The 142,226-nt window shown below is 44.8% G+C and overlaps 1 protein-coding gene across 2 annotated transcripts; it reads right to left on the minus strand.

The window, feature by feature from the left end:
* Positions 1-14,734: 14,734 nt before the first annotated feature.
* RCOR1 (REST corepressor 1) lies at positions 14,735-100,114 on the minus strand. Of its 2 annotated transcripts, XM_061376394.1 has the most exons (13): positions 99,955-100,114; positions 99,481-99,657; positions 99,325-99,384; positions 56,546-56,629; positions 38,746-38,798; positions 35,131-35,292; positions 32,399-32,517; positions 28,804-28,882; positions 24,391-24,585; positions 23,323-23,400; positions 22,560-22,617; positions 21,780-22,009; positions 14,735-19,163 (listed from the first exon to the last, which is right to left on the minus strand). In XM_061376394.1, exons 1-13 carry the CDS (start codon positions 100,001-100,003, stop codon positions 19,122-19,124), a joined length of 1,386 nt encoding a protein of 461 aa, XP_061232378.1. In that variant the 5' UTR covers positions 100,004-100,114; the 3' UTR covers positions 14,735-19,121. The 2 variants fall into 2 exon arrangements, with proteins under 2 accessions (XP_061232378.1, XP_061232379.1); XM_061376395.1 differs by lacking the exon at positions 99,955-100,114 and having other exon boundaries at positions 99,481-99,925.
* Positions 100,115-142,226: the final 42,112 nt, after the last annotated feature.

The raw sequence follows: 142,226 nt of genomic DNA on the forward strand, positions 1-142,226 counted from the left end.
ATTGCAATTAGTGTAAGTACATGAAGTAAACATTAAAAAAACAACAGCCCAGTCGCTTGAGCTCGTACTCCTGGGACAGTTTGATTTTAAATTGACTGCTATATTTTATGTTTCCAAAGGAGAGGAAGCCTGACTGGGAGGTGGGAGCCCTAACAGGCGTGCATGTTAAAGCATGCTGAATTCATTTGCATCTTCTCCTCAGAGCTGTAATGTATTTTCCTTGCCACAGCTGAAGCTTTATGTTGACACTTTATCTTTGTGCTGCTGCCCTTACTCGAGGAGATTTTCATATAGGAAATTTCCTACTAGCGACACTCTTCCCTTGAACAAAGCTTCTTTTTTGGTCCATCACATCAACATGCCTGCACATGGATTAGCAGGCATGTGTACTACTTCCAATAGCTTACACTTCCTCTTCAAAAGAAATCACCGAGAAATACTGTATTCCTTTTCACTCCTGCTTTTCAGGGAACATCTTCCCAGAAAAGCAGCCCCCTTTGGGGATTCACAGATCCCAGCTGCCTACTGAGAAGGAGATCATCAGAGTCACATCTTGCTGCATATTAAGTTCAGCATCTCACACAACAGACCTGTAACTTTGCTGGGGGTGCTGGGCAGGAGGCAGTGCTATGCAGCAACAATAGTCATTGAGCCTTTAATAAGCTGTCTCAAATTAGCATAGGAGACATTAAAGAAAGGAACACTTAATTACACTTCTTTGTTAGAGGAAGAAAAAAAGCAACAATTGGTTTAATCCATCTCCCACAAGTGTGGAAACTGAAGAGCATCTTCCTCCTGCCATTTAAATCTCCTTTCTGTACCGCTGGTGACCAAAGCCAAGGGGCCACGGAAGACAACACCAGCCCATGGGCTGACAGCAACTCCTAGAGAAGCAAGCTGGAGGGCTTGGCTTTTCGAACCCAGTATAAAGGCACTTAGAACAGCACGCAGAGATGCTGTCCTAAGAAAGTTCCCTGTGTTCCCTCCAGCTCCTGCCCATCACACAGCTCTGAGCGTGGTGTGTCTGTAAGAGGGATCCAACATTTCTGGGCTTGTTTCAGGAGCCACAGGGAGAAACGATGCACTGAAGGTGAAGAGGCAGGCTCGGTGAATCCAAGCTTTCCCTGCAGAAAACGGAGGCCTGGGGGCTCATGTGGTAAGAGGGGCACACCCCTAAAGGGACTGCTCCAAAACACATGCGGGAGGCTCCTGACATGGCAGCAGCAATAAGGAACACTGAGTGCAGGTACCTCGTCCTTGAGTAACCCAACCAGGCTGCAGTAAACTGAGCAGATCTTTGGCCCTAATTACCCCCAGGAGCTGGAGAAACATGGGGTAGTGCTCCAGAAGAAAGCCGGCATCAGCCCAGCTATTTCTCCTCACAATAATACTGTTGCAGAAGCAAAATGAAGCATGATTACAAAAGCCAATAGCGTTTCTAAAAATAAAGGAAATACCAGTAAGTGCCTACATATGAAATGCGGCGTTTTATCTAACATTACCAATTGAACTCAACGCTGCACTGCTCGCTGTGCCATTCCTAGCATAAGCACAGTGCATCTCCACTTGATTTACCCTTATTATTCATTTTGTATTGGGGTTTGAAAATTCTTCTTCCAGCACAGAACATAACTTTTCTCGGTTTCTGATGGACAGCAGCAGGCTGACTGAGGTAAATCCCACTTGGTCAAAACAAGTATCTCCTGCGTGGCTCAAACACTGCTGGTGCTGTGTCAGTGGGAGGCAGTTTCAGTAGTTGTATTTATTCTTCCTTTAGTCTCTTCCACAGATCCCAGAGCTTTCCCATTATCTCAGACATTGGAGATGCTTTCCTTAACTTAGATGCAAAGCAATCCTCTCCAGGAGGAGAGGAGATTAGATTGCCATACCCCTGAGTGAGAAATTGCCTTTAGGAAGGCTCAGCCCAGAACCATCAGCTCCCAAGGGGGAGCAAACATCCCACTGCCCTTATCCTACTTCAGCCAACGGCACTGAGCTGGAACCTAACAGACCCCATGGTCAGGGTAAGACTCAGGAGCAGTTCTTTTGCAGTCAGTTACTATGGTTACTACACACTGACAAATGCCCTTAATGTGACCCTAGGCTCTCTTCTGGGGTTGGCATTTCCTGACCAGCAAGTCTACCCATGGGCTCTTACTCATCCTGGCATCCTCAACATTTGCTGATGGGATGCTCACCAGGGGTCTGAGCTCCTTTTTCTGATGCATGGAGAACCTCATCTCCCCCTTTTTGATTCGATCACACTAGCAACACGTGGGTACCAGAGCTGAACAGGAGAGGATGAGGAAGGTGACAAGTCAACACAGAAGCTGACCTGCCCAGCGCAGAGGCTCCTTGGTGCGCTGCTGCTCACCAGTAGCAAACCATTTCCCCATCCCTCCCTGCAGCAGTGGGGTGGGGGTGGCATGGGAGAGCACTACAGGGAATACAAACCCTTTTGTGCTGCCTCTAAGTTGAATGATACATCTAGAAAGCTCCTCACTGCAGGAAGGAGGCAGCACCCCGGCCCACTGTATTCCTCCGTATCCTCGGGAAGGGACATAGGGACTGGAGACTTCTGCATGCCCTTCCCAAAGGAGCCTAAACCCACCTCACTGCCCACAGGTCAGTTCTTACTCTGGTACCCACCAGGCCTCTATAAGAAAACACATCTTTCTCCTCAGGGACATCTTTTAGCACCTGAGGCCTCTTGTCTGGACTCTGTCAATTAGAGACAGAGTTGCAGACACTGCAGAACTGCTCTCATTTTGTATTTCATTTTTTCAGATTAGCTCAGGGATCAGAAAATGAATGAGCTTAGCTCGAGTCCCACCAGCCGGCTTTTTCCCCAGGCAACCAAACACACTGCTCTGCTTGCTAGACAAACAGTTAATCACTTTCTGCACTCAGCATCCTCCGTCATGCTGGGAGATGGGCTCTGGCCAGGCTCTTCAAACAGGGAAAGCAGCCACATACATAGATTTATTTCCCATGTAAGTTGTGGCTGACACACACAGGGACAAGATATAAAAAGAGGAAACCACTATTTGTAAAAGAGAAGCCTTGTAAATAGGATCAGGTTAAACAGTCTCCCTGGTTTCGAAAGCATCCTCGTTGCAACTGTAAAACTGGAACCTTGTAACATACTATTAGACAATTTATGACAGGAAAGATAGGGGAAGGAAGGTTCACTTTCACATGTTACCAGTGCCAGATGCCATGGGTTTGAGTGAAGGGCATTCCTGTTCTGTCAAGTCTGCCTTTCCATGAGAACAGCAGAAAACTCATACTCCTCAGTTTATCCAAAATAAGACTAAGATGTAGCTGCCTTTTCATCTACAAGTACCAGGCTGGGAAAAAGTGCCTGCTAACAGTCTTTAACCTAGCAGGAGAAGATGCAGTGAGATATACCAAGCTGGGGAAAAAAAAGGAAAGGATGCTGGGCAAATTAAGGCAGCAAAGGTAACTTACAGTTGAAACAACTTGCTTAGGGACCTTGTGGATTCATCTTTGCTTGAAGTCAAACCTAGGCATCTTTCCAAGAGCTATGTTACAGCCTGAGAATAAATTACAGGTGTGACAGAGCTGATGTTCTGGAAGCACGGAGATATGATAAAGGCCATGGAAGCAGTCACATCAAGCAGAAGTCATTATGAATAAATTGGTATTCCTTACCTGGTGGGAGCCGCTGAAGTGCTGAAGGGGAGAAAGGGATAATTAGGACAAGCTCTCACAACTGCCTGCATAGATGGCTTGTCCTCTTGACACAACACCTCCCAAAGAAAACAGCATTGCTTGGCTCAGGGGGCTGGATGAGGCCCTTGAGCTAAACACCAGCAGTGCTGGACTCGGGGGAATAGCCTTCACTCCTGTACCAAATGCCAAACACGTGCTTCACAAGCATCATCTGCCCCCACTGCTGTCCTGCTAACCTGAACAAACATCAACTTGCTTTGCAGGAGCCTCTGCACGGCTACTGCCCCAGTAGAGCTGGGGAGGTCGAGCTGACATCCAACACGTGGAAACTACCACGGTACATCAGAAGGCAGCTGTAGGTTTAAACCCCATCCCTGGGGAGATGGGAGTGTGGGACAGAGGCACCAGAAGACCTACAGAAGTCCCCAAGGAGCTGCAGAAGAGCTACAAGTACAGCCAGCCTGTGGGTCTGAACAGGTTTCTCGGTGCAGAGGTCATTAGCCAGGTTCTGAGATGTTTCAGGGTTATTAAGGTCTGAGAGATGGGATAAGCCACACAAAACACATCTGTGTTCCTTTCTGACCTTCAAAACCGACAAAATCATTTAGCCCTAGACATGTGGGTCCTTCACGCATCCCAGCACAGCTCGTGCCTCCCTCTCAAATTATATTTATTTAGACTTCTCTTCAGAGAAAACCCCCAAGTAAATCACTCATGATTCATAGTTTATTCAAGCAGTTTCAAATCCTTTGGACTAGGTATCGCTTAGGTTGTCATCTGAAAAGATTAATCACTTTTCAGAGCCATTGGGAACACCTTGCCTACCCTCTCCTCCTCAGCTTCACCAGCTCTGGCACAGTACAGGCTGGAGGCGCCACTTGGCATGCCTGCATTGAACACAGGCCATCGAGAAATAGTTTGTGTAGAAAGACAACCCAACTCAAAGTGTAGCAGCAACAGAGGATGAGGCACATCTGTCACTCAGCTCTGCTGATGATGAATTAATTCCTTTTTCCACCTCATTTCCAGGACTTTGTCAAGAGCTCATTTCTAGCCCTACCACACAGCCTGGTGTGAAGCAGTCACCTGTCAGCATCCCTGGCCAGAATCCATCTGCAGAAATACATCTTAGGGTTCCGAGTTTTTCCTTTCATCCATGCACAGCCTACACTCAGTTCCTCCTTTCCATCCCTCAGGGACTTGCACTGCTTTCCTCCAGCCCTTTGCCATTCCTGTCACTGACCTTCTGCAACCTTGGCTTGATCACTGGGTGGGAGGTGGATGTTTTAACAGCAGATACCAGTTTATGAGTAGATATCCAGATTACTCTGGCCTTTGAAAGGCCAGAGTAATCTGGACTTAGGTCAAGATTCTCATGTGAAAAACCTTCTTGTAAAGGGGTAAGAAGGAGTGAAGAGAAAATGTGAGGACACATCCATGCCCCTTCCTCTTATAAGATCTACAGTTTCTTCCCCAGCTGCTACTCTAGGCAATATTTAAGACAGCAGCACACATGCATTGCCCAGCTTCCAGCCACAAACACATGGCTTCCAAAGGCTTCTGCAAGCATTAATCAAACACTTCAGGACACAATTTTCACATACTGATTTACTTAAATGACACATTACTTTGTCTTTACAGCTGAGACACCTAAATAGCTGAACAGAAATCACGAACTGCATCTCATGGGAATAATTAGTACTTGAAAAATAAACCAAGCCAAGCTAGAGCCACCCAGGCAAGGTGCCCTTGGGGTCTGCCTACAAAACAACTCACTTAGAATCAAAGTAGTCACACACTGAAGAGATTTGGACAGTGTTCTCCAAAGTTCCAGCTATTCTAGGAGAACAACCTGCTGTAAAAGGCTGCTGTGAAAAACAGATCTTGTGATGTGCAGCAGACCCAGCATGGAAAACAGAACAAACTGTTCATCCATTACTCAGGAATGATCTTAGAGGTGAGACCACGGCAGAGGTCCCAAGCCCCAACTCCCCCACAGTCTGTGATGCTGCTTCCGCTGCTCCCAGCATAGGTTCAAGGTACGTTTTGATTTCTCGACGCCCACACTAGCCTGGAGCTGGAGCACAGCCCAGCAATCTTGTTGATGTGCATAATACCAAGACATTCTTTTGTGCTCTCCAACTTCCCTCTGTACTTTGGTTATCCCTGCTTAGCAGTTTTCAGAAAAGCCTGCTATGAAGACCATCATTGACAAGGAGCAAGACAAGCACCAAGGGTAACACCCTTCTAACATCAGGGAGCTTTGCCTTCAGAAACAAGTCCACACTGACATCTCCCTCCAGAAATTGAATCCAAAAGAGCACCCATCCCTCCAACCTGTTACTCAAACACACAGCCTCAGCCTCTGCAGTGTTCCTCCAACAGGGCCACACTCACAACCATGTGTAGCTTCTCAAGTCAGCCCCCTTCCAACCAGCATTGATTTTCATAGGGCTTGTTTTGTACAAGTAAAAAATAACCCTTTTTTATTACACAACACCTACCCCAAATCTCTTGTATGACACCTTGAGTGCACTGCCTAAAACGACATTCGATGACCTTTAGTAGCCGTGTAAAACAACTATTAGGAAAAGCCTTCTTCCTTAGGTACATAATTGCTCCTCTACAACTGCGCAACATTAACTAAGGGGCTTACTTCCCAACACCCACAGTTTGGCAACCCAAGCCTAAACTGAGCATTATTCTAGGACTGACTTACCCATAGGGAAGACATATTCTAACACTTCCCATCTACAGATATCAGCACTTTCACACTGACATTAGAACTCTCTACCCTGAGCTCACAGGTGAGTTAACATTGACTTTGTTTTGGCAGAAATTGGCAGAAATTACAGTTTTTCTCCTCATCCATGAGCACATCAGTGACTCTGAGCAGTGCTACAAGTCTCACCAGATGACCAGCAGTTGTTTGAATCCTTTAGTAGGTCCTGAATTTTTAAACAAAGATGGATTCTCCTGAGTGCTTACAGGGCATTAAGGACACATTAAACTTTTTAGTTAAATGTAAAAACATTGAAAACCATCTCAATTACTCGGCTTTCATTTAGACAGCACTGTGACCTTTCCATCCCAGGAGGCTGTAGAAACAAGACTGAGTTACTAAATGAAAAAATGTACCCTTACAAGAAAAACAGAGTACTCCACTGCCTCTTGGCAACCTCCAAATGCAAGAACAGCAACAACAATTATGGAAGCCCTCTTTGCTTCATTTTGCAGGTTACGTTTTCTTGTCAAAGAATTGGTTGGAAGGGACCTTAAAGATCATCCCGTTTCAATCCCCCTGCCATGGCCTTCCACTAGACCAGGTTGCTTCAACCCTCATCCAGCCTGGCCTTGAACACTTCTAGAGATAGGGCAGCCACAACTTGTTTGTGCAACTTTCATATTTAATTGCCACATTATGGGGGTCTTTACTCCAGTACAGGGTTTAACACCACCCCCTGTAAGCTTGACAGCTCTGTTACCATCCCAGGCAAGACAAGACCCTTGCGCCTGATAAGCCTGTTGAAGCCATCTGCAGGTGCTCCACCAGACAGCATCAGAGGGTGATTCTCCCATCCTGTTCAGGGTACAAGGTACCAGATTCACCCATCAAGATGAAAATTTCTAAGTGCGTTTTTAAGCCAACTCGAAGTCAATTTACATCTCTGGAAACTCACACAAGATAGATCTTAACTGAGGATTTTTATCATATAATTTCGTGACAGTGAATTTCATGGCTGACAAAGATTGCCAGTGACAATGTAATGTACTGTGAGAACAAGCAAGAAAATAATATATAAAGCCAGCTAAAAACCAATCATTACATGCACATGAAATATAGCTCTTACCCAACAGGAGTCCCTATGTGGGGGAAGTTTCAGCTGGTCAACAGATCCCAGTGATTATGAGGAGTCTTCCCCCTCATTTCTGGCTCTTCCCCTCCGACTCCCAAATTTCACATACTTGTATGATTTAATTTGATTTAGTAACTCCCCCCACCCCCCCCCCTTTTACTGATTAGACAACTACTTTGCATAACGATTACATAACCAAATGCCTAATTACACACGCTCATAATTAGGGGAGGGTCTCCTGACCTGGGGTCTTTAGACCTCAGGATGTGATTTTTAGTATTAAAATGAGATTAAAATGAGGCTAGTCCACCAAAAGGGTACCTAGTCATGTCTTCCCTCACTCATGACAAAACACACTCTGACAATTGTCCTGGTGTTGTCTGGATGTAGCAGACTTCAGGGATAGACTTCCTTGATCCGTTAGTCTTGTTTTTCTCAGTCTGCCTACAAGGCCAAAGCCTCTCCGGCTCTCAGTCCTCATTGTGAATCACTGTTGTTTCTCAGGTATTCTGACCCTTTAAGAGGCTCTTGTGTCTGTTCAGGCTCTTTCACAGTAGTACAGTTCCTTAACTTAATACCCATGGAATTTTAACTATATACAATTACGGAGCTTAAACATATGATTATAGAGTTTAAACACCTATAGAGCTTGAGTGGCCCTAGTCATACTCACTTCACAACCCTTGTTTGTAGCTGCAAGGTGGTTCATCAGTACATGGTGCCTCCACATTCCTGCCCTGCAGGGGGTAGAACAGACCCTGCCCGTGGTGCCTTCACTCTGCTCCACTCTGGTAAGTTTATCTCAGCATACTCTAAGGTCACAGGGCTGCCTGGAGAGCTGTTGTAGGGTTGGCTCTGTGCATGTTAACCACATTCCATCCCAGAAGTAGCAGCTGCATTTCACCCTATTTATTTTTAATACTGTAACACGACTTTGAGGATGTTTTAGGGGTGGTGTCTCCAATTTCCCCCAGTATTCCACACAGAGCAAAGGCATAACATGGCAGACGGACAGAAGACAGGCCCACATCCAGGCCTGAAGGCACTGCCCTCCTGTTAACACATACTGATGGTGAAATCCTTGAGATTAACCAGATTGCATCCAGGAAATTACCATCTCCAGTGGACAAAGTCCTGAACACAACATAATTCCCTCCTCTAAGTCCTCAAAACAGGCTCACTGACCAACGAGGAAGCAATTCAGAGGTGCAAGATGCTCTCCCAAGTCACAAAAGCATTGCTGAAACCTTGCCGCTCCTCAGTGTGCTGATGCGTTCCTCTGTTAGCAAGGCACATCTTTCCTTGTCAGGTTTCTGCTTGGCCCTGGACACTAATGAGAGCCTGACAGGTAATCATTTAAAACTGCATTTGCTCTAACACTATGAAGTTATTTACTATTCACCTCCTCCAACTCTTACTGCAGACTATGTAAAAGCTCCTAACAAGGCTTGGATTAGGCTCCCTGCTGTTTATTCAATGCTTATAGCAGGGGCATCTTCGTGTGGGTGACTTGCAGTTTAAAGCATTAATGCAAAAATGTCTTGGGAAATCCAGCAGGAGTTAAGGAGTCATGAGTAATTTATATATGTATATTTATGCCTATAAAAATCAAGTTTTCTCCTGTTATGAAAAGTGATTTTTTCCACACCTTGAGAAAACAGGGTAGACAGGGTGGCAGAAGAGGACTTAGTGTATTTCACATTACAGAGGCCTTGTGCAAGCACACATTTGAAGGCACTGAAGATGCAAGTCAATTTATAGGATTCTGAGCCACAGATCTGGAGCCCTGGGTAGATCCCAGCACTCACTGCTAACAATGCATGAAAATACAACCAGGAGGAAGAGAAACTGCCCATTCATGCGTTGAGCTAACGGCATTGTTTGTAACAAACTCCTTGACTAGTTTACCTTCCTCTTGTGCATAGCACAGTTCTCTTCCATCACTTTTCTGCTGCTAAATCCCACTGTGGTTCTTGGTCACTCATTGAAAGTCAAAGCAAGAGGCTGCTCGTGATGATGGAGCACAGACATGGGTAGTGTTTGCTTCTCTGCATGGCGTTGAACACAGGGTCTCCCACGATTAATTGCAGAAACTGGAATCTTTATGCAAATACTTTTAAAGGAGAATTTGATTAAGATTAAAATTTATCTTTTCAGAATATTTGTACCAGTGAGAATTGACCATGCAGGGAGGAAAGAACTCGCCATGCAGCAAAAGAGAATTAGCCTAAAGGAGAACATCCAATTAACTGCTTTTAGGTTTGGTTTTGTGTTTCTATAGCTGGTTTTGTTGTTTAAGGGAGAACATTATCAGCACAACACACTGATCAGAAATGCAAAGCTACTTTGGGCATTAGAAAAGTTCTCTCTAAAGTTGTACTGGAAAAGCTAAAAATGATGGAAAATATACAAGAACATTTTTGGCATTAGCAAATGCTGACGCTTCTTCCCTGCCTCTTCAAGGAAGGTGGGACACAGCCCCCAAAAGAATGAAAATTGGGTCCAATAACTGTGTCATATCCCCCCCCCCTCCCCTTCAGGTACATTTCTAGAGTACTTGGTACCTATTAAAAGGCACCAGTCACAGGGTAGACAGTTCTGTCATTGGACGGATATTTCAACAAGCAACAAAAATTTGGGACCTTCAGGAGGACGTACTTGTCTTGAAGCTCCAGAAGTTTCCAGGCCTGCACCAGATCCCCCACTATATCCTGCACCAGGAAGCAGACTTAATCCTCCTTCATAAAAAAAGGGCACAGGACCCTTTCTACAGGGAAGCAGGACAAGCAGTTCCATTATGTGATGGAGACAAGCCTAGAGGGCACACTGTGCTGCAGCTTTGGGAAACTCAATATCCAGTAGCTACTGAAATTAAAACATGCAGAGTGTTTGAAGCCAATCTTTCCTATAGGGAACTTCATTCATATTACATAAGGAAAAAGAAAGCATAAGCCAATTCAAAAACCCCAAATCAAAACAGCAGGAATCTTTAGGAATCTGCTGGTGCTCCTATGAATGTCCTCCCAAGCCTTCACGTAGAGGAGCAAGGTCCTGGGTCTGGCACAGGGAGAGCAAAGTTACTGCATCCCAGTGACAAGGGGCCCATCTGGTACGGGCTGTGGTCCAAGGCTTTTTCAAATCAGCTTTTTCACCCAGAACATTAAGTGCAAAATCAAGAGTGGAATGCCACGACATAACTTTCATTTGGCCAAGGGCATCTCTTTTAGTACCCCCCTATCCCAAAGGCCTTTATCCCACCCTGCAGGCAGGATAGAGAGCATAGCCATGGAGCTGACAACTCCAGGGAGCCCTGACACAGCTGTCAGACAGCAGCTTCATCCCAGTGCAAGCTTGGACAAGAAATCCACAGCCAGCACACTCTTACATGCTCATAGCACCTCTCCTCACCTGTCATACCAGACTGCTGCTTGGCCTCTGCAATGTGCTGGCCAGCTGCAGGCAGCCAGGCGCCCACAACAGGGGAAGGCTCCAGATACAATCAGAGGTAGGTACGTCTCCTGGAGCACCCTTCGGCAGAAGCTGTGGCCCTGCCGAAAGGACAAACCGCTGTGATTCAACACCATTACCACTGCTGGAGGAAGAAAACCAGCTGGCAGTAAGGGTGGCCCCAACTGACAAACCAGAGCCTGCCCATATCTTCTGTACCAAGAAGAGAGCTATGAGGAATCTTCTGCCATGTGGAATTCAGCTCAGTAACCATGGCACCTCCTTCACATACTTTGAGAGCTTAGATTGAATGGACAGATTTGCCCCCAGAACTGGAAGAATCGCCCCACTAAGGTTCTGGCAAGGCTAACATCCAACCTGGCCTTTCTTCCATCAGTGCTGCCTTCATCTTAACTTGCAAGCCCCAGGGTGATATTTATGGAGACCAGACACAATCCCCAACCTTTATTCTACCACCTAAGCAAGCCAAGCTCACTGGGTGACTTCCTTCTGCTTCCATCTGCTCAGGCAGACCCGTCTTCCAGAGACTGAGCCAGGTTTGTACGCAAAAGAAGCTTTTAAAAGCATTGATACGGCATCAACATTTCTTCATCTAGCTAGAAGTGCAATACCCAGCACTGCAGTGAAGGGTTTAAGTCCTTGCCCCTTCTGCAATTAAGCCCAAGCAGCCACGGCACTGATGTAGTTAATGCCTAGCTTCCACATCTGAGACAGAGCCCCAGGCTCTACATATAATCTATCATAAGGAGAGAAATAAGCACGTTCAGGATGTAATACATTAGATCAGTTTTCATCATCTAATTTAGGATTAAATTAATTATACCCTTGAAAAGCTTATTTCTCTCTGAGGGATTCTGGACAGCAAACGATAGCCATATCCGTTGATGGATCTTGCACGTTGTGATTGACTAGTCAGGCACAAGTCTTTGTCTTGCAAAACCACTGCATCCATTCTTTTATTAATTCACCTAATGCTTATTTCCAGCATGACTTATTCTAAACCTTGAATACACAAGGCAGTATCAAGAAATCTGCAGCTGCCTAGATCTACTATTCATCTTTCTCTTTCAAAAACCCATTCTTCCATTTTAAAAGCTTATTCATGTCTTGCTGAGCCACACACAGTTCCGTATGTCGGGTGTCAGGCAAATTATGCGCTGTCCCAAAGCATGCAGATGAAGGAAATCTCCTCTCAGTTCACATGTGCATGTTTTCTTTGCATCATCACACGCGCCTTCTCCTTTTCTGAACTACCTTGGTGAAAGCTAAGTTTCCACCCAGAATCAGAGCACTCACCATTGTCTCTGGCTGGAAACACATGGCAGTCAGAAATGACACGTGTCATGCTTACTCCCATTCCCTGATCTCCCCAGTGTAAACACCTTGGCTGATCAGTTACAAGGCCCTGCCCCTCACTGCCCTGGTTAAGCTAGGCCTGCAGCCTTCTTCCACACAAGCTTCTTCTGTTGCAGGAAGGGAAACTTCCAGGTGATTTCTTCATCTTAGACCAAAGTTCAGACCTCCTATATGCTTTCCTCCTCATGAATTGCCTTCTTGATGACTTCAGAAACCAGTCCCCCCAGTGTTTTACAGTAACTCTCTCCCGGTCCCTGCTGCACTGAAAGCAAACAATTCCTCTGCCACTGTGAGTAGGCCCTTTGCGGAGTTTTGGGTTGTTTGTTTTGGTCTTGGTTGGCTGGGGTTTTTTGTTTGTTTCTGCATCCACACATGCCCGTTTTGTTTATCGCTTACTAAAAGCAAGACCAGGAATTACATTTGCTTGTCTTAGTTCAAAGAGGATTTGGGTGGATAAGCCAGAGCAGAGTTTAGAGGGGAATGAGATGTTAGGTTTGACACCCAGCTCTCTCTTGTCACACAGTATCTTTCAGAGTGGAAGTCTGTTTATGAAATAAAACCCATGCTTATACTGTTATTTCATAGATCTGGTATCTGGGGATTAGATTCAGATCTCAGCACACAAACAGCATCAACACTGAACCCTTTCAGTTCAGCCCTTTCAGCCTGAACTCCAGCTCCTACCATGTGGTGAGAAGCAGCTCCGTGCTGTCATGTTGTTCTTACTCCATAGCTTGCAGAGATAGGAAAGGCCTAGAAGTCACACACACGCGTTCTGGAAACTACAGTTTCTTTATATATACATATTCCCATTCTTAGTTAAGGTCCAAAGTTTAATTAAATTCAGACTTAAAAACCACAGAGGGCTGATGCCTTAAGACTTCAACACTGAAAGTTATCAGGTATCAATTTACATAGGAAACAGGCTATTAGGAATACTAAATACAGCACTTGAACTCCATTCAGCGTGAACATTGCATTCCCATTTACAAATACATACCACCACTAGGTAGGAACACAGGCCCTCTGGTTTTAAATAGAGTAGCATTTGCACTACTGACCTTTGCACCTGGACTCCTCAGGAGATCCCTCAGGTATGTGTTTGGCCAGAGGAAGTTCCTGTTTCCTCACCTGCTTATGCTTCCTGACTGAAAGGAGGGAGAAACTCCTTTCTGTGTGTTTCTCTCTGTTCCACTTCTGTGTTGGGGACGCATGGGCAGGAAGGGCTGAAAGGTATTTGAGTCAGACGACTCCACTAAAAAGGTGGATCACTGCCTTACAACACTGGTACCATACTCACTGCCACCAGAAAAATTACAAAGATGCTTTCCAGTAAGGAAACACACCCAACTCCTAGAAGTGCTGTCTGTGGGTTTTTCCCAAGCACATCTCCCTCCCAACCCTGCCCGCTTTACAACGTAGAAAGGCATGACTAATTCCTGCCCTCCATACACTATGGCACTGCAAACCACCACAGTATCTTGCGGCATTAGTTCTGCTGCATTTAACACACGTGAGCAAAGCAGAAAATGCCTTGTCATTTGTCCTGTGCTAGCACCCCACCTCACAAAGCACTGCTGGTACCCTGCCTGGTAAATGCAACAGGACAATACCAGTTTCCTCCAAACTGCCCTTTAACATCCTTGTCCATCCTTCTGCATTTGATGCGTATTGCACCCAGCATGTGAAGACACAAAATCCCTGAAAATCCCAACATTAACCCCTGTGCAAAATTTCCTGTTTTATTAGCATCTGAGATAGCAACATCTATGTACACACTGTTAAACTTCAAGGGTAAGAGTTGCCTTTTCCTGTATATTTTAAATGCTTTTTCATCATGGCTGGACAAAGATGCTGATGATGTTAACTTGTCCAGCCAAGTGCTAGCCCTTCGCATGCAGCAGTTCATTCTTCAGGTGTCTTATCCACACACTAATGAGCTGGATGCCAGCTCTAGCCCTCAAGACCAGCCAGCACCCCAGTATCCCAGTCACACTTTCTCAAACATGAGAGCTGCCTTGTGACAGCACTGCCAATGCACTGGAGGCGATACCCAAGCGAGGAGGACGGCAGAGCGCACAAGCTGGGGAAGGAATATGCTGCGCCATCAAGAAAGGAGCTGCAGTATCTCCAGGGCCACCAGCAGGAGGTAGCTCCAGCTGAGAGCACTGCACCAGAGACCACCTGAACTTCCACAAAGAGCAGGACTGCCCACCAACACCAGCAGCAGCTCGTTCACCTGCGCTCCAACACCACCTATGCACAGAATGATGAAACACAGGAACTTGGCAGGTTCTCCTGACCAACATTTGAAAGGTAGGGGCCCAATTACATACCAGAACCACATTTTACATCAGTAACATTTTACTACATATTTTATTACATCAATGGCTTGAAAAAATTTTATTTGATGTCAGCAAACATTGGAAATCATAGAAAAATGAATTATGTAGAATTTCACAAAGGAATTTACCCCACTACAGTTCCTCATATAGTAAAATAATTCAAAACCAAATGTTACTTTTCAGTGGCTAAGCAATTTTATAATGCTATGAACATTCATCACAGTAAGTGTGCTGAATAATAGAAAACAGGCAAAAAGGACATTTAAAATCTTACAACAGCATTATGACAACATACTTTCTTTAAAATCCCAACGAGTATTTCATCACTTCAAAAGCTATACAGCATTTCCATTATATTTGCAAACTTAACCTTATACATCTTTTAAAATCTTGAAAAAACTTCTTTTAAGCAATCTATAAGCAGTTAACAAAATTGATAAAATCTACATAATGGAATACTATACACTCCAGTATAAATTTTATTTTAGGAGAATATGAATGTAAACACTCATTATTATACAACATGCATAGACTATACTGACCTTCCATTTTCTGAACTGTAACTTTCACTGCAATTGTGCTTTACTATCAACAGGAAAAGCTGCATTAATCCAGGGAGTGACAGAAAGTATTTGCTTTAGGGGCATTGCACAAGATCACCAGATTTTGACTTGCTGAAGACAAGCTGGAGCTAACAAAAATAATTTTTCTTTTGCTTTCTTTCCTTTTTTTTGTGAAGAGTAAATATCAGCCACTCATCATGGAATGGGCTATGCATAATTTTACACAGACTTGAAAAAACGCATTACCAGAGAAATCTCCTATGACATTTTTGCGCTTCACTGACTTGGAGATTTAGGGTCAGAAATCCAGTGGTCAAGTTAGTGTAATGCACTGTTTGGCTCATATTTGGTGTGCAAGAATACCAACAGCATGTTAGCGATTAAAACTGAAGTTTAAAGTGACAATGAGAATATTTTAATACATAATGTTTCAGATGTATTTGTACAGGAAGGAAAAATGTCAGGACATTGCTTTAAGAGAGTAAGAGTTTCACTCTTACATTAACTATTAAAAAAGCATTCTAGTGGATGTTTATGGGGTCTTCCTGGTTGCAAATTTTAAAAATATATATTAAGAATTCATTATCCCCATTGGTATTAAATATATCAAGACAACCATTGTGGTTGCATTACCAGTTATGGCTACTATGGTCTTACGCATCTGATTGTACATTTTTGCTATACTGTTAAGCACAACTGAGGCATGTATTTTTTTCCCTTGGTTATCAGAAATTGATCACTGTTTCAAACCAGTTAAACACGAATATTCAAGTAACAAGGTCGTTTTTATGGATAAGCAAAGAGAGAAGTTACCTAGCACTTTGCACAACTACATAAAAATTAAATAGAACAAATGAAATTTGTTTATGCATATGCAATACACTTTTATATCTTTAAGATCTCTAAAACTAAAATTTAAACTATCATTTTCTTTGACGATACCATATTTTGCACAATAACTTATACTTAGGAGAAATAATTTCCCATTTTCCACAAAATATATATAATTATGACATTCACATTGATAGTTTAAGAAACAAAATTTAAGTGAATATTCTATCTTATGCAGTTATCTTTGTGGACCCTTCTAATCAGAATGCAACCAGTTGATGTATCTAATGCTTGACCCATTTGAAAAAAGGAGAGGGTCTTCACCTAAACAAGACCAAACCATTTAAACTTTCAAAGCTAAAATGATTTTATTGCATTTAAAAACATAGGTAAAGAGAATGTAAAAAACTAAAGGTTTAAAATAGTGCTATTATATTGTACATATTAACTACAATAAGATAGCAGTCAACTGAAAGGTAATTAACAACTTTTTTCTTCCTAATACCATGAATGACGCATGTTTCTCCCAGCCCCTTAGGGATAAAGCCAAACCACAACTTTTCTGATTATAAAATGGACAGATTTGAGGGCAAAACTCAATGGAAAGTCCTCACGGGTGACTTAATTCATAAGCAGAAGCTTCTCCTGAGGAATTTCATCAGCTGGGATGCAAGTTCACAGAATCCTCTCACACTGGTAAGGACCTATCTCCATGCACTGGTACCAGCAGGAGGCTGAATACCACAGTATTTCTAATGAGTGGCATTGCTTTACACCAGAACTGTCAGCAGAATTCATAGTGCTATTTGCCTGGTCTTTAATTCTAATTCACACTGGCTAACTAGTGTCCTTTCCCACAAGAGACTCCCCGCTCCAACTGACACCAGACTGAAGGAACATCTACAGAGCCACCAGAGCTGCCAGTTCACATCACCAGCTGTAGAGACTGACAGAAGCTTGGGATTACAGGTTTCCAAAACAGAGGATAGGGAAGAGCTCATTTCCCTCCTCCCATCACCTCACAGGATCTCTCTGGAGCTACCAGAATGAAACGGCTCAGAAAAAGCTGCAAAGTGGCTGAAACAGGCCCTTTTTGGGCTCCACACTCTAGCTTGCCCTAACAAACGCCTATCTGCTCCTTCAACTGTGTATTGTCGCTCAATTTCTGATGCTGAATTACTTCCCCCACACAAGACCTGGGGAGGAGACCATCTCACTGGTACATGAGGCTCCCCTCTCCTGCCTTTCCTTGGGTTGCATCTGCATTACAGGAGGTACAGTCACATCTGGCTGTTAGCCAGCTGGCATTAGCATACCTCATTTAGGTACAGAGAACAGAGCCATCACAGCACACAGCATGGCCCAGCCCAGCAGCTCAAACATCAGCACCAAGTTCAGGGCTAGACTCCAAGCTGCAGCACCTCAGCTGCAGGCCAGGATATGGACTAGCTCATTTCAGGTTGTGTTAAGAGAGACTGGTGCCATGCGTTACTGTGTGCCATCTTGGCTTGAACCCTCTGTAGAGGAAGGGAGGCAAAGAAGGTCCTTTTTTTTCCACCTGAAAAGACACCAGGTGGTTTCTTCTAACATAATTAACCATTTTTAAATGCTTTATGACTAGTGTTATTTTGCAGCTTTCCACTGGACAAGAACTAATACTGCTGTTTCTAGCTTCTCTGAACACTATCTGCTCGGCAGTCAGCAACCACCTTGTTCAAGGTGTGAAGTCCTCAGGCAGGACTTCCAAGAATGGCTCCAGTTCAAGCCAGTTAGACAGACCACAGCATAGGACAACTGAGCAGAAGGTAGGAATTTGAAAGCTGCATGCACCAAGTGTTTGGAAAAGCACCTCTTAGATTTTTAAATTGCATATTTTGGTTCACAACATGAAAGCAATGTGTGCTTCAGAAGAGTTAAAATGGCCAATGAAATTAAGCCAGTTCTTCTCCATTAAACTTAGAGAGACCAAAAAAATATCTGAAGGTTGAATTTTGCGCTCCAACCCTTATCCAAACTTCCAGTGGGAGAAGTAGTTTGATGTCTTTGGCAAACAGCGCTCCGAAGAGGAATGAGACACTGGGACAGGAAGTGACCTATGATAACCAAATGGAAAAAGGCACGTATTCCAAAAGGAGAGGCACCAGAGAAAGTTGTTTTGACTTAATCCCACAGAGGATCAGGAAAAAGAAAGTTGTGTAGCACTCATTTAATAGGTTACAATGCAAATGCTGAATGCCAGGGGTTAAATAGCATATCAAATGTTTTCAGGTTATGTATTCCCTTTTGCACTAAATAGAAGCCATTAAAAGATACAGGAATAAAATGCTCAATTAGGGAGCTTTCTATTAAGTGAGAACACACAAGTATAGTGGAAAGAATTGCACAAACCAGAAGCGTAATGATTTACATCTACAACCCTGGACTGACCAAACCTTCGAAAAGACATTTCCTATCACTTCTGCATTATTCAAAATTGCTTGTTAACATGCCTTGTCAGTTCAGAAGAAACCTGACACTACTGGCATGTGCACAGGCCTCTCTCCTTTATAGAAAGCTCGCTAACAATAGTGTCATCGTTAAGAATGCACAGGAAGCAGAGACCACAAGGCCATGCAGCAATACGCACTTATACCCTATGGACCAAGTATTATAGGAACTCCTAATGTGTAGATTTACAGTGGGGATGCTAAGGAGCTCCTTGTTTTGCAGGTTGGTCAAGATTTACAGACAGGTGTTACTGGTTCTAGAAATCCCCATGCTTATGCAGGACGTTGATGAAATGAAGAGCTGAGCTACCTGGGTGCTTTTGAAAGAAACTGGAGGCAGTATGGAGGAACGAGGGGAGATTAAGGCAGATGTAGCACAGAACTGGAAGCGTTTGCCTTTTTTTGGTAATAGCTGCTTGTCCATAGATATGATGCAGATGGCTGTCTGAGGTTTGCTAATACCTGATATCCTGGATAACACAGTAGTCAACACAAATTGTTCTAGGCTACAGCACCTTCTCACGAAGCAGATGCATATCTGACATCAAGAACAGAAGTAGCCTGGAGGGAAGGGGGAGGGGGGAGAAAAAGGACACGTTTAGTTTAAAAATGAATACACACAGGCCTTGCAGCTCCAAACTTCACCCCAGGTCCACAGTACTGAAAGCAACAAAGCGGGCAACCTGGCAAAAATGGGAAGAATCGCAACAACTTCCCCTATTCTGAGCCACATTGGGATTTGTTGGGAGTGCAAATATAAAAAAATGAAGACTGGAGTTGAGGCTGCTTTATAATGAGCAGTCTTGCCTCCCCCCTTCAAAAAACAAACAATAAAAAGGAACCGTGGCCACTTGCTATGAGAACACACTGAAGGGGAAAACCCACAGCAGTCAGAGGGCTGACAAAGCTTTTACTAAGCTGGCAGCCAGGCAAACAAGGCATGCCAGGGCAGAAAGCACCAGAGAGGATTCAGTGACAGTCCAGCAAGTCTTCTCCTGGCTATTGCTGACTTGAGTCCACCTGACTTGACCAGCCAAGCACCACCCATGGTGCTTGAGCACCACGCAAGTGCTCTCCAGAGCAGGCACCAGCCACACAGTACTGCACAGCTCAGGAGGGACCAGGAACACACTCCTAGGCCACACAGATCACTGACGTGGTAATTCCAATAGCATTTCACTTTGTCCCCAGAACAACTCAGACAGGCACCCAGTCAGCACTGTGCTTATGTTATCTCTGAAGGCAGGAGCATCACATTTATAGCCAGCCTGAGCAGCAACATGGGACGTGCTCAGAGCATGGTGGCCATTAGACATCCACTGTGCAACACTCTTGTGTCCCTTCCCTGTGCATCTTTTTAAAACACTGCAGACCTGGTAGCTACAATCCCCTTCATGCTGCCAGCACCTTCCTCCTCGCAGCCATGACACATCAGTTCCTACTGTCCAGAATAGGCTTCATCAAAACCACAAGCCACATGGTGCTAGTCTATGTCATACATGATATGTCACAGCTGGCAGCTTACTGCACCCTGCCTGGCCTCTGCCTGTGTCAGCCTAGTGCAAGCAGGCTCTGCCCTCATTCTTTAGTGCACTGCAGGGCACAGAGAAGCACCTGACTCCTGCAATAGCTGCCTTTTCTCTAGGCTTTGCAACTATTCCCAGCAGCCTATTGTTTCAGTCCCCTTTCCACCACTCAGCACTTGCTCAGCTCCAGCCTGGGCACTTTTCATCACTGATCTGGGAAATGCAACTGCTGCTCCACCAGTCATGTCACCAGATCTTGCTGTCTTGCCTCCACTCCCCCCTCTCCTCTGCTAACTTGCCTGGGATTCTCATTGCTCCAGTATCCAGATACTTGGCCACATCACCACACTCCAGTTACTGCTGCAACCATTTTCTTCCTGTCTCAAGCAAGACTCCCCTTTTTTGACTGCACCTTTCAGGAGCAAGGGGGTATTTGAAGCCAGGAAGAATCTCAGAGGGCTCAGAGAGGAAAAGCTCTGCCCTGCCAATAGACACAACTCCACTGGTCACAGGAAAAGACAGTGACACAAGCCACCTCTCTTTCAAATGGATGGCTACATATTAAGACCACAGCTGCTTTGCTCCACCTCTCAGTTCTGGAAGACTGTGACAATTTCACTCATACTGATCTCAGAAGGAAAGTTTTTTTAGTTTGGTTTTGTTCAGCTATCATAACTCTGGATCTAGTCCCTAGATATAGGCATCTTTGAATAACACATTATTCAGATTTGTGAAGCAATGAAGCTCTGCTCCCTGAATGTTTGAACAGTAACATACAGGTGAGCCAACCATAATCAGGGCAAAAAAATACACAGTACACTGAGAAATCTTTAGTCCATGTGAGACCGAAATTCACCTTATGCTGTTGACTGTGCTTGCAATTAGCAGATACGGCTTTTGTGCCAAGCTGTCTTGTAAAATTCAGCCAAAGGGATTCCTAGATCGGACATTTTTAATACGCAAACCGCTAGAGGGGTTTTCTTTTGCAAGATTGTTGTAATGTTACATTTTTGTAAATAACTTCCATAATTAGACACTCTACAGTCCTTAGATAACTTCGAACACACATTGTCTTTGGAGAAGTATTAACTCCATGCAGCTCCATCAAGGAGAGGCTGTTTCTAGAATCTGTCTTCATAGAAACTCCTGTAAAATCAAGGAAACTTTGCCTCTACATCATTCCAGAGTGAAGTTTCACACACTCGCCTTTTTTATAGCTTTCTTCCCTTCCCCCAAGTGAAATCACTCCATGTCAAAAATGAAAGGTCGAGCTTTGCCTCAGAAGACTGTACGGTCCCACAAAGCCAAACCTAAAACAGCTTGGAGAACTGAGCGCAGGGAAAACATCCAAGTGAGATAAAGATGTATGGGGTTTCGGCAGCAAGAGGCATTAAAATGTCCATGTGCTGAGAAGATACATGCACTTTCAGAGGGCTGCAAATAAACTGTTCTCTTTCCACTTTCGTACATGTTTGGAATTCCCAATTCCAAAAATCTGTACTGGAATCTGTATATCCAGCTGAAGCAAAATATGCTCAGATTGAAGATTGTCAAAAATGGCTTTTGCAAAGAGTGTGTGTATATATATACACACAACCCTATCCGAAATGAGCTCAGATTGGGAATTTTAGGTGACTTAAATAGGATTTACCTCATCTTCCTCTTCAGACATTTTAGTGGAATTATCAGGGGATTTTACAGGCTTCTGGCTGTTGGCTCCATTTGTCTCCTCTTTGCCATGCTCTGCCTCCCATTCCTGTAGAACTTCATCTATGTTGAAACGACGTCGATAATTTACAAAAAAGTTTTTCACTTGCACCACAGATTTGTTTCCAATCACATCAGAGATTGCCTGAAAGTCTCGCCCATATTTCCTGATTGCTAAAAGCAACAAAAAGAAACAAAAAACCCAAATGTTATTTCCACAAGGACCACAAATCAGGCTCAAGTCACACAGTAAGAAACTGAAGGTGAACTTCTGTCAAGGTCTCAATCCTTTCTTGTATTAATCCAGGAAAAAAAAGTCTAAATAGTACAAGAGACACAGTTAAGCCCTGGAGAAGGGAAGAAAATAGAGGTGCAATAAAAACAGGTAGAGCCAAATCTAGAAGACCTGTGTAAATCTGCCTGTAGTACCTGAGAAGTCACACAGGCAAAGAGCGTAGCAGTGACTTCCAGTACAGTTTCACTTTCTGAAGGCTTGGACAAGCAGATTATTTGTAAACATTCATATGGAGCAATTTCTACTGCCCAGGGAGTGGAAGAGGGGCTATTGCTTCCTTGTTCAATTCTGTTCTTTGGGCATTAATACACAGCAATGTCAAAATGCTTTATAACCCACTGAAGGGAAACAGCTCTGAAATGCAGTTTTGATTATTAGCAACTGAAGTAAAATAAATAAAATAAAATAAATCTACATGTAGTGCTATACCTTGCACAGCAAGAAGCTGCTCATCCGTGGTCCAGCGTGCATTAAATTTCTGAACAACCTATACAAAAAGAAAACAAAAAACAAACCCCACATAGGTAACTTCATTTATATAAGTAACAACTTTCAGTTGTGTCCGAGCTCATAAAAACCTCACAACAAGGAATTAACTGTTAGTGAAAACTCTATCATTCCTTTTAGTATCAAGGTTTTCAACGAAGAACTGCATCCATTCATTTAGCTATGACATACACTGACCAGTAAGTCACGCTAACATAAAATGATACAGAATGGTCTGAACAGATAACCAAGAGCCACACTCTTCCAAAGCAGCTACTTGTTTTTATCACTGACACTCTCTGTAACCTTAGTCAAATTATTTCCAGCATGAGGTGGAAGAAACCAGCAAAAGCACCAAGTGCCAAGAAAAGATGGGCCATTAACTTCCTCTCCTGTATTTTTCAGTATTTAGAGCAAAGATCTCACAGAGCATATGGATACAAAACTATGGTATACATATACAAAACATGGTATACCCAAAGCATCCATACTTCATTAGAAACCACTTGCACATATTAACCACTGCTCTCTCTTCTCATCTCTCATTTCCATTTCACACCAGCAACAAATACAGTAGTGGTCTTGGTTAACACTGGCAACTAATAGGACACTGGTAGTAGCTTATTAGCAACCCCAATAGCATTGGTATGTAAACACGTATTAGCATTTATCTTCACAATAAACAAGGGTCAGAAAATGATCCTACCTCTGAAAGTCTGTATTGTTCTATACCACCTTCAAGTTTTTCTTTGAGTGCGCTGTTTGTCTGCTTGATATTCTGTATCTGAAAAGAAAGTTTAATCCCTTTAATGAGGATTTAAAAACAAATAAAAATCTTCGGACAAGCCTTCTTCCAGCAGCCCCAGCAGGAACCCCACAAGCTCAGCATTCCTGTGCTTCTCACCACCTCTCTTTTCCAAGAAGAAAGTTTGTTATATTGGAATAAAGCAATGCAGAAGCATACCAGGATATCCTATTTATTCTAACCTGTCTACAAGTTATTTGGAGCAAGAACTGCCCCAACTTCCAGGTCTGTATAAAGCTCAGCGTAAGAAGAAAGGCCCTGATCAGGGCACATAATGAATCAAAGACTGCTAGAGAGCTCCGCTTCTCCCAGAGTGCCAAGAAAAAGGCTTCAGGCAAAAATACCAATTCTATTAAGTTTAATAAAGAGCTCAAGCCAGATCTCTGCTTTAAAAAATAAAAATGTTCAGACCTAGAAAACAGACTCATGTATTAAACCTGTCTTTACTAACAGATATTTGAAAAACATACGTTTACAAGGCAGATCCATCGGGGAAGCAAAACGTACATAGGGAAGTTTGTCTTATTCTCTCAGACAGGTATTGTACAAACATGCCTGTTCAAAAGTCACATATGAGAAGGCAAGGGAAACTGCTATAGATGGAAACCAGATACTGCTGAAATCAATGTCACAGTTCATAGTTAAAAAATAAGGGACCCTGAACTGCAAGAAAAATGACGCACCAACACGTGTTCCTTCAAGTCAGTGCTATGAGCTCTTCCTTGCTTCACTTCACGTACAAACTAGGTTTGCCCATAGAACTAAAACATAAGCGATACAGAACACAGGGCTGAATCAGTTTATAGCACAAGGCTAGCAGTTTATCAGTTAAGCCACATGATGTGCAGCAAAAGTGTCAAGTTTTTTGTGACAGCAAAACTGTTAAGCTACACAATCCTGTGAACTTTCCAGACTGTGACAGGCACTACCATCAAACCCAGCAGTTATTCTGAACTATCCCATCCGTACCTGTCGTTTGATTGAGACTAATTCCATGTCCAGCTGTCTGAGTACAGTAGTAGCAGCTGTCGCATTCGCAGAAACAGCCTCCACATCTTCTTGGGAAAGGAACATTCCTTTGGGAGGTTTCCTCTTTGCTCTGTTCTTTGCCTGTGTACTGTGCTTCTCCTTCTTCACCTGAGGAACGGTTTCAGCGGGCGGCACCTGGCAAACAGCAGTCACTTTACAAAACTAGATCTTTAAAGATCCCTTCCAAAGTAAACCATTCTGTGACTCTTTCAGCCATTGTCACAGGTTGGAGAATTAAAAGCTTGCAGACATTTTTTGCTTTAGGTGGCATGTCATAAAAACACCATCTTTTATAAATGTCTCCTTTCTTCTAGGCAGCTTTCAATGTTAACAGGGATACTAGTTGTCTTCTCTGCACATTCTCATTTTGGAAGACAAAATGCCCAATTTTCCAGCAGTTAAATATTCTGGTTATTTTCAAACACTCCAAAACCTCTCTTCTTGCTTTCATCACCAGGCCTGCACACACCAGTTTAACTGAACATCAGAAGGAAACAAAGTGGAGCTTGGAGACAGGGGAAGAATACGACTGGAAGAGTTTACAGAGCCTTGTTTTTCTACATGTCAGACAGAAGAAGGAATAAGCCAGTTTATTTAAAGGCTATATAAAGAAGAGAGATGACTACAAAGTAATTCTTAGATTGTTAGGTAGTTTCTTGGAAGCCAGTTTCTTCCACAGTACTGATACATCAACTGTTCCGTTAAACTGATGCAGTTCTGACCACAAATAGAATTTAAGTCTCTTTTGGAAAAGGGAGTATTTCACACATCACTCATTATTTTTACACTTTCTGTCTAAAGCAAAGAATTAGGCCCACACCTGTAACAGGAAGATTAGCTAGGATGTTATACTACAGATCCTTCAAGAGCACATACAATTCTCTAATGTCAAAACCATTTCTTGCAGAAGTCATTTTCAACAAGCAAATCATACCCAAGATTTATTACCCAGTGGCTGGAGCCTGGCCAAGAACACTGAAAAGGGTGACAGGGAGAGAAAAAGCAGAGGAGACACCACACATCTGAAATCCTCTACTTGATTAACTACCAGCTTTAAACACATTGGCTTCACTTAGCACTATTGTTTCCCTCCTAATTTGCAGCTACATGTAGTTTCTACACAGCTTGCAGCATTTGCTCATTAGTGAACATTAAAATACTCACATTAAAATCCACATAAAGCTGAGCACAAAGCCACCACATAATCATGAGGCTTTGTCTCCTGAAAACTAGCTGACCCCAGCACAGCTGCCATTAGATAAAAGCTTGCCCCCTCTTCATGGGCTCAACAACCAGAGCCACACAGGAACACTAATGTGGACAACTGCCTATTCTAAACTTTTTTATTCCCTCCTTTAGTGCAAAGGACTCCATGAGAGACAATGCCTAAGGGAAGCCCAGGAGCAAAAGGTAACTACTGCTGTTGCAAGATTGATACCTCCCCCAAAGAGAAGCGAGTGGTAAGCAGGAAAAAACAGAATGATTTAGCTATGAACAAGTGAGGTAAGCTCTGCACTCTGCTTCAGAAGCTAGCACTTTGATAACTGAGCCAGGTAAATTATTCAACATGGACAGACATTTCAGATGTATTCATATTTCATCTACATACAAAATTTCACAGGGTCATGCAGTAATGCCTCACAACAGGTTCAGGCTGTAGGTTGACCAACACACAATCCCTGCACTGCAGATATCCCAGAAGCCTCAACATTAAGGAAAAATGAAAGCAGTTTTTAAAGACTACTTTACACGGTTCAAAGACTGTGAAACTCTTGTGTTGTGGACAAGAATCCAGAGCTCCAGCAGAATGGGTTTTGACAGCTCCAAATGCCTCCAGGTCCCAGTGATACCGCATAGGCTCAGAAAATTTGAACTACCCTATCTTAGAAACTCTTGCTTTCCTGGCCACACATCTCTGTAGGATTAAAGCAATTCATGAAAAACAAAGAATTAAAATACAGGGAATTATGAGTGCTGTTTATTTAGACATTGCCACTACTAACCACTACCGTCTCACAAACCCCTTAATACAAACAAGGTCTCCTTCCGCAGATTTCACTGTGTAAAAAAGGAAGACCACGCTATCTCAAGCCATGTAAAAGCAGGGAGTTGTTTTCAGGAGCAGGGAAGAGGTGGAGAAAGAAGCTCCAGTTCATAACCTCAGTATTATGGAACCACTATCTGTAAGAAATCCGAACAGTTGCACTAACACTGAACGTACTAAAAAGGCGAAAAAGGAATGATTCCCCCCTCCAGTGATCCCCAAAAGAAGAAACAAATGAGAGATTTCAAATACTCTGAGAAATCTCAGTATTACTTGGCAAGTCATGCAGTAACTGACATGTCCCACAGCTGGAAAAAACCATCTCTATGGGGTTGGGGCAAAGAGGTTATTTACGGTAAAGAGTCCCAGGCTAATAGCACATGATCACGCCTGAATGTCTGACCACGTCATTAAAAGAAACCTAACAGTTACGAAAGAACACATCATCCTCCTTGGATACCTGCTCTCTCTCAAAGGCATTTTCAATCAGCCCCAGGTTCAGACACTGCAAAATCAAATCAAATTAACTCTGAATAGGCTATGCAGGTTCTCAGCTTCGTTTTAGCACCCGGTACTATCCCCTGTCCAGAAGAGTCCCCACAAGGCTGCCTACCATCACACACTCGGCCAGACTGCACATGCTCCATGAGTTCTGGTCATCTCCTTCAGAGCACTACAGCCTGTATTGGTGTGGCAGGGAGGGCAGACAGCCTCCTCCCACACAAGACTTGCCACAAAAATGCCTTGATGGTAGCTATCAGACATCTGATCTAGTTTGGCCTTATAAAAGAGGCAGCCAAGTTGGCAAAGAAATACCTTTACCTCTTCTGCAGCAACTTCAGAGCATGCCAGCATTGGTAGAGAAGGAAACAATAGTAAAGGGGACTGAAGGGAGCTTTCTTAAAGATGCAAGCATTCAAAGAGCCTGCAGAGAAATCTAAACTTGAAAACTTACTAAAATAATGGGAAATGAGATATATATATTTACAAGACACAATGAAGTGCTGAGGTTTGCAGTTTAGCTGAGTGAGGGCCCTTCAAGTTTGGGTACTGCTGAGGCTTTTGAGACCTGTTTTTTGTAAGGGTGAATATGAATGGCTTCATGTCCACTCTGCTCCTAGGAAGTTATCAAGGATGCCAGCTCCATCAGTAGAAGCAAAAGGGTTTTCCAGAAAGTCTAGAGAGCACCCTGACATGGGTGGAGAACAGACAAGAATGCTGCAACATGTTTTCAGTTATTTCCATTCAAAATAATTAATTAGAGGAATCAATCTTACTGACAGTGACTGACAAAACAGCTGCTCTAGGACTTCCACTCTGCCTGTGTGCAACCATGTTTCTAAATATTTCTGGCGCTCCTTTTTTTCCCACATACACCCTTTTAAAAAACAACCTTAAAAAAAAAACCAAAATGACATTGGGAGAGAAATCAGTCTATGAGAAATCAGGAAAGGGAACTACTTCAAGGAGAGAAGGCCTTAGGGTAAATGTCTTCCTGTAACACTCACACATACAACCCACACTGCTGCTGAACAGCAAGGCTTTTTTTTTGTAACAACTAGCAGGCTATACACATGAAGTATACACTTTCCTGGTAAGCATCACAGACTAGGTTTTCAAAACTGTTACATTTGTGTGGCTATTTTCATCCAGAACTCTATGCTCACTTAAAATGAAGTATTTTAAGTGAGTTGCAAGGACTACATTTCAAGTAGACCTAATATTCCACATGTATAATAGCAGGTTAAGGTCCCCCCCCCAGGCAAAATGAACTGGCCACACAAAAGATTTCTCCTTTACTGTTCACCACTGTAGTTGCAATTCTGGTGCCACCAAAATCCTCAGAATTATTATGAAGGATTTCAGTACATCAGGATAGAGTCTAAGGTGTAAATAACCATGCCCTTGCTAGTCTACCTAGAACAAATTAATGGAAATAGCTCCCCTCCACCAAGCCATCTCAGCAGAGATGTGTTTCTACTCCATCTCCACATAGTTAGGTTGATTTAAACCATCACTGCATGTGGTTGAAGCTAACACAGCCAAAGACAGAATCAAAAAGACCAGAAACATTCACACAGTACATTATCATGGGATGGCAAAGTCTTAAATTTTCCCAGCTGCATCTGTAACAACTTACTTGTCTACACTTGCCTTGATGTAAGAATAATTCTTAAGACAATTCTTTTCTTGTATGACAACTATACAAAGCACAAATAAAGAAAATTAGATACTGTCAGCTTCTACATGAAGTAGCTCGTAAGTAAACACTTTCCTTTGTACATACAGTAGTAGGAAAAGATTTATACCTCTTTTTTGCTCTCCTTGTTTTGTTCAACTTCCATATCGATAGGGTTATTTCCATTTGCTTCCTCCATTTCGTCCTCACTGGAAGACAAAAAAAAAGCAGTATTGTACTACTTTGTGAGGCTCTTTTTCTATGAACAGCATGCTGGAAGAAATGCATGGATGCACTAGCAAGTCCAAGAGCTTTCCTTAGTTTTAGTCCCAGTGTGTTTTTTTAGGGGCTGGAATGGGCTTTTTCATTTGGGGTTTTATTTGGTTTTGGTTTAAATCAAGAGATTCTTAACTGTAAAGATACGAGGACCATGTTTTGCAAAATAAGACTTCTCTGTACTGTACTTCAGTAAAATACATCTGCTCAGATGAAGATAAGATTACACAAGATGAAGAACTGATTACACAAGTTATTTTTTAAAGAACATGGGACACCCAGCATTTTATCTTCATGCAACCTGAGACAAAGAAACAAAGACTTAGAGTTACAGCAAGTAGCTAACACAGGGATTTCATACATCTCCTTAACATTCAGCAAAATAGACATGAGCAAGTTGAACTCCCTCAGGAACAAGCATAAAGAAATGGTGGTGGTTTGAACTCCTTCAAGAACAAGCATAAAGAAATGTTGGTGGTTTTTTTATCATCCCCCCAGTGACAGCCTCACATTTCATTCTCCCCTGGAAAAGAAAAAGAGGTTATCAGTTACAGAATAGGAGTAAGCATGAAACTTGGGCCTTACTGAAAGTGACCTTGGCACATCTGGCCAGTTTGGCTTCATCAGAATTTCAATCAGACATTAAATTGTATCTATTTTCACAATTTAGGATTTTTGCACTGTACATAACTAAAGTTAATTGAACCATTTGGGATGATGCCCCCAGACAGAAGAAATAAGCTGATGTAATCAAAGTGGTTTATTGTTTGGGTATTTTTGATTAATCAAAAAATAAAAATATTTTGTCATGCCAAACTTTCCAGCCTGGGACAAGGAACTTAAGCTAGCGCAGGTATGTAACATCACTATGAAAGAAAGGGCTGTGCAGGGAAACCACAGCAGAAGTTGTGCTGGGGTGCTGGAGCCAGCAAGGGTGTGCTCACACTGGCACAGGGACAGCAGGCATAGCAGGTGCTAGGTGAGCACGGCTGCTGCCTCCTTGCTGCAGCAATGTCCTGTGCAAGTTAAGGAAGAATGTACTGCCAGGTGGCTTGAGCTGGTATTCATCCCCACATGAGCAGTCACTTGTGCAACACATGCAAGCTCTTCCAAACTGCCTGGCTCACCAGATCATCCACAAGAATACTTAGCTTGTGTAATCACAAGCACCCGCTCCCACAGCTACATACACAAAGCCCCTCACACACAACTAAGAACAGCTACTGAAAACCTGGACCCAAATGCACTGAGAGCTATTTTAGTGACAATGTGAGGGGTTGGGGAATTTCCCTGCCTAGCCACAGAAGAGACAGAGCAGTATTCGAGTGAGATACTTCAGACTGCCTCTTCTCTTAACCCCATCTTCAAAAGTGCTTCCTTGTGTTCTCACCTTGGCTGAGATTTCAGCCTTTCTGCAAAGGCCAAAACCCCCATGGGCTTTGCTGTACTCTGTTCCAGCAAGCTCCCTAGACATGAGCTAGACCAACCCCATCCCCCCTATTTCTGCAGTTTTAGACACTGATTGTTATTAACAGAAGAACATTTCTGAAGTTTTGCCAACACCCAATGGCACAATACAACCTCAAAATCTATCAACCCCAAGCTTCTCACCCAGCTTTGCTTCACCCCCTGCATGGCTGCACTGACAAATATTTAGGGGGTTGACTATTTTACATGATGGAGCAGAAGATGGAAAAATCAAACCAAGCTGATGGCCTGTTGCTTAGCTTGCTGCAGACATAAATCAAATTACACATCTCCAATCCAGCTGCCTTCCTGAAAGGTTACAAGATTACAGCACATGGCAGCCTATACAGTTCTTTCCCAATCACCAGATGGTCTGAGGTGCTGCTTTTCCCAGCAGACAGGCATTGGTACCAAAGAGGTGTATTTCCAAATTGCAGTAACTTCATTTATAAGCACAAAACAAAAATAGAGTTAGGATTAGAAGATCCTAAACTAGACAGTATGAGACAAAAACTCCTTATAAAAGATATTTACCCCCTCATAAATTAGTGGGAACATTTTAAAAAGCAGAATGGGGAGAAGAAAAAAAAAAACAAACCAAAACATGAAAATTAAAAACCATCAAGTCAGCCTTTACAGAGAAGGGAAAAGAACAGAAGGCGAAAAGAGACGCAGGTCAGAGAAAGCCAGCCAAATACGGGACAAGTTTGCTGGTAGTATTGTCTCTGGCCCTGCCTGTTAAGCAAGTATTGTTGATCTCATGGAGACATGGGAGAGGCTGAGTGAGTCACTGGTACAGTACAGCTCAACCCTGGAAATGTTTCTTCCCCCTTCCCAAATAGGACTCACTCATACACACTGGAGCCAGCAAACAGCTCCCTGGGGAAAGCTTTCACAGAATTTTGTCCAATTATATTAGGAAATTTCCAAAGCCAAGGCACACCTCAAGTTTGGTCTGCAAAGACATGAACTGCATTTTAGAGCAAGTTGAGAAGGCACCTGCATAAAGCAGATAGGGTTGGTGCTGTTCAGAGGTGGAGCTCACCACCACCACCACCACTACATACTTATGGCCACTGCATTTCTGAAATTGTTAGCTCCAGAACTAGAAGTCACCAAGCAGCAGTTCTAACTGTACAGATACTTCTAGCAATACACACAATGCCACTGGCTGACCTACCTCCAAGGGCTTTCATGGGTATATAGGAAGATGAACTTGCAGACAAATCTGCACAAGCAGGAGCCAAGCTCATGTGCTTAAGCTCAGTGGCTAGTGGCCTGAACACCACCACCCTCACCCAAAATCCTAATGCACCCAGCAGTCCTTAGGACACCTCTGCCAGAAATCACCCTAAGTTCTCCTGTGCTACTCTCTTCTCAGTCACTAAAACCCACCATCTTAACTTCTCCTTTCTCAGGGAGTAACACTTAGCCTGACAGCCTAAAAGTTTTCTAAGTGAAAGGCCTGTGTGAGCATATGTACAGGCTGACAGGTGCTGCACTGGAACCTGTTCCCCATGAGGGTGCAAGTTCTCACTCTAGTGAGCATCACATGGAGGAAACAAAGGCAGATTTCTAGCTATTTCATTACTTCCTTCTAGTGTCCTGCTTATCAGCTTTTGTGGCTCTGCTGACAACAGTGCCAATCAGCTTGTAAATAGTTTCAATTTCATTTTCTCCACCCTCAAGCAGTATTAGAGAAAAAGCTTCTGGAGTGATGGGACTCTGACCACTGCACTAGAGGACATTTGGAAATTGCAGTGTGTTGAAAAGGGAGTGCACCTATTTGCTGACAGATTCCTTTTGGCTTTAAGCAAAGCAAAAAAAGCATAGCAGGGAAGAGGGGTGGGGAAAGAAGGTGTGGTACAAGGAAACATTTTGGGGAAAATCCTACATCTAGTTTTTTACAAGCTAACAGGATCTCTGATAGGCTAAAGAAATCAGTGTGTGTCAATACACAGCTTTTCTGCTTGCAAACCTACCTTTCCTCACGTTCCCTTTTTTGTTTACGAGCATGACGGTCCATCACACTAGTTTTAGTCCTTGTCTTCTTCCAGGAGTAGTAAAATTTCACCAGGCTGGCTATTGATTTGTCAGGAAGCTGTAAATTAAACATGTATCCTTTTATATGCTTATATGTAAAGTATCCCCAGGAGTTCACATACAATCGGGTCTGGTTTTGTCAAGGAACATCTGATCCCTCTACTTTGGGCTCTCTCAAAGGCTCAAGCAAGGCAGGTCTGCAGCCTTTCAAAAAGGATCTATGGGGGAGTGTTCTAGGTTAGTGCCTACTATTTAGGACATCAAAAATCTCTAAAGAGCATCACAGCAAGCCTCCACTCACCAGCCAGATAGCTGGGTTCCCTTCAGAATAAAGGAAAGTATCAAAAGCAAATCCAAAATGGGGTCTTGAAACTGAGATAACAGTTTTAAAAGCCAACAGAGGCATGTGTAAGAAACCACAGGAACTGCTGAATTGCAGGCTGTACCCCAAGCATATCTTTGATGTTTGGTTTAAAAAGACTTATTCACACCATTCAAATGATGCAGTCTATTCACAGGTCTCAACAAAAGACATTTTCAAAAGGTGAAACTTTACTGTATGGTGAACTGAAGATACAGAAAAACATGAGTCTCCCCCTTTTTTGTTTTGCCCTCTTACACTAATGTAATTTCCTCGTAGCTATGAATGTAGCTATGAAACAGCTGCCTCCAAAAAGCATGCCTCCAAAAACATTAAGACTAATTCTCTCCTGAAGTACTCTGCATGGATGTACTTATACAGGACATTTACTTTCTAGAAGTCCAGCCTTTCTTGCTGAATAAAACACGCTTTAGCTGCCTGATTCCGCTTGGAGGGCAGGACAGGTGGGGAGGTAAACAAAACTGTGAGCAAGAGCCAGCTCTCTCATTCAGATAAAACTGCAGTGTAAGTCTTCACTTGAGATAAGCCTGGTTCTCAGACTGCAGATTGACTTCTGGTCCTAAAAAACAGATCCCACCAGAACTACCATCCTGGCCCACAGCTGCACCGTGGCATACACCCATCTGCAGTAGCAAAACATAGGTGTTATGTCAATATTATGCTGACAATAGCCATGTAGCAGGCTGCTATGCTGGAATTGAAAGAGTTCCACAGAACAAACTTAGGGACAAGGCTGCTCATGACAAACATCCACTTGGCTACAAACACATGCTAAGAGTGCCAAAATATCAGAACCAGCTCCGGTAAATAACATAACCCAATTCTTACCCTCTGGCTCCAATGATTTTTCCCCTTAGTTCAAGCTAAACTGGTGCTAATGGGGCAGCATATATAAACTAACTACTAACATGCTCCCAAGCCATTGATTCCTGTCCCCAGCTAAACACAAAGCTTCATGCCATTTAATTCCTTTCATGCAGGATGGCTTTTCTGGGAGCAACAGTAAAGAAATATCATTACCTAGGGAACAGTGCATGAGCTTGGCATCCCTGTATAGGAATACACTTCACTCAGGGACGGAGTTGTGCTTCTGCACATAAAACAAATTGAGAATTTCTTGCTTTGGCTTTTCACCAAGCAATAGATCAGGCTTTATCTTCTCAGTTTTCCCAGGACATTCCCCTTTCTTCCCTTTTCCCCCTCTTCCCCCTACTATATAAGAACAGAGGAATAAAGGAAACAGCTTCACCCTTCAGGAGTACAGAACTCTCCAGACTGTATCAGCTACCCATAGTATGCAGAAGCCCTGTCATCTGAACCAAGGGAGTGGGAGACCCTATGACTCAAGAACATTTCAATATGAACTCCAGTGAAGGAATATTCAAGGAGGACATGAGGAGAACGAGCCCCTTCCTGCCACCCTTTTGAAAAGGGACCCAGCAGTTTTCCTTCTTACTCGGAGGCAAGTCACCTTTCGCTTTTCAGTGGCATCAGCAACACAGACCTTCATGTGTGCTTTAAAGAGGCTGAACAGACTGCAGCAGGCTAGGCGCACTTCAAAGGGTCACAACCAACATAACTGGGTCCTGCTGGAACACTCAAGAGGCACTTTACTGAAGGAGAGCAAAGAACAAAGTCTGGTTCCAATACAGGGGATAAACTACTTGAAGAAACACTCGATATATAATTAATCAGAATAATTTTTCAACGCATCTTGTCCGTCTTTCAAAAGAAAATGGCACACACCCCTTTCAGGCAGAAACCTACCCTTGAAGTTTTCAATCACAGTTTAAAAACAATCGCTGCTAACCAAAAGCAAAGGACTGAATGCTTCCAATAAACCTCTACCACAACATCCACTGACAGTTCCAAATCACATTAAGCACAGACTTCACTGTCAAATAAAATGAATTCCTAAAAAGCACACTGTAAGAAAGGAAATCAACTTGGCAGAGATGATCTTTGTGTGTGGGTGGGCACATATGTGCAGACCATGCCTGAACTCCAGCTGAGACAAACACTACCATAGCATTCAGGACACTGAAAACTCTCATTTCCCACCAAAAAAACATTGCACAGTCAAAGTTTACCCTGAGCCAGAAAAGCACTTCAGGAAAACACTTCTATAGAGACTCTGCAGACAAGGTTGGTTGTTTCTATTCATGGTAATGCTTTCCCTTTAACATCCCCTTTGGCCTGTTCTGTTCTGACAGGAGGTCAGTACAGTCAGCACTGAAGACAACAGTCAGACCGCCTGTTCTGCTTTTCCATTCCTGTGACTCCACTTACCATCTGCTGGATCCTGTGAAAGGTTTTCCCATGGAAACTAAAGGCCTGTTCAAACAAGACCTTGTCTTCCACTGTCCACTCATCTGGAAATGGAGTGAAGTTTGGCAGATCTGCCAAAGACTTCTCGATGTTGTGCTTGTGCCAGAACAGCATCCCAAGGGCCTAGAAATAAGGACACCAGGAGGACAACTGTAATCACAAGTAACATTATTATATGCATGCAAAGGGAGAGCTACAGCATTTTCCTAAGGCAAGTTAAACTGTTTTAACGCTCAGCTACATGAGACACTTTTTTGTGTGCAAGAAACCTGGAGTCCGACCTCCACACCCTGCTAGGACCATGAGGACCAACTTGAAGTTCTTCCAAACGACAGAGGTAGCAATGTAATATGAGAGTAGCAACAGAAAAAGGGGAGAAGAAAATTGAAGAAATTACTCCAACTTTACTGATCATGGTATGCACATTAAGCAGACTTGGTGAGACTACCTAAGAAACAGGCTGGACTAAAATGAAGCTTCTTGCCAGTGCTAAACTCCATTTCCTGTGCAATTAGGAAGTCAGTTTAGTTGATGGTAGTTTTACAGTTGTTCAGCAATTTCTTTCTGAGGGGAAGGAAGAAAAGGAGGAGACAATGGGGGAAGAATTGGAAGAAGGAAAGGCAAAGAGCATGCACACCCCTGACTTGCTGCTAAGATGTCCCTCGCCTGAAGAAGGAACAAATCTCATTTTTGGGGCTGCTCACTTGTTCCCTTGAGAGATGCCTCATTTCACTGTCACATTCTCTGGTTCTCAGTTCCAATGACTAAGTGCATGCAGTGCGCTTCATGACTTGCAAATTGTCTTCCTCCTGCTACCTCCAAGACCCTCGCTAGCAGCCACTCCTCTCGCAGGGGCATGCAGCCACTTAGCGTTATGACACATCGCTACATCTGGCATGCCAGAGACCACCACAAGTCATTCTGGGAAGGCCTGACTCTGCAGAGCTAGAAAACAGCCCTTTTGCAATGTCAGTAAAGTGAAAACAATCCCTAACATGCTGAGTAAAACACCAGAGTAACCTGCTCAGCATATGCAAACTCAGCTCAGGTTTCGCTGCTACAGTTAACCCTCATCTAGTAGTTTCACCCTGGCTACTCAGAGCTACAAAATCCCTCCAAGTTTAGGGTTTCCCCGTTATGCTTTGCTATGCAAAAAGCAGTTCCTTTATAGGATCTTGGTCCCCTGAGATTCAGCAGAAAGTATAAATATTAGTGTTATCCAAGGTCTTGTCCTGACCCTACTGGCCTCTGAGTGCTGTTCAGGCATCCTCTACTCCCTTTTGCCACCATGCAGAACAAGAAGTAGTCTTGGTTGCACAGTCACCCACTGTGCGGATGTCACAGGGGCCACACAGCCACCAATCCCCATTCACTCTGGCAAGCATGGAGCCAAAATAAAAAAACCTGGTTTTCAGTTACAAAAGATTGAGTTCTCTCCCCTGCCATTCCTTTAGCTTCAGATCTGTATCAAATATCACTGTGAGAAAGCAAGGGGAAAACAAGGAGGGAGACATTTCAGGGAAACAGGGTAGCATTAAATTCCAGTAAGGTGCTAGCAAGGGCTGAGAGGACAGCTGCTTACACAAAACAAAAGGTAAAAAGATTTTCCTCATAGGTTTGTTTAACAAAAAAAGCAGCATTCCTCCTCCATCCTATGCTATCCCAGAGGAGCTCTGCACTCAGGTGAGTACACAGCTTTTCCAGCCTCCTTTGTCCCAGAGTGCCTGACATTCTGGCAGGAGGGCACAGCTTAAGGCCAGACTTTCTGTAGTACTACTCCCAAAAGCCTGTGGCTGCTATGGCTCAGCTCAACCACCTACTGCCATTTATAACACCAGCTGAAGTGGGCTTACCCTGTAGGAGCTCACTTGCCTGCCAAAGCCTGCTCTTTGCCTGCCCTGGAGCTCGTGAGGGTGCAAGGACTCCCACCAGCATAGTTCTGAGCCTCCAGCCATCACCCAACAGCAGCAAAGGCAACAACCATGCACTTTGGCACAAGGCAAGGGGAGAGAAAGAACAGAGATATGGGAGCTGCACATGGCACTGATGGGCCAGATGGATGGAAAGGCACCAGGCAGAGGAGCACCAGCACATGCCCCAGTCACCCTGACAGGCAGCTCACCATTCCCTGCAACAAACTGGCACATCTTCATCTGCAAAGGCAGGTCGTGGGCAGGGGGCACACACAGAAGAATGGGAACCTCTGTGTGATGACTGTCAGCCGAGCCACCTGCACAGAGGTCCAAAGAGACCAGCTGTCAGGTGGATGCCTGTGTGGGAAAGGGCTGTCCTCGGCCAGCAAAGCCCAGAGGCAGTGGCCAAACTCTAAAGTGAGCTCTGACTGGCTTCCAGGGAGGCCGTATCAACTTGTCCACAGTTACCCAGCCAACAGCAACTCTGATAATACCTGCTAAAAGAGAGTGCCCCTTGGTGATACAACAAATCATCCTGACTGGAAAGCCTTGACACTTGTCCTTAAAATACAAAATGAATACATGGCTTCCAGAGTGATACAAGCTAGATCCTCTCCACTTATATCCTGGAAGTGCCTGCATAGCTGTCTAGGAAATCCCAAAGGGCCTGGGAAACACATTTAACTCCACAGTGTTATGCGAGACTGCTAGGGAAGGAACGGGAAAATTTTTAGGAGGGACATTTTGTAAGTTGATCAGCCACTTCACATCCTGGTGTGGCGAGTCCTGTAACTTCTATACACAGGGGAAGAGAAACAGGGAGAAAGACTCCAAGGGGTAAGTGGGAGGTCTGCATTTCCAACATTAAAATTAATGCAAATCTCCATTAGCCAAATTGAAGACCATCTCTTTTGGCAAATATTACCCACAATACCCAATACTAGGATATACCTATCTCAACAGAAATAAGCTACTATCCTTATTTTCATTTAGGTTCACAGCCTTTTGGTGCCTTCATGTTCCTTTTATTGTTGTTTTCTGCTCTTAGAAACTATAATTATCAAGTCTCATCATTCCTGGCTTTGCTGAAAAATTTGGTGGCTTTCTCAACTTCAATGTTCTTGTTCCACAAGAAGTCCTTTTGAGCACGAGAATCAATCACTGGAAGTCTGACTCAAAGATGACAGTCATTTAAATAGAAACCCTTTCCCATCCAAATCCTGCACTTCTATGCTCATGGCCTTTGCCTGAACAATTTTGTAAACTCTCATTTTTCTTAGAATCCCTTTGTAGAGAAAGTATGTCATTTGCCAATACAGTAACTCGCTCAGATTCCCCACCTTCCCTTGCCAGGGAAGTATTAGAGCACAAAGAAACTCCACACAGAAAAGGGGTTCTGAAAGTGTTCAAGAAATAGCCACCAGAGGAAGGATAACACCCATGGCCAAATTCTGTTACAAATTACAATGGTTCTGGTTTTCTTCTGAGTCTGGATGTAAAACCAGGGGTGAAATCCATATCCCCAGAGCATCAGTTTTGGGAGAAGCAGGAGGAGAGAAAACACAAAACAGAAGGGAAGAAGCAGTGCTAGGCAGTCAGTGCAAGTTGTGTTTTAACAGCTGCTGAAAAAGATTTTAAAATAAAGTATCCAAAGGGTTGTTACCTGCTCCATATTGTATCCATGCTTCTCTTTAGCAATGGCAATATATTCATCCACTGAAAAACAAAGAGAAGGGGTAAGAATATTTCATATAGTAATCTCATCTCCTTTTCCCTTCCCCCTTCTAGTCTAAAACCCAGTTCTGTAGCTCTGACTCCAGCCAGGGTCACTGCATTCTCCACAGATAACTCATGAATAGCTGCTGTTTTCAACAATTCAGGAAAAGAAGGAAAAAAAAAACCACAAACCAAACCAAACCAACAAAAAAAAACAAACCACCAAACCAGTCAAACTACTACATTTTTTTCCTTAACCAGCCTATGTGATGCATGACATCCAATACAGTTCCAATACTGCTGAAACATACAGTATTTTAAAACTATAGACATGACTGTCTCAACCACTTTTTGTTGTTTTGGTATTTGGGGGGGGCAGGGTTGGTTGGTTGGGTTTTATTGTTTCACTTTTTGTTGTTGCTTGGTTTTTTGTTTGGTTTTGTTGTTGTTGTTGTGTATTGTGTGGGGTTGGTTTTTTTAATCCCCAAAACAGTTGCTTTTTCTTAAGAACAAAAATCCCCAGACACAATCCATACCTTCCAGTACTGCCAGACTCCCAGTGTTGCACAACCACTGCAGATATCTTGACGAATTTTTCAGCCCTTATGCTTCAGCAGTTTTCATCTTGGACTAAACCCCACTTCTAAGTATTATTAGGCCCCCACAAGCTTTTAACCTTTGCAACGTGAAGATGCCCTGAGGAGTTATATTTTGTATAGATGGGACTAAACCCCAAATGTCTCTTTCAGTATCAGTGACTGAGATTATATTATATCCAACAACACACATTTGAGAAGACTTGATTAAAGTCTGTACCAGTGGTGGAGTTCTGAAGTCTGTGCCCTTGTGCTTGGGTCATTATTAAATGATATTAAAGGATAGCATCACCCTTGGAGAAAAAAACTTAAAATGTACAAGCTAAAAGGTGAGACTCCTACTTCACCTAATGGAGTGGAAGATGCTGGAAGCATTGGTTGTCTCTAGGATCATCAACATGCTATACCCTGATACACTTACCACAACAGAACTGATACACACAGGTAGAATTGTCCAACACTGGGATAAGAATGACTTCCAAGATTAAGTCACACAGTAATAAACTCAAATATCATCCCTGCTTCCTTCTCTGCAGATACCCGGGGAGGGATGCAAGCAAATTCCTGGGCTAAGCAACTTCAGAAGTAAATGATTCTGTGCACATTGCAGCTAAGGAAGCCACATCTCCCACGGGCTGGGCCTCACAAATAACTTCAGCTTTCAAACGTGCTTCTCCCATGTTTTCTGCCTTTATGGACTCTAGCATGGGGTCTCTGGTCTCTAATAGTATGGTATTTCTTAAAGCCTTTCCTTCAAGCTGGGACTTTCCCCAAGTTTTCCTTCACCCTTCAAATTAAGTAACGAAATCAATAGATATTGGTAAAACAAAGAGAACCGATCAGAAAATGCACAACAGGAGAGCACCAGCCTCTTACTTTCATCTTGTCATCGATGCAAAGAAATTACATCTAGGTACTTGAAGCAGATGTCCCATCTTACTAGACGATATGACATGTGATACCAATGTCAGCCCTTCATTTGGAAATGAGATGTATTCGTTAATTTTTACAAAAAGGTGTTGCAAAAAAAGTGCTTTGTTAAGCGCCTTGGAAAAGTGCATGAGAATGTTCATACAGACACACATGGCAGGACAAAATCATGCAGTAAGTACAAGCACAGTTCCACTTTAGGAAGGGCACTCCATGAGGTTCTTGCTCTTCCAAGCTCCCACCTGCATATAATTGAGACTCCAAAGGGGCAGACAAGCCTGATTGTTGGACCACATTCTGGATACGTTCAATAAAAGTTTTATTAGCCCTTTGGAGAAAGATGCAATCACCACCATTCATTTGCACCCTGCAGCACAGACACATCTGTCTCCAAGCAAAGCAAATTTTTTCTAATGACCATGCTGAACTGGGATGAAAACCACCCCTTCTTGCAAACGACCTGTTCTTGCACAAGGCAAGCAAAACAGCTGCACAGACAGTGGAGGTGACTGGAACAGTGACAGAAACTTCTTTGGCTGAAATCACTGTACTGCCTAATAAAACATCCTAGGGTTACCGAAGTGTAGGAACCTCAGAAATCAGCTTTGCCATGGAAAAAAAAACAAAACAAAACAAAAACACCACACATATTAAAAAAAAAAAAAAAAAAAAACAAACACCCCATACAACTTGCAAAACCACACTCCAAGGAAAGAACAAAATAACATGATGCAGGATGACCATATGGGGGAAATGGGACAGAGAATGGAAGTACCTTCTCCCTACGCACCATCCCTCCCCTTCACAGGCCACATAGGGCAGGGATCATCAATAGGATATGGGCAGAAGAGCAACTTCAGCTGCTTCCAGACTTTATAACCACACCAAAACCGAAGGCTGATGTGGAACCCTAACTGCAACATTTCCCTGTACTTCCTCTAAATGCTCTCAGCTTCCTTCAGACAGGTATTGCACATGCAGTGTTATCTATTTTGTCTAAGAGTGAGGTGAAGGAAGGGGGAGGGAAAGGAGCTGAATTCTCCTAAGTCCAAGGCTGAATTAAGCTCCTGAATGCTAAGTACTGCTGCATTAACTAGCTCGCTTTCACTGTACAAAGATCTACTGTTCCTGATTTGATTTCAGCATCTTATCCTTTAATACATACAGAGAAGAGATGAGGCTGTTCTCCTTTCCAGCATATGTTTCTTATACCAGATGCTACATGAAAATGCATTTCCTTCCCCTTGCTCCCCAACACCCAACCCTCCCCACTCACCAAGAAAAAAAAAAAACATCATTACAGCATTTTCTCATCTGAGCAAGAACATTAGCAAGGTCCCCACATATCAGTACCAATAGAATTTATCTTTACTCAAGTCAATACACCACAAACCCAAAGAGTAGACTGTAACTGATCAGACCATGAAAGGAGGCAGGATGCTTTTCTCGTCATGGTGGGGCCTGTAATACCTCAGTGTTACAGTGGAGAAAAAGAAAAATAAGAAAAAGGCAGTAAGGCAATAAACTGACCATGACCACACAGCAATGCTCCTTCTATATATTAAAAGAGTGTTTGTAGATGAAAGACAAGGAGTATACTATTGTACTCTACTATTGGCTTGCTCCCTACCTGCCTACTGAATCTAGCCCATTCTGCTTGTCATTTCTTGACTAATTGCAGGTTTCCTCACTTTGATGCTTGCACCAGAGAAGTATGACAGTCCCTTGAGCAATCCTTCTGACTGCTCTCTTTACCATTCCCCCATCCCTATGAAGTGAGCGAGAAAGAGCATAGCACCAGCTGAGTCACAGAGTCCCTTTAGTCTTCCATACCATTAGAGCCTGGAACTGCCACAAGCTTAATGCTTCACATGCCACACCAGATAAATGCATGCCCTCCTCCATCTCTGCCTTCCCCATGCACTTCACACAAGCCCAGCATACTGGGCATGTGAAATTCTGCTCCACTGCATTTCAGTGCCATTCAGTCACGCTCAGCATGTAACCCAGCAATCTGTTCAGACATCAGAGTTCAGAGCCAGAAGAGCCTGGGGCAGAGCCCTTCTTACACCAGAAAAGACAGTTTGCCGGCACAGCTCTTAGCTGCTTTCCACAAGAGAACAAACAAGAGCAGCAAAGCAATCCCATCCCATTTCCCTCAGCATTAACTACACCACCATTCACCTTTTCTACCAGCATAACTTTTCCCCAAACAGGGCAGAAAAGAGCATCCTCTGCTTCCATCCAACTCATTCCTCTATGCTGGAAAGATACTTCTGCACAGAGCAGGCCAAAAAGACAATAATACTTGAATTGAGACAGTTGTGTGACATAGGAGACGCATTTCTTCTGTGAAGGCTCTTGTTGCTACTAGAAACCAGATGGGAGGAAAGGACATGAAAGAGAATTATAAACTGATATTTCTTCACCTGTTTGGCTACATTTCTTCTCTTGCATGCATTTTAGCCACGTGGAGGTGAGAAGGATCTTCTGTCTGCCCCACACCCAAAATGGAATGAGCACTAGCCCAAAGAGCCCCTTCCTACAGCCAGTCATGCTCAGGAATGCAGAAATAGCATAAAAGGCGGGGATGCAAAGGGAACAGAGACCCACAAACACACTATCACCAGCAAAGAGGAGTGCAGAGGGCTCAGATGCTAAAAAACACCTCTTCCTAATACAAGAAGTGAGGTCTACTATGAGACGACCAAGAGACCCCAGACATACACAAAAAGAGACAACGGAAATGGAAAGGAGTGGGAAAGGAAGCACAGAAAGAATCATCACCCCTTGCCATCTAGAGAGAAGTTTCTGACCAAAATGGTGTCATCAACCCCCTGAATTTTGTCATATTGCTTCCAGTAATCTTTCTCATACACCCTTTTCTTCTGCTAACCATCTTCCTGCAAAAATTGCTCACCAGAAGCACAAAAACAAAAAAAATAAAGGGGACCCTCTTGGCTGACAGAGAGGAGGAGGGACAAGAGCAAACAACTGCATTGCTGATTTTCAGTCCCGCATCCTAGAACACTGAGTTGAGAGATCTAAACCAGGAACATTAATTTCAAGGGGGGGGTGGGGGGGTGGGAGAACTCTGAAAAGAGAAATGCCTGAAAGCAATTGCTCCCCTCATCACCGTTTCATTAGATTGAACGATCTCTGTAAATGGGTCTTTTGGGAAAACTTCTCCCCCCCCCCCCCCCTTGCTTCTTTATGACCCCATGAGCATTGCAACATGTTTACTGGACTCAGCGACCCCAAGGAAGGTTTGCAGCAGAATCAAGTGTGCTAAAGCCTATAGAAAGCAACAGGAATGCAGAGGTAGAGCTGTTGCTGCAACCTCAGTTCACCCCTATTACTGGGGTACTGCAGGAGCTCTGAACACTTTGCATATTACGTGATGCAAAAGCCTGACAGAATGGGGTGAAATGAGGACAAAAGCAGCATCCTTCACAGCCTCAGTAATGTGCTTCACAGGATTTGATCAATGCTGGAACCTGTGAGGAATTCTGGGTGTTGCTATACATCTCTCCCTCCTCTCCATCATCCTTGAGAACAAAAACAAAAGAAAACCAAAATAAAAGTCAAGACACAGAACAAACCAATGTTGCATGAAGTAAATAAGGAGCATGGATTAGACACATACGTGTGAAATTCTCCCAATTTCAAAACACAATTATGATGGTACATAAACAAGTAAGCACAGTTTTTGCCTCGGCTATAAAACCGAGCAGCTGCATTGCTGTCCCACCGCCCTCGCAGCATCGGTGGAACAATCCTGCCACCTCGTGGTCCCAGCATGGCAGAGAAGGCTACTAAAACCACACGAGTTTGGACAATGGTCTCACTAAAATACCTGTAACAGGAGGCAAGGGGAGCAGACAAAGATCAAAGCAACACGGCTTGACTACTTTTTTTGGTCAAAATCACTTAAAAGAAAATAAAACCCTCCTATTTAAAAAGAGTCTTCCGCCTTAGGAAAGCTATTCCCTCTTCTTGGAAAGACTATGTGTGTCACAGGCAGGAGAGGAGTGGAGAACCAGAGCACGGCCATGTGCAGCACCCACCTAGGCAGGCATGCAGCCTCCTTTTACACTGTTTCTAGGGACAGAGTGCTAGTTACACAGACACAAAAGCTACGTAAAAAAAAAAATCACTGCATGCAACTGAAGGCATGAGAGGATTTAGGCCTCAACTCTACTGCACCTGCATCAGGTGAGAGAAAATTCTCAATGCAACTGCAAGGCAAAGGAAAGCCAACCTTACAAGGGGAAGCTTAGTGAATAGGAGCAAGAGAAAATACCCTGCAGCAGGATAGGTTACCTTGAGTCATAGGACTCCACAGTGTATCTCAACTTCCCATCCACTTACCTCCCTGTACCTCAGATTTTACTTGTATATCATCTCTTGTCCACATATCAAGGACTGTAGGGTTCCACTGCACTAGAAGTTTCCTTTGGCAGCACAGCCAGGTTAAGCACCCACAGCCACCAGCCACTTCTTCCCACCTAGAAGCACAAACATTTGCCTCGACCTGCAGGGAACTGGACTGGGAAACTGTTTCACCTGAAAAACACCCCTCACCCAAGTGGCACTGGAGCCATACAAGCACTGAGATGTGGTTGAACGTATGAAGATGCTCTCACCTACCAGGAGGGACAGTCCCAGACCCTCCTATCCCCAGTCCTGGCTACACAGGCTGCCCTCGTCTTGCACTAGTTCTGCCAAAGATGAGCAAGCAGGCAGGCAGGAACTATGGCTATGTCAACTGGCACTGGTGAGGAAAGAACTGCTCATGGAACCACACCTGGGGCCTGGAAATTGCAGCCTCAGAGAACATAAAACAAGGAATAAAATGGAGTGACCCACTGCCTGGAGACTTATCCTTTTAAAAGCCCTAATACCTACAAAAAGCTTCCTTCCCCACACAAAGGCAACCAGTCCCCACCCAAGCAGTACACACTAATAAGATAGAAAAGAAACACTGTATTTCTACCTCCCCCTTTTATTATCTTTAATACTGCTCTTTGCATGGCCTGTATCTGAGGGCAAGTCCAAAGTTGAAACACCAGCTATGTTTAAAGACCTGACTCATCTGCCTTTAAATTTTGCTCTGCCAGCAAGAAGGCTGTACTGCACACAGGTGTACTGACAAACCTAGCAGAGTTTTTGCAGCTTGCCAAAACTATTTTAAAGTCTTTACCAGGAAAGGCCTTCTGCTAGTGGACACATTACTTTTAAAGCTTTTACCAACATATGCTCATTCCTAAAGTTGCACGCTCAGCTGACACTATCACATCAAGAGGCTCAACAGTGCGTACATCTGTGGATGTTGCTTTCCCTTTACTATAGGGGAAACCAGCCAGCTGATGCTTTCTTGCTGACACTGCTCCTGTTCTCCCTCTGAAAGGCTATGTGGATGTCCTTTGTAAAGGCATTCATGGAAGACCCTGTGGGAAGAACGACTGTTTCTTTTATGTCCATCACATTTAACCTTCAGCCAGAAATTTGCTCTGCCATATCACCAAATGCAAATTCTTTATGGAGGAAGGACTCAGGCTTCTGTAGCTACAGAGGTAGGCACAGAACCTGGGTACCATAAGCCCGGATGTCTTCATGCGTACCACAGAAAAGAACAAAGGAGATCTGACAGGACAGTAGCACAGAGGAAACACTATCTCTGGGACATAGCACAGAATAGGAAGAGCCACATTTGATCACCCAGGGACCTAATCTGTGACCATACAGGATCTGAGCATGGCTATCACTCAGCAGTGAAAATCTGATCCTAAATCAGACACAAGCACTGTAGTGTATTAAATGTACTCAGCCAGAGCACTTGATACTGGGTTTGGAGCCCATGTAAGAACATAAAACCAGTACACATTAGCTTCTGGCAGGGAAGGAATACCCATTCGAGAGTATGGCCTTCCAAGACATAGACAGGAAGCTACAGACAGGACAAATGCACAGAGTACATGCCCAAAAAAACAAAGTGAGTTTATAGCAGAATGGTTCTTTGCATTATTCAGCACAAGTGCTCTCAATTCAGCCTGAGAAGCCCTAAAGCCAGATTTATTCTGCTGTCAAACCATGGCTAGAGTTAAATCCACTGAGAGGTTACAACCTCAGGTTATATACTTCAACTACATGTCCAAGCAATGCAAGTAGCAACATTATTGATATAGTTGTAACAAGGAGAAGAATACATACATATATATATATATATATTTGATCTGATGGCTCAGTGCAGGAGATAACTTGGATTAGAAGAAATCTGACTTGTGCAATTTTCTTCTGGAGATTATTATTTCTTGCCATTCTCGAGAATACATGATCCAGTGCATCCTTTCCAAAAGCAAAATTCACCAATTTGAGAAAATACCATTTGACACAAGCTGATGACAGAGCCAGCGTGGGAGACCACAGATTCAGGTTAACAGCAGTCTGATACAAGGGCTCCACTACTCTACCTAGGAACATTCTCAGTTCTTCATCCACATCATGCCATATATTGCTAAAATTCTAAGACTGCAAAATAGCACAGACTACCATAAAGTCTGGTTAAGGAACCTGCTCTCAACCAGCTCCAGAAGCCACCAAGGAATATGCAGACTCAAAACCCTCTAAAGAAGGCAAAACCTTCACCAAGGTCAATTTTCCACCCTCCAAAAGATTTTAAAAGCTCCTGCCTAAACCATAACTGTTATATTCCCTGTTGTAGTAGAAATGCAAACTAACAGAAGAATCGTATCAGAGCCAGGCTTCCTAAACAGTGTGGATAACTTCACTTCCCCATGACACAGTCTTTGCGCAGCATGAGGACAGACATACAAGGGGTGTGTGGGAGCAGAATAGCCATCAGGTTAAATTACAGCTCATTATTATTGTTACTGATAATAAAGCCTGTGACAAAAGAGCAGAAGCCATGCTGACCCCTTTTATAATGGACACAAAAGCAAAAGAAGTGATCAATTTGTCCCCTAGCTACCTCCTTGAAGGATGTCACTTGGACCAAAAGGAAGCATCAGGCAAGCCAGCAGGCAGCGAAAGGAAGGAGATAAGTCAGAGACACGAGGAGCTGCCCTTGACAGAATCACTGAGAGCCAGGAGCTGCTCCTGGCAGGGAGAGAGCCTCCAGGTGTAATTGCCCACATCCAGCTCCTCAGCAGCTAGAACAGGAGAACGCTCTGATCCTGAACGGAGAGTGGTGAGGTCACAAAAGCACCACTTACTATTTCAGTGTTTTTTGCAGCCAGCGCCTCACTTCCAAAGTGAGCTATATGAATAACATAATAATAGTCTCAGCAATCCACGTGACCTCTGCACTCTTTAACAAGTTTCATGAAACTTGCTTCCAGCAAAATTAGATTAAGAATGATAGGGACTAAGTGAAGGCTGCTTAATGTTGGAGGAAAACTAATCCTTCAGTTGTATGTTCTGAAGTATTACTGAGATGCTTTTGTCCCTTCCACATGCACAGTTAAAAACTTATTTTCAGATGTCTAGGCCTGGCCCCTTCTGAGAAGGCAAGGGCATTCCCACAACTCCACTTGATTGCACTACTACATCTGGGTGCCAAGAATGAAAACGTTAGGTCTAGAACTTGTTTTGAAAAGACTTCCAATACATACAGTATTTTGAAAAGACTTCCAATACAACCTGAAGAACACAGCCTATCTCAAGAGCAGTTGTGGCTCTGTCCCCCAGATGTCTTCTCAGTCCCTCTCCTGCAAGTTTCTATTCCTGCTTCCTGCAAGAACAGTTCAGCTGCATGATAAACAGCTGCTTAATCACTTAATAAAGCAGGCTATGAACTAAGGCAACATAAATAAGCACCTACTACAGGTTAAGGTACAGTGGTTCATGAAATTTTGGATGCCTTACCTCACACAACATGAGAACCTGGGCAACAAGGTCTAGGTGAAGAGCCCTTTCTCCACTGAAAATCAGAAGCTACTTTCAGTCAAACACATATTGCCCTATTGTAGGCAGGCCAGCCTTTAGGAGACACTAACACACAATACATCCATTCTTGCACTTGATTGCTTCCTAGAAACCTACTCTGGTCTGAAACCAAAGAGGTACAAAAAAATGTTTTTGATCCTTCCAAGAAGTCCATATAGAAAGACAACAAGCTGACACAGCCAGATCTTGGACATGTTCTTTAACAGCTGCTAAACCAAAATATCATTATGTTAATGGATACAAATTAAATCAATTTAGAAAAAAAAAATCAAGTTACAGATTCATAAAGCACATCCTGAAATATGGATTACATACAGGACCTCAGCTTTCAAGGATGATCCTAAGAGACAGCAGAAAAGTCACCAATGCCAGTAACTAGTTCTTGGGGTATCAGTGGTAGGTGGTCACAGCTTTTAGCCAGAACTTAGAAGCCCAGTCCTTACTGATAATTTATTATGTATAACTACTAATCCTTGCAGTGCCAGAAAATTCACTACCAGCCTGCCATAATATGAATCTGCATGAGAAGCACATGATTAGGAAAGTAACTCAACATGAAGTGCAAAAATAAGAGTACAGAGAAAATAACCAGTGGGAGTGGCTCCTAATTAGAACACATAAGGCCACCACAGACACATTAGGGTGAGGGAAGCTCTGACATATGTCCTTAAGAAAACCTAGCTACTCTGCCTCCTGCACTAGCACCTCTGTAAAGGTCACACTCAGCAGTATACAAACTCACCACAGCCAGCGGTTACAGCCATGTCCTCCCCTAAGGATTCCTCAGCAGGGGGCATATCCCATAAGAGCTCCTCCCTGCCTGCACACAGCTCCCATCACATCCTTATAAACATGCACTTCTTGGTTGCATTTGTTGACCAATCTTGCTCTACAGAAAAATAAATAGATAATAATAAAAAAGTTGTCCTCCAGTTCCCTGATCTTCCCTATTTTCCCTCACAGCTACAGTAAGAGAGGTCAGGAACAATGACCTAGTCCTCTGAAATGCTCCAAGCCTCCCATTCCCACCAGGAACAGCAAGACTGGAGCACACTGAGCCTATCCCAGGGCTGGGTTCAAGCAGCAAGTAGCTGCAGCCTGCTAGTTCTTGTCATACTGGTCCTACAACTCACACAGCACCTACCAGGCTGGCTGAGACTGCTCCCAGACCTATTTCCGATGAAGGCTCACTGCCAAGGTAACTCTTAACACTGCTTTATCACTCCATTACATCCACCCCATCTTGTCTCTAAACTTCTGTCAGGAAAAAAAGGTTCTTTTAGCCCCAGCTCTAGTTCAATCCCTGCAGCAGCAGCAACAGTCACGGCAGCAGACATGTTCAAACTGGGTCATCTTGACACAGTCAGAGAAGGCCTGTTTCAGACTGCAGTAAAAAGGAGGAACAAACAGGTGGCAGGAGAGACCAAGGCACATGAAAAAAATGGTGACTAAGCCCCCCCTCCAGCACAGCAGCAAAAATTCCTTCAGGATAATGCAGCCACCTTAGATAAGGCATTCTTTCCTGGATACTCCTCAACACATTCTTTTCTTTGAGCTTTTTTGTTTGCAGGCTCTTTTTGAAAAGAAAAAAAACAACAACAACAACAACAACAAAAACACAACCAAAAAGAATACCAAAATAAAAAACCCCACCAAACCAAGAAACAAGCCACAATCTGCTGAAATCCATCCCAAACACATACACCCCAGTCCTTTCAACCTAAACTGTTTTCTTGGCTCCAATACAAACCACTGCTGTGAAAGGGTTAAAAACCTCAATTTAAATATGCATTCAGGATCCAGAAATATCAATCTGCAGCAATAATGATGAAAGAGCTGCTCCGAGATTTCCACACAGCACTGCAACAGCAAATAGCACAGCAGATGACAAACAAAGGAGAAATGCAGCTAAGTTTGAGACTATTCAGCCATTTCTGCTCCCACATTCCCATCCCTGACCAAGGTGGCTGCATGCTCACTGAGCACCAAGACAACCTTTGGTGGGGTTGCGTTATAGAGCAGTTCACAGAAACAACAGGGGTTGGAAGTGAGAGAAGACCAAAAATAACATTACAATTCCAACTGTTTCAAGTATACTGTTTGCAGGAGAATGAGGAGGAGGGTCTTAAAAAGCAGCTTTGCTGAAGTTGAATACACACAACACTACATCCTCTCCCTCACTGCTGCTGCCTGAGGAAGGGTGGCTCTCGGGTACTGCTGAAGCACTAATCCCTTCCATTTTAAATGTATCCTGTTAAATAGGGGCTTCATTTTCTAAAATGGAGATTTTCAGATCAACATTTATCTGCAGCCTACTCTCTCCCATTTGTGGTTTTCCACTCACATTTATTTATTTATTCCTAGGGCACCCTGCACTCCAAGGAAAATGAGCACTGATGACGATAGTTAATGGAGTCATATGTTCACAGAATTCACAGGCCAAAATAAGTGAGTCAAGGGTGAAAGAATAAAACCAAGCAGAAGACCTTCTTAAAACAGTTATGGCTCAGCTACATACTCAAAAAAGAGACTTGCCACACAAAGCATGATCAAACACACCCAGCAACCTGAGAAGCCAAACCTTTTCCTCTCCTCTACTCTGGTAGACATTTTAAGCTGGAAAAAAATCAGACAAAGGCAATTTCCAGGCTGGTTTCACATCCCCTCTAAAAGGGAAACAGAAAAATAATCATAGCCTGTTCAATGCATAATTACCCCTTGAACTACAGCTGTGGAGACAGACTGGCCACTTAAACCTGCCCCCCAAAATTTTGGGACTTACCTCACCTTCGTAACAGAGGACAGCTACCAAAACTCACTCTCACCCAAAGGCGGCTGTTGAGACACTAATGACCAGGACACACAGACTTGGTTGGGACACAGGCTTTTGAGATCCTGAATGCCAACTTGCAGCTCCTTAGAGTGGAGCACCACTGCTACAAGCTTCCAAACCATTACTTAGCCTGCAGTACAGTTAACTAAACACTGTCCATCCAGACATCACAGGGTTAATATCCTTGGTAGCCATAGCAACCAGCACTTCTTCCTCCATATGAGCCTCAGCTGGCACACTGCTGCCTTCCCAGCATCAGGTTTAGCAGCACATTTAAGGACTTTCTTTTTCCCCCCAGGCCATGGGGTTTGGCCAAGCACATAATAAATTTTGGCATTCCTTTGTCTCTGTCCCCTGGCACTTCCACCTCCCCTTGGTACGGGGAAGGAAGTTGTCCAAATTCTAAGTGCACCAAGTCAGACATAATGTAAAGCAGGGAGCCAGCTCCGGCCTCACAGGAAGAGATGCCACAGGGTAATGGAAAGAGGGACTGATGAAAAATTGGTATGCTGATAACCATCAGGTCAAACAAACAGCAGTGCAAGACCAGTGGACCCAGTCCACGGTTACAAGGGACAGTACCATCCCATAAACTTCAAATTCACTGGAGACACCCACCAAGACATCAGTAAGAAACCAAAACTATCTACTGGCACACAGTCTGTCAGGGAGAAAGCAGAAAAATTACTTTCAAAACAGAGCTTATCACTAGCAAAACAATACATGTTTCTCCTCTTGTAATTCACCTTTGAACTGCAGATGCATAAAAGCAATCATCACATCCTATCACCCCACTTGGTTTCTATCCCTTGTTCCTGGGCAGCTGCAGCATGCCAGCACTTGCTCATTTCTAAACCAACTCAATGTCATTTTTATGGTTCCACCCATTGGTGTACTTGGCACAGAGAGAGGCACTGCTGTTTTATTAATAGCTTCATGCTGGCCCAGCTCTATCCTGTGCAGGGTTTCCACAGCATCATTACAATGCGTTTTTCACTATTTCCCCCCCTCCTTCCCCATGTGCCATTCAAAGAGAGCACATGCTGTCTTCTACCTAGCTGATCCTGCTTCTCAAGGTCACCTTGCTCAAGGCCTCATTCTTCCTCCTCATTCTCCATGACAGAGTCCCAGCATAGCCAGTAGAGTTGTCCTCTGTGGCATCAAGCCCCCAAGAGCCTCTCAGGAGTCTCATTTTTGAGAGCGATCTCTTCGGAAGAGAGGTACACTACCAGTCACAGCACACAAGGTACATGTGTGCTGGAAGAGGAGCACAGTTATTTCAAATCCAAATGCTTAGTTACTGCACAGTGACATTTACTTTTTTCTTCTTCAAAAGAGGACAAGCTTCTACCTTTGAGTTAACTTTGTGAAATACTAATGGTGGCAACTGCTATGCAGGCCACCCCTCAGAGGCAGAACTCTGGCAATTGATATGGAACATGATGGCAGCATTCAACTTTGATATTAATATGGGCAGGGCAGTAAGTGGTTTGTACCCACGATTAATGGTTAACAAAGCATGGGACAGAAAGTGATCAATGTGCCACACATACTTTTGTTTGTTGTAATCTTCTCTACCACATCCCTCATTTCACGGCATCCAGGCAAAAGGTCTCTCCAACATGATTAAAGCATTGCTCCTACATATAGGGTACACAGGACCCGAACAAGCTTTAACTAATTGTATGAGCCTGGAACATCAGGCATGCAGATATCCAACAGGTCTTGGCTGACACACTGGTCTTTCCAGGATTCGTTTCAGCAGCCTACAGAGGACCCTCCCACAACCTCCACCAGTTTGGCCAGCCCTCTGCCAAACCTATCAGCATGCATTGCTCTGAGCATTGTCACAGATCTGCTCAGTGTTTTGTAGCACAGATTCACCTTTAATGGAGGTGGCTTCCAAGAGTTTCACTGACTGCACAGAACTTTCGTGCTCATGAGAGCTAGCAGTTCACTTTGAGTGGAGAGCTAACTTGGGCAGCACTAATGTCCACCTTCCCATTGAGCCCCAGCCACAGGAACAGAGAGAAGCCCTGTGATTTAAGGAGTTCACCACAAGAACAGGCACAAGATGGATTAAAGGTTTTGGAGTACAAATGGAAGCAACTAGACACAGGTAGCAACTGACTGGAAAGTTGGAAAGGATGCTGCTGATCGGAAAGATTTGATCACCTACACTTCAACTTGAACAATGATATTAAGAATGGACATGCTAGCTAGAATTCACAATACTTACAAAACAAGGGGCTACACCAGCCTTGTGTGCGCTACAGCTCCTACCACTTGCTATTTCACACTGCCAATTATTTCCCCCACCAAGGACAACATACACATCACAGAAAGGCATCAAGAAACAGAGAATCCATCACTTCCCTGGGTAACTTCCAACAGTCAATCACCAAAAAAAACAACCCCCACACTCAGGCATTTCATTTAAATTAATGTGGACTTAGTTTGCAGCCATCTATTTTGTATTATGCATGTCTCTTACTGTCAAAATTTCCCTTTGAGAAAATACCTGACAGTAGTCCCCTTTGAGTCTTTTCAGTAAGCTAAACAGATGGAGTTTGCTTCATTTCAGTAGCTTCCATCTCCATCATTTTCTCAGTTGTCCAACACTAAAGCCACTATCCTTAGGTTAATTTTCCTGAATGCTGCTGGGTACAGAGGCAGTAAACAGTTCTAGTGACTACCTCACTCTTTACAGACATCATCCTTCGGATCAAGCAAGACACAGGTAAGCCTTGTTGAATTACTTGCCCACTGTGCCCCCAAAAATTGCTCTCCAAGCCATTTTTTTCTTAACATCAGCCTTGATGCAGAAGGCCAGAGCTTTCAGTACTGTGATTCATAATCCTGCAGTTGGACCATTAGAAGCCCATTGAATTGCATCAGCCCAAGTTAGGAAAAGACCCTATGCACTTCACAATACTACCAGTAGCACTCATTTATTTACCATCCTGTCAGTCTGGCTCATCCTCAGTTTCTCTCCACAGCGATTCCATACCAATTTCCCTGTCACTGGTGGAAATGTTGACTGATAATTATCGGTCCTGTTACATAGCCCTATGGACACCATTTAACTAGGATTCACTATCAGCAATGCCAAGACTTGTCAGTGAACCCAAGAGTAGCTGAAGCGACCTGCCCCCTGATGTTCTTTCATCAAAAGCCATAAAAAAAAAAAAAAGTATTAGGGAACTCTGCTTGTAATATATTTAATAAGTGCTCTACAGCCATTGCAGAGCACTGGTATTTTGGAGGACATTTCCTTCTTTTGAAAGGGAGGTGGACTGAATCAGACTCAGGCAATCAATGCCTAACAGCTGGCTGAATACAGTAAAGCTATAATGTTATTTCTAAGGTTCATTTCTAGTCTCGAAAAGAACAAAAGCAGCTACCTTCAGCAGGATTTGTTTTTCACAGTTCATTTTTAAGTAACACCAGAGAGAGACAGGAGTAACCAGTACCTTTCAGTATTGTCAGCTCAACCTGACACAAGACAAAGCAACAACCAACCCGTACATTCTTACCCTGTTCACTCATTCCCTGCACAACTGCCCTCTCCCCATCTGCTGGAGTTTTCCTGCCACTCCAAGGTCCGCTCAACCACTTCTCCCAGTGCTCCTTTGTTGTTTTTTCACTACTACTAGATGCTGAATTTCACAACTCCATCCTTCTGTATCCATTAGGCACCTAGGAGATATTGTGTGTAATGTATGACACAAAAGCGTATTTCTCTCTCCCAAGCACCATATGAAGCATTTTCTTTGCATCTTTTTTGTAAGCGGAAGTCACTGTGGAGTCCACACTCCACTAAAATTGAGTCTTTCAAGGAATTTCTTCTTGTCCCCTCTTCCTATATCCATATTGTTTTCCTTAATGTTTTTACTACACCAGCAACAGCCAATTTCCACCTAGTTTTTATTCATCTATGTCATACTACATTTTTAATTACCTCTTAGGTTCATGACATCTTCTTAGCAGATCCTATAGCCTTTTTATGCTCCATAGTATCCTTGCATATTTTTGTGCCAATTGCCACAGCACATTCAGTCACAGATTATTTTACTTAGTTCTGCATATCTTTACTTCTTTTCTTCCTCCATTCTTTCTTCCCTCTCAAAGAAATCCATTTCCTATCAAGCAGGAGTTAAATGTTGCAAACCTGAGCTGAGACTCAAAAGACTCTCAAGACTTGAGAGGCAGCTACAGGAATCCTCTGCATCACAGGAAACCCATGAACAGTAGTTCTTTTTGGTGGAAGTAAAAGTTTCTTGCTCTTACACCTTTTTATACATTTCCAGCTGTAGATAACTGCCAAATATATCTGTGTCCTCATCAGTCTTATTTAGTTCAGCATCCAATAGCCAGCAGGGAGCAGCCAAGGCACCACTGGCAAGAGAGAAGGCAGACATGATCCTTGCAAAGCCCTTTTACCTGTACATCACAGTACCATCACCCTTCTATAATTTAAGGGGCAACTTGCTCAATGGAACAAATGCACAAGGGAAGAGCCCAGACCCTTTCACGACAGAGCCAGTTTGTGCACCATCTCTGCTGACAATTTGCCACTACATCTTCAGAAGTGTCTTGTGATACAGTTTAACCTTCGGGTCTAGGAGAAAACCAGGTTATCAACCTAACAGTGCCACCACAAACAATGCAAGATTCTTATGAGCCCCAGAATCACAAATGGAAAAAAAAAAAAAAGAGAAGTATGAGGACAAAGTCAAAAAATAGCTCCTTTCAGCTCCCTCCCAAAAAAGCACTTAGGTTTAGTTACTGCATTCAAACAGCAGCCCTTTAATCAAGGAGTCCTTGATCAAGGAGTCATGAGGAGAACTGTAGCTAGACAAACCTTTCAAACACTAGTTCTGCCATCTGGCAGCAGCACAGAGGCTTGTTCCCAGACACACACAGAGCACTGGTAATTGCCCTCACATGGAATTCCAAGGCACTACAACTGTTCTGGCATTTAAACCTCTATGGGCTCCAGATGTGGATTTTATTTGTGTCGTTATGAGGAAAAGGTACTACTAATTACCATATATCTCTTCCCCACCTGCTCCCCCCACAAATACTTTTCATTTTGCTCTCCCCAGTTATTTCTGGCACATTCGGGGGGGGGGGGGGGGGGAGCAGATTGTGTAGGCCTATGGGTAAGTATCTTAAAGAATTCACAGCAAAGAAAGTGTGTCGTGTTTCCAGCTTTCCGTGGATTTGATGCTTTAAGCAGTTGCCCAGTGGGGAATGAAACTCTTCTGGGGGATTGCTGTGTAGGTTTTTTTCAAATTAATTTCAAATCATAATGTAAAGGTCACAGACATAACCCTGCTACTGAAAGTGGCAACTTTGCATTTTTTAAGTGATATATGTAAGGAAAGAGGTGAATAAAAGTATTTGAAGAGACTTACATTTTGCTTCAGACAGATTCTGGTTAGGTGACCAGACCAGCATGCCGAGATTCTCCCTCTCTTGACTTCGCCTTGCAAGTTTAGCTTAAGAGAAAACAGATAAAAACCAAGTTACAGACAAAGCCTTTTCAGATGCAAAATGGATACAAAAGCAACATATCACACATCATCAACTTTTAATCAGGATTAAAAAAAAAATCTGCAGAGTTAAAGCCCCATCTTTCATGCAGACCTGAGGCTTTTCCTCCTTTCTTCAGTGCATCACCCCCTATATAACATGACAGATACTGCACACTCACTTTCATGCAGTATACCAAGAGGCATACGTTAGACCTAAATTAAAAGTTAATTAATGCTTCTCTTCCAGCATGCTTGATTATTTTTCTTCCAGCCATCATTAAATGAAAGAAGGAGGAGGGAGGAGCTAGGCTGAGGCAGCAGCTCCAAGTCCCTGACATCATGAGACTGTACTGTTCAACTAAATGGCTAACATGCTTGTGCCTACCCCAGATAAATAACACTTCAGGGTTGACACAAGCATGAACCTCCCAGATTTCACTTCTGAACACCTCTCTTGCCCCAGCAGCCCTCCTATGCCTCCATCCCCCAGACAGACAGGAATGCCCAGCCAGATGGCACTGGGTCCCCCAGGTCAGAATCAGGTCCTCTGTTCAACTGCTCCAGAGAAATTCTTGTGCATTTACACGCACGCTGCGTACACATGCCCACACTCAGAAAGCAAATCCGTTTTTAACCAGCCTAACACCTAGCAGGCACGAGACCTCTGAAAATCTCAAGTGAAGAGCCCTGCTGCACGTAGCTTGAAAAAGCAACCTCACAGTACATGTCAACAATAAGTTCTAGTGAATCTGCTGCTGTTTAGTTGCAAGCAAAAGAGAAGGAGGATGAGAAGAGAAAGAAACTCACTCCACTGAGTCAGCACGCACACAGTCAGCTCAACTACCCGCCCTGGCCGAGAGCAACTTGCAGGTCTTGTTATGAACGAGTGCCTACAGTACTACAAAACAACACATAACATTGAAGTTTTATGCAATATTTCAACACAATGCTAGTTTCTCCGCACTGTGCAATTAGACACATCACCACTTCATGATGCTTTAAACAAACAGGCCAAGAAAGATCTAGTAACACAAAATTACACTACAGTGCTATGAACGCTCATGGTTTGACTACTGTTTTTAACCTGAAACCTGCTCAGCCAGCAACAGTCAGGGTTTAGATGACAAAAATATTTTCACATTAAATTTAAAGCTCAAATAGCATGTATTAAAAATAACCAGTTGTCAGCAATGCACATTAAACTAACAATTACTTTGTTTCAATACAAACCCCATGATTATCTTTCACACAGTTTGGTGTGTTGTTTCTTGTGGAGGTTTTTTAAGGGCACTGTGCATGTTCTTTAGTTTCTACACTAGGCAGAAAAGGAGGGATGAGAGGAGACAGCCTCTGGTGGTAAGAGATGGGTGTGAAGATCAGGTCTATACACAGAACACGAAGGGTGTCTGCATTTCAAACTACAACCTCAAAACAAAAGATCCCATGACATTCCCAGTATCCCACTGCAGTTTGGGAGCCTGATGCCCAAAATCTGCCAGCAAGGATTAACACTAGGCAGATTGTCAGCCTGTCTTTACCACAGTCTCGCTTGCTGAACCAGAAAAACCCACCTAACCTGGGAAAAGAGAAACATTTCCTCCTAGTTTCGCAGGCTGAGCCTGCTCCCCAGCCCAGCTGCGCCTTCCAGGAGCAGAACACCGCTAGCTCAGCTCACTTACAGCAAGATGGGTGAAGTTTCACCTCCCATGGTTAAAACCCCAAGTTACGCTTTGGGGCACTGCAGAGGGAGCGCCACAGCATTCCTGGCTGTGAACTGCAGCAAGCCCTGGGAGGTGACGACCAGTGCAGGGAGGTACTGTGAGACCTCATGGCACACAAGCAGGGTGGGTGAAATATGTTCCTTGTCCTCCATCACAGCTCCCCTCTTAGGCGCCCAGGACCTCCCTTTACAAAGAGAGTGTCTTGGGTTAGGAGCTACCTCCTTCCAGCCCCAAATCCCCTCCCTATGAACCAAGGCCATCCAGTCTCCTGGGCCTCACACCCAGAGCAGGAACCACCTGCAGATAACAGGCTCTGCACACAATCCTCAGGACCCACTTCTGCCCAGCTCCCACAGCCCAGCTTATTCCCCTCTGCCTCCCTCCAGCCTCGTGGTAGCAATCACCAGCCAAGTTACACTGCGCTTGTAAATGGGTACGAAGCAGCACCTCTGGTATTCCCACAACATCTCCAGCTCTGCCTCTCCAACCCAGCCCACCTGTCCACCCTCAACCCTTGTTGCTTAACACAGGTAGAGGCCAGTGCAAGACATGCAGTAGGATTAAGTTAAAACTCATGCTTCTCTGCAAAGAACAGAACCATCTATAGGTCAACACACATAGAAGGGTAGGGGGTGCGGCCAGGTGTGTTCCTCTAACATCCACAGAGACCAAGACTCCCTCCCTAAGGCCAAGATTTAGCCTGCCACCCAGCTCCTCCACCTTCAAGCAACACCTCCTCCCCATTGCTGCTTCTCAAGCCCACAGGCCCCACATTTACCATCCTTCACATGAAAGCAGATACAACATGCACTCTTCAGAGTCCAGTACTGACCCCATCATAGTATTATAGAATTGTTAGGGATGCAAAAGGACCTTAAGATCATCTAGTCACGACCCCCCTGCCATGTGCAGGAACACCTCACACTAAACCATGCCACCCAAGGCTCTGTCCAACCTGGTCTTGAACGCTGCCAGGGATGGAGCGTTCACCTTCCCTGGACAACCCATTCCAGTGCCTCACCACCCTTACAGTAAAGAATTTCTTCCTTATATCCAATCAAAACTTCCCTCGTTTAAGTTTTAACCTGTCACCCCTTGTCCTATCGCTACAGTCCCTAATGAAGAGTCCACCCCCAGCATCCTTGTAAGCCCCCTTCAGATACTGGAAGGCTGCTATGAGGTCTCCAGGCATACTTTTCCAGGCTGAACAGCCCCAACTTTCTCAGCCTATCTTCATATGGGAGGTGCTCCGGTCCCTTGATCATCCTTGTGGCCCTCCTCTGGACTTGTTCCAACAGTTCCATGTCCTTTTTATGTTGAGGACACCAGAACTGTACATAACACTCCAAGTGAGGTCTCACAAGTACACGACATAGTAAGAAAAAGCTTAAGAACTTGCTCAGAAACTGGAAACAAATGGAAATCGTCATTTCAGAGCAACAGCCACAAGAGAAGAGGGGGCTTAGAGAAGAAGAGTTATTACACCCCTTTCCTGCATCTTTTCAAGCACAGCTGCCAGCCTTCCAACAGGGTGGAATCCCCTCTCCTGTCCCCTGCTTCTGGACAAAGGATACTAGGGTGAATTCACATAGTCCACACTTCAGTGACTAAGATAAGAGCTAATTAAATTTAATCCGTGTTATGTATATATATATATATCATATAAAATAGCCATACAAACAGGGCAAAGATTACTCTTTTTCAGGGGGACAGACGAAATTAGGATCAATGGGGCTTGCCTGTCTAAGAAACTGCAGTTAAATCAGCGCAACTTGTGTCCAGAGAAGCTATATATTGGCAGACAAGATGATGTGACATTTCAGTTAATCCTGCATTTTCATCTAGGCTACCCACCAAGTATTTTTAAAGTCTCTGCCATAGCCATTAGCTCCTTATCACAGCTGTTACGTAACCTTACAGTGTATAATCACTTTCCCACTGCTGGCCTTCCCATTTGTCCCATGGAAGAATCCCCAAGAGGAAGACCTCCTACTACAAGCAGCACATATGTACAACCCCAGCCAGGCACAGAATTGTGCTCTTCCCTCGTCCCCAAACCATACCCTTACCCCATGCACTACACACTGAACCACAGGAAGGAACTGATCCAGGTTAAAACTCACGTTATGAAGAAAACAGTACTTTCAAAGCTGCTCTCATTTACACATGTGGTTTATTTCACAATCCCAAACAGTTCAGCTGTGTAAGGCAGGAGATGAGGCAGGGCACAACACCCATGTATCCCATCAACATTATTCTAAAAAGGTGTGAAGGCTTCCCCCTCTCTGGCCCCTTCCCCACCCCCAAGCTGTGGGGACAGGTATCACCACCACCATGCAACTGACCACAGTGTGCAAGAATGTGTTGATTTGCACAGGAGAGAGCACCACTGGAGTTCCTATCACTTCTGCCTGTAGGCTGAGGCTCTCCATCTGTGGGCTGCACATACTAGGCACAGGCCTAGGACATGCTAAAGCAGCACACTGCGAGACATGAAACCCCAGCCTGCAGCAGCTATGGCTCCTCCCCAACTTCTGGAAAGCTGTCACAAGACTGCCCCATATTAAAACAAGACAGAGGTTTCAACCAGCAGCAGCACTCAGTTCAGACTCCAAGATGCATTAGGCTGATTGAAAATTAAAAAGAAATAAAATCTGTAGTAAGTCTTTAAGGCATGTCTTCTCCCTGCTATAAAGGTTACTATATGCGAGAGCCTCACTCCAAGCCAATTGTCTGTCCCATTTTCACTTGCATACAAGATATCAGTCCTGCTCTCCCACTACCAGCCACAAAAGCCTTAGGGGTGAATCCACCTTAGACCCCATACCCAACTGATTCCAGCTCACACAGGAGACCAAAGAGTAAAGCGAGAGCAAAGAGATTTAACAAAAATGAAACAAAAAAACCCAACCAAATAAACCCCCCCAAAAAACAAACAAAACCCAAAACAAAATAAACACACACAAAAAAAACAAACCACCAAACAAAAAAAACCCCACTCTTAAAACCCATTCTCTTCCTCCAGAGGCACAGTCCTCTACTGCATTTAGTCGAAGTTAGAGTGGAGGGTCAACTCTGCCAGGACACTGCAGAAACAGAGACAAAAAGTAGAACTTGCAAGGAAGTTCTTAAAAGACACCAAAGCCCTAAACACCCTTGCGAGTCCTCTGATGCACCTATTAGCTTAAACCCTGGGCCTTCACCCTCTTCCCTACACCAAGAAATAGGCATGTGTCCCCTCACATTCACGGGGTTCTTTTGCAGATACCCTAACTGTATCTTCTCTAATGCAAAGCAAGGTTACACAGGTGCTGAATCAGGACTGCACAAGTAAGGTCAGTGTTGAACTTGCTGTAGAGTTTGTCATCATGAATACACTTGTGCTTACATGAAACCACAGATCTTTGTTCAGGCTCTGTCCAGAGCATTGCAAGAGAGCCAGTATGTAACACATGTGCCCTGCAGGCTCCTCAGCCACCATGCTCAGCAGAGTTGCTGCAAATGGACAACAAAGACAGGCTGAAAGCAGAAAGTGTGCTTCTATCACCATCTCTATCAGGCTGCTGTGAAGTCAGGACACCTGACAGAGAAAGTGAAACGGGCATGTCATCAAACAGAAACTACCAATGGCCACTGTACCACATACATGAAGTACCTTCCCCATCCTTCTGAGCCCCCTCCCCAGTTTCAAGTTAGCCATGGAGCAGCTGGGATCAATACACAAGGAAAGCCATGCCTGGCACTCCCTTCATCCCTCCTGAATCTCCTTCTGGTGTGATGAACTAAGAGCCTCTGAAGAGCTAAGTCAAAAGGCCAAAGGGTGAAGCTTGCACTTCCTAGCTTGCATCTGACCAACACCTCAACATTTCTGAAAGGCAGGCAGGTCCTGCTCAGCCAGCAGTTTCTCTGCTCTCCTGACACATACTCCCTGCCTTTCCCCCCATCCTATGTTGACTCTGGCATTTACCCCTACAAGCCAGAAATACTCCCCTAAAAGTAACCTGGCAAAATAGAAAGCGAACAGCATTTCCCCCTGTCATTAAATCTAATCAGTGGGCTGCAAGATGAGACAAGCAGCTGAGGGAGTGGAACAGGGAGCCGCAGGCCCATGTGAACAGAGGCTTTTCTGCCTTCACCCCAATGCAATGGTTCAGCAGCCCCACTGCAGAAGACAGGGAAGGAAGGAGGCTGTTTCCCTTTCCACCAGCACCTTGAAACCAAAACAGGGGATCTACCCAAGCTTAAAAAAAGAAAAAGAGGAAAAAGTAAAAAAACAAAAAAGAAAAGCTGTTAGCTTTAGCTTGTATCAATTCTTATTCTACACATATCCTAAGGGACAAGGAAGAGTAATAAAGAAGCAGGAATAGGCAGGACACTCTTCTCATCACAGCACCAGCTTAAGCTGTCTTAAGGACTGCTGCTGGAATGACAAGAGTACATGAAGAGCAAGCAGGATGGCAATGGAGACCACCAGCAAGCATGAGCCCAGTGTTGCACAGCTCCAGATGACACATCCCATTTTATTTTTCTTCTCCAAGTTAAAGAAATGTGCCAGAATAAACTCAGCGGGAGCCGAGGCCTCTCTCTCTCAAAGAGTCACCACTCTGTTGCCTATTTTGCTTCTGTGCAAGGCAGCAGTGCCAGCTCCCACTTGAGTTCCTGCACTTGAGAGCTGCTCTGTCTCACAGCTCTCCCTAAGGATGCTGCATATTCCAGCTGCAGCTGTAAGCCATTCAAGAGCGCTTCACGCTTTGCTTTTGGCACCTATACTGACCCCTCAGAGAGACAATCCTCACCTCCAGCTAAAGCCAAGATACACTTTGCTCCCAGCTCCATCCTGCCCAAATCACGGTGAAGCCCTGCCCAGCACCCTCCAGCATTCTTCCCTCACCACAACCCTTTCAATAGTCTCTGATGTTTTTGCTGTTAGCACAAGGCATTTCAGAGCTATTGAAGCCCTCTGAATTTCAAAGCAAAACACACTAGCATGACTATGTGAGAGCTCAGCAACACACCATGGAGAGTGGGAACCTGCTGCTAGTCAGTACTTCTGTTATTTAGGCGGCAAAAGGTAACTCAGCAAAGTATATCCACTGTCAGGTACCTGCTACTGATAAACACTTCTCTCCACCTTCTCTGGAAGGCAAATGTGCAAATCCAAGTTTAAGAAGTACTTTACATAGAAGTACACAGAATTCTTCGGGTAGTGATCTTTTGCAAGGCAACAGGCAAGAGAAGATTTCCAGATCTAAATAACATATTTCACAAAGTTAGTAAAGTTTACACAACCAAAAACCCCAAGCTAAAGGATGGCAAAAATTCCCACCTACAAAGGCTAACATTACTAACAGCGCTTACCAGTTCCCCCATAACTGGTACTAGCTCATTTTTAAATCACATATTACAGGTTTAAAATACTAAAACACCCTCCTTTTAATATGTAACCCCCAGACTATATATTAAACATGCACTGTATAATACCCGAAGTAGAACAGATATTGTTGGAAAGAGCTGGAGCTGACATACAACAATTTAGCTGTTGAATACTGCTTAAAGCAGTTTTGGACCAAGTCTAAGTGTATTTATTTCTAACAAAGTGATTAAACAAGTGCTTACATTCCCCACCCTGCTTTTTTATTTATTATTATTTTTAATCAATGCAGACCTTGTATTTATCACACAAGGTAAAATCCCCCGTCTACAGTACCCATGATGACTGTTAAGCAAAGTAAGACATGGGAGGCACTGGCTCCCATAGTTTAAAAAACTTCACTCTCACTGGTCCATTGATATTACTCAGGCTCACAATGCAATTGTAAATACACAACAGCGATACAACAAAATACCTATTCGGCACAAGACGATTCAAACAAAATTCAGAGTCGGAAGAACAACTTCTTCCACCTTCTTTCTCCACTGCTGGCACTGGTGTCCCAAGCAGCAACTCAAAGACATTTGAAGAACTCTGCTGCCCATCTCCACTTCCTTCTGCATGTGACTTCACCCTGAGTCAGCAGGACTGCCTAGATATAGTAGCTGGTACCTCATACAAATGCCATCTTTGTACACACTATAGCAGCATGAAATGCAGAACATTTTAGACTGGAATCTTGCATGAGGAATGTTTTTTAATTAAGAAGTTATAAATTAAGCAGCTAACTGCTGCTCTTCCTATACATGACTACACCCGGCTGGCACTGTAATCTATATGCAAATAAAGTTCTAAGGGCATTTCTGTATCTGCCTAAGGAAACAAAGGTGACTATTTGGGTTTCTGTACAGAGCAGCAGCACTAGAAACGCAGGCTGAAGGGCCTCATTGCCTCAGGATAACTGTGGGTGCTGTGCTACAAAACCTCACGGTATCACACGTTACAACTGTGTGAAAAATATTGCTTTAAAAATTACCCAGTTAAAGATTAATCATCCAGCAATGACTACAAAGGTCACTTTGCAGTGATAAAAATTATTACCATTAGAAGAACTGGAAGACAAAATGAGAAAAAGCATGGCTAGCAATACAGTTTCATTTTCTTAAGGTAATCAAGTTCAATCCATCTTAAGTTTGAACTTCACATCTTTGCATTTTTTTATTTTAAACTTTAAGAAAACATCTGATCCAAGATGCCTTTCCAGTTTAAGAGCTGGCAGAAAAGCAAAAGCAGAGTCCTTTTTGCCCACAGCCCACACCAAACAATAAAGCCAGAACAGATGTTGAGGCCTCGCCTTGATTTTTTTTTTCCTGAATAGGGGAGTTCACTCATTCCTTCCTGCAAGCAGGTGGCACCAATGTGCAGCCATAGAGGAGGTCTGCATAACCATGCAAGCAAACAGCCTTTCAATATACACTCAAAGTCTGTAAAATTATTTTTTCTACATGCATGCAATTCCAATCTGAGGTCTGCATACAGAAGCCCTGCAACCCATACAGGAGCAGGAAACACATTAACATATCAGAGGCATGAATATACCCCTACACACACTCAGTATTGAGAAGCACACCTCTGCTAATCACAACCGGCTTTTGTCTAGACAAGGCCGGGGTTTTGTACTGAAATAAGAAAGGGTTGGAGTTTGCTTAGAGAGAGAATTAAGTATAAAATCAAGACGAGAAAATGCACATCTGATTAAGATTTTACCATAAATCTCTTGCATGGCTTTTTAAGAATGTAAAAATTTATACAGCCACCCTTTTTATTTTTTTACTCTTTTTGAAGGAGGAGGGCTAGTAACTCTGCTACAGCAATCTTGAACGCACAGCCAAAAAGGCAACAAGAACAAAGCAGAAGCCTGCCGCACGCACACAGGGTTGGCCCTGCGAGGCCTACCTGCTCTCCCAAGCACTTCTCCCCCTCAACATCACAGAGAACATCCTTGGCCTCCCCAGGTTGCAGTTCAGAGACACAGCAGCTGCAATGCTCCATCAGGAGGACTGGGATTGGACTGAACCCATGCCACCTCAACAGTTAGTAGCAACAAAAAGCAAGCACCACACACAGGGTCTCATGGGTCCCACAGACCCCATGGCTACTAGCCCAAAACCCATAGCTATCATGGTGGGCGCCACATCCTGCACACTCACAACCTCACAGAACAATGCAGGACCTCTGCAGAGCCACGCAGTGAACCATTTTAAAAGTTTGTGAAAAACAGGTAAATGCATGCACAAAACTACTCCTGAGTGCCAAGCTACAATGAGCCAACTACCGTTAGTTTCCGTTCAGTCTCCCTGAATAGTGCCCCAACAAGAAGAAATGTTCTTCCTTCCCTCCCTCCAACCGTTTAGGTGACCAAGAAGTCACACAAGTATGCCTACACGTATGCAAGACCCAGGTATAGAATTTAATATACAGAAAAGGAACAACAGTATCATAGCACAGTTCCCTCGAGTGCCAGGTCTTGTGATGCTGACAAATATCTAGGTACTGCCAAATCTATTTGAAGCCAGTCTACTGATGAGGAAGCAAAGATAAGGCAAATGCATCTTCCTCTCTTTCCATCACAGATCTTGATTCTGCTGCCTCCCCTAATCCTTGATAATCAGCAACTCCTACACGCAGAGCTCCACTTTCATATGGTCTCCCATTTCTTTACTAAGCAGGGCTCTCTGCTGTCCACAAGAAGAGCTGTTTGGGCCCAGTTCTGCCCATTATTCACAGGCAGCACTTAGAAATAACAAGACCAGGACCATCAGAGAAACTTCCTGAGCCTGGCACTGTATCTGCATTATTTGATTTAATGGCCCTTCATGATGGGGAAGGGGGGTGTTGGGGGAGAAGAGGTCCATCAAATCATCTAATCCTTTCTGAACCCATCTGTAAATTTGGCATCTACAACATCCTGTGGCAGAGTGCTTCAATTTAATTATATTTGTTGTCTGAAGGAGAACAAAGAAAGCCCATGCACACACTCCCTTCTCAGCTCTGAAGCCGCTACCCAGTCATTTCATTTGGTGGCCCCATTTCCTGCCTTATGAGAAGCAGAGAATAACTGTGCCCTGTTCACCTCCTCCATGTCTCTTGCTGTTTTACAGACCCTCTACTACACTCCTTTCTGTCATTTGTTTTCCAGGCTAGACAGTCTGGGCTTTTCTGCTTCCTCCTCATACAGAGATGGGAAACAAGAACAATTCCTGTACTTTATCTAGTTACCTTACAGCTCCAAGAAGCATGGATGCATGGGGGAGGGATGGAAGCAGGGCACAGTCAGAACTGTACGTAGCGTTCAAGAAGAGGGGTACACCACAGGATTTATAAAACATGCCATAATGAGGTTCTGTTTTGCTCTCAGATGCTTTCACAACAGCTTTTAACAATACACTTGCCTTTTCACGATTATCATTGAGTTGATGAAAAAAACCACCATGACTCACAAGATCTTTATGTGGAAAGGCAACAGCTAATTTAGAGATCACTACCATACACATACAGTTAAGGGCTGTTCCACCCTACCCTGTCCATCTCTGTCCTGTGCCGTCGTCCCACCCCCCCCCCGAATATTACTTAGGACATAACAGCAAGTGTCACCTGTCATTTTTATAGCCATGCTGTCACAAGACTGAACAGGTTGTCCGTTCCCCCCGTTCAGCAGATACCTGCACTTCCCTGCTGCTCTCTCTTCCTATTTACGCACTGTTACATGCTCACAAAAGGACAATCCAGCTGTTCATAGTAAAAAGCAAGAAACAAAAATAACACAATATATAATTTGAAATGGAGAATATGCAAGTGTTGCTTTATTTGGAGAGCGAGAAGTGCTGCAAGACACCTCTGGCTTCCCAAGGCTTCTTTCCCCAGGAGAAACATCACAAGAAGCAAGAAGCAAACAGAGGGTTTCTCAGACCTTGTGCCCTCCCCCATTCCCTTTACCATTCAACACCAATGCTGTTTAGATGACTGACCCAAGTAATTTCCACTCCTCGGCTTCAGATACCCTTTCCCATTCCCATCACTCTTTAGAGAATAAAGAGAGAAACAGAAAATGAAGGAGAGAGACCAGTGCTTTTGCGTCTGCTCAGAAGACACACTCCCCCCTCTTTGTCTTTAGAAAGCACTGAACCTTTCTGCTCATAAAGCAGACCTCTTGTCCCCTGCAAAGTTTCAAACTCACTTTCACGGGTCTGAATAAGCACCAGCAATCCAAACAAGCATCATTCATCTTCCTCACACATCAAGGACCAGCTATCCAGGTTCTATTGCCCAACACAAGAAAAAGGGGGGTAAATCAGTCTCAAGTGTTCCCAAAGCAGGGAGATTACATTTTCTATTTTTAGCAACACCTCTTCCCTTCCCACCCATCCAAAGTTCACATGACAGCATCTTTTTGAAATGGTTTACACTGACCAGTGGAAGTGATGAGTGCCTAGAAAGCACTCTATAAAATAAAATGTAGATATAAAATGTAGATTCTTGGTTAAAGTAACTGGTTTATTTTTTTCACCACACTTCAAAAGCCCTTGCCAAGAGACAGTCAAGAACAGATCTGACTAACTGGAACCCAGTCTCCAAAGAGTGTGGGGATGTGGCACTTCTCCTCCTTCTCACCCTACATCTCAGGAGTTCAGGAAATAAAAAAATAAATAAAACAACTCAGAACCAGCTATGCTTATGCACTAAGGCTGCTGGACAGATGTGTTAACCCTTGGCAGGGCAAGGGCATGTAGACAGGACACACTGAGACCTCATCTGGAATATTGTGTCCAGTTCTGGGCCCCTCAGTTTAAGAAGGACAGGGACCTGCTGGAGAGAGTCCAGCGCAGGGCAACTAGGATGATTAGGGGAGTGGAGCATCTCCCTTATGAGGAGAGGCTGAGGGAGCTGGGTCTCTATAGTTTGGAGAAGAGGAGATTGAGGGGTGACCTTATTAGTGTATATAAATATATAAAGGGGGAGTGTCACGAGGATGGAGCCAGGCTCTTCTCAGTGGCAAACAATGAAAGGACAAGGGGAAATGGGTATAAATTGGAACACAAGAGGTTCCACTTAAACCTGAGAAGAAACTTCTTCTCAGTGAGGGTGACGGAACACTGGAACAGGCTGCCCAGGGAGGTTGTGGAATCTCCTTCTTTGGAGACATTCAAAGCCCACCTGGACACGTTCCTGTGTAACCTTATCTAGGTGTTCCTGCTCCGGCAGGGGGATTGGACTAGATGATCTTTTGAGGTCCCTTCCAATCTCTAACATACTGTGATACTGTGATACACTGGTGTCTCCATCCACACAGGAGTCCACTCAAAAGGTCAAGTGAGAGAGAAATTCCCTGTTACTATACTCTTAAGTACCAAACCATTTTACAGAGCCAAATGAATCAATCAGTAACAGCTGAGCACAGTCATCTGTCAAAGACAGTAAAGATTTCTCACATTATTACTATTCTTTAAAACCTGGCTTAAACACCAACACTTATCAAAGCCATAAGCAGATATGCCCATCATACACAGTAGCAGACACATCTTCCAAACCCAGCTGGGTGCTGTGGAGAGGCTGGACACCCAGGAGGGTACCACCACAGCACCTCCTTGCTGGAAGTAGTGCTCTCCAAGAACAGCAGAATCAGGCCCTGCCAGCACACTCAGGAAAGGTCTAACCTCTATGCTGAGGTCACCCAAACCAACCCAGCCACTTCTACCTGAAGCTGGTTGTATAGCAATTACACAAGTAACCTGGATGGCAGAGCAGCAGAGACAGCAACCTCTGAAAAGGGTGCATGACCTCCTCTCCCAACGCAGCCATCTCCAGACACAGACACCTGTCCTCAGGCCAATGTGAGTGTACAAGAAGCTTATACATCAAATCCCACCAGGCACTGAGTCATGCATAGATACGGTATGCAACTGCAATCAACAGGCGGCAAGCATGCCCAGTTTAACCCACACAAATCTGACTTCTAAACATCTGTGACTGTTGCATATCCTCCTCCCACCCCCATCCATGAGTCTTCCAGGTCTTTATCCTCATGGCACCCCTACCAGCAGATGAGAGCTTTTATCAACACACACACAAACACACAAAGCACAGGGGGCCAGGCTGGCAAAAGTTGAGCCGATTTCCCTTGCCCCGTGTTAGAACCCCAACTGTGGGTCATCCTTCCTCATCATCCCACTTTCAGAAATGTTGAAATCAAATAGAAGCCCATAGATAACACATTTGTAATATTTCAAATCAGATCTTGTAAACTCAGTCTGCTTCCAGCTCTCCTTGGAGATGAGTGGTATATTCATTAGCTCACAAGCTCCCCAAGGTACAGACAGTCCCTCTCCTTCTGCCTGTGTGGGGCCTGGCTCAAAAGGGTGCTGCAAGAAAAATATTCATACCCAAAAAACAAATTCAGATTTAACATGCCCTTGAAATGCAGGCAGCTCCTGGATCACATTTTTCTGACAGATTTCACAAGTCAGTTTGTTTTTTCCCCATTTTTGCCAAACTTGGAGGCACAGGAAGGACTATATTTAAAATGTAGCTAACAATCATGGCAAATCTTAAAGTTTTGACATTGAGCTTTCAGTAAAAGACTACCCAAAACGAGTTATCTGGTTCTCCTTCTTCTGCCTTCAAGAGTCTTAGAACTAGTCTGTCTTGCATCTACATTAATAATTTCAGAGCAAGAAAGCTGTATGATAGCTATAAGAGACTAAACAATTCATCATTGCTTCACACCAAGCACTGCCGTGTATTCATTCTGCACTACTGTTCTGCCCATACTCTCACCTGACACCAGACGTAACTGGTCCTAAAAGATGCCAAGTAACAGCGAACCAAACTCGGGAGAGACTATCTCTCCACAATAAGAAGCAGCACTTGCAACCCAGAGCAACAAAATCAGGGGCACAACTCTGCAAAGATGCTGGCTTTTCCTGAGCTGCCTCTGCTTTGGGATTACAAATGCTCCTTCTGCAGTGCTGGCATTTGCATACCACAGCATATTTACAAAGAAATCCACTGGGAAACAAGCTTAAAGGTGAACGCTGAGGAGGCCTGTAGTGTTCAGACCACTTGGCTTTCTGCTCTGCTTAGATGCTTCAGGGGAAGAGCAAAGCAGTTACGACCTATCCATGTCTAAAGCACGATCCCCTTCCCCACTGCACTGAACAAAGCGAACTGAAGTTTGCAGGCACAAGGCCTAACAAGCTCTCCGAAAGGCAACCACCACGTGGCAAGCATCAGGAGCAGAGCTCACACAAAGAGCAGAGAAGCAGCAGGAGACAGTAGAGAGGGCTGGGAAAGCCTCAGCATCAAGGAGACGGGGAAGGGGAGACCAAGCCTTATTCTCCAGCCATCACCACAAGAAAGCAAGCACAAAAGGGACAGGGAGGCTAAGCAGATAAAGGAGAAGACAGACAAATGCCAGCCAGGCAGCACAGATAAATGGAGAAGCCAAGATCTTGCTATAGGAAGAACAGCAGGGTTTGGTAGAGAGCTGAGGGAGGAACCTGGCTTGGCACTGCCCCAGGAGGGGAAGGAGGAGACACTTCCCAGCAAGGCAGAGGAAGGCAGTTTGCACAGCACTTACCTGCCCTGTAGCACGTCCCTCATGCTGTGCACACTGAGGCACGGTCCTCACACACACAAATACACAGCTACAAAATTAACTTAATTTTACTGTGTTCAGGGCCATTAGTCTTTCCAATCTGAGGACTGAGATCCTATTCAGCACACAAATGCCTCTTTACTGAGGCTGAAATTTCTTCTGTTTTCTCTAATTCACAAAGGGTAAAAAAATACAAACCCAAAAAACCCCACAAACAAACCTTTTAGACATAATTTATGCTCATAGCAAAACATCCCTTCTCTCCCTTTCTTCCAAAAACCATCATTGTAGTGAGAGCAGTCAGAGCATCCCTGCCTGTGCTAAAGAGCCCAGAGGTCTCGTTTTCCCTTCCCACAAATGGTATAATGGAAAAGAATACAGTGTCCAGCCCCCAGCAGCTGTTTGATCAGAATACAGCTGTGCCTCCTCACACATCAATTATGCTGCTCCACAGTGCACTGGACTAATTCAAAATGTGGCTGCCAAGCTTGTTTTCTTTACCCAATGGCCACTGGGTAACTCCATGAAAGCAACCAGCAACTCTCCACAGGGTACTGCATTGAGCTCCAGCCACATAAGAAGGCATTAAAGCAATCATCTCTATCCTTCTACATCCAGTGCTACCACCCTGGCTACTCTGGAGTACTGTCTCCACTCTATCACCTTCTGAGTGTCTGAGCATCAGTGACTCAATGCAGCCTCTTGTTCTACCACCAGGTTGCATTCAAATCCAAACCTGAGCTTCCCAGCTTTCAGAAAAGTGCTTAATGGGGCTTATACGTATCCCTACAGAAAGGGAAAAAGTAAAACAAGGGAGGGGAAAAAAAACCAAAACCCCAACAAAAAAGCACAGCAATGGAAACAAAACACACAGGAACACAGAGAGGACAGAGAGCCCAAGGGGAGGGACAGTATTTAGAAGAACAGTTACTAGAGACTGAAAAGCTAAACCACGCTAAAGTTGCTGGGGCTTCAAATGGTGGGGAGTGGGGGGGTGCTGCAGAACAGTCTGTGTAGACCACCTTGGAGAACACAACAGCCTTACAGGTGCATATGTGGGCTGAAGCAGAGAAAAGCTGAGACACTCTGGCACCAGCAAGGAAAGCAGACTGTCAAAGAAAACTGCAAGGCAAGGCAGGCTGGGAATCCACACTATTTACCTGTAGCAAGGGGCTCTGCCAAGCATTTCAAGACACTTGAATCTTCCTCAGCTGCATGCCCTCTTCATTTCTATCCGGGCCTGCACTTTCTCCACAACTTTCCAGCACAATTTATTGCATTTACTGAGAGAAGATCATTTTCCCTGGTATCTGGATTTTCACAGGCTGCTATTTCAATAAGAGTTCACTACCTTAAAGAATAGACTACAAGACAAGTACCATGAAACAAGGACTAACAACCACCATTCTCAGTGCAACTGAGTTCTGATTTGCAACTGGGAGCTGTAGGTACTGCTGCAACGCTGATTTCATCCTGAACATTTGAAAGTCTTCCGTCTTCTGCTCTGTGCCATCACTCTAATACAAATTTCTGTAAGTCCAGTTATATCTGTATTGAAGTGAAAGAATGAGTGTAAAAATAATTCAGGGTAAGTTGACTCCAGAGACATCTCTCTCCTACTCTTCCTCCTATCCCATAAAAGTCTTTAAGCCTCCCCACACCACCCCCTTCCCCCTTGCACCCACACAGGCTCTTGGCAAAAGCTTTGCACACATTAAACCAATACTTGTTATCACATCCAGGGCCACTGCTGATGCCAGCGTTAGCTTCCTTTAAGGCATGCTCCGATTAGTCCAACTTTTTAACGATAAAAGCTATTTGTAGTCAGATATTCATGACGCTGACAGCAATTTCTGGTATAATGCTGTTCACTAACACCTAGTCTGAATGTACAACAGTAGAGGAAGAGTCCACAGCCTGTAAAAGATTCCAAGCTCCAGTTACAGACTACTCAAGAGTAAACCAGTTTTACCAAGCAAGATGACTAAAGCCCTTTTCCTACAGCCGATTTCTGCAGCATGCAGTTCCTGTTGCTCTGCACAGTAAAATCTTACTCATTCCCAAGATCCCACCTGAACAATGTCCACAGCAGGTGCTGCCTGTACTGGGCCCAAATGGAAGCAAGACTCTAAACTCACCCTTGCCAATGCTTCCAACACACTTCCAAGTGTTCTCCACTTGCACAGCCCTGTCAGGGCATCTGGCTGCAGCAGTGCAACATGCTTGCCCTCCCAACCCTCCACAGATGGCCCTCCACTATTACGCAGCAGCTGTGGGAGTTTCCTGCATGAGTGGTCACAGCACGTGCCACTGCACAAGATACAGAAAAGCAGCAGGGAAATGGGACTCCCCGAAGCCCCAGACAAACCCCATTTCCAGACGCTATCATTCAGGAGGAGTATGGCCCAGGCTTTCTCAAGAGCTTGATGCTAGATATTTGCACCCCGCTATTTTTACTGGTATACCCAGCAAAATTTACAAACACCAGGATTTCTGCTCAAGCAAGGTCTGAACACCAGCAGCAATGCTTGCAAGAACTTGGCAAAGGCAGGGAGACAAACATCCCTGATGACCCCAAGAGATCTGGGATATTCTTTTCCTCAAGGTCATGATTATCACAGATACCAGCATTGTGTCCAGTCTGGTAATCCACATGCTAGATCAACTCGCATGGCCTCCAGCAACACAGGCCTAACACCACCAGTCTCAGACCAGCAGCCACCCTTGCACGGTACCGCCAAGCTGCTGACTGCATGGCCTTATTTGTTTCGGTGCCCCCACAGAGAAAGGAAGAAGGAAGTTTACAAAACACCTTAAAAGACCACTTTCTTGCAGCAGTGTTCCAGATCCATTGCCAGCTGTTCCAAGCTTGCAGAACAAGACAATCCCCATTGCATCTGGTGCTGTCCTGAAGCAGAGCCATCAGTTCGCATGCAGAAGAATTCAGATGTCTGCTGCTGCACAGTTCAGTCTAAACTTGCAAAAGTTTAGTCCCCTCTGAGAGCCTCCATTCCCCTTCACCCCCCATCTCACAGAACACAAGTTCAGCCACAAGTATGAACAAGTTCCTTAAAAGACATTATCAGGCCAAAAGCAGCAGTTCAACGAGTTCCAGAGCGCTGGCACATCCCCTGATCACCTCAGCACCTTCTTATGCAACTACCAGTCAGTATGTAGAAGAGTCACATGAGACTAGCACAGATGCTGGGAGAGCAGGTTTAAGTTATTCCTGCACAAGAAAAAGGAGTGATAATTAAGCAATGCCTAATAAGATGCCTGGGCTCTATCTGTTTAATAATTCTTGTTCTCCGAACTACAGCAGTACACCAAGAAAACAGCACTCCCTCTACACAGTCTGCTTAAGTATCTGTGCTATCCCCAGTAGAGAACTGCAGCAATTTCTAGGAAAGATGACACCAGAGCACCACAGTTTCCACATCTCTGGCTTACTGCCCTTGGACCGTTCTTATTGTGCAGAGTCAGTAAGGCTGGAAAACTTGTTTCCAATCTGACACTGGCTGGTGATGCAATCTCTCTCCCTCACGTCCTGACAGCAAGGACCTTCTGAAGATCCCACCCACTGGTCTACAGGAACAGAATTAACTAGACCTCTCTTCCAAGCCCTGCTTCAGCAGGGTGATGCTACTAAAAAGCTAAAGCATTCACAACGAGCTTCTAGGTTGCTTCTCGATTCCTGAATGTCATACACCAGCAGGCTCAGCTACTGCCCTGCGGCAGTACTTCAGTAAGGCAAGGGCACCATGCCTTTGCCCTACTGCACCACCTGCAAGAAAGAATTTCCCCTGCAGGAACAGTGGAGAGGCAAAAGGGACAGGGAGCACACCATGCTATAGTATGCAGAAATCAAAATGCAAAGCATTTGGCTTTTACAGACACCTCCTGATAGAAGAATACTGCAAGTAGACCCCCTCCATGCTGTAGGCACACACTTAAGATGTTCACTCCCTCAACAAGTTTAGGATTGGTCATGCGCAACCTTACCGTGTGATGATGGCACCTTCTTGAGGATCCAATTTAAATGTGTAGTCCAAGGATATGCTACCAAAACCACGAGGAAAGTGCATTCAGAAGCTCTTCTCTGCTGTTGCTAAGGAACCATCAATTTTGGCCACTAGAAACCCTGCCACAAGTTTGGGGGAGCACCACTTTATATATATATATATGTAGCAATCATCATCTCTAGGTTTGCCATTTAGCTGTACTAGCAATCTCTTTCAGGGCTCTCTTGGCTCTTCCATAGAAAACTTGCTTTAAACCACCACATGTCTCCACCACTTCTGCCATTGTTCAGAAACCATGGTGAGTTTCCCTTATACCTCCTGGGTTTTTTTGTTCAGGTGATTTCAAAGTCATCTACAATAGCATCATTCTCAGGACTGCCACTAAGAACAGCACTTGTGAATTAGAAATGGAACTTCCTCAGGCACCAGAAACCTGGTAGAACAAGTCACACATGAAGAGGACAGAGGGGAAGGTCTGTGCCATGCTCTGTGTTCTCACATGTTAAGATACCATCCTGTCTCATAACTTCCTAATGTAAAGATGATCAGTCTTGTTCACCTCACATATAACCCAGAGGTGTAATGTTTCCTGAAGTTCTGAAACATGGAGCATGAAAATCATTTGTCTTTTCTTTCTACCTGCCCTTTCCTAGAAGTTTTCAAAGAAGTCAGCTGTAGGAACTTGGAAACTCATCTGTTCATCTAGGAATGACAAACATACCATGCCTAATTGAGTTAGCCTATAAACTTCCATCAGGTATGCTTTCAAATAAAGCTCTTTAATATATGATACATCTATCACTATTCAGAAGTGAGACCAGAACGTCACGACACGCTATGGTAGTAAGTATATTTGTTGCCAGTTGGTGTGTCTCTAAAATGAGACAAAAGGAAGGGGGAAAAGTGTCAGAAATAGAAAGTATCAGTATTGTTAATTCAAGCAGAAGGTGACGCATCCTGGGTTCTCTGAAATGATACATAAATAAAGACCTAGTGTCATAACCGCAACATAAAGAAACTAAGTGTAACATCCCGGCCTACATAAAAGTGCCCTTCATTGTGACATGGGAACAGCAAGGACAAAAATTGAATCTGATCCCACATTATCGGTAAATTCATGTGTACAGGTTGTTGTTTTTTTTTTTTTTTAATGAAGCAAATACATTGAAGTTCATTAGTAACAGAAAACATTCTGAGTAACTTACATTCAGCAGTCATCTCCATTTAAAGCTTTTCACTTTTAATCCTATAGTTCTCTCAATAACATCCCTTCTGATCTTTCCATGCTGAACTTGGGGAGGGAAAAGTAGATTGAGAGCTAATGACTTACTCTTTTTTTTTCCTGTCAAGCCCTCACATCTAGTACATCACATCATGACCTTTCCATAGAGATTAAGTGGTGTTTCATGTACTGAATCTTGCCCTAGAGGACTACCTGGCCTTCAGGAAACACAATGCTATCATCCACGAAACAGTCCCAGGTATCATTTACTTCTGCTTATGAAGATCTGTGTTAGTCTGACCTTCTGACTTTGAGCCCAGAGTTCACAAAACACCCATAAAAACACTTTATTAATGTATTAAAACAAACAAACACAGAGGGAATTATTTTCTACTCATAGACCTAAAAGATCTGATCCTTGAAATGGGACTACCCGCATTTCGTTACTGATTCATGAAGACCTTACCCTCCTAAGCTGCTTTTCAGCCAGAAGCCCCATGTTTTCTCCTCTCAAGCACTGTTACAAGAAAAGCTTAGATCATCTGCTAGAATGCCTATGCACTGCAGTTCTGAAGAAAAAGACGTATGAAAATTGATCTATTTCCAAACACCACAGAAAGTGACTGAACATTGGACGGGGTGCTATTGGGGAACTATGTTTTGTTCCCTGGAGCAGAAGCAAATCATTTTACCTCAGTACTTCGATTTCCTCCTTCCTTCAACCTGTGGCAATACTCAGCACTTTGCAGATACAGGGTCTGCAAAGGACAGGAAGGGATAGGAGAGATAGGAAGTTTCAGGGCCATTATCAGGACAGAGTTCCATGTTCCACAGCAGAAAGAACTGCTACACATGCATGACCCAGGCAAAGACAGACCTTGGGGAAAATTTTACCACAGTGCACTTCAAAACAAGAAGTTAATTTAAGTTACCATCTGGACGTAATGGTGGCCATAGGAGGTTCCCATCCATCACATCCGAAGAATGAATCTCCCAGTATTAACATCTTACAACACATGCAGATCACAATGCCTACTGAGGAACAACTTCCACAGCAGACTGAACTACAAAAACTACTCCTCCTCTGAGAAGGAAAAAAAAGTGGAGTTCTGCAGGAGAACAGCACAGACACCAATGCAGTTGCACATCTGGTTCCAGTGGTAACAGTAGCAGACATCAGCGTCAGACCAGTTACCTGGGCAAGTGTCTCAATAGCTGTGCTCCTTTTTACTTTGAACACAGGCCTTTTCAAGGATCTAGGTATCACAGACCTCCATAAAATAGTTCCTGTCCTGAGGGGAGGTGGGGGAGAAGTAAGAGCATTCACTAGCAGGACAAAGGAAAGTGTCCATGGGCTCACAGCCTCCGAGTGGTATCTACCAGGATGTAAGATGCCTTGCCTACCTAGGAAAGTCTGCCTCTTTCCAAATGTTATTTAAGGTTTCACAAAACCCCTTTTTAAAAAGGAGACTCCATTGGGAAGGGGAAAGCAAGCTATTCACAACTGACTGGAGTTCCTCTGTAAGAGTTACGCAGCCTTACAGCTGATTAAATTCACACCCTAGCTCAGCTCATACAGAAAAGTCTTTTTAGTATAAACAAAGAGCAAGTCAGAACCCTGTGTCTCTGCAGATCTGTACCCAGAGGCATGCTACACAGCTTAAGCTTTACTTAAACTACTAAAAGAACATAGCAGGAGGGTGATACTCATATACCAAAGCTATCTAAAGATGCTCCTGAAGTTCTTCTATCCAGGAATCTCACTGCAGAGTACAGTAAACATACTGATACAGCTGCTACCCCAAGCAGGGACAGTCACAACATAAATCTCTGCGCAGATATGTAAGATGAGAGCAAGTTAAGCTGAGCAGCTATTATCAGTGAAAAAGTAGTCAAAATATACTATGTCCAGTCTGGCAGTGAAAGAGGCTGTTCCACAGTTAGACTGGTATGATTGTGGCAATTCAGCAGCAGAAATTCACCAGGAAAGTAAAATCCTGTGTGTCCATCTGGTGTGCTCCTCCTCAGAGGCTGCTGACCTCAGCCTTCTTTCCCTGCAGTCAGGTTAAGACAAACAGCAATCTTCAGGATGAGTCCAAGGATGCTCTGACATTCCTCAGTGTCTTCACATACAGTACCTTCGTAGGGAATACTGCCAAAATACAGCAGAAGGACAAGGCAGGACCAAAACAATCTCCCTCAAATCCCACACGTTTCTCCATAATGAAACTTGGTAGATTATTACATGCTGAGAGAAAGTCTAACCCTAGCTCAGGATGACTATGCCAATGAAAAGGAATTTTAACTCTGGCTGGTAAAATGTTGGATGGAAAAAAAAAAAAAAAATCAGACTGAACCACGCAGTTATTTACAGCACTGCAGACTTCCTGTTTTGATGCAAGTCCATAAGACCTTCTGGAAAACCCAGGAACAAAAAGCAGTAGTTAAGGAGGATAAGTTAGTTACCAAGAGAAGCTAATGATTTATCTCTGTTAGACTTCCGAACAGAGGAAACTGCATCTATGCCTATTCTCTTCTACCAGTATTTCAAAGACTAATGCACATGAAAATGAAGGAATTAATCAGTGAACTAGAAAGAAAAGCAAACTACTAGCCATCAGAAAGAAGGCTATGTCTTTGCAGTTTCAGATACAAGTCTTCTCTCCTACTTTCCTAGTTCATTCTTCCTCACATGTCGCATCAGTTTATTCTAACTAGGCACTGCAACACTGTGGGTACCAAGTGCAGAGCTTTTAGGGGGCAGGTGGACAGAAGTGATTCTGGAAAGTTTAGTATAGCAAGTCCTACCACCACACCAGGTGAACTGTTTGAAAAAGACAGCTATTAAAACAAAAAATTAAGTAAATAAGGACAAGACCTTTTAGATTCTAGAAATCTTGTTGTTCTTATAAAAGCTCCCAGAGTACTTAAAAAGATCTTAGCATATCGCTAAGCTTTAATCAAGTCTCTTGCCAATTTACAATTGTGGAGAATCACAGGTGATAGGATAAGGACAACACTGTGGATTAAAACCAGCTACATAAAAATAAAAGGGAGAGGAGCAGGGGGAAACCTACAATTCTTTCACACAATAAACCGTGAAGGAGAAGAAATATCAATACTAGGCCCAACCTACAGTCCTCTGACCCAAAGGGACTTGTTACGCTGACCTAGATAGGCTCTGGTTCATGGCATTTATGCTCTGAAGTGCATGGATTTACTCCATAGCAGATAAGTACAAAAGCATTCTCAGAGCATTCCCAGTATGTATCCTGCTATATTGGCAGAGCTGTGCTTTGTACAGCTATAGCGAACCGCCTCCCAGCAAGTTCTGCTGGTAGAAGGGTGGGGTTTGCTGGCCACACAGCACCTACCGTAGGGATTTCTGCCTGCCCGCAGTTGACCCATGCACCTATCTCAAAGATGAGCTAACAACATATCCCGACATCACAAGCCTGCACAGAGCCAGCAAGTCCAAGTTTCTTTTTAAAGATGTAATTGATAAAGCCACAAGACCTTTGCAAACTAGTGACAGAGCCACCCTAGAAGCCCTTGATCAGAACCAGTCACTGTACTTAAGAAAAATGGGCCTCAAGGACTGCTCTCAAAATACCAGCCACATTACTCTCTGCTCCCTACAAGTAGCTCTATAGCAGAACATGGTACTGCACACCTCTTTTCCTCCAAGCCCATGGACCAGTTACTGAGAAAGATCACTTGCTTAGAAGCATAAAACTACAAACTGAAGACACCAGCAGCAGGCAGTCAGGAAACTGCTTCTGAATCTAGGTACTCCATCCAGCACATACTGCACCAAGGAGGGACCAAGCCAGCATGATGCACTTCAGGCTTACTGCTTAGCCCATCAGTGTTCACACTCTGATAATCCAGAAGCAAGTTTCTGGGAATAAACAGAAGAGATTTTGGTACTAGATGGAAGGGTGATTTATATTATTGGGATAGATATAACCTGCAAAGTCTTACAATAACCAAGGTACAGCTACAGACCACTCTGTCAAACACAAAATGCTCTGCATAGCTGGTAATACACCTTAAACACACATTTTCAAGACACTGGGTGCATACCAGCAAGCAGGTTACTGAGCGAGTGTTTGTTTCATTCTCTCCACAAGCCATTCCCACAATGTATTGATAAGGACAACGGCTGTTTGGTTGCTGAATCCAGGAAAAGCTCTTCTAGCTACTGACCTCTTGCCCTCTTCTCAGCTCACCTGCATACCCATCTATCATGACACACGTCAAACTACAACCAGGCATACTTGGTCACAGCCTTGGACTGGCTTCTGCTTGCCCATGTCATGATAACATCTCCTCATGGTAAAGCAGGTCACCAGGAGGCACTGAACCCTGAGACAGGCCTCCTTAAATTGCGTCTTCACAGGAGAGTACGAACAGACTATTTCCCTCAGGGTGCCCTACGGCACCGTTATAACTGAGCCTAGGAAGATAATTTCACCATCCAATAGACTGTGGTTTTCACAGACCACAGCAGATACATCAAGGACCTGCTTTTAATCTCTCCATTCCAAGAGCTGACAGAACACTAGTTCTGTTATTTCCAAACAACTGGCACTCACATGTTGGGTAAACGCACCTTGCACTGAGCAGGCTGGAACAAACCTGAGCTCTGCTACCAAGGACTTCCAATGGATGCAGCAGGCATTCGGCACCCTCTGGCTACATGGCACGTGGCTGAGTGACAAATGTGGTGTCTGTTGACCAGGTGTCCTCTCATTGCTCAGCAGCGGATAGTGCTCGAGTTGTCATTTAATAAAGATTTAGAATTCACTTCCTGTTTTACACCATCATGGGGAAAATTAGGTGAGCTCACAGGCATGCGACAATGGTGTGACTAACACATTGAGGTAGGCAGCTAGGGAGGAGTCTGGGAGAAGTGAACATGCTTCTATTAGCATCACTTGGCATTCACTTCTCCAGATTTCACAGTAGATGAGGCCTTTGAGTGTGAGAAACTCTGGGCTTCAGGCACCTGCTTGAATGCAGTACGCCACAACACACTGCCCCAATAGTTTCCCTACCTTCTCCAGTATCCTGTATTCCCCCCCCAGATTTTCAGGGACAGGCCTCCAGATTTTCAGAAACCCTCTGGTGAAACAGCCACCAAATACAAACACAAACCAAAACAACCATGGAAGAGAAACTGCCAAGAAACACCCTTCAAACCCTTTTTTTAAAGGGGAAAGAAGGTTTCACCTGAGCAAGCAAAATGTCCCTGCTGGAGGACTGTGGCTGCTATACCCTGCCAGGCTTCACTCACAGACATGACATTCCAACAACAGGGACAACACCGAAGTAGTCAGAGCAGAGGACACCCCAATTCCACGGGTCCCCAGGAACAGGTTTTCTTGCATAAGCAAGGAAGAGAGGAACCAGCATGAACTAAAAATTAAAGTAATACAGAAAAATATGTCCTTACATGAGCAGAACTGGGTAGTCCTGGAAACCTTCCAGTCCCTCATCACTCTGTTACAGACACCTCAAGGCTGCTCATAATGCACAGCACAGGTCTGACACAAGAATCTAACCCCAACACACATTTAATACATATTTTTGTTCCTTCCAAGCAGCCTCAAATGGAAATGTGTAAATTTAGCTTCTGCCTTCCCTGCTGGAGTCTTCTCCCCCTCCCAGTACACAAATGTAGACTCCTCCCCAAGATGACCAGGCAAGCCAAGGACTGGCTGCACCTGCTTTACTTCGCAGTAAAGCTAGAGCAAGTACACTGTCGCCACAAGGAATTCACAGTAGAATAGTTAATGCACTCTAGTAACCCTGCAGCCAGAAACACTTTTGGCTTCTAGAAGACATATTACAAAGGAACAGTTCTTCCTGTTTTACCTTCAGAACATGAATTAGTCTGCTGGGGTCAGACCAGACTTTAGATGCATCAATTCTGTTAACAAGATGCACCACAAACACTCACATCTCCTCTCTCCATCTTGGCACCAAATCAGACAGGGGATTCCAGCCCTGTCTCATAAAAGACTGGCTCTGCTCAGGCTACTGGTTTCTTCTCCAGCACTTCTAGGTACACACACACTTGTTCAGTACGCTCTCATCCCCATAACTGAGCAACACGGGTAGCTTTAAGGTAAAACAGAGAAAGCTGAAAGGTTCAGCTTTCTGCCCAAGGTCATATTGAAGTGTCAAGCAATGAGTTTCCTATGGTGAAACACCTGTCACAGTCTGTGCCAAATGGAAATTATTCTCACATATCAAGATTTTAGGTGACTTTGCTTGATGAAGCCAAGCTCTTTCTAGAGTCTTCTTCCAGCCACTTCTTACCTTCAGATGTCAGTGTTGTTTGCTGCAGGGCGAACCTGAACCAAGCTTACCTCCCTTCATTAGAAGAAGCCTTGCCTGTTTTCCCATTTGTAAAAAAATCAGCTGGAGGATGATTTTTAGAACAGGGTTTTAAGCCACTGGGTGAAAATGGAGAGTACAGGAAAGAAATATAGCCACATTTTCTGCATACCAAGCTGGCTTACCTCCCCAACTGATTTCTCATTCATTCAAGCCCAGCCTCCACTGTGCAAAGAGAGGTGACCCAGCTGGGGGCTAACAAGTAGGAAACTTAAGAGGTTGAAGAAGTGGCTTAGGTATGGAGAACACACATGCAGAGCAGAGGTGTTACTCATCTTTCCACCCAGATCAACTATGCACTGAAAGTCCTGCCTTAAACAGAAACAGTGGCTACTTTCCCTGTAGCACACAAATGTCCCAAGCTCCTCAGTGTGGTGGTTCCTACGTGCTGGGAGCCACGAACACTGCAGGTAACAGCAGTCATTTCCCAAATCCCAGTACAAGCTTGTACTCTTAAGAGTCCAAATGTCTGCAAAAGGGGAACAAGTTCTTTCTCTTCCACTGCCACTGCCCAATTTCAGTTGCCTTCTGTTATTACTACATATCTAAACCCTGGAAGGAACTTATCAGCCAGCTCCACAAGCCACCTCCAGTGGTCAGATATGTTCCAAAGAGCCCTTCAGAGGCTAGTGTCAAATCCCAGCATCCTACACGCTCTTTCCCCCATCACTGCCGGTTAATCAGACATATAGACAGTAGGGCCATTTCTGGTGTGCTGACAGCTTTCCCCATCCAATTCATTCCAGGATCTGTTCACGATCATTACTTCATTCCCTTGCTTGCTTCATTCATGCTCTAGCTGCGCTTGGCTGCAACCGAAGACTATTTATGGCTGCTTAGAGGCAGTATTCCCACTACCTCCCTCAATGCTAGCCCATATTCCTACTCCACTCAACTGTAGCTGCATGGAGAGAGTTCACTCACTACAATGCAAGTTAAACATCTGCTTTGACAGTATCATCTTTGTCACCCTACAGTTGTGACACAGACATCTGTGAAACAACAGGGTGTAGCTGTACTGTGATCCAAGTACAACACAGATCTCATGCCTAACAACAGCACCAGCGCAAGGTGTCTGCTCTTACTTAACAGGGTCCTGGGCACACCTGGCCAAATTCAGCACCAGAGTAATCACCTGCTGCAACAAAGACACCCCAACAGCAGAGGAGAGTCCTGCTCTGAAAGCATGGCATGGGAATAGCATACAAGGAACTGCAGTACTGCTTCTTTTTCAGAGGGGGGAGGCTGAGCTGTTGGATGGTACAAGGAATGGGAATTGCCATGACCCAGGAGATCCCAACTAGGCAAGCCCTGTCTCAGCCTCAGAGGTCTAGAAATGCAGGTAGTGTAATAACAGCATTTCCATCACTGAAAGAGATACAGTGCTTTGTGCAGCTCAGAAATGAAACACAGAGTCCGGAAAGAAGGGAGGTTAAAGGTGGAAAGAGAGAAAGCCGTAAGGACCCCCTACCCCATACGAGTATTTAGCCACCAACTGATATGGAGTAAAACAGAAGTGGAGGAAAGAACCTGTACTGTAAAACTCAAGCCTGGACATAAATAACAAGACTTTAGGAGAGCCGCCCAGAGGTGAATTCAGACCCTGCAAAGCACATGCCTTGCAACTTTGCTCAGCTGAATACTGAGCCAAGAGCCAGCTTGCACAGTGACTTACAGTGTATGGCTCTTCCTGCTCAGGCACACTCCCATGAGCCAGCACTTCATGTGGCTTGCTCACACTTGCTGTGGCCTGTACAGACCAGTATTAGGTAGTTACACACAAGGTCTCCATTCCCTGGATAAATGAAATGCTCACCTGCAATCCCCCCACATATTCATCTTTAACTCAGATTATGGCAAGCAAGGTATCAGATACATGGTGACCAAGCTTCACCAAGCCCAGTACAGTAGGGCCAAGTAATCAGTATGCTGTGGGGACTTCACACTTTGCTGATGGTAACAGGAAATTACAAGCGACAGAGGAAGAACAGCAGGTACTGTGAACACTACCTGCATCCCACTATGCAAATCCTCAATTTTTGAGGAAACTGCTTTGGGGTAAGGTAGAACAAAAGCCACAACCAAGAAGAGTTTCAGCTGAATGGCCTGAACAACTACAGGGCTGGTAGAGGGCATGTGAGCACAGAAAGCCACAGCTCTCTTTCCCTGGGAGGAAAGACAGGAAGGACAGGCCTGCTTTTGGCTTCTCCCACCACCAGGCAACTTGACATCACTAGGCTGCCAGAGCAGTAACCAGCCATATATGCAAGCCCCTAACACAGATAAGAACAGCTGTGGGCAGCAGCAGTAGCTCAACATGGATGTTTCAGACCTTCAGATACTAGCCGAAGGCTGCTGTAAGACAGTCCTCAATGTAGCATCTTTTCCATCACCACTTCACCAGTCTGGCTGTTCACTGATTTCAGGAATTCATCTTCTACAAAGCATAAGGGTGGATTTGCGTTCACCTGCACTGGTAACTATATGCTTAATCTATCAAATGCTAAAACAACAGAAAGAACAGCCAAGTATCTTTAGAAGAGGGCATTAACAGCACAATGTTTTTTTCCAAATAAGGTTTTCCCCACTGCCACTTTTCAGCCCTTCTTGGTTGGTTGTCTTCCTAATCCCCCTCCCCTCTATGACATTTAGCTTCCAGCTCTGCTGACCTCACAAGTCCTTCTCACATCTTCACCAATTTCTCTCCTTACAGTCACCCTCCAAGACTACAGTCTTGCCAAAATGCAGAAGAAAAACACATTCTTGTTGTCAAGTCAGCTTGCCCTTTTCACATACAGCACACAGTTTAGTAAAACTCAAACCAACAAAGTCTAGCAGCCAACTCTCATAGTATTACAAAGTTGAAATTTTAGGCTCATTAAGAAATAGCGTATTTAAAATTCTATATAGATTCAAGAACACTGGGAGCTACTTAAAAAAAAAAATAATCAAAGACAACACAAAGACACGAGTTTCATACAGCCTGGAAGCAATTCCGTCATTTGTTTTAAGCTTTCTAGTAACGCAACACAGCCTTTAAGTTAACATTTCATTTCAAAACACTTTAAGAACATATGATTGCTCTGTGACTGTTCTGCTCCTGTGGACATTTTCATTGGAAAAAGTCTGAATATGTATGCTCTCTGGTCAGTGCTCACTGATTCCCCAAAACAAAGGCCAAAAACTCCAAGGGCATTAAAAGATGTTTCTAATTACACTACTCATAAGAAGCAGATATTTACTCCCCACTGCACAATCCCAATATGTCAGGTACTGCAAAACTCACCAAGACATTTTCTTCCAAAATTGCTTTGGAAGAACTTTTGCATTTTGACCATGCTCTCTACCAAGCCTGTACAATAGTTATTAAACAAACAGGGGGAAAATTATAACTAATGGAATGGTTCTGTTGCAATTCATCGCAACTCTCATTCCTAAAACTTCCAGGTACTTTCCAAAAACATCCCCCCTCTCCATTTCCATCAGAGGCATGGAGATTGACAAGATTCACCCCTGCTAAGGGAACTCCACAGGTAAGCATTACTCAGATCTTAACTAAGCTTCACTTAGGACAGAGAATTTTAGTTAGAATGATTATGCCCAGAAAGATATGGAAAGATGTGTTTCTTTTGAAGGCAGCATCCTGTATCAAATCTGCTTCCACCTAGAGAACAGCTACTTAGAACATTTTGTTCAAACTGAAAAATTTCCAGCCCTTTGATTACAAAGGCAACCTGCCAAGTGAGAGTATAAAATTAGCACATTAGTGCAGTAGTGTCTTCCTTAGTGTGAAGACAGCTTCAGTGCCTCAATGGTGCACCATAGTTTTATGGGGGTATAACTGAGCTAAGACTGACTAGATTCATTCTTTCCTACTCCAGAGGCTCAGAATCACTTCAACAGCAGTGAAATACAGATATCAAGCCGAATGACGTCTACTGATGAAAGAGTAAGAACAAAGTAGCAATAAGAGTGTGAAGGCAACCCTAGCACACAAGGAGGACCCCACGGCAGCAGCCAACAAGCAGTGAGCAAGCAGCACCCAGCCATTCTATCCCTTCCTGCTGCAGGGCGTATTGCAGCACAGGTGTTTCCCACTGCAGCTCACAAGCACCAAGGCAGTATTTCAAACCCTGGTTGTAGCTGCTGCTCACTTTAGAAATGCAAGCTATTTTTAAAACACATCATCAAAAGAGGTTCAATACAACCTTTTTCCTCTATTTCCCATGTTTGATAAGCATTTCAGCAGGCATCTATCCAACTTAAGCAAGCTCTGGGTGAGCACCTGCTCCAAGCTTTGCCCCTGCTCTGGCAGCATGAATTCAATCCGCTGCCTTTATTTATATAGGCACTATAATCACTGGAAAGGTTTCTCCTACCCATCTCTTTCAGAGACCCTATCGCATGCCCTCCTACCCCCTCCCTCAGCAGCCACAGAAATTATTTTATGAGCAGAACTACTGCACCCAGTAGTTTCCTTCTCTTGAGCTGAAACAAAATGACAGACTGCTGCTCTGGGCAACACAGCAGTGGCAGCGGAGTGAGTGATAACCACGCAGGACAGCATTCCACCGAACTGAGCTGGGGATGGTTGGCTTCAAAAGGAGCCCAATGTCTGCTCCCAGAGGTTCTTTGCAAGGGTTCAGGTAAGACGACATGTAACAGTCCCCTTCCCAGCAAGTTTCACAGCAGTAACAACTGCTTCCAAGCCTAATTCCCCCGACTCCTCATTTATTTGCTTTTATGATCTCTAAAAATATTCTAATTAGGGGGTTTAAAGTTCCAACTTTATTTCTCCTCCATCCTTCAAAATAACTTCAGCAAGATGGGTACAATAAGACACCAAGTTGCCTAATGTAACTACTTGCACACATGCTTTAAATAGCTTCAGAATTTATAAAGGTCCTCTCAAATATATATCCATCCTTTGGAACCAGTAGCAGCCAGGCCCAGACTGTCATGCAAAAAAAGTACTGCCCATCTCTGCTCTGGACCAGCACATGGATATTCCTCAGCCACTAGCTACACCACAGCAAACTGCAAGACCTCCCAGCTCACATCATCTTTGCTTCTGCTCCAATAAAAAGTCATTTTTTCACCCAAATCTACAAATATACCCTTGACCCTTGCCAGTTTTCAGACTGTTGGCAGAGTGGCTGAATTCATGCCTGCCATGTTTGCACCACAAGGACCGCACCTGACCTGCATGTGAAAGACTGCTTGCCGTTTTTCACCTGGAACCTCTCTAGAAACAAAAGAAACTAATCCCACGCACTCATACTCCCAAGCAAATCGCTGGGGGGTGCCATTTTAAGAACCAAACCAAGGACTAAAACCCCACCCAAGATACAGAAAGAGCTGGAGCACAGTGCAGCAGTTTCCCAGAGAGCAAACCCACTTCTCGAAGCCAGTATGCACAGGAGGAAACAATTTGCCAAGCAGCTCAGATCTTGGGCTGAAATCCAGAGGACAGCTCTGAGAAATCTCCCCTCTGCCACCAAGTTCCCACCAGCAAGCCTCTCCCCCGAGTTACTCAATACTCATATAAAGCCTAACAGCAGAAGAGAGGTGATGAGAACTTCAGATGAGATCCAGCTGTACCCTCCCAGCTCCCCTCAGCACCACCCAGCAATGAGCCTAAGGCTGAGTCTGCAACAAAAAGAGGAAAAGCTCTTTGTGGCACTTGCCTGTCCTCATTGCATCAAAACTTGCTGCCTGCAGATTTGAGTCAGCCAGCAGCCCTGAGGTTTGCTTTATTCACAAAAGGGGCGAGGAGACCTCCCCTCCAAATTCATAGGACAGGTTTCAGAGCTACCCCCAGCAGCTCAGGCTCAGTGCCCAGCAGGCAGGGGCCAGCCCAGGCTCAGCCTGTCCCCACTGCGGGCCTGGCTGCAGCACAGATCAACTTTCTCACACACCTATTTGCTCACAACAGCAACAGCACAGGGTAAGAGCGACACTACTAGCCAGAGTCAGACGCTCTAGCGGGATAAAGGTGGGAGAAACATTTGCTTCTATAAGAGCAAGTAGCACCTTGAGGCTTCCACAGGAGAAGCTGAGGCAGAAATTCTTCAGTGAGGAAAAAAAGCCTTGAAGAAGAAGCCTGAAAAGGCAAAACCATCACTGCTATTTAAATGCTTGAAAAGCAAGCAGGTACCATATCCAGAGAGGCATGCAACACGTAAAACAGGTTAAGGGGCAGAGTTCTGCTATGTTTTCCCCCGTTTCAGAGCAAAATTAGAACAAAGCAAAAGTCACAACGACTTTCTTCTAGCCTGAGAAGGAGCCTGGGAGAACAACTGCAGTGCAGCTCAGGCACAGAGAAGGTGGTTCCCCTGGAAGGACCAGGTACAGGAAAAAAGGGCCCATAGCATGAAGAGTGCAGAAATGGGAACAGGGCTGTGTTAGTAAAAGGGTGGACAGATATGATCTAGAAGCTGTACACAAATTATAATGAAAGTGGAAGAACCACAAATAGCAATTTAGGAAAAGGAAAAAAAAAAAATCTGAGGCATATTAAAGGAAAACAATCTTTGAGCCAACTACAAAGAGCTGACTGCGGAAACATTTGGGGCAAACCAAGCAAGCAGCTCTTCCTCCAGAAGTAGGCAACTTCTGGAAGGACGTGCAAGGACAACTGCAGCTTTTTAAGATAGTCAGAGGGGAAAGGGGTAACAGTAAGCCAAGGTGCAAAGAAAAAACTACTTCAAACTAGTTGCTGTGGGAGGTTAAATTAGGTAAGAGTGTACGCTTTGCTAAGAAAAAGAGCAGGTGGTAATTGGGAGCATCTCTATAAATGGCCTTATTCCAACAGGAATGATAGTTACTGCACATCAAATGCCTGTAAAATAAAAAAGATCCATTTAAACCAGTGGGCAGAGCATAACAAATTACTGCTGTGATACAGGAAGCCAACAGCTGCAGGGGAAAAGCATGCTAGAGCTCAGCCTCCCAGACACACTTGAGGCCCATCCTTCCCTTAAAGTTTGGGTCTCCATTCCCCTTCAAGCCCCTACAATTTGCCACACATCCTTTCTCAGGCATTACCAACAAAAATAACACTAGGGAACGGGCTGTCCTTATTTCTTGAACAAGAAGTGCCAAAACATGAGCTTGGGACACAGCAACTTACCAACAAAAGACTGCCCAAGTTAAAAGGTCTCCAGCTCATCCATCACATACCAGCATCTATGCTAACAGTCTGCAAAGCAGTGCAAGTTTTGGAGGTGTTTACCTTCTCTTAGTCATAATTTTAAGTTTTTACAGACAGAGTTTAGAAGTGATCTTGTGATATTTTAAGCCTGTGACCTTTGTTTAGAGTGTATGTCATTTTCAGCAGTATCTATTTTAATGCAGGCTACAATTTTTAGACTCTATGAGCAGTGCAACAGTTTTGCACTGGGTATCACACCGCTTTACTTCACAGCACTTTAAGTAAAGGCTGCGTCAAAACCTACCTGCTGAAAGTCCTGCTCACCCAGCCACCATGTACTCATTATTCAGGTGTACAAGAGGGCTTTCCCCCAAAATTGGCTGGTAAATGGGGACCCACTGAGGGCTGGTTTTATTCTACCAGCTTAAAGACAAATACCCAGAATTTGGGGTGAGCAGTTGTCTTTCCCTAGGGAAGTTGTAGAATACCAGAACAGGGGGTTTCGTTGTTCTTCTTGTTAAGACTACTTAATCCACACACTGTGAGCTGGGTCTGCCTAGCAACAAGTTGGGAGTTTTAAACTTGTACCATCCTACTTGTGTTCCCATGGCTACTGTCATGAACAGTGTGGTGGCAGCTGCACAAATCAGCACAAGGGTCCCAGGAGGGACATCTTCAAGATTCCCAGACAGAAAACAATACTAAGAAAGTACAAATGGTACACCTAGTACGCCTTCCTGCCTTTACACCCTTTTACTCCCCACTGAAAGCACCCAGAGCAGCCCCCTCCTAGGGATGGAGGGATGTCAGCCAGGGGAACAGACATGCAGACTGGTATCCAGAGATCATTTACACTGTTAAGAACAAAACAAATGCTTGAATTACAGATGTGGCACTTTTAGATTCTCACACAGCTGTCAGGAACCTAAGTGCAGAACTATATACACAACTCCAGCCAACAGCGCCTGCTACGTGGGGCAGCAAGCTTTCAACATAGGGTGGGGTAGAGGCAAAAAAATCCTCCGCTATCCCCACTCATACATGGCCAAAACTCAAACCAGTGTTACAGACAGTAACAGAGAGATGTGCTTAGATCCCCAAAGAAGGTAGGAAGTCAGAGGAAAGAGAAAAAACTCTGCATTTCAATTCAAGCTTCAAGAGTTCCTTCAAAAGCAATGCTGTTACGTAAGCCAGGCTTCCCTAGTCCTGTAGCTTCAGCTCTTTAAGAGGGGAGGCCATTTCCTGCTCAGGAGTGGTTTTTCTTATCCTTTATCAAGCCCCATTCTCCCCTGTGGAACTAACTCTGTGCCCTCTCCAAGGACTAGTTAAGAGGGGAGAGTAGGCATTGTGCCCCTCCGTGCAAGTCTTCTTTATATGTATTCCCTAGGGATTCCTGAATCCAGAAGCCACAACTATGATTATACATTTGTTATATTGTACTTTCATGCTATAATTGTAAAGTCTAGAATGACACCAATTCAAGGTCATGTACACCAATAATTATTTTCAATTTTCAATACCCGCCTTTCAAACCAAAGTCTCTACATAAACTAATCCCCAACTTGATAAGACATCTAGTCATCTAAAAGTATGCACACATGCTATTGTAACAGGTTATCACAGATACCTACAAAAAGCAGAACTGCCATATGGACAACCACGTGGTTAGACTCCTCTCATTAGACAACTGCACTGCAAAAGCAAGCCATTGGCACACTCAGATTATTATTTGCAGATGTCTCCTAGAGGTACCTGCATGACAGAATAGGGCTGAAGGGGGAAGCATAGACTAGAATTTCCTCCCAAGAGGGGATTTTTGCAATCTTATCACATTGCTGCAGCCTCCTCCCCTCAAAGAGGCAACATTTACCAATACTTCCTTTATGAACTTCAAAGTTGCTGCATAGAGATGAAATTTTGAAGATACTTGGAAAGGTAGGTTAACCTCACTTGGTCCATCTCAAAATCTTGCATGAGAAGTGAAGCAAATTCACTGAGTTTGACCTACAATACTTAAAGGCAGTCCCATCACAACCTGTTGTGTTTAAATACAGTGAGGGAAGGACAAAAGCAGCCAGACTCTAGAATATGCTGAAGAAACTTTCACTGTCTTCACTAAGGCTGAGCACTTTCAAAAGCACAAAGTCATCAAAATTTCATATGGAACTACTAATTAAAAGCTTGTAAAGTTAAAAAAAAAAAAAAAGACACACCTAATCTAACATTCCCTACAAAAGCATTTCTTAAGACCACATTTAGTTTCAAATCAACTTTGTGTTTTCAAGAACTGAACTTCAAACTGCTCTCTCAAGTTTAAACACTTAAAAACATGGGACTGCTCATTTTGTTCCACCATCAAATCAAAGCCTCAAAAGACAAGGTTGCCTCGCACAGAAAGAAGTACAGACAGGGAGCATGCTCTAACTACCCCAAGGTTTTCTTTTTGGTTTTGTCTCTAGACTCAATCAGCCACCAGCCACCATGTTCCTATCCTACCTAACATGTGGAATGGGTAAGTCAAGCCTTGGCCACAACCAGTTGTTGTATCTGAGGGAAGCAGGGACTAGCACTAACCACAAGTTTCTGAGGAGCCAGTTACTTCAGATTTATGTGTCTGGCACATTATTTAAAAAGTATATTAAAAGTTACACCACAGTTAAAAAATACATGTGTATGTCCAACAAAGCACTGTCATTTATACTACTCTGAAGGTATGTGACAGGACTAGAGCCCACTATAAGCCGCATTATAGAGTGTGCCTTGATCACAGAGGCAAAGATTTCCGAACTAATTATAATGACTAATCACAGGAAGCTCTAAGCCTTCACTTGGCCAAGTCACAGACCTAACTAGGGCTGAAAACAAGAGTTTTAAGAGCAACTCATTAAGCAGCAGGAACCAGCAATGAAGAACAAAGCAGTCACTCTACCTAGTATTAATTCCAAGCCAGCCATTAATACATTTGTCAGTACATGAGACAACTATTACCTCCACATACAAACACTGCATGTGCCAGGCAGGGAAGGAAGCCACAGGCTTTGGCTGCACTGAGACTTGTTTGTTTACTACAGCATTAAGGTTTGAGAAGGATGTTCTTGGTACTATTTGAGTAACAAGAAAGCTCCAGAGCCATGCTTTGGCATAAGGTGGAGAGCTCTGCTCACCACTAGCAGTCTCTGAACCTCTTCAGAGAGTAAGCGAACAGACCAGATGAAAGGTAACTATTCAGCCACGGAGACTTAAAAAGTCTCCCTCAGGCGAGCAGCCCAGCAGCAAGAAAGATATGGCACAAAATCAACAGCTGTACTGCTGCTGAGGTGCTGAAGATATGGATAGTAAAGTCCCCAACTTGAGCCCTACTCCTTTTTCTCCATAGTGGATTTAAAAAACAAAAGGATAAGCTAATGTGTCAGCATCTACAAGTCAGCTTCATTCTCCTCATGTAGCAGTGGGACTGCATCCTCTCCCGCCATGGTGACTGGACCTGGCAGTATGCAGTAGTGACAGGACAAGATGACACAGACACTCATGCATCAGAGTTGCCAACACAACACAAGTGAGGAGATGGCAAGAGTCATCTCCCCCTTCCCCACCACTACTGGGGATTAGCTTGACCTTTAGAACCCCCTTCGACTGTACCAAAAAGCCCATGGGGTCAAGGCAGAAAAAAAAAAAGAAAAAAAATCAAAATTTCAGCAACAGCTTTTGGTGGAGAACCTGTTGAGCACCTTCTCATTGGCTCTGCAGCACACCACATACAGAGAAGACACAGGGGCAAGAAGAAGAGGGGCAAGACAAATATAGCCCATGAGGCAGAAAGGGGCTGAGCAGACTCAACTGAGAGAAAAGCTCCTCTTTTCCCACCAGAAAGTTTAAGAGAAAGCCCACAGGACCTAAATTCTCTACCACCTAATAGGGAAAACACAATCTTGTTGGAAAGATGCACATCTCCTCAGACCACAGTAAAAGGACCAAGGCATGCCTGGTTTATCCAGATACTAGGCAGCCTCTGTCAGCCCAAACAGATTGGGCACTAGCAGATTATGGTTTGGTATTTCTGATTAGATCAAACATCCTCATAACTCTCCAGTAACTTTTCCACAGAATGTTGCACTAAGGCCATCTAAGGCAAAGTCATGCGAGATGTACCAGTATTTCCAGTTTCAGGAGTTCGGTGTTGACTTCTACACTTGCTTAGATGGAGATCCCGAAGTTTCACCTGAAGAGCACACTTTTTTCCCCCATCCACTTTCTGTTGAGTCTGTTCATCTAAACACCATTTTCTCTTACAGTCATTGGGTACTTAAGACTATCTGAAAACTATAAGGACTGTTAGGAGCAGCACTATTTGCTAACAAAAACAGAACAAGCTGGCTTGGAGCTGGACTTGTCAAGTGTAAGTCATAAGGCAACTTTTAGCAGTCTTAGTCCCTATTGTGTAGGCCAATAGGTGTTTCTGCAGGGAACCCTGCAAACTAGATGAAGATAAAAACCTAATGAAATATGGCCTTTATAACCACCTATAGATATAGCTACATTTCCTTTAGAAATACAGCTATTCCAGGGGAATCAGCAATCATGTGGCTGGCCTATTATTACACTTTCACCTTTGATCCTAAATAGCCAGAGAGCAGGCAAATTTTAACAGCCAGAAGTGATGGACAGATACACCAGCTCCCTCCCCTAGGACCTGACCATGCCACACATTGTTTGGGTGGGTTTTTTGTTCTTTTATTTGGGGGGGGGGGGAGAGGGGGTGATTGTTGTCTTTTGGTTGCTTGCTATTTTTTACCATTCTTAAGACACTACTACACTGACAAGAGTTTCTAACTACATTTAAAAGGTTTGGATTATTTTGTTTGTTTTCACTTTAATTTTTCATAACACTGAAACAACACAGCCTTGCCCATGAAAGGAAGCCAGGAAATACACAAAGTGTTTGGGCAGAAGCACAGGGGGCACAGAAATGTGGACCAGAGAAAGAGCTCCTCAAGGATTAGGGACTTTCTGGCAGTGAGCATCATCCAGTAAGTTTTTCTGCACCTAGAGGTGAAAGCACTAGGGTATTTCTTTCTACCGTTTTTACTTTACCTGTTACAGTATAGCAACAACAAACTTAAGAGAGCAGCACAGCCAACAAGGGATTGATACACACATCCCAACTTCAGATCTCTGCAATACGACACTGTTCAGTCAAACCAGCTTTTGTTTCCACTGGAAACAGCCCCAGAAGATGCTTTCCAAAGATGACCAACACAGCTGATATCCAAAGGCAAAAGATGCAGCTTGTATTTTTACTACCATCACAACAAATGAGGGAAAACTGAAGTTGTAGTGCTGCAAGCAGAAAGAAAAAGCTCATCTGCCTTCAATACCTGTCAAAATTAGGAGAGACTGATCTCTCCAGGGAGTTACTCAAACGTATGGAAGCTTTAATCTTTACTTAAATTCACTGGCTGTGTTAAAGTGCTCACCAATGCTTTATTTCAATGTTCCAGTAGCATAAATTAGTAAGCAACAAGTAAAATGGTCAAGTACAATATCAGTGCTTCCCCATATTAAAGATTTTTATTTAGTGTTAGGATATGCAATGTTTCCTTCCACTGAGTTTTTCTATTATCAGGACACGTGGGTTTCATTTCTATGGATTAAAAGAACCACAATAGTTCTCCCTCTTCAAAACATCTCAGACCAAGAACTCACAAGAAATGCTGATCCACCGATACCAGCCTTTGTTTAATGCACAGAATTTTAAGCTGGCAAATATTTGACTCTGAGCTCTAACAAGAGAAGATACAGGAGAGACAAGATCAATTTTTCACATCACATCTGTGAAGTCATGGCCAAGCAGCAAAAAGCAGCTGAAGCACAAGTTTTACCAACTGTAGCATGCTTTTGACATGAGATTTTCAGCTCCAAAAGTATTGTCTGTTCTTCTCCCTAGTTGAATCGGCTTGTTTAATAAACAGAAAAAGCAAAAGCCTTGCCTTTACTCTACAACTGTTATTATACAAATAATAACAGAGGTGTAAGTTTCTGAGAATAAAAAAGTGGGATCAATGCAGCAAGAACTTATACTGTCCCAGAGTAAGGGGAGACTGGGATAAGTGAGAAAGATACCAGCACTAACTTTGGCAAAGAACCTATAGGCTCTGCCAGGACACAGAATAGGCCTTGACATCGTGAAGAGATTTACTAAGGGAGCTGCAAGTAAGGACCACCTCCCACAGAAGATTCCAGCCATGAGTATTTTTACAAAGAATCACATCAGACCCTGCCTTGGCCACTGCCACAAAAAGTTTTAGCCACAAGAAATATTAAAAACTTGCACTAAGATATTTTAATCCGCAATAAGAACTTGTTATTTTCTGGTTTTAAGGATGAAGCAAAACTCTGAATCATTTTCCTCATACTCAGCTCAAAAAGGGAGAGACAAGCACTCTCTATCCTCCTCCATGTTAACTAAAAAGTGCTGAGGTCTCTTCCCTCACAAAACCTAGGCAATCACTGAGGAGACACTCTCTTCACTTTCAGGCCATACAATACACTACTTTTTCACTCTGCTCTGACTATTTAATTCATGAAACCCAGACCAACACCCCACCACGGCCTTGTTCTATCACTCTTTTCTCCCATAGTCTCACAGAATAGGATTTCAGAAAAAGCTTTCCTGATTTTATTGCTCTTTGCTACATTTCACATGTGGCTGAGAAGTGAAACAAAATTAAATGCTTTCTCTGCCCCTCTGCATGGGAACAGAGGAACACGCACATCAGAATCAGCCAAACCTAAGGTATAATTGAACAGTAAGTCAAAAGCAAAAAAAAAAAAAAAAAAAACCACACAAGGCCTAGTTTGTGCCATTTTTCCCCTCAGACTCAGCTAAAGTGCTTATGAGTACTCTGCATTTTACCAGCCAGCTAATCTGAAGGTGAAAGCCTCCACAACTTGACACCAAAGAACCTCCAAGCTCCTCCAAGGATCCTTCGGTCAAACAGAAAATCTCTACTGAGAAACAGACACTGCATGCTCTGATAACACTATCCCATTGATTTAACTTTGAAACTCCACCAGTGAGACAACACAATTTAACAGTTTCAGTCAAAAGGTCTTCTTGCATCTTATTTAAGGTTCTTTCTTACACAGGGAAACAAAAGAGGCATACCAAATAAACACAACATGGCTACTTAGCCTTCAGGACCCAGAAGAGATCGCAAAATTCAGGGAATAATATTGCATTGCAAATTATTCCTGGGTAATCCCACAGGCTGGGAAACCAACTCTTCAATGGACAGGTAGACAAAAGTTCACCTCAAACTTGGTAAGTCAAGGGGGGGGGGGGGGAGAAAACAGAGAGATCAGTAAAGGAGGACCTGATGCCCACTCAGGTCATCAGAAGACTGATCACTTACATAGTGCACGTCAACTAAAAGCTCACTATATTACACTGTGTGCTCAGACAAGAGTGTTTGCTGATGCTCTGTTAGGCTGTTACTCAAAAAAAAAATTTGCTTCTCCACATCACACACTTCCCCTCCCTTCCACACAGCACAGAAAGCAATCACCTTTGTATAGGTCATGTCTCTAAGTATGAGTCAGTATGTCTCTTAAGTTAGAGCCAGAACAATGTTAGAGCACAGAACTCTAAGGGGCACACAGTATTTCCAACCCCCCTCCATCTATTATGTTAGAGAAACAAATTGTACAAAAGAGCATAATTCACAGGGGTTATTGAAAAACCCAAGTATTGTTGTGATACCTGGCTAATAGCCAATATGATGCACGTTGTGTGTTACAGAAATGTTGTTTGACCTACAGATTTAAAAACAGAGTCAACTGCTGCCTAACTAACAGCTCCCCCTCTCCCCCCCCCCCCCACTTTCTTTTTCTCCTCCTCTTCCCCCTCCCCCCTTCCTCCTGGTCAACCAAGAAATGGAGTTCCCATGTGCCAAGACCTTGGATCTGATTTTGTCAAGAAAATGAAGGGGGGAATGAATGGGGAAAAATGATTCCACAAATAAATATAAATAATATTGAACTTAAAAAAACCCAGCCTCTTCACCCTCCCCTCACCCCGAACAAACATATACATTGAATAATACAAAAAAGCATCCAACATATTAGTGCAGAGTCTGAGGATGATCCACAAGAAACGTTTTTCCCGAATCCACACAATAGTAAGTCTCAGGATCATTCGATAAGGAGATACCGTGGTGTTCCACACCATTCTTTTTGTTTTAAGGCAAGAGGTGCAGATGGTTCAATTAAGTTTGGGCTGGGCAAAGGGACAACTCCAAACGTTGGGTTCTCCAGACAGGAGGAGGGTTTCATCCAGCTTCAACCTCCACTTACAAAGGAACAATACGGGCGGGGGGGGGGGGGGGGGGGGATTGCTTAGATTTCAAACTAAGGAGGTCAACAGCCTGTCTCTCTATACACCGAGATACATCAGTACTAACATGCTTCCAGCACCTGCCTTTCAGCACAGCCCCAATTCCTTTGTTTGCTCAAAATTTGCTTCCATACCACTTTAAATTATCTTACAAAGAACCGCAGCAGAATAGCTGGAATGTGAAACATTTTTTTTTTTTTTGGAGGGGGGAGGCGAGCAGCTTCTTAGGAAGAGAAAAATTTTAAATACAGACCCAAGTCGCTTCTGAACACCTCCGAAAATAAAATACATTTACAACTTATTGTCTTCTAGTTCCAGCCCTGCCACCTAGCCCACAGACACACGAGTCCAGGAGAGGGTAAAATCAAAAAAGAAAGAAAAAACCCACCCAACTGCCATCTCCTGCCTCCCTTAGCCCTGCCAGCTTCCCTGTTCCTCCCTGCCTGCAAAGCGCCCTCTGGAAAGCATCGAGACTTCTTTTATCTACCGTGTGTGCGGGGGGGAGGGAAGGAGAAGGGGGATCCTTGTTCTTGCTCTGGGTGTTTGGGACTGCAATTAGGGAGGATTATTTTTGGACACACACCCCCTCCCCAATAAGCGGAGCCTCACACACACACACACACACACACACCCCGGGGCTCCGCTCATTGGGGGGAGGGGGTCCAAAGCAATGGATGGGGGGGAGTTGCCCCCCCCTTAAAAAATTAATGAAGACTTACCGGGGTCGAAATCAGGGACCACCGCCTGGTACTGCGGCCCGACCCTCATACCGCCGCCGGCTGGGGAAGCAGAGGGAGAAGCGTTACCCGCGTGGGCCCGCCCGGCCCCTGCCCCCCCTCCGGTTACTGTACACCGCCACCCCCCCCGCTCCTCACCGTGCTCCTCATCGCTGGAAGACCCCGAGCTGCCCTCCTCCCAGGAGTTGCCGCTGCTGTTGCCGTTGGGGGCGGCCGATAAACTTTTGCTACCACCGTTGTTATTATTTGCGCCGGCGGCGTTGTGGTTCCTGCCCCGCCGTTTCCCCGAGACCTCCGGGCCCTTCTCGATCATGGCTGGCATTTAGGGGAGGAAAGGGGGGGGGGGGGGGGGTTGGGGTGTGGAGAAGGGAGAGGGGGAGATCAGAGTTTAAAAACTGCGGGGGGGGGTGTGGGAGGCGCCGAGGGCGGGCGGGAACCGGGGCGGGCCGGGCCGGTGTGTGGCGGTAGCAGCGCGGCTACATCCCCCACTGCGATCGCCCGAACTTTAAGGCTCATCCCAGCCCTGCGCTGGGACTCCGTTCAACCTGCGCTGCTGCCTGCGACCAGCCCCACCTCCCTCCGCTCCTGCCCCTGGCCATTGGCTAAACCTACATTTTGGGAGGTGAACCCGCCTGCCCATTGGACAGCGCCTCCTGCCCATCGTGGCGGCCTGGAGCTTCCGTTTGCTGGGTTAGGTGGAGGCGTATCGCTGGGCCGTACGTGTGAGGCTCCGCGATCTCTCCGCCCAGCGATACCTCTTCTCAGAGAGCTGCCGCTGAGTGGAGGGGGTAGAGGCGAGCTGGTGTGCTGCCGCCGAAGCGGTGCTCAGCGGCATAGCCCGGCTCGGCTCGCGGGGTGGGCGGCAGCTGGGTTCGCCGCCCCAGCGTGAAGTCAGCCCCGGGAGGGTATCGAGGGACTACTTTTGCCTCTTACCTCCCCCCTCCCCCCAGGCGGAAGGTTACGGCGTGGTTTGAATAGGTTCCATACAAAGCCCTTGTTGCCAGGGGGGCTGTTGTTAGGGGCGTCGGTCCGGTCCGGGCGCGGTCGGGGGGCGGTTGGTGCCTATGGCTCTGCTCCTGGTCCGGTCGGGACTGCTCCTGGTGCCGGCAGCAGAGGCTGCTCTGCGAGAGGGAAGAGTCTTCTGAGGTGTCGGGAAGCCTAGCGGCCTGAGGAGGGGGGGGTAGAGGACCGGCTGGGAGCAGCACCGAGGGCACGGGACAGCGTCGTTGGCGGTTCTCTGTCGCCGCGAGCAGATGTCTGAGGGGATGCGGGCAGCCAGCTGGAAAACGGGCACACCGGGACTGGCCCCCCTGTCCGTAGCCCTGACAGCAGGGCGCTCCCGACTTCCCTCCAGAGGCAGAGCCGACGGCCAAAGCCCTTGCCTCAGACAGCGGCAGTGGTCGCCCCGAGGTCCCCTCAAGCAGTTCTTTAGTCCCCCACCCGTCCGTTCCCCCTGAGGAGCTCTGTTGCGAAGTCAGGATCTCTCTTTGGGCCCGACGTGAACAACAGACCCCACGCCCAGATTTCCACATCCCGTGCCTTGCCGGCTGGGCACGTTTCTCCCCCAGGGGACCTCTGTGGCCGGGTGGGAGTTCGGGCCGCAGCGCTGCCCCTTCAGCTGGCGAATGCCTGGCACGGCACGGAAACCCTCTCCACGTGGCTGCCAGCGTTAAGATCGGGCTTTAGGAGTCGGGAACGGCGTAGTCTGACGTGTTTGTGCCTTCCCCCAGCCAAATCCGGGAGTGGGCGACTGCCCTACCTCCAACACAGCCTCCCGAAACCTGGGAAGAAGCCTGGGCGAGGAGCGGGGGACGGAAACAGAAGGGGAAGTGAGGCCACTTTTCCTTTCCTTGTGACACGAGGCTCCAACCAGCAAACCCTATAGGCTTCAGGGGGAAAATCGGGGGGGAGGACAGGAATGGGGTCTCCAGACCCGTCGTGACAGAAATGAGCAACAAAAGTGTACAAACTGCTCGCATTATTTGCGACTTGAACTGTACAGCAGGGCGAGGGAAAACAATACATAATCGTGGAAAACAGCTTGTGGGGTGTGTCTTGTATTTTCATTCAAATTAACTTCCTTAGCAAGTTTTTTTATTTATTGGTCCGTGCAATTAAAAGTGCGATTTGACTAACAGCGGTTATCTCGTATCAGAGAAACTGTCCCCAGCCACTCCCCGCTTCCCTCTGCCATTTTAATACAAGAGAATTTGCACAGGGGGAGGGGGAAAGTACTGCTGAGGCAGAGCTACGGGCTCTAGGGCTGGGTTTACCGTTCCTCTTCTATCTTGTGTTTAAGATTATCAAAATTATTTTACTGCTAGGTTATAGTTTGGAAGGGGTTCTCCCCAGTTTTCATGCACTATTTGCTCCATTAAAATAGAAAAGTAATACCTTCTGAAATGCATGTTAGTTTCTTTCAGTGTACTGACCTCTTTACAGTAGTTTCCTCAGATGATGGAATATGTGTTGTGTGTAGACACTGACAGATGCATAATCAGTTTCCTTCATGTACACATGCATGTACCTGTGAATTCCCCACATTTATTTACAGCACAAAAATAATGTTTATTTACACCACATAAAAATAACTTTTTCTAGCTCACAAAGCTAAAGTTCATGACAGTGACTCTTGATCCCACACTCTTTAAAAATATCAGTTCTAAATCAGGGGAATTAGCTATGCTCTTAAACCCCAGCGCTGACAGCCACAAATATTTCCCAGTGCAAAGTGTATTAGTTCTTTAGTGAAGAATACATTTTCCATGATAGACACGACACAAACATGGCAGAGTGTTCCTTATTCTTCTCTGTACTCCAGTATTTCTGCTCCAGAAATGCAAGGGCAGAATGGGAACACCCAATTTTCATTTAAAAATGAGCTCAAGTGGAATTGGAAATGTTTTTCCATCTGCTTTGAAGGTCCCACCCCTGAAAAAAAGAAAAAGCACACCTGAGTACTCAACTTGAATTTGAACCTGAACCTGACACCACAGACATACACGAAGACACGTGTATGCCTTTGCAAATCGAGACCTAATTTTGGTCTTTGCTCACTTCCTCCCTCCTCCCCTCTTCATAGCCATTACCCACTTAGGCCCCAAGATTAAACTCTTAAGTCCATCATCTAAAATATTTATAACACCATTTCACTATTTTCAACTGTTGAAACATTTTCTGCTGGCACTTCACAACTGCTTGCCTCTCTTGAAGCTCTGGCCCTGGCCCTGGCCCTCCTGAGCAGCACTGTCCCATAGGAGCAAGCTGGAGGAGCACCATATCACCCGTGGATGCCACCTGTGCAGAAGCCATCCCCTGGGATGGTGGGGTACATCCTTTCCCTCCCACCTGTTCATCAGCCTGCCCTTGCCCCTGGCAGAAGATGGGGAGATGCCCGGAAAGAGCAGCGAATCAGTGTCTTCTCCCTTGGGTGCCAGTGGGTGCAAATGTGTGCACTGTGTGTGTCCTTAATAGCAGGAGATCTCGGGGTTGTCACTATCGCAGCCAGTTTACACCTGTCACAGCTGTTGTCCCAGGCCAACACCCCCCTCTTCATCCCCAGCTTTTCTTTTTCAGACCTTTCTGCACAAACTCAGGAGCCCTGAATTTAACATCTCTGATGCTGATGGAGCTTTTCATCTGTAACCATTGAGAAAATTTTTCATGTTTGTTTTTGCTTCTTTAACAGTGGTGTTGGATTTCCTTCTGCTGAGGCTAAAAGCCTGAAGTTTCAAGAGTGTCCCAACACAGCGCTACAGATTTTGGTGTTGTTCTTGAAGGAAACTGAAAAATTCTTTTCTGGCCATAAAGAAAACTCTTCACGTTGTGTAGGCGAGAGTGTACACAGAAACTGTACACAAAATACAGAATTGTATTTTATTTTTCAGCAGCAACAGTGAATGCACTTTTTGCAGCCTTTGACTACTACAAATGCCAAAAGATCAGCATTTCTACTCCTCCGTCTCACACCACTTTCTCTAGAGAATCCCAGTACTAAGACTTCATTATTTTGAAGTTCTGCAAGGTGGGACAGACAAGGAGGAAACCCCATGAGCACTAGGAGAAACTCTGGTGGGTACAGGGGTACAGGGTCTTGTTTACCTGGACCAGTACTTCATTTAGACACATTAGCCCCTGATCCTATGCATTAGTGTGTACACCGCTGTGTTCTGCTGAAGCTCATCAAGCCATGTGTAGGAACAGGAGGAGTTTCGTATATGATCTGTAGAAGACCGAGTCACATAAGGCAAGGATGGCATTTTTCCTAGGCCCTGAGCTTGGCTGCAACTTCTGCACATTACTGTAACATGATGGTTAACCTGTTCAGCTGTTTATACATCAGAGCAAAAGGAGGGGGGGAGGAGGGGGAAGGCTTTTCCTTATAAATATGTCACTACGGTGTTTTTGCTGTAGCATAACAGGTTGGACCAGGCAGGACTGTCTTTTTAAATAATTTATTGAAATTTGGTTATCTTTGTCAAGGGAAAAATACCTCTCCTTGCCAACTTTTAAATTAAAACTCTTTATTGTCATTAACCCTGTCAGTCCCACAAGTAAAATACTGATGAAGTAGATGATGGGCCAGGATGCCCATCAACTGAGCAGCCTTTGTTCCCCAAATTAAAAACAAAGAATCCTCTGCCTCATTCTTCGTTTCCTCCCTGTCCAGGTAAGTGTTCTGTGCCTTTCACCGAGGCAGTGATGCTTGCCACACATCTCTCAGGCTGCCAGCTCTTGCAACAAAGGGTTACAGGAGCTAAAACCCTTCACATTTGCCAGAGTTGTAAAAAAACAGCTCTCACCTCATGCATATTATATTTTCCTTGAAAACAGACACTCTGAAAATGCTTATCCTAGTGAGAATGTGCCTGTGTGTTTACACAAGTATACATATATATATATATGTATCTGTGTATATACATACACATATATTTGGTCACTAGTAGTAGAAAGGACAATTAATCATGCTCTAGACTGAATGTTTTTAATCCTGAAAGGCTTTAATCAGGAAAATGCTACCCTTTGAACAAGATGCTTATACAGTTAACACTGTGGGTTGTGTTTTTCCCCTGAAGCTAAGCTGCCTACTAAAGCAGAGTGGAAATCAGGGTTATAATCTCTTACGTTAGAATTTTGTGCTCCAAGTTTGACAACAATTGTAGCTGGAATTTGGAAGGCATGTATAGGAGTTGATGCCTGGATCCCTTTGATTTCAAGGGGACTTACATGTTCAAAACCCAAAATCTCTGGAAGCATTTAGTTGCCTAAAAAACATAAACAGACATCACATGCAAATTTCAAAACCATCTCCTTCTGCTGAAGAAATCCCAAGGGGCATCTAACTTAATTTTAATGTAACTAAAAGACCTTAAAAATCCCTAATTCTCATGTGTTCCTTTGGAAATTTGTCCTTGGAGCCTGGAAGCTGCCTGAAAGAGAAGGAATAATACAGCAAATTTTAATCCAAACTTTTATTTCCCACTGGAGAGAATGGCTCATATCCTGTAGTGAGTGGGAGGCCAGCGGAAAAAATACGGGGATGACTGTGGTGGGAGTGAGAGGGTGCGGAGAGGGAGCTGGGGTTGATCAGCAGCAGAAGGCAGAAGGGCTGCTGCAGCTGCAGGGTGAACATGGCGTGATCAGGAGAGCCACAACAGCACAGGAAACCCTGTCTTGGCATGGAGCAGGACTGGTAGCTGGCCCAGAGGGGAGGCACTAAGAGCTGGCCCTGGGAGGAAGGAGAGGATGGAATTGAAATCCTGCACAGGCAGAGGCAGGTGGTACCAGGGAGAGCACTGGAACAAACGCGTGACATCTTGGCATAGGCAGAGTTCCAGAGAACACCCTGCCTGTCCCAGCGAAGTGTGAATGCAGACCTCAGTGGGTTTGTTTCAGTGTCCATGCTAGGAGCTATTTCACAGTTTGTGAAGCTGATGGAAACAGGAGTCACCCATCGGTACATGCTGCTGGGAGCATCTCCTTAGCAGGGGTTCAGCTCCTCGGGCATATGGCTTTCACCACCCCTCTGTGTTGCTCCCCCAGGACTCCTCTCCCTCCTTTTCCCCCAGGAGCTTCTCTCAGCTAATTAAATTTAAGGCTGCTGAAGAGCCCTGTTCTCCCTCAGCTCCTCCACTGACCCAACCAGCAGGTGTCCAGGGTGGGGGTACCCCTGGGTGGCAGCACCCAGACAGGTAGCGCCTCTATGCCACCCACCCTGCACCCCTGAGGAACCCTGAAGAAGAGTTCAGAGGAGAAAGTGAGGAGGGACAGCAGTGAGAGGGGGAGAAACAGGAGATAGGCTCTGGTGCTGTTAACCCTTCCACAGCTGATGCCTTCTCACAGAAACCAAGCCTTCTATGAGGTGGGACAGGCCCTTTTCCCTTCCTGAGGACAAGAAAGTGGGACATAGCAAAATAAGAGTAGAAAGCCTCAGGTAGCTGTTGGGTTTGCTCCACTCAGTTCTGTGTTTAATTAGAAGATGTTTGTATCAGAAGAGAAATATAAGGTGTGAAGAGACTCATCACTCCTTACAAAAAAAAAAAAAAGAAAAGAGGAAATAAGATTTCTTTTTCAGGAGCCACTTCATCATAAGGAGGATTGCAGCTCGCACAGCATTTACCTGGAAAGATACCACTCTCGTTTTATAAGCTTCTTTCATTCCATTTCTCTCCATCATTGCCATTTCAGCAGCAGGGCAGGTAGTGCGCGATGTTAAAGTCTGTGAGGGCAGCTGGAGTGGCAGGGAACTGCTGCCATCATTTTCAGGGTGACTGGGAGTCCAGCAGTATAATCTTTCTCACAGGAGATTTCAAGGAAGCAATGCACACAATCCCTTCAGGGAGCTCTTCGTCACAAGACCTAATGGGACAAAAATGTGGGTTTAACAGTAGATACTCATTTAAGAACTTTGAAAGGAATACAATCCCTTGCACTTCAGCATTTAAATCTTCCTTCTTCTGAGTGAGGGAAGATTTCCCCAGGAGTAGTTACTCATTCAGCGCTGTGGCACAACCTTTGGAGGATTCTGCTAGCAGCAAGGCTAGCAGGGAAGCATCAGCTGGATCCAGCAGGACAAATCCTCTATGCAAGACCCTCCGCGGCTGCAGCTTGCCAGTGGCCCGTGTCATTGCAGTCAACTGGTGGGAGCATAGGATGGCATAGGATGATCTTGGGGAAATTCAGCCAGGATAGCCTACAGGACCTCTGAGCACTGATACTGCCACAGGAAAAGAAACTGTCAGAAATTCATCTCAAATTGCCCTTAAAACATGTAGTCATAGGTCCAAGCAAACTTTCGTAACAGAGTGAAAATATAGGTCAGTATATCCATATGCACATGTGGGAGTGGAGAAAATCATCTTATTCACATCCTTCTGATGTACTTGAGGATCACTCTGCTGAGATCACTGGAAATTCCCTTTGTTGTAAAACCAGTACAAGAAGGTTCAGGCCCGGTGTTTCCATGAACACACCCCTAAGGCATAGCACGGCTCATCAGGACTCTAGTGCCAACCTTTGATTTTACAGTTTCTCTTCCATTCATTCCAAATATAATCTGGAAATCTCAAATGCTAGTGATCCCAGGGAGAGGAGAGAGAAGTCAAAGCTGGTGCCTCACTATTTGTTTAAAGAAAATATGCAACAGATGAAAACCTTGAAAAGAAAAATACTAATGAAACCTCAATTTGGCATCAACTGATGGATCAATTAACAACTGAAAAACAAAATCAGAAAATGCTATGACTTAGTACCTCTTAAAATCACTATTTAAAAACAGCTACTTTCCTATTTGTCCCAGGCTTTTTCCTTATTAAATACTAAAAGCACTAAATAGAGATGCATTTCCTCTACCCCCTCCCCACCAGCTGTGAGTACAGGGGATGGATAGATTCTCACCAGACTTGGTACCCTCTCACAGCCACTGCTCAGCTGGTATGCTTCTTAGGACACCAGAAATCTTGCAACAAATTCTGAGTCACCAGACCAAGTCTTTATACTGTGGTCTTCCTCTTCTCAGTTACGTCAGTGTAAATCTAGAGTTTGTACATATTGGAACCTGTGCAGAGGCACTGGAAAGCTCTGAGTTAATACCAAGCACAGGCATCTGCTTCCTGCTGTTTCTGTGCAGGAATACTATTGTGGTATCAATAGTGATTTTGGAAACTATTATTTCCATACAGGCTATAAAGACTTAGAAGGAACAGTTACAGGCTGTTGTGCAAATGTGAACAATACTCACTTTTGTAAAACATGGATTTTTCATATGACAGGAACTAATGGCCCTTTCAGAGCAGTTATGATCTATCTTGTCAATTTGGTTTCTATTCATGTATGCTAAGTGAATTTTTATAGCCAAACTAGGAGTCCTTAAAAATGGGCCTTATACTGGAAATGCAGATATGACATACTGTGAGTCGTGCTAGGAGAGCATCCCTGCCCCTGGGGAGCCAGAGCCAGTAAATCAGAATTCCCTTTCTCTGTGCACATCACATGACTCGCAGGCACTCTTTCATCTGTGCTGAGAGGTAGGAAGAAGAGGCAGAATTACCCCTCATTACAATAATGTTTCTCTCACTTTCTCCAGCTACTCTCTGCAGGCATTATATAGGGGTCCCAGCTGCCAGAAATGCTGAGCACCTACATCTCCAGTTAAAAGACATCGAAGAGCAGGGTGCTCAGCAGCTCTGAAAACCAGACCCAAGGAGCCTTAAACAAAGGCTTTTATACTACTAAAAAAAAAGTGAGACACTCACCTTAACTTTACTGTGAGAGTTTTGTTGTAAAATAAAATTGTATCTTATCCAGACTATCTGATTTCTCTTACAGCTTCCCCACTATAAACTGTGCAGTATACACACTCACATCAATACATTTACCTTCCTGCTTCACAGTTGGAAAAAAAAATGAAGCCGTATCAATCATCTTCACATTCAGCAATAGGGAAAACTGACTTTTTTTCCCCGCTCAATGCCAATTAAAATGTGAAAAGTGGATAATCTGGTCACTAAATATTCCAATCACCTCCACTGTACAGAGTGGGTACACCTCCATACTCAGTGACAACATGAACCTTTTCTAAGACTGGAGAAAGCAAGAGAATAGAGGCTATGAAATCGTTTTACTTACTTATTTTAAATGTTGTAGTCATGCCTCCCTTCATATCTTGGCTCCTTACCCAAAACCTGTGTAATGAGCAATGTCACAGGACCTGACCATCAGCAGTCACGACAGCTCCCCTAAAATGAATTCATTTATGTTGATTTACGGCAGCTGAGGATCTGCTACAGCACATCCAGGGAATACTTACTCTCCAGAAAAAACATACACCTCTGACAATGTCTTCCCAAGGTATTCCTCACGGATCCCATGCTGCAGAGCAGTAGGAGCCATCCCCACCCCAGCTTTTCCTTCTGTCGCCATTGCTGCACCACGTGCCTAACCACCTTGTCCTCATCACAGAGGCTCTCGTCTAAAAAGGCATGGAGCCAAACTGGGCATGGACCGATCAGATATGTACAAAGGAAAATCTTGAAAGCATCTGTGAACAGAGTTTAAGAGACAGGAACAAAATAATACCGCATATGTTAACAGATTGAAATGGTAGCTATGGTGACCACAGCCAGACAAAGAACAAACCATTTTGACTGAATTCAGCCAATTCTCTCTGACAACAAACTGCAAGTATAAAGCAAACTTTTAAAAATCCCTAATGAAATCATTATAACAAATCCATTTGGCTATTTTTGGCTCGTTTGCTTTCTAAATTTCAGTTGCAGCTATTACATGAAACCTATTAATCATTGATGTAGTCAGACACTTTCCACTGACTAAAAAATGGGGATTTTCCCAATGTTAAAAGAGAACTAAAAATCATTGATTGCATTAAAAAAAAAAGAAAAGCAAAGAATAGTCACTGTAAAGTGACAGGCATTCAGAATTTGGAGCATTTTCTTGTGTGTGAGTGTCTGGGTTTTGTAGAATAAAGGCTTGTTTATAAAAGTTGGATTACTTTTCCTATCCTGATACGCTGTGTAGCTGTGAAAAATTACTGTCCTGTTTATTGTGTATTGCAGTGTCAGATGACTGAGAGTCTTCTCCAGTGCGCCAGCCATTTTTTTCAGCCCTACAGAGAAGGTGACGGTTAGCACTCTCCCATCAAGGACTCGCTGGTTGTGCCTAGGGGAGCTGAGCCAAGAGCAAGGCAGGAGAGCACAGAGCTGAGCTTTTGAGGGACAGAAAAGCTGCCCACTGAGAACCGGCACTGAAAACATGCAGGCAGAAGGTGGGGAGGGTAACTCCAGTGCCAGTGCAGCATAAGGCTGCTCAAAGTGCTGTGCAGCTGCTTGCTTGCTTGCAAACTCCCACCCCAAGTGGCTTGAAGGGGCTGGAGGAGGCTGCACAGTGAATGTCATGGTGGAGACTCCAGCATATCTCCTGCTGGGGAGCATCCCAAGCACACCTTGATAGAGACCCCGCTGCCTGCAGCCACTCAAATTTAGCTTGTAAAGTGCTTGAGTACAGCCAAAAAAACTGATGCTGGCCCTGCACTCCCTGACTTCACCCAGCCACGCTCACTGGGTACAGTTTCAGAACACAGCACAAGCCTGTAGAAAAGCTGCTGTCATTTCCCTGACTGAATGCTTAATATTTAACTCGGTGTGTTCAGTATCTTTTGCAGACTGTAAGATTCTTAACAATGTAGGTTTGCAATGCATCTGTGCATTTGATACTCCAGGAGCAGTAACTTCAAATTTCTGTAGTGCATGGATAGTCCCAACTCTACTGGCTGTATTTTCATGTGCTGAAGTTTGTTGTTCTGTAGAGAAAAAAACGAAAGAGCAAACAAGCACAGAAGTGCCCGCTATTCAAATGGTGCTCCCTTTATGTGAGGCTCTGGCTTAGCTTTCTGAAAATTGAATTAAGTTCCTGGCTATGCCATCACTGCCTGTGTGACAAGGGGCATTTCACCACCTGGCTCTATTCTTCCATTCCCTGTATACTAAAACACGAGTTTTAGAGCCTTTCACTTCTGCATAGCGTGGCCCTTCCCTGTTTTCTCCACCCAGTCACGTTGCTTTTGCTCTTGCCGGTGCAGAGGGCAGGTCCTTCATGACTCTTCCTTAACCCATGCTGATACCCCAAAAGCAGAGCTGAGTGAGGGTGCGCACATGTGCTCCCTGTCTTTTGTAAAGAAATGGCCAAAAGAATAAGCATTCAGTCCCACGCAGCCTCACCTGCTCAAGCCATTTGCTCTAGCTGAAGCTTGAGTGCAGTAGGAGCACATGGAGGGAGGGAGAAGAGGAAAAAAAAGAGAGCACTTTTTCTTTCAGTATTGCTTGGAAACAATAAAGAAATAGTTACTTTGATTTTATATGCAGTAAACCCTCACTAGATGGCTCTTCACAGCAAGTAAATACATTTCCCACAGAAGGAACACTGATGTGGCATAATGGGTGGGAGAGCAAAGATAGCATGATGCTAACCGGGCTTTATTGCTGGTGGAACATTTTGCATGGAAAAGCAGTATAGAACATGGCTGTGGGTGGGTGAGCAAGTGAACATTTACACGAATTACTAATGACACCATTCTGTGAGCCGTGAACTGTGAGTCAGATGGGCACAGGCGTCTCAGGCACATAAAAAATGCCACTTGTCCTTTTCTGTAGGCTTTTAAGTTATTCTGTTTCACATTCAACTTTCTAATTCAGAAAGCAGAATGGGGCTGCAGTCAAGCAGTAGAGATCCTGGGGGGAAACAGCTGATACCAGCAACCAAGGCAATAGACGATATTAAGGCTGAAACCCCAAATGTCATGTAATCACTCCTAGAAGAAGGAAGCGACACTCACTTCTGAAATGCTTGCCCTTACCATCAGAAGAGCACATTATTTATAATGTGTGTATTGGCAGGATGTTCTGGGCAGAAGAACAGAAAAAAATGAGCCGTCATCTGCTGTTAACCTCGCATTCATACATTGCTGCGTGCACTCAGTGGTTCACGGTTATGCAAGTTGATAGTGCCCTCATTAACGAGCAGTGTTAATTAGTGTCTATCCTACACTGAGATAAACATGTATTGCATCTTAAAAGTATTGCAGGCTGTGAAGGAGCTGTACAATACACAAATATATATGGGCCCTGCATAGCGAACCACAGGGAGAGATTGTGTTGTGAAATGCTAGGTCTGCTTGAAATCCACAGGCAATTTCATTTTGGGCAGCCCATGGCCCTGCAAGAGAGCCTGGTGCTGACTTGAGTGCTGGATGACTTGTGCTGGCAGAACTGTGCCACCGTCCCACTGGCTCTTGCTGCAGCAAGCTCTCTGCCGACAGCCACATTTCAAAGTGGATCAGCAGTGATTTTAGTTCCCCTCAAACCACCAGGCTGTAAGCTCCTGCCATCAGCAGCTTGCAGGCAATTTAATTGTCCATGCAGCAGGGCAAACAGACATAGCAGGAGACATTGTACACCCCCATGTAAACTGCCCCTTCTCAGGAGTCTGTGGCAGGGGAGCTAGGTTGGCCCTCAGTCTCCCTGTCAGCTACCCTAATGGCTTTATCCAGACTTTTCCCTCTCACTTTCCCCTCTGCCTACATGCTGGCATGTTGCTAACTAAGAAAGGGCTCAAATACACAAATCTATGAGGTTCACTTCCCCTCGTGAGTGATGGAAAACAAGGCCTGGAACAGTGGCAGACTTGCACGTTGTGAAAGGATCTTTTTTTTTCCTGAGAGCTGCTGAAAATCAGCACAGATAAATACGCTGAACCAGGTCATAACCAACACACAACACTGATGCAAATGTGCAGATTAGAGAATTATGGCAATTACAGTAAATAACCTACAGGAATATTATAAATGCTCAAAAGAAGAGAGTAACATGTCTCAACCACAAGCCATGCCAGACCAATGCAAGAATTTTCTAATAAGGTAATATCTGATCATCTTATTAATGGAGCTGTTATCTCAGCATAACAACTTGGGGGTTAGAGCTTCTAGTTTGTTAAACATTTTGTCTCATTTAAAAAAGAGTAGGACCCGACATGCTTTTCTTTCCTCAGTACAAGTACCTTGAAATGCGGTTGTTTACTTCAGGCCTTGAAGGCCAGATTAACAGTAGAGATTGTTTGCTTTAAATTATACACACAAATTTTGTTCTTGTTGCTTCTGCCACAAACAAACAATTTGGTAAATGTCAAAGTGGCAAAGCTCACCAGCTGCAAAAGTGAAAGAGTCAAATCTGAATCCAGAAACAATACTGAGATTTTTCTGTCTTTTCATTAAATGTACTTGCAGCAGGCAGCATTGAAGTGCTTTCCACTTTCATAGCAACCAGGAGGAGCAGCTCATGAGTCAACCCAAAGAGAAACTATGTCATCACCCAGTGAGGCTTCGGCACATGCAAAATCATTGGTGTGCCTACAGCATCCAGGGAGGAATTTTTATAATACTGGTTGTAGTCAGCAGTTTATTGCCATAGTCCTGGGTGTGGGCAGGTATCTCGGTGAGTGAGGCTGTGATTGCCCCCAGAACACTGAGTGTTTCACACCATGGCTCCTCATGCTCCTCCTTTTCAAAACAGGAAAGAGATGAGACTTCTTTTTTTCTTGAGAGCTGCTAGGAAGACCGAGGGAAGTCCTCATGTTTGTACCTTGAGTTCCTCTCCATCCTCCATATTGTGCTCACCACACCGAGGAAAGGGTAGGGCTCTTATCTCAGCGTTCTGTAGTTCCAGCCCTTCTGCAGCTGAATGAAAACAAACAGAAAGAAAAAAAAAATCAGCTTCATACATTTTGCTGCCTGTGTAAATTATGCATCACACTCATTATAGAAAGAAAGAAAACGCAGATTGGGAAATCATTGTGGATTCCTCCGTTTTTCTTACAATCATGCAAGTGTTGCAGCTGTATACACAGGGGACTTTCTTCATGCAGCTTTACGCCAAAATAAAGGCCTCAGTTGTTCTAGTTGGTGATTAGGCTCGATGTTATGCCTCTGGGAATGGGAAGCATGGGGACCCAAAGGAACAGAAAACTTGGTGAGTTCTTTATTTGAAGGAGGAAAAAAATTCTCAGAATGTTTTCCAGAGGCCACAGGAGGGAGCTCGCATGAGGCATCCCCCCATTTTGGGGAAAATGGAGCTTTCCCAGGTGAAAAAATTGTAACACTTGTCTGCTAAGCAGCAATCCCTCACCAAATGTTTCCTTGCCCTCCAAGCCCACAGCTGAGCTGTGATGCACATATTCTCTCACTGAGTAAATGAAGTTGTCTGCTACTAACATGGCTTGTACTGGCATGACCCTGTGCAGGTCTTGGGATGCACAATGAGATCACTCAGAAACCAATCTTTAGTTTTGGACAGGATCCTGTGTCCACGTTTGACCTAAGAATATGAGGGCTCAAAATGGAAACTGCTGCACCACAAGCTGAAGGACCAGAGACCCTGCCCAGCAGGAGCAAACACGAAATACTGTTCTCCGGAAATATCTTTGGGTGTTGAGGAGTTTTGTTTTGTGGGGCTTTGTTTGGTTTGGTTTGTTGGGGTTTTTTCCCTTCAAATTTGAACATTTTATTTAATGGAATAAATAAAAACAAATGCAACCTCAGAATTGCTTACAGAGCAGCTGGGCAGCTGGCAGAGCATCAGTGAGGCTGGGCAGCGACTCCCCACTGTCACCCCGAGGCAGGCCCTCCTGTTGTTGCTGGGTCTTCAACACCTACCTGGGAATACACCAGAGAGGCCATAAACCCTGAATCCAGCTGGCCTGGGCTGGAGCTGTGAGCCAGCCCCAGCTCCAAAGCAGCTCACCTAACAACATCCCCTGCATTCTGGGATCCTATCATCACTGCTGCAGGGACACAGCACTTCCAAGTGCAGTTTAATAGGGCGACCCATGGGCATCCATTGAAGATGACCCTACTGCCAGCTCTGTCTACACTAGGAGGTAAAGGTGTGATGGTAAAACTACCTGCTACCTAATTTTATCCCAATTCAGATGCCCCTAAATTAGTGGGCTGTGCCTGGTGCTTCCAAGTACACTCAAGCCTGCATATCAAAGAGAACAGGCAAAATAACAACATTGCACAATGCTGACAATAATACAAGTGGTCACACAGTGTATCTGAGCTGCTAAGAAAGCTCTTTTGATTAAATGAGACACAGAGCACAAGAAAAATGCACACATCATACATGTGTCTCCTTGGCTGCCTTATGCCAAGATGAAAAAATTACCCATGCAAAGCCCACATCATCTATAATCTGCAATGCATTTGGACAGAGGGAGGCCAGCTTTAACCCAAACCATGTGTGTTTGGCTTTAAAACCAGCACTGTCGGCGCTCAGCCACCCTGTGTGCCACCCCACCTGTCCTGGATTCAGCATTTCTCTCACATTCAAAGCTGAATCATTCTTGCATCAGCAGCATCACCAAGGGCAGCATTCTCTCTCTGGGGCAGGCAAGCAGCAAGACCTCCAAGCCAGCTCTGCTCGAGCCAGCAGCAGTGCAGGATCTCTTCCAGGATGCTGTGTAAGCCCTGTGCAAGGCCTTGTGCAACTGGGTTTTTTTTAAATCCCAAATTAAAACTTAAGCTTCAAAGGCACAGATCTAGGGGGGCTCTTCATGTGGATACTGCATTCCCTGGAACAGATCCTTTAATTTTGTGGTGAGCTGGAGCTGAAGACATTTGCATTCAAATCCTTATTTAGGCTCTAATGCTCCTTAGTATTGGAGATAGGGATTTTAGACTGGAAATGGCACTCTTGATTTTACTATCACCCCAAACAGACAATCAAAATTGAAGCTGCTATTTCTTTTCCAGCCTTCTTATGCTGTTTCCAGCACTATTCCAGAAACTATAATTATTCTGCCACATCTACTCTACTAATAAAATTTATTCTGCTCTGTGTCATTCTCCCTGTTTTATTCTCAAGTCTTACACCATCAAAAAAAAAAAAATCAAGGCTTTCATTTGTAAAATGGTTATCAGCAGCTCAGGTTTTATTACAGTTCTTTGAACAGGCTGCAGGCATGCTTGATGGGTAGAAATATACCAAAATGGCATATACTGTGGTGCAACTTCCAAGCATTTTGTACAGGATGTCCCAGAGTAGCCCTATCCTTTTAGGAATTTTTATTCTCACTGATGATAACAGCAGTGGTTCTAATGATTTTGCTGGATGTAAAACTAGACATGATGCAGCTGATACCCATGCCACTCATGCCAGCTCACCTCACTATTTGTAACACTTTCTGAACACAACAGGACTTTGTAATCTCAATGGGCCCTTGTAGGACAGCCCTCACTTAAAGATCTCTCAGGGCTTTACAAGCTCATGTCATGCTGTCACATGCCACCTAAAAACCACAGAGATGTACATCACCAGACTGTTACAGAGACAAGAGCAGAAAGGACCTCCAGGTTCCAGATCAGGCACTAGATAACATCCCTCTAAAAATGCACCAACTGAAATGTCCTCCAAAGGATGGAATGAATTTAAATTCTCAGTTATGACAAAAATATGTTGAACGTGCACAAAGGATTTGTTTGAATCTTGGTTCATTCCCAAATCTGCTCATCTTTTTTTTTTGTTGGTGGCTTTAGGAGCAGCAGCTTTTGTAAGCTATCCAGCAAAGGATCTGTTCTCAAGCGTACCTTCTGTGCAGGTGCCAGGCAACTCCTCTGCTCTTAAGTGGACAGGTTTTTTTTCCCCAAAAAAATGTTTGCACCTGAGCTTGGATGCACAGGCGGGGCCTCCCACTTGCAAACACTGAATTCCCAGGCCTGGGGCCCAGGGGAGTTTTGTTTCATAGGCTGGTATTGCCATTGCCCTTCACACAAATCAACCAACCCAAACCCACATTAAGGATGAGCTGGAAATTTGCTGAATGTTCCCTTTGCAGAAAACGGACTCCAGAAAACTGGCGAGGTGGGGGAAAATTAAATGTCATCCCCAAAAGGCAACAGAAAACAGCTATTTACAAAGTCTCACATTCCCTCACCTAAAAACAATAACACCCCCAAATAAATCAGACAAGCCCATTTAATGCTTTTAGACCTGGGGAACACTTGAAAAAAATAGCTGGGAGTAATTTTTCCTATTCCCAGCATGTGGATGTGCACTGCTTTGGTGGCAGCTCTCCATGAACGCTCCAGCTAACAAACTTGTCATGGAACAATCTTTGAGCAGCAGATTTTAAAAGGAGCCCTAGAAAATATCCCCCAGCAGACAATTTGGAATAACTAATCATAAAAAAAACCCCAAAAAAACAAACAAACAAAAAAAACCCACCACAGTGAACACCTAATTTAGGAGCTCTGATCATCCTTTCAGCAGCTAGAAGCATAACACTTCACCTTCTTGTCCAGTCAGAATACATGTAACTCACAGCTAACCGCTTGGTAAGTTATCGCTCACCAGAATCATGTACTGAAAGTCAGTTTGCTTGCAGAAAAGTCATAAGTGAGAAAGAGCATGTGTGTGTCAGGGGGTTTCCTTGAGTAAATTATTTACTGTGAATTACTTACACAGCTCTAGATTTTAATTGATAATTTTTTCCCTTGATGTGCTTCATATAAAGGAAATGTTAGCATTAACCAAAGCTAATCCACAGCACAGTTGGGAAGGGGATTATTTTGCCAATGATTACTTTCTTTAAACATGGAATTGTGATCAAAGCAATATGGTTCTGATTTTTGCCTCTATTTTTAGCTTTGTAGTGCAGTTCTTCCTAATAGTAAGTTACCATTATAAGCATGCTGTGAATTTCCAGTATAGCAAAGCTTTAATAATTTGCAGCTATAATTGTTCCTGCTTCAGTCTCCAGTTCAATTTGGTGTGGAATTCCCATCTCCCAACACAAAGCTTAGCTTGACGGTATCTGTGTGAGACAGACTATGAAACTAGTCTGGTATAATGGACTTCATTAAAGGACAGGCAAATTATTTTCATCCGTAATCTATTTTAAATGGAAAAAAGGGCTTTTGGATAAACCTTTTTCCCTCAAAGTTATTAATTTCTGTGGAAAAAGGGGTGTGGTGGTTGTTGCTCATTTTTTCCTTTGTTTTTATAAAAGGTTTGAAAATTATTTTCTGATTGAATTATTTCTTTGGTTGAAATAGCAAAAATTTAATCCAGGAAAGAAAACAGCATCTTTTTATTTTACCAAAGAATCAAGCTGTGCTAGGAGCTTTCATGTTTTTGCCTGCCCAGCTGTAACCTCATCTGGTGCTAGAAGCCGAGCTTCTGGGCTGACATGATGAGTATCACTCACCTCCAGACCTCAGTGGTCATTTCTGTGCCTATGTGCAGAATTGGTAACCTCAAACCATTTTACAGTCAAGCCTCAAAACAGTGAGCTATGAGATTCTAGTATGGATATCTGTTTTTAAGAGGCAGCCTGCACTGGCACAAGACCCATTAACCCTAACCCAAACTGCATATACATGCAGACTAATAACAGGTTGGTGGAAAGTCATATTCAAGCCCTGCACACGAGAGTAAATTACTCCCTTGATGAATAAAAGCCATTACTTAGTATTTAGCATCATAGCAAGAAGCCTCTTTGGCCTGTTCCTAACAGAAATGTTACAGTTAATTTAGTGTAAAATTATTACCTGCCGTACAATAAAACAACAAACTGCAGTCAAATAATCTCTTAATAAATGAAAATGTGTAATAAACTGTGTCAGCACCACAGAGACTTGGCAAGGCTGAATACCCTAAAGGTACCAATCCAAACAAATTCGCCATAGAATATATGGCCTGTGTCATTTCTGGTTCTTATCGGAGATGAGTCATCTGGGAATCCTTGGCACCGAGTTTTACCTCCAAAGGCCAGGCAGTTATTACAATGATATAATTTCTGCCACATTAATTAAATATAATGCATGTGAGCCCCTTTATAGGGGTCTATAAATTCGTTGTAAACATATGCTGTAGATGGGCATATGTAATCTACAAAATGTAATAAACATTCAGTCTACTTTCTCTCTGCTGCAGAGCAGGGAGACAGGTCAAAAGATTGCCATGCACACAAAAAACCCAGACACCCAAAGGTAAGGCTGACATTGCTTCTGCCACACATTCAGTATATATGCATATACATGATCCGTGTCAGAGAGGAAAAGGCAGAGGGAGTACAAGCACAGGATGCGTGAGTCGGTTGCAGCAGGAAAGAGGAAAACGGCTGCTGTCACTGCTTGCAGGCTACTGGCTCCAGCCTTGGTGTACGCGGACAACAAGTCACTATAGTCCAGTACAGTTCTGCTGGCATCTTCTGACTGCAGGAGAGTGGTGAATACATTAGGTGTTGCTAAAAACCTGTGTTGCACTACTTTGCTGGAGATTGAAATGCTCTCCCTACCTGCTATGAAAGAGAGGAAAACACAGCCAAGTGATCAAAAGCTGGGTAACACCTTTTGCAGTCAGCCAGACCCAGACTTTGAGTAGCTCGCCTGAGGTCCAGGCTGAGCAGAAGCAACAGACTTTCTGGTGCATCACATGAGAAAGTTAGGAGGAAGCTTCCCAGCCCCGTGCTGCCCTGAGACGAGGAAGGCCAGGTTGCTCTGTGTGAAGCAGCAGCAGCAGCAGAGGGGCTGCTTGCCCAGAAGTGCAGCCCATCCTTCTGAACACCACAGAGACATTCAGGCTCTGCCTTTCTGTGCCCTGACCCCACGATGGCTGCTCTAGCAAGTGCCAGGAGCTTGGTGCCTCTTAGCCACACAGGTGAGAGGCTGTTTGCTGGTGTGAAGAGCAAGCTGTCTTCTCCTGGAGCTTGCCCAGGGCACATCTCTACAGCTGCTGACTCCTGGCCTCTGTTCTTGGAGAGATCCCAAGGGAGGTCTGCAGCACAGGCCATTCACACTTTCACACTGTACTTGTTCTTGTTTTGATTCACATAGTTCACAAGGAAAGAGCAAGGGACAGCCTGTGACAGCTGAAAACTATGTAGGGTCAGGGCAGGACACAGCAGGATGCAGCTACCTACCAGAAATTTTATATATGAGTCACCATCAGGAGCCTCTTTTTCCTTCAGAAACACTAATCAAATTGTGAAAAACTGAAAAATTACTTTAGTTTGCATGCGGTGTCTCCTGTATAGCCATTTCTGATCCCATTCCCACTAACAAAGCAAACCTCATGCCTTATATTAGAGTCCAACTAGAATAACAGCTTCACTGACGACAAACTGAGAGCTGACTGGAACCGCACACCTGCCCACTGAAGGGCTGCATGCAGTGCCCATCACCACTGAATTCAGTCCTTTGTGTTAAGCATCCATCTGCTACTCTCTTTATAACGCAGCTCTCACTGGAACAAACAATACAACCCTGGTCCATCAATATTTCCAACCTCAGTCTGGTACCATCAGCAGCAGGAATGACCCTTCTAGTCCCCTGGCTCACACTTATCTTCCAAATTGCTGGTATCTTTATGTAGGGAATTGTGCCCCAAATTTTCTAGGTCCCTACCTCTCCACAGTCCTTTCTGCAGAAGAGCTATGGAGCAAATTCTCAGGCTTTCAGGATGGGGAAGGAGGATGTGCTTATGCATAAATTTGGCTAAGCATGTGCAACATTGTGCCAGCCCTTATCTTCAGCAAGATGGCCAGCATGCCCTTTGTCCATCCAAATTCCCAACTAGCAGGTTGACATAACACAACTGGAGACCCCTAAGTGGCTTGGGTGCTGCTACAGGGATAGGTGCAACTGCTGCATGGGTGTGAGCAGGGAATAAGGTCCAGGAGCCCAGTGGATAACCACATCAACTTCTCTGTAGCTCTTATGGGGCACATCTAGCAGCATTAAAAGTGGAACAAGTCTCTCACATTGCTAATACCCCTGCCCTTTGTTAAACTGAAGGGGCTCTCTGGCATTTGCCAGAGCCGAGACCACCCAATCCATGACAGATGCTGGGCTTCTGAGCATGGGGGCCTCCATGAGTGTGGTCAGAGGCACCAGTTCATTCTCTTCACATTGCCCTGATAGTGAAGCACCACATCCAACACAGCTTGTCCTACTGTATTCCCACTAAAAGGCTGAGGCCAATCATTTAAAAACAGGAAATTAAAATGACAACTGGAGGCGACATCTCCTTTGCCTAGCTCCCTCCTTGGGAAACTCTGTTCCCATATAAACATCCTCTATCATTAACGTTTCAGGACAACATCCTCCCCAAGCAACGGGAGCCTTTTCTTCAGATTGAGTTAAGATGAGTAAAAGATAAATAACAGCATTTTTCCTCAATTACATCAAACATTTTTAACAGACAGGATTATCAGGACATACCAGCACGTTCTGGCAGCAGGAAGAGGCTGTGCAGCAATGGGGCTGGTGGCTCCCAACATCTGCCCTGCCTTGGGTCACAGCTTTACCAGAGGTGGGCAGCCCAGGCACCCTTCAGCTATGGGGCCAGCTGGTATCAAAGTTGGCCTCAGGGACAAACTGATATGTAAAGTGCTCTGCACTTTAAATCAATGCCAAGGTTTTTCTCGCTTTTAAGATGCTTTTGGTAAAAATGAGCAGCCTTTGTTCTGTCATACTGGCCTGTGGCTACGTCTATTCACAGAGGTAACAAAACCAAAGCACTACAGTGGTTCCTCCCACCACACCCTCCAAAGGGCCAGGAACAGTCTATATATCCATTTTTATTTGTCCATAGTTCGTGAGGGATGCTCCCTTACCAGCAGTTTGAGGTAGGATGCTGTCAACCACCAGTTCTCAGAGTCAGAGCAAAGAAACAGGCCTGAGTCATCCCTAGCAGGTTTCAGTCAGGGCAATGCTGCCTTAAGGAGTGGAGAAAGGGAACTGGATAGTCAAAGGCTGAACATAATCCTTCAGCCTTTAGTTATAAAGGATTGGGAAGTGCTCTCCTGATGCCAAGCCGCGTCAAGGGCAGCGTTGACACTGCTGCAGCAAGGCAGTGGGCCCTGCCCCAGCTTCCATAGGCAGATGGGCTCAGGCAGGTAATTTCTGCAGCTCCTTCATATGTTTTGCAGTGCTGGGTGGTTTTTCACCTCAGGTCTCATTTCCCAAACATGTATGATAACTGAGCTTTCCACAAACATCATGGTACCAGGAAAACACAGCGAACAACCAAAGTGCAACCTTGCAGTTCAAACCCATAATGTGCAGAAGTGTGTTTTGGCCTTTACAAATCCCTTTCATTCTCAAGATGGAGGGGAAGACTGAAGCAAGTGTGGTTTAGTTACAATGATTCCTAACAAAAAATACCCAGAGAGGTCTTTGGGCACCCAGAAGGGGACACTGACACCCTCTGAGTGGCTGTGCTCTTTGCTTGGCTGCACAGATTTGCATGGGGGAGATATCTATAGATGTTCTCCCCTGGCAGAACACCACCACCAAGTCTATTGTCTGTGTCTGACGCAAAGTTGCCAGTAATGGGATGTTACAGGAAAACTTCCAAGACATGCCAAGCCTGACTCAGTCTGATGCCACCAGCCAAGGACAACTGGTACAACACTGGGATCTGTCCACTGACAGTGCGAATCCAAAGGACATCACAGCAGCAAGACTATTGATCCAGCTCGCTCTGCAGTCCACGACTGATGTCTGACAGGAAGCACTGCCTGCGAGCCCATCCACCACAACACAGGAAACAAACGTTAAACGTGGAGCCAACAGGCAGAGCTGAGGGAAAGACCACTGCTGGTCACTGCTCCTGGCTTGGGGAGCACAGGTCGGGGACTTGCCAACTCATCACTCTGATCACAGGCTTGATCCTTATGGGCAGCAGGGCTGGCTATGTGTACATCCCAACATCCTTCCACCCCTCTGCATCTGCCTGCTGGCTGCTAAAACAGTCAAACCACTCAACCCAGTATAGTTTCAGTTTATCACATATCAGGTACAGCCCTCTCAGTGCTCACTCTCTCATGATGTTTGCATTCCTCAAAATGTCACCCTATTAAAAAAAAAACCAAAAAACAAAACAAACCAAAAAACAATACCTAATTTGGCTGGGAGGGGGAGTTTGCTATTTTTTTGCAGTTTTGGGGTTGGGGTTATTCTTCCACCAAGCAAAATTCACTTTGGCCTCCTGTAATTGGAAGGAGACAAGGGAGGGGAACAGTGTGATCCAGAGTCTTGAACAGTTGTTAAAGGCACAAAAGGAGGGACTGTAGTTCCCTTATCCCATCCCAGAAGGGCCACACTGTCTGTAAGGGCATGGACTGTATGATCTTACCCTGTCAATGAAAGGCACAGACCACCACATGCACTTGTGTTCTTGCTGCTGGTGCCAGGGTACCCAGAGACTCTCCCCTTCCAAAGAAGTTCTCTGGCCTCTGCATGTCCCTTTCTCTGTATTTTGAAAATGGCTATTAATAAGATTATTATTACTACAGCACTTTTGTTTGATGTGAAATTAAATACCTGGTTTGATAGTGACCACAGCATTAAGGCTTTTAATTAAAATTAAATAAAAATCTGAAAAAGTCGGAAACAAAGTATTGTTTGAAACTTTTAGAAAAGCAAGACACCATTCAACTTCAGTTTTCTTCAGCTTTCAGCCATATAATTGTCATTGAATTTTTTGCATTTGTTGTGGAAGAAACCCAGCCACTCCAGTTATGAGCTGTAAAGCTAAGAAAAACAAACAAGAAAAGTTTCACTTAGCCTTTATCTGCTGCCAGAATCAGACTGGGCCTTGCCTGAAGCACAGTTATATTACAGCAGAGATGCTCATGTCAGAAGGATTTTCTCATAACACCCATGGCCATCACCATCACTTGTGTCCTCAGGCAGGATTCACTTTGCTTTTTGCTTTGCCCACTTCTGGATTTTTCCTTCCCCCATCAAAGGAAAAATCAAGTTTGCACAAACATTTTGCATCAGGGGCAAGCAACAAGGCCAGCAAAACAGCATCCCTTTGCTGGAGGCTAGCTGGAACAGTACAGGGAACGAATCCTCCTTGGCTGCCAAAGTCGTGCCCGGGTACCGGCGTACATAGGACCACAGAGTACTCGTATCCCTGCCTTCCCAGCTCATAGCATGCTTCCCCCTTTTCAGGAGCACCCTCTGAAGGACAAGTGCAGAAGGGTGATGCTGGCGGCTTTTTGGAGTCCCTCCTGGTTTACAACACCTGATTTATAACACCGCTGCAGCTGATTTAGAGATTTATGCAGGAATGGCACTTCAGATTGCATTTGGTGCAGCATGACTGCTTGGGGGTGGCAAGGAGCAGGATTTGGGCCTGTATTATGGTATCATTATTTTGATTGTGATTTCTGCGTAACAGACATTTTTCCCTTTCTGCTGAGTACAAGCCTCACACCAAACCAAAAGCTATCCAGAAGTACATTACAATGGAAAACTATTTATAATTCACAGAAAGACCCTTTCCATGAGCACTTTCAATGGACTAAATGGATAGCTCTCATTCTATTTTACCAAAGAACCTATTACGGTAAAGGAAAACGTGAAGGGATTATTTTACGTGTTGTGAAAGCTGTTACACATTTTCACTAGGTCTATCAAAAGTTCACATATATAAAATGAAGTCACAAAAAAACCCCACAAAACTACAAAAACTGAAACACATACCCCCAAAAATATTCCTACAATCCAGTTTCCAGGCTACCAGTGCTGTTTTGCATGTACCCAGGCATCAGGTGTGGGCAGAGCCTATTCTGTCAAGGCAATAACTTTTTCTTGAATCAGATCTCAGCCTCCTCTGCCTGTAGCTTGTAGGCAGCACAGCAGTATTGCTGTACAAGCTGAGGAAGAACAGCAGCTGAGGCCCCTATACATGGTTACACCCAGGGAACCGGAGTTACAGAGGGTGGGTATTGCAAAAAGAAACCAAGAAACAGGAGAGACCAACCCTGGTCTTACCTCTGCCCAGCAGCAGAAATGGTCTCACCACAGCCACATCCAAAGGGTCATCATGGACACTGTGGTTTGGACTTCTCCCTGGCTCGAGTTTCTTTCCCAGCTGTGTGGTCTGGGTCTCACAGGTGCACCCAGGAACTCAGCATCCTGAGATCCTGAGCACTGCAGCACAGCTCAACAGCAATGGCTGCAAAGGTGATGTGAGAAAGTTTATTGCTCAGTAATTAAAATGAGCTCTCCCCTGGCACACAGCCAGGAGATGGAGCAGGGGTTGCTGCTGCAGAGGTTTAGCTTCCTTGGGATGCAGCTGACAGGTGAGAGCATCACCATCATGCAGCTTTTCAAGCCCTGTGCCTGTTGTCAGGGCTGGAGACCCAGGCACAGCCAGTGCCCATTCCCAGCACTGCAGGGGAAGCCCCGAGGGCAGGCCTGGGAATGAGAAACAGCTCCATGTTCAAGCTCTGCTCACATGTGCACAGCACAGATGTAACCCAACAGCAGCGCGGCCAACAGAGAAACAGCAGAACAGTTGCCTCAGGGTTGCTCCAGAGACAGAAGGGGAACTGAACTCACTTTTACTCTGCTTAGCAGGGAAAAGAAAATCCAATTGCAGTCTCTCTGCAATAAATGTTTCCACAATTTGCTTCTGCTCCTTTTCTCTTTTTCTATTCCTTATGTACTTTGGTCCTCTTTTTCTTGCTTTGACTGTCCAGGTTTTCCTCTCAGTGTAATCAAGTGCACGTCTATCCTGAAACCACTTTATCCTCTCCCAAGAAAGAAGAAACATTGAAGCACAGATTTTCCTCACTCAGGTCATCTCCACTTTCCACACATTTCCATTTGCCTTAACACTAATTTTCTTCTGCTGAAGAAGTCCCTCAAAACAACTAATCCTTCTGCACTCCCCCTCTCCCTCCCATCACCCATTTCCCCATCCCTGCTCCTCTCCTGCTTCTGGTTTCTCTCCACCAGCTGGTCTCTGCATACACACAGCATTCCCTTCCTTTCCAGCCTCTCTCCATCCTATCATCATTTTTTCAGTTGTGCTAATTAGGTCCTCAGCAAACATCTCTGCTTCCCTTTCCCCTCACTTCCTTTCCATGACTTTCTACCCTTCCCATCCTGGCCTTTTACCCTCCAGGGCTGCCTTTAATAGCCTGTTGGGATAAAGAGCCACCCAGCACTTCCAGAGGTCTGTATGGGCTCTGGCAACCCACGTGAACATACCCTCACTCAGATATATGACCCAGCACCACACTACATGCATGTCTCTGCATCAGTGAGGATCTACCATAATTACAAGCACCGCAACTGCCTCTGTTCCTGCAGAAGGGAACAGAGCCACATGGGAGCATTTCATGTCAGAGCTGCTGCTCATGCCACTTGCCCTCAAGGACCTATGTGACAACAGCAGTGGAACTTACAGAGTCTTGTTCTGCATCCTGGTGGCAAGTTCCCAAGTCTCCAAATATCCCAGGTCACCAGCTAATTCTGTAATTTAGGTGCCAAAACGTGGTATCTGGGTGGCTCCAGCCAAGGGAGGAGAGAAGGGCTTGCAGCTCCTGAGGAACCCAGCCCATTGCTGGGAGAGGAGATGGAGGGAGAAGTCAGAGGGTCTTTATTTTGTACTCCTGCACTTGTGTGTACTTTTGCTAAAGCTGGGCTGGAAGAAAGCTTCCCCTCCCAAAAATGCCCTTGGGCTTCTTGTCCCAGCGGCATTTGTCCCAGCACAGGATCCCCAGGCATAAATTTCTTCAACTATCAGAAAACAAAATGCCTGCAAAGAAAACTGGTCCAGCTCGGTATATTTTGTTTCAACATCACTGTCATTTTCCTCCTGATCATCACTGCTTGTCTGTGCTATCAGAGCAACTAAAACCCCACTACTGGGCTAGAGTATGACTATGCCAAACATGGGAAGGTAACTTTCTGGCACCACAGCAGTCACCTAGACAAGCAGCTTTCTTTTAAGAATCATTTTTTAAACTTTGAAAACATTGAGACATCGCTTATTTGCCAGTCAGGAGTTGTCCAGTAGTGCTTCTCATACATGTGATCCACCTGAAGGTGCAGGAGGCAAACACAGGCATTTGGGTTTTGGCTAACGCTGCCTGTAATACCCAGACTTTGTCTCTTTCCAGGTTGCCCATAAAGGCTATAGGGGATAGCAGGTACATCTTTTACAGGGGGTAACCTTGGAACTGGGTGTTGAGACATGTGGATACATGGTCAACTCCACCGAGGTGACACCCAAAGCAGAGTTTTGCTGAGAACAGACCTAGCAGACCCACACAGATGCAGGCAAGCTGCGTAGAGGTTTTAGAGAATTTGTCCCAGCTCATCACAGCCCCTCCCCAAATCATGAGGAGCTGATGGGTCCAAGTACCAGTGGTCCATGCCACAGCAGAGGTTTACCAGGGCTGGGTTACCTGGCACATTGGCAGTTCCATGGGGTCTGTGTCCCTGCCTGTCTAAAACATTGTTACTTCACCAGTATTCACCTGCTGCAGGGTAGAATGAATATGTCCATCTCAGGCCATGGCTTTACCTGTACACCACCAAGTTACTGAAGTGTAAAATTGGTCCTGGTGAGGTACATGCACAGGGAGACTGAATTACCTCAAGCACTGCCCTTAGGTGGGTGCTACTTGCCAGGGCCATGCCAGCTGTGGGAAGATGGGTAATCTCCAATGAACTGTGCAGCCAGAGCAGCCCTGACAAACCCTATCTGATTTTGCATCAAGCCAGCTGACACAGCTTACATGTCAGAATGTTTTAAGCCCATTTGGACATGTAGCGAGAGCTTGTGCTGCATCACAGGTCTGCAACAAGAGGGATATGACAGCAATGACCCAGGAGCAAGTATTCAGTCCACCAGTAAACCAAGTTCATGGTTCTCCTCTCAGCCAGTTCCTGATGCTGAAGTTGGAGAAATCTGCATCATGGCACAAAGCTAAAGGCAGCAGCACATTTTAACTACACTTATTGATAAATGGTAGCAACGACCGTGGCCAGCCAAAAAGGGAGAATTTTAACATAGTGACTGGCTCCACACAGGATTAACAGCACATATTCTGGAGATGCAGTACTGGCTTAAGAGTAAGCAATAGGAACAAGACTAGCAGCTCTTCCTCTTAGCACCAGTGATTCATCCAAGCTAAGTTTTTCCAGAAAACAAATCAAGGTTTGTCCCTGCAATTACATATACATACATATGTACATACATACATATATATATATATATACGAAGTCTTCATTCAAGAAGTGTTGCTTTTAGGTTTTTTCCATTGAGCATCAGCAGTTTTCTTGGCCACTCTTCCCAGGAAAAAGGAGAGATGATGAGACAAGAAAAAAAAAATCTATCAGTCTGTGGAGTGCTGTTCTGTGACAAACCCTGATCATCTGATTTTCTAAAGATTTCACACTACTTTTGTGCTTCATTGGTTTGAGCACGTTTCCATTTGGACATATTTTCAGGCAGCTGTAGTGTTAGTTTTACAAACCCTCCTCCTGAGCCAGGCATAAACTCCCCCCTGGCATGGAAATTGCTCTTGGGGAGATACAGGCAATGTGCAGCTTTCCATCCCTATGGCCAAGACGAGGCAAGGGGCTGGTAGCACATTTAGGGCTCCCAGGGCCATAGCTGACCTGGAGCAGGTATTGCCTGGAAGGGTCTCAGGGATAGAATCAATGTGTATTTCCTGAAGCTTTTAGAACACTTGCTCCCTGCTGCGCTGTGCCGGGTGCTGAGCACAGCTACTCCATTTGGAGTAGAGAAACAGGACAGATATGTGGAGTTAAAGTCACCGCCACCAACTCACAACCAACACTTCCCATTCCAACAGGAGGCAATGGCAGGTGCTGAGCACAAAAGCAGGCCTTTAAGATCAAACTTCTAAATCCTGAAAGGCTGCATCCTGGTTCATGAGGGGGACACTGAGGAAGTGGATCTCCCCTCTCGAGCCTGGGCAGGGGATGAATCCTCCACACCAGCTTAGATAAAGCTCCTCTCAGCCCGGTGGCTTTCTCCTTGCCTCTCTACTATGCTACAAAGGGGCTGGGCATGTTTGTAACCAGAGGGTCACCACAGCTCCACATGCTGCCAACCCCTCATGCCCCCTGACAGTGTGAGCCCACCTGGGCTGCTGACACAGCCCTGTGGCCCCTGGGACAGGTCTGCCCCAGGAGGTAGCTGAGGAGGACAGATGTCCAAATGCTCCCCATGCTACACTGGCAGCCCCATGGAAGTAGGAATGTGAGAGCATGGAGCCAAGGCTGGAGATAGAAATGTGGTCTGGGAAAGGATCAGGTTTCCCATGGTGAATCTGATTCTTTGCATCACCTCCAGCTCCCCATGTGGCTGATGCAAACCCAGCCTGGACCAGGCTCCTGGAGAGGAAGCCAATTTGCTCCTTATCCATCCCCTTGAGCACCTACCTGCACACCCATCACTTGCCACCAATATGTTCTACACACAGAACCCACTGAAACATTACCCTCTGGGATGGCTTCCTCTGCCACAAAGGCTTTGAGCATCCAACAACCACAGGGCCATGGATGACACTCACTGCACCTTCTGCTGCTGTGTTCCTCCACTTACCCTTTCCCTATGGATTCTGGACTGAGGACTGTCCTACCCTGCCCAGCACCTCTAATACCAATCATTAGCAGCTAACAAAAAAATAACGCCTCCTTGCCACTGGCAGACACCTGCTATAGGTTTTGGTTTGTGAAGGGAGGGAAATGTGTTTTCAGGGGCTTTTTGTGCATTTGTGAGCTTCTTCATGGAATGAAAAGCAGGATTCAAGGACCCTATTTCCACAGTCAGCAGTAAAGTGTCACGTATCTACAAAGCTAAACCCAAAATCATAAACTAAGACTAAGATGGAATTTAGCACTTTTGTCTTAGCTTGAGAGGTTGCATTTTCAGTGGAACCTTAATTACTTCTTCCAGCTGTAAGTCTTAAATAATCCTGTCTGTCAAAAGCTCCCGTGTTGCGTCAAAGTGGAAAATTCTGCATTGCCAAACTTGGAGCAGGTAAAATTAAAGAAAAATAAACCACAGAAGAAAAACAAATGGACAATGTATTGAACTGGAATGAGCTGCCCTTTCTTGCCAGCCTCCTGGAAGATGTCACCAAGGCCCACATGCCTGTGCACAAGGTACTGGCCAGGAGGAAAGCAGAGGAGAGCTACTACAGTGTTAATGCAGTGAAGACCACCTACTAAAACTTGAAGAAAACCTAGAATAACTGAAGTCAAGCTTCATTAGGTAACTCCCCAGTACAGCTGCCTTTTAGCATCTCCCAAGGTCAGCTTTCCTGTGAGAGAACATCAAAGTCAGCAATTCTTTATTTGTTTTTTATTGATGTGCCACCTTGCAGCAGGCTCCACATTAAATTCAACGGGTGCAATTTCCCTCAAGGCAGACAGCTGCTGTGGTGTCACCACTTCTATGGAGATCCCTTAGCCCTGGCTGGGACCACCATAGCAGTTGGGACAGGAAGCATTTGGGTCAGAGTTTTGCCCTAGAAGAAGACCCTCTGCAGGGGAAGGGGCACTGAAATGATCAGCTTACAGCCAGCAAGCCATATGTGAAGGTGTATGCTCTTGGTAGTCACATCACACAGCTGCCACAGCTGCCTTCCAAGCCTGCCCTTGCTGTTGGCAAAGCCTGGAGTTTTAGTTCGATGAAGGCACCTCCCCATCCTCGCTTCCCTGTCCAGCCATCCCTAACACGCCAGGCCTCCACCTCACAGTTGATCTGGTCATATGCCTGAAACATCACCCTGCTTCCATTGCCCTCTGGGCCCATTCCTGAAGGCTTGATTGTGCCTGATCCTACATAAGGAAGTACAGATCAGCAGCTAACTTCCACACCCTTAAAAGGCAGAAAGAAAAAAGCCCACAATGAAACTCTTTTCACAGTTATCTGGACGCCCAGCCACACTACATCACAGGCATTGTCAAAGCTGAGTGGTGTGATAACAAACCTTACACAGATCAGGGAGGGAAGCTGGCCCTCTCTTATATTGGATATATCAAGTAAAATAAATCCCCCAAACCCTATGATAACAAAGTGCCCCCTACACCCACCTTCTCCCCACCCTGGGGAAGGACAAGAGAGCACACAACAGACGGTATCACCTCCTGCCACACTGGACAGTGCTGAAAGCAGAGCCATTATCCTTGACATCTCCAGGGAAGAGGATGTGCCCCGAGCAGGCTCCTCTACTCACAGCAGGAACACATACTTGTGCATGTCATCCACCCCCCACCCATCCATTTGCTTTGCCATTTCAGAAGTGCTAAGTGCTACCCCAGGCTTCTGCCCCAACTTTTCAGTGACATTTATTGATTGTCCAGTTCTTCCCTGTCTCTGCACCACCCAGTGAGCCTCTCCTCGGGTGGGTCAGCAGCAATACAGGAGGTTCTCTCACGCCAGTACTGGGCTGAGCAGAGCCCTTTGCTCAGGCCCATAGGGGCCAGTGCCCAGCACCACCACCTCCGTACGTGCTCATTGTGTCACTCATTACCTCCCCAGCTGGGTCCCTTCCCCACGCCAGATCACATTGCCCTCTAGTGGAGTTGAATTTACGAGAAGCCGTCATCCAGCAGTGAGAATGACTGGGGAAATAAAACAGAAACCCCAAACCCAGCAGAGCAGCCCCAAACAAGCTCCTCCCGTGCGTGAGGAGCCCCTCTCCGAAGACCAGACCCAACAGGCAGGAGCCCCAGCACCCAGCGCTGAGCCGTGGGATGTGCCAAAGCCCCGCAGCACAGGGGGCTGCTGGCCGTGGAATAGGAAACAACAGAGCCGAGCACCTGCCTCCCACCCCGTGCTGCTCAGCCCTGTGAAGAGCAAAGCACGCTTTACAGAGCCGATGAGCACAGTTTACAGCCATACATAAGACAAGGCCAGGGCCTTTTTACATCCCATCTGGTTTCCCTCTGCACCCAGGGTGAAGCCTGCATTATCTGCAGTCTGCTGCGTTATGCACAAACAAGAGATGCCTCTCCTCTTGGAAGCGAGGGATTTAAGTGAGGAGTTACCAGCCTCTAAAACTCAGATGCTTCTGAGAGGGAAACACTCCAACTATTCAACCAAAGTGGCAGGTTAGTAACGAAGTGATCCCTGCAAGCTGCTCCAGCCTCCCAGCAGGCTAATGGCATCGCTCCCGCACTGACTTCTCATGAGAAAATATACCCAGTTGCAAGAAGATTTCAAAGCATCTTGCAGGACCTGTGAACCATCAGGACAGCAGCCCATCACTTCTGACAAACGTGCAGCAGAGATGGGAGCTGCTGGCCTTGTCACTGATAAACAGGGCACCCTGTGCCCCAAGGCCCTCAGCCACAAGCACCCCCCAAAGCTCAGGGGTGGCTGGAGCAGCTCCTTTTCACAGCAGTGGATGCAGTGTGAATCCCTGAATCCAGCTCCAGGAGGGCAGAGCCACAGGGAACCTTCAAGGAGAGCCACAAAGAAGCATCAGCAACCACCACAAAATCTGCCCACCTTCCCAAGGATTGCTTTGGCAACTGACTTCAAATCAGGTAAAGGGGGACCAGTGAAAGACCTGGCATGCTCTCTGCAATAACTGAGGGTTTTGGCAGAGGAGGTCAGGCCAGCATTGAGACAGCCCTTCCACTGTACCAGCACAAGCCAGACTCTTGCCAGGACTTGCTGGAAAACAGCACACATGAGAGGAAAATTGGGCTTTCATACTACTCCTCCACCTAAAAATAGTTAAAGAGAAACATGGCTATTTTTTCCTTACCTGTCAGCACAGACCAGCCTCACCCTGAGCTCCCTGGCAGGTTTCACCCACCCTAGGATGTCACCAGCCACACCAGGAGCTCAGGGGCACATTGGGTCAGGACATTGTTCACTTAGCCTTGGAGCCAACCAGAGCACTTGGGGCTTTTGCAGGCCTCCCCTTAACTTCTGTTTAAAGTTTCTGTTGCTTTGTGGTTTGTGGGGCTGGACGGCTGCCACCACATGACTTCACCACAGACATCCAGCACAAGCATTTACTGAGGGGAAGCTCACCCGGGCTCAGATGCTGACTGGCTCACAGGGCTAGTGCTCCTCATGGGCACTAGCCCCTTCCCCCCTATAAGGGCATCCTTATAGGGGATGTAAGTCCTCATGTCTCCCATCCAGAGGCACCTGGTCAGCAAACAGGGCAGGTGACTGCACCCCAGCAGGACACAGAGCCAGGGACCCACATTCAGAGGGCAGTAAAAGTCTCTCTTTTGATCTACCTCAACCAGGAAGGTTCACACACTTAGTTAGCCAACATCACTCCATGCAGGAGTTTCAGGTGTCCCTATGCCACCAACACTCAATGATGGTCAGGCACATAGTGTCCATAGCTGCATTTTGGGTTATTTCTTTCTGTGCTCCTTACAACCATGACTCAGGTATCAAATCCATACAGGTAATGTCTTGCCACCAGAGGTGCACCCGGCTCTTGAAGGTCACACCCGGAACAGCATCAAAACCAACTCAGTCCTTCAGGACCAGGTCAGTGGGTAACAGCCCTGCTGTCTGTGCTAAGAGAGTAACTGTGGAGGCAAAAAAGCACTCAGTTTTCCTCAGCATTCCCTGCTTTGCCAACAATCAGCATCTCCGTAACTTCTCCTGAGTACCTGTGATGCCTGCATGGTTCACAAGGCTAAACAATCTTCACTCAGAAAACACATAGCTTATTCATAATACCTTCCTGCAACTATCTGTAGTATGCCTTACTAATCAATCAATCCTAATCTTTTTTTTTTTATTTCAAAGGGAGCAGATGTTGTGCAGGACACTGGACTGAAATGCATAATCCCCATGTGCTAGGCAGAAGGATGCAGCTGGTCACCCATCCTTGGTGAGGATATACTGCATGTTTGACATGCACCTTAGACACAGGCCTATTAGTCATATCCTTCTCTTTTCCACTCTTTTTCCACTTTTACTCCTTTCTCACACATCTACCCAAGCCCACCCCCCCTCACCCCCCCCCCCCAGTCTTCAGCCAAACACCCTCATGGCAGTGGCTCATTTCAAGCATCTCTCCACTTCTGGAGGGGGCATATAGGGATGCTGGGGATGGACTCTTCATTAGGGACTGTACTGGTAGGACAAGGGGTAATGGGTTAAAACTTAAACAGGGGAAGTTTAGATTGGATATAAGGAGGAAATTCTTTCCTGTTAGGGTGGTGAGGCACTGGAATAGGTTGCCCAAGGAGGCTGTGAATGCTCCACCCCCGGCAGTGTTCAAGGCCAGGTTGGACGAGGCCTTGGGTAATATGGTTTAGAATGAGGTGTTCCTGCCCATGGCAGGGGGGGTGGAACTTGATGATCTTAAGGTCCTTTCCAACCCTAACTATTCTATGATTCTATGATTCTGATGGCTCCCTTGCCATGCTGGGAACTGAATGTCAGTCCTCTGGCTGGCTGTCCTGGGTTCAGCTGTAATGGTTATTTTTCTCCTTCTTAGACCCAAGACAGCTCTTGCTTTTTGGCAATGGCATTGCATCCTATTGCCAAAGATTGAAGGAAAAGCAAAGGAATTTAACTCTCGGGTTCCTCATTGTCTATTGATCCTTGATGGATGCTGTGCTCCTCTGGGGACAGCCATGCACATGGCTGGTCCATTGCAGTCACAACAATGGTCCATACTGCTGGATCGGCACATCTACACTTGCTGAGCAAGGGGGGAGGCAGGAAAGTACAGCTACAGGAGGAATAGCACTAACCTCTCTGCAGCAGCACTCCTTCCTTCCCCAGCCCTCTCTCCCCCCAACTTCTTCAACCACCCCAGCCCAAAGCTTCTGGGCTCTCTGTGTTCCTCCACTGCTCAGGGCAGAGCACATCAAAAACTTAGTATATTTTCCAACACATGCCAATAATAAAGGATAAATAATCCCTGATCTGTTCAACCATTCTGCTAGTGCAAATGTGGATAGCCTTTACCTTCAAATACCCTGAGACATAGCATCCCAAGTGCAAGATTTTTAAGAGGCCCGAATAGACACAGAAGGAATTCAGCAGATTTATGCTGTTCGGGACATTTAATCTAAATTTGGAATCAAACAGTTGCCTTCCTGTTAGCCCTTAGCCATCCGCTTTCCCAGAAGTAGCTGCCTGTGTTTCCAAGACGTTTGGCAACTTCTCTGTCTCTTGCTCACATCATGACAACTTCCTTCTGTAAAAGGTCTACAAATAAAAGGCAAACGCTATAGAAAGGTAGAGTGTCTCTTTCCATATAGGTTACAGAGGGCATAATCACCTTTTACCCACCTCACAGATTGAGAGGAAAAGTGGTCTTAGGTACAAGTTCATTTTCAGTGAAGAAATGCACAGTCAGTGAAGGAGTTTCAAACACTTCTCTCATTTATTACTAATGACAAATTCCATATACATTCAACTAGTGTGAAGTTAGGTCTTTTAAACCATTGATAAAACCTTATTTCATCTGATCATTAGTTACAAAATTAGTCCTTTGGGAATACTGTCTCCTTGGAGAATCAGACAAGTTGAGAAAATTTTCCTCCAGGGAATCACTGGTTTGTTATTCAGATTGAATTTTCTTCTAAATTTCTGGCCTGAGCCTCTGGTACAGTTTGAATATGTAGATGAAGACATTTAGTAGAATATACTTTATCAGCAAGCTTAAATATTTCCTTCCTACCTTGCTCTGAGCCCCTTCCCAGAGCTGGGACATACCACACGCAGCACAGCTACACGCAAGGCTAATTTTGCAATGCATATGTGCTTTGTAGCACCAGTGCTCATGCAAGCCCAGCTGCTCAGATGCTAAGGTCTACATTCCAGAGCCCCACATTAGAAGTACCTTCATATACAGCCTCTTTCCCAGCCAGGATGGAGCAACTCAGTGATGGCCATCCACCTCAAAGAGCAGAAACCCACGTCAGAAGAGTCACTGATGCAACCAGAATCAGGAGCAAAGGGTGATAGGAACAGAACAAAATACCTTTTTACACTTAAGAGCAGGCTGGACACAGGGCTGGACACAGGGCTGGACACAGGGACAAGGTGTACAACACTGGCAGCTGCTGGAGGAGGGGAAACCCACCCGTGCCAGGGCATCTGCTGGTGCCCCTGGGACAGGGAGGATTCCAGGCATTTAAAATAATTGATCTTGTTACACTAAGCATATCACTGTTAAGCCTTCAGCTGTTAATGTTCAGCCACTGTTGGAAGGGCCAGACCCAGCCACAAATCAGCCTAAAACTGATGCATCTGAAACAGCAAGACAATACTTCCTGGAGAGAAATAATTACTTTGGACAAGGAGACTCCAAGCGAGCGCAATGGCTATTGCTCCCACATGCACCTCCAATTCCTGAAAGCACTTACTGGTTATCATAGGGGACCTCTGGGAGATGTCCCCTGAAGGCAACTGCCTGCAGACATACCTTCCTCCAGCCTCACACTACAAACTGCTCCCCAGGACCTACCTGCTCCTTGGGTACTAGCTCTGAATAACTTAGATGGGCAGGTTTTCCCCTGTCAGGGAGCAGCTCACACTGAACACTATTAAGGCACACAGAGATCTCCAACCCTGGAATATTGCACATACTCCACTTCTCCACCCTCCAAAACACACACAAGACTCCTTAGCCCCCAACCAGGTCTTCCACCCTCCAGGGAGGCAAGAGCCCACCTTCATCTTCCAAGGCAGAAGAAGGCTCCCTGCAGACCCTGCTCAGCCCCAGCAGAAAGCTTAACAAAACCAGCTTCCCTCCAGCCCAAACCCCACGACTGCTGCACCACTACTGAACATACCAGCAAAGAGCAATGCCCCAAAGCAGCAGTTCCTCTCTGGGATTCCAAAACAAGGCTCCCCGGCTTCTAGAGTGCCTTGTATCTAGCATGAATAGCTAACAGCAATCACCTAAAGACCACTCTGTAGGAGATGTAGGTTATTGGGGTGGGTCTTATGTTTAAATGAAAGCTTTAACCACCCACAGGGTGGGGGGTTTATCAGCCCAAGTGGTTTATGTGAGTATCTGGGCATTGGTGGTGTAGAAGGAGTTGGAGGCGAGTGAGGTGCTCTGTGTCTGTGCTACACAGCATCCTGTGGAACCAGGCAGAAATCATGCTGTGTTGCACACAAACCTCAACTATTTTAATTTGTATTACAGTTTGTTGGGGTTTTTTCCCTGAGAGGTTTTAGTATTGGTCAGCTTCTTATGTACTGTTTGTTTAAAATGGACCTTATCTTGAGCAGCCTATTTTTGGCATTATCAACTGTGATTACAGCACTTAAAGATAACACTGGGCTCCAATTATCTAATATAAAAATCATCAGTGATCTTACAACAATGCATCTGAGAGTGTATTTTCATTTCTTCATTTTCCTAAGTCCTTCTAGGGCAAAATCATAGGCTAGAATTTGAGAACTGGATTAGAATTTAAAATAAAATGAAAGCTAAGGTTCCATTCTAATATCAGGAACAAGGACCTGGGGCTCTAAAGGGATCTTTGAATATTTGAAACCAGAGCACCATTACAAGAGTCAGCTGTGATAAAACTATTCATCTCGTTGCTTTTACATACGAGATGGAAATCTGTATTTGCAAGGTATTGTGTGTGTTTGAGCACCCAATGGGAACTGAGCAAGAAAAAATCATCCCTGAAGATTTGGTTTGTGAATGTAAATAGATGAAAACAGGGGGTTTGCTGGTTCATTCACTTTGTGATGGAATCTGTCATCATTGTCACTTGCTTGATTTCCTTTTCTGCTCATACCTCTCTGTTTCACAAGGGACAGAGAAGACAGCATGCACAGAGGGGTTCTTGGAAGCTGTTAGCCACCCGGGCACTCAGATCTGCAACTAAAAGCTGTGAAAACACCAGCAAGGGCTTAACGTAAGACACAGCTGGCTCCTTGAGTTCCTGGTGAGTAGGAAACAGGCAGGTAAAATGAGATCTGTGTCACAGCAAAAAAAACAGATCCTATTTCACAACACTGCGCACAGGATGCCTCCATCTGACCATGCTAAGGAAGGGCTGGGAAGCCCTCATTTGCTACCAAGGCTATCTACCCTACAGCTGGCTGGCAGAAACCAGGGGAATTTCCCCAGTGGCAACGGATTCTCAAAAAAGTTCTCCCAGTGCCCACATGCCTTTCTCCCACCTCAGGAAAAGGATGCCTCCCGGAACAAGTCAGAGAGGCAAGGGTGGATGGGGCCCCTGAGCCTGCTGCCCTCCCCTCGGAACAACCTCCCTTCAGTCCTGCTGTGGCTGTGCATGGGCTGCCCACCATAGGATCAGTCCTGATGGCCTTTCCCAAGCCATTTGGGACAGCAACATTAACAAAAAACAGTTGAAGGCCCATTAAGTATGAGTCATGCATCCTGTGACAGCCTTTGCACATGGGGACTGAACATTAGGAAACATCATCTCTCACTGTTCCCTGTGTACCAGTAGCCTCCAAACCAGTGCCACTCAGTTCAGCACAGCGCACATTCTGCCCTGAGGCTTCCACTGGTTCTTTAGTGGAGTTTCTTAGCCCCTAGATTGTTTCATACAGCCTTTATCCTGCTTGGGAAAACCAGTGCTAGAACAGGTGGTCTGATGTTCTATAGCCCAGGGGCTTGCAGGCTGGGTTTGAGGTACACCCTCTCATTTCTGAGATGCTCTATGTAACATTATCCATGGTTCATTAATATGACCTGCTCTGAGCAGCCTGCAGAGCTAAAACCTGATTTATTGGAAAGTCCTCAGCTATTCAAGACAAACTAGGAAATCAAATTGGATGAAATATAACAACTCCCATGAATGTGTCATTCCACTGTGTTATGCCAATTGGAAAGGCTAAACTAAATCCAGTGAGAAAAATCTTAATTTCACTCCTGATTCAGCATTTTAAAGACTAACACAGGATTACAAGACACAAACATGCTGTTACCAAATCAGTTGATTTCAGGCCCTCCTCAGCTCAATAGGCAGTTGGATCACTACAGCCACACTTTGCACTTCACTGCAGTAGGCTTTTGGGTGCCTCCACATAAGGTGGTGTGGCTGCCACATTTTGCAGCAGGAAAGCATAATTTCACACTCCTATTTCTACATTTTTGGGGCTAAAACTGCTCTTCTCTCTCCTTCTGTGCTCAGCCACAGAGATCTAGACAAAGATATTTCACCACCTCTGATGAAGACCATTTCCAGGCAGAACACTGGTTCTAACACTGCAGGGGGAAAAGACCTTCACTTTCCAGTTTCCTTCTTTGCTTTCTGTACATTGTCTCTCTTCCCACTATTCCTTTCTCCAGAAAGTGTCCCCAGCAACGAGACCAAATTAATACATGCAAAGAGTGTCACACCAGACTGCAGATGCCGCTGCTCTTTGTCCTAAAATAATTCTGATGTGAGTGAGCAGAATATCAGCTTCCTAAACAGTGGTTTGTTTTACCTTAGTCCAGATGTGTGACTTTAAACTATTAATACTTTTAAAAGTGGCCAGGGGTTGCCCAGAAGTGCCATTTGCTTCTGGAGCAAAGCATAGGACAGTTGAGGGTATGGCTTTTTGTCTTTCCTGGGGGTGGCTGTCCTGCCCCAAACAGCGGGGGTAGAATCAAAGCTCTAGTAAGTCTTTTTCAATGCTGGTTGATGTCTTTGATCGCAGGAAGAGCTGCATTTCTCACAGATAATGACTCAGGGTGATATTTCAGGCTGGCAGATCCATGCTGAGCTGGAAGGGAGGCAGCAGTTCAGCTCACCCTGGGTGATTTTCAAGTTGCCAGAGGATGGAGAGGCAGTGCTGAGCACAGGGATGCGGTTCTACAAACCACAGAGGGACTGGGGATGCTCTTGCCTCAGCAGATCTAACTTGTCACCTGCAAATATATTCTTGATAGACATTACACTGTATTTGGTCTTATATACACGTGCTCACATGTGTTCCCACCAGTGAGGGTGGTGGTGTCCCTCCTATGCTGCCATTAGTTTGAACATTTTAATTTAGTCACCCAACAGCTAAAAGATACTATAAAGTGACCCTTGGGGAAAGTGGAAATGCTGATCTCCAGTCTGGGGGGACCCTACCAGCATACCCATGTACCTCAAAAGCAGAAGATCAGGTATTCCAGAGCCCAAAGAGTCTTTTGGGGTTAGAGACAGGAGTATGTGAAAAACCCTAGATCCCAAATCATCCAAGAAATTGGCAGCAACCAGATCAAACCCAACCTCTGCACTGAGCATCTCAGCAGACTTGTGTACAGCATAACAAATCTCAACTCCAAAAGTACTAAATCTGGAGGCAGCTTAAATCCAGAAACAAAACACTTCTACTATAATCAGGCAGCAGAGCATGTGTTCATGAATGGGGGTTCATGTGTTTGCATCCCATGCACACACATTTTTATGCACTCATTAACTAACACTTAACAAAAGTTAAAATCTAAGTTAGAGCACAAGAAAAAAGAATTGCTCATATTTATTAGTCAATTTTTCATAGGCAAAACCACAGCTCAGGCTGGCACCACAATCTGCTTTTTCTCAGCTCTTTTCCCACAAGCAGCATTTTTGGGCATAAATGACTAGGTTTAGTGAAGCTGCAGAGAGCCAGCCCATGCCAGGGGCAAATTCCAGGCCTGGCCTAAATGGGCACAATTCACATTCAAATCAGTTGAAGTTATGCCAGCCTGCTCCAGGACTGGCCCAGCTCCTACAGCTTTTCTCCTGAGCTTTATTCCCAGCCTGTCACTGTAATGAGCATGTGCACCCAGGATTTTGGCGTAGAAGTGAGGTGAGGATGGCTCTGGCCATGCTAATCAACCACAGAGCTTCACCTTGGACAGAATTTAAATCAGTCACCGATTTACCAACTGCCAGCCTGATGAGGGCTGTGACGATCGGGAGCATTCGAGGATACATATTTATGTTCCTAGAAATTAAAACGTAGGGAGCTATTAATAGATGAATCTAAAAACATCCTTGGGACTGTGTGAAGTGTCATCATCTGGCAACACTTTGCTGTACCCACTGCTGGGAACATAATCATGTAGGTTGTCATCGTGCATCCCCCGTCAGCAGCAGCAGCACGAGCTCAGCCCTGCTTTGGGGCCAGCTCAGTCTCCACTTAAGGGGCAGAAACGTTTTTAACGCTTTTAACACACTTGCAGAGGGCATGGATGCCAGAGCCTGAGCACGGCCAACTTCCTCTTACTAACTCATCTGTTTCCACCTTCCCTTGGCAGACAGGCTCCCTTTTCCCCTCTTTCCAGACTGCAGGAAAGCCTGGAGCCACCCTCTGGTTTAATGACAAAGGTACACTTGGAAGCGGAATGGCATCGGTGATGAAGGAGAATGCAGAACTTAACTTTGCTCTTTTTAGAATAGGACCTGGCTGGGGCTGGGGAATGGCTGGACCAGTCTCAACTTCATGCCTAGTCCTTGTCAGCGAGCAAACCGTGAGGGTGGAAAGCACTTCCCACCACTCACATTCAACAGGACCAGAGGATCAGGTAGGATTTGGCCTTACATGCCACATCTTCAAAGCACTGTGCCTAGGGGGCAAATATTATTTAAAGCCAAATACATGAAATAAACAAACAATTTTACCTTTATTTTCTTAGAAACCTATACATTTTCTAGGTAAAACTTTTCTGAATATGTTAAAATATAAAAAATGTTTCACATCTGCTCTGTTCTTGCCCTTTTGTGTAGTCATCTGTGTCCTATTGTAAAGCTCTATTTCTAAAAGGTCATTCTACTATAAGGCTGTTTCAAATACCTTAAAATGAGTTACAGGCTCATAAACAATCACATATTATGTAAGAAGAGGAATTTTTTTTTTAGTGCTTAATACTAAGACACTCAGAACGTGAACTGGCTGTTTGGGGATTTTGTTCATTTTTATAGTGTTTCTGCCCATTTACTTTATGGGCCCTGGGGAGTGGAGGCTAACACTGAGAGCTTGTAGGGGGTTATAAAAAAACCCTGGACATATTTTTCACGGCAATTGGAATAGCCAGGTTGAAGAAAAAAATAAAATAACAAACCAGAAATGTTTTTATTTACATCTTAGCCAGTGGTTTTCAGCCAAAGGCAGAAATGAAAGCACAGAGCCCTTAGAATGAGCTCAACAGCATTTTTCTCAGTGGACTCAGGACCTATATTTTCTTGTCATGGGCTTTTCTCCAGAGTACCTTGCCAATGCAGCCCAGTGCTCCAGCGATGTGAAAGCGTCTACTTTAACTGCAGCCCAGGGAGTGTAGGCCTGTCACTGTACCTGCCTTAGGGACTGGGGCATGCAAAGGAGAGGCTGCAAACAGCCATCAATTGCAGGGCTCAAGCAGAAAGCCCCAAGACCCAAGTCACTGGGCCTTGAGGCACCGTGACTCTCTCTGCATTTTCAAGGTATCATTCTTACCAATGTCTCTCAAAGCCGTGGGCACCTGGCACTTCTGTAAATCAGGTTTTCAGGTCTTCAGCAGGCATCCAGAGAGCAAAGAAAACACATTCATGGGGCACCACAAACGTCCAGACACAAACCAGGTCCCCGTGACTAGCATGGACTGCATACCCAGCAAGCACCCTTGCAAGCTTGCAAGCACCCTTGCAAGCTCAAACTCCTTCTGTGTGGTTGATTACACATCTCACATGCACCACTTCTGGCCCCTGGTTTTACAGCAAACTCTTGAAAGGGGAGGAAACAGCTGGTGAATAATTCATTGTGTACCCACCCGGTTGTACTGCAGCCTTTCTGCTTGCTTGCAGGCAGGGTTATCTGTACCACCATGAGCCATTCCCCAAAGCTGCTGGAAACAAAGACTCCCTTTTTGTGGCTGTTTATCCAGTGAACATAGAGAGGGATGTGGGAGGAGGTGGGGAAACAACAGTGGTTGGAGATCCCACCCAGCAAGGTCCCTCATCGAAGAGCAGAGGTACCTTGGGCAAGGAGGGCTTGGGACTCATAGCCATATACATCCCAGGTTTATCTGCCAGCCCTGTTCCCCTCACCACTAGTGTTCTCCCAGCTTATAATGACTCATCAGAAAGATGGGTCATCCAT

This window comes from Neopsephotus bourkii, unplaced genomic scaffold, assembly GCF_033783945.1.
Source record: "Neopsephotus bourkii isolate Nb327-2 ecotype Australia unplaced genomic scaffold, CSIRO-AGI_Nbou_v1 NB_1707, whole genome shotgun sequence".
Taxonomy (NCBI): Eukaryota; Metazoa; Chordata; class Aves; order Psittaciformes; family Psittacidae; genus Neopsephotus; species Neopsephotus bourkii.

What these genes read in the sequence shown, in the direction of transcription:
- RCOR1 (XM_061376394.1), bottom strand. Translation starts at nt 100,003, where the DNA reads ATGGGCAGGAGGCGCTGTCCAATGGGCAGGCGGGTTCACCTCCCAAAA. An exon ending in GCGGGTTCACCTCCCAAAAT is followed by an intron (nt 99,658 to 99,954) that starts GTAGGTTTAGCC and finishes CCTAAATGCCAG; the next exon opens with CCATGATCGAGAAGGGCCCG. An exon ending in GGTCCCTGATTTCGACCCCG is followed by an intron (nt 56,630 to 99,324) that starts GTAAGTCTTCAT and finishes TTTTCTCTTAAG; the next exon opens with CTAAACTTGCAAGGCGAAGT.